At 38.2% G+C, this 144179-nt stretch overlaps 1 protein-coding gene and 1 non-coding gene across 6 annotated transcripts; one reads left to right on the forward strand and one right to left on the reverse strand.

The window, feature by feature from the left end:
* Positions 1-24137: 24137 nt before the first annotated feature.
* On the forward strand, positions 24138-24242 carry LOC115863146 (U6 spliceosomal RNA). The gene has a single exon (XR_004043401.1). It is a non-coding gene; the product is annotated as a U6 spliceosomal RNA (small nuclear RNA).
* Positions 24243-25662: 1420 nt separating this feature from the next.
* SUCO (SUN domain containing ossification factor) lies at positions 25663-101899 on the reverse strand. Of its 5 annotated transcripts, none has more exons than XM_070043937.1 (24): positions 101704-101899; positions 83871-83979; positions 82052-82162; positions 79508-79662; positions 76151-76288; positions 75766-75916; positions 70882-71005; positions 69985-70109; positions 68833-68900; positions 61547-61654; positions 59685-59790; positions 57121-57141; positions 56863-56918; positions 56028-56119; positions 54925-54990; positions 49376-49444; positions 48328-48418; positions 44210-45367; positions 41504-41591; positions 38673-38777; positions 36984-37138; positions 36292-36383; positions 28795-28850; positions 25663-27687 (listed from the first exon to the last, which is right to left on the reverse strand). In XM_070043937.1, the coding sequence occupies exons 1-24, from the start codon at positions 101763-101765 to the stop codon at positions 27244-27246; spliced, it is 3750 nt and encodes a 1249-aa protein (XP_069900038.1). In that variant the 5' UTR covers positions 101766-101899; the 3' UTR covers positions 25663-27243. The 5 variants fall into 5 exon arrangements, with proteins under 5 accessions (XP_069900038.1, XP_069900036.1, XP_069900045.1 ...); XM_070043935.1 differs by having other exon boundaries at positions 69985-70121; XM_070043944.1 differs by lacking the exon at positions 57121-57141.
* Positions 101900-144179: the final 42280 nt, after the last annotated feature.

A 144179-nucleotide genomic window follows, 5' to 3' on the forward strand; every position in this document is an offset into this window, starting at 1 on the left:
CCATAAACCCCAATAAATAAGAATACTGATTGCCTGCTCCTGGGGAGAGCAGACTTTTCTTCACCAGTGATAAAAATACTGTTCATTTCTCCTAAATGCTGCATGGTTCTTAGAATTAGACTGTGTAAACTTCCTTATGCCTTACAGTTAAGGGTTGTGGCAGTCCATCCCTAATACATGATGATCAAAAAATACTTATTTTACCTCGTTGAATAAAATACCTCTTTGAAAGGACTCATATATCCTTTTTTTATTCTTTTATTGAAGTATAGTTGATTTACAATGTTATGTTAGTTTCAGGTGTATAGCCCAGTGATTCAGTTATACATATATTCTTTTTCAGACTCTTTTCCATTATAGGTTATTACAAGATATTGAATATAGTTCCCTGTGTTATAAGTAGGTCCTTGTTGATCTATTTTATGTATAGTAGTGTGTATCCCTTAATCCCAGATTCACAGTTTATCCCTCTCTCTACATCTGTGAGTCTACTTATGTTTTCTGTAGGTTTATTTGCATCATTTTTTACATTTCACATTTAAGTGATATCATATGACATTTGCCTTTCTCTATTTGACTTCCTTCACTTAATATGATAATCTCTAGGTCCATCCTTGTTGCTGCAAATGGCATTATTTCATTCTCTTTTATGACTGAGTAATATTTCATTATATATATAATATATATAATATATATATATATTTACAGTCCCACCAACAGTGTAGAAGGTTTCCTATTTCTCCACACCCACTCCAGCATTGATTATTTATAGACTGTTTAATGATGGCCGTTCTGATCAGTGTGAGGTGATACCTCATTGTGGTTTTCATTTACATTTCTCTTAATAATTAGCAATATTGAGGATCTTTTCAGTTGCCTATTGGCCATCTGGGAGTCTTCTTTGGAAAATGTCTATTTAGGTCTTGTGCCCATTTTTTGACTAGGTCATTTTGTTCTTTGATATTGAGCTGTATGAGCTCTTTTGTATATTTTGGAAATTAATCCCGTGTTGGTGGCATCATTTGCAAATATTTTCTCCCATTCCTTACGTTGTCTTTTAACTTTTTTTATGGTTTCCTTTGCTATGCAAAAGTTCTTAAGTGTAATTAGGTCCCATTAGTTTTTTGCATTTGTTTCCATTACCCTAGGAGACGGATTCAAAATATATTGCTGTGATTTATGTCAGAGTGTTCTGCCTATGTTTTCGTCTAGAAGTTTTATACTATCTGCTCTTACATTTAGGTCTATAATCCATTTTGAGTTTAGTTTTGTGTAAGGTGTTAGACAACATTCTAAATTCATTCTTTTTTTTATCATATGGTAGTTTTATTTTCAATTTGTTTTTACATCTTTATTGGAGTATAATTGCTTTACAATGGTGTGTTAGTTTCTGCTTTGTAACAAAGTGAATCACTTATACATATGTTCCCATTTCTCTTACCTCTTGCGTCTCCCTCCCTCCCACCCTCCCTATCCCACCCCTCCAGGTGGTCAAAAAGCACCCAGCTGATCTCCCTGTGCCATGCGGCTACTTCCAACTAGCTATCTACCTTATGTTTCGTAGTGTATATATGTGAATGCCTCTCTCTCGCTTTGTCTCAGCTTACCTTTACGACTCCCCATATCTTCAAGTCCATTCTCTAGTAGGTCTGTGTCTATATTCCTGTCTTACACCTAGCATCTTCATGACATTTTTTTTACTTAAATTCCATATATATGTGTTAGCATATGGTATTTGTCTTTCTCTATCTGACTTACTTCACTCTGTATGACAGACTCGAGGTCTATCCACCTCATACAAATAGCTCAATTTCGTTTCTTTTTATGGCTGAGTAATATTCCATTGTATATATGTGCCACATCTTCTTTATCCATTCATCCGATGATGGACACTTAGGTTGTTTCCATATCCGGGCTATTGTAAATAGAGCTGCAATGCACATTTTGTACATGACTCTTATTGAATTATGGTTTTCTCAGGGTATATGCCCAGTAGTGGGATTGCTGGGTCATATGGTAGTTCTATTTGTAGTTTTTTAAGGAACCTCTATACTGTTCTCCATAGCGGCTGTACCAATTCACATTCCCACCAGCAGTGCAAGAGTGTTCCCTTTTCTCCACACCGTCTCCAGCATTTATTGTGTCTAGATATTTTGATGGTGGCCATTCTGACTGGTGTGACATGATATCTCATTGTAGTTTTGATTTGCATTTCTCTAATGATTAATGATTTTGAGCATTCATGTGTTTGTTGGCACTCTGTATATCTTCTTTGGAGAAATGTCTATTTAGGTCCTTTGCCCACTTTTGGGTTGGGTTGTTTGTTTTTTGTTATTGAGCTGCATGAGCTGCTTGTAAATTTTGGAGATTAATCCTCTATCAGTTGATTCATTTGCAAATATTTTCTCCCATTCTGAGGGTTGTCTCTTGGTCTTGTTGATGGCTTCCTTTGCTGTGCAAAAGCTTTGAAGTTTCATTAGGTCCCATTTGTTGGTTTTTGTTTTTACTTCCATTTCTCTAGGAGGTGGGTCTAAAAGGATCTTGCTGTGATTTATTTCAGTGTTCTGCCTATGTTTTCCTCTAAGAGTTTGATCGTTTCTGGCCTTACGTTTAGGTCTTTAATCGCATTTTGAGCTTATTTTTGTGTAATGTTGTTAGGGAGTAATCTAATCTCATACTTTTACGTGTACCTGTCCAGTTTTCCCAGCACCACTTATTGAAGAGGCTGTCCTTTCTCCACTGTACTTTCCTGCCTCCTTTATCAAAGACAAGGTGACCATATGTGCGTGGGTTTATCTCTGGGCTTTCTATCCTGTTCCATTGATCTATCTTTCTGTTTTTGTGCCAGTACCATACTGTCTTGATTACTGTAGCTTTGTAGTATAGTCTGAAGTCAGGGAGCCTGATTCCTCCAGCTCCGTATTTCGTTCTCAAGATTGCTTTGGCTATTCGGGGTCTTTTGTGTTTCCATACAAATTGTGACATATTTTGTTCTAGGTCTGTGAAAAATGCCAGTGGTAGTTTGATAGGGATTGCATTGTAAATCGCTTTGGGTAGTAGAGTCATTTTCACAATGTTGATTCTTCCATACCAGGAACATGGTATATCTCTCCATGTATTTGTATCATCTTCAATTTCTTTCACAAGTGTCTTATAATTTCTGCATACAGGTCTTTTGTCTCCCTAGGTAGGTTTATTCCTAGATATTATATTGTTGAAGTTGCAGTTGTAAATGGGAGTGTTTTCTTGATTTCACTTTCAGATTTTTCATCATTAGCGTATAGGAATGCAAGAGATTTCTGTGCATTAATTTTGTGTCCTGCTTCTTTACCAAATTCACTGACTAGTTCTAGGCGTTTTCTGGTAGCATCTTTAGGATTCTCTATGTATAGTATCACGTCATCTGCAAACAGTGACAGCTTTACTTCTTCTTTTCCGATTTGGATTCCTTTTGTTTCCTTTTCTTCTCTGATTGCTGTGGCTAAAACGTCCAAAACTATGTTGACTAAGAGTGGTGAGAGTGGGCAACCTTGTCTCGTTCCTGATCTTACTGGAAACGCTTTCAGTTTTTCACCATTGAGGACGATGTTGGCTGTGGGTTTGTCATATATGGCCTTTATTATGTTGAGGAAAGTTCCCTCTATGCCTACTTTCTGCAGGGTTTTTATCAGAAGTGGGTGTTGAATTTTGTCGAAAGCTTTCCCTGCATCTATTGAGATGATCATGTGGTTTTTCTCCTTCCATTTGTTAATATGGTGTATCACGTTGACTGATTTGCGTATACTGAAGAATCCTTGCACTCCTGGCATAAACCCCACTTGATCATGGTGTATGATCCTTTTAATGTGCTCTTGGATTCTGTTTGCTAGTATTTTGTTGAGGATTTTTGCATCTATGTTCATCAGTGATATTGGCCTGTAGTTTTCTTTCTTTGAGACATCCTTGTCTGGTTTTGGTATCAAGGTGATGGTGGCCTCATAGAATGAGTTTGGGAGTGTTCCTCCCTCTGCTATATTTTGGAAGAGTTTGAGAAGGATAGGTGTTAACTCTTCTCCAAATGTTTGATAGAATTTGCCTGTGAAGCCATCTGGTCCTGGGCTTTTGTTTGTTGGAAGATTTTTAATCCGAGTTTCCATTTCAGTGCTTGTGATTGGTCTGTTCATATTTTCTGTTTCTTCCTGATTCAGTCTTGGCAGGTTGTGCATTTCTAAGAATTTGTCCATTTCTTCCAGGTTGTCCATTTTATTGGCATAGAGGTGCTTGTAGTAATCGCTCGTGATCTTTTGTATTTCTGCAGTGTCAGTTGTTACTTCTCCTTTTTCATTTCCAATTCTATTGATTTGAGTCTTCTCCCTTTTTTTCTTGATGAGTCTGGCTCATGGTTTATCACTTTTGTTTATCTTCTCAAAGAACCAGCTTATAGTTTTATTGATCTTTGCTATCGTTTCCTTCATTTCTTTTTCATTTATTTCTTTTTTTTAAAGCTTTGATGTAATAAGTTTTATTATATACATATTACATGAAAAATGTGACACTTGTACTCCCACAGGAAGACACATAAAGAATCTTATGAATTATTTTAGACGAAATTATGTTGAAAAGGACATTCTCAGTGGATCTTGAAATAAATTCATTTCTTTTGAGTGGGATATTCTATTTCTGCTGTGACAAATTATCACAAACTTAGTGACTTAAAACAACGCATTTACTTCAGGTGTTCAGCAAAGTGAATCAGTTATACATGTACGTATATCCACTTTTTTTTTCTTTTTTTGAACTCTTTTCCCATATAGGGCATTACAGAGTACTGAGTAGAGTTTCCTATGCTATACAGCGGGTTCTTTTCTTTAAAAAAAAACATCTTTATTGGGATATAATTGCTTTACAATGGTGTGTTGGTTTCTGCTTTATAACAAAGTGAATCACTTATACGTATACATATGTTCCCATATCTCCTCCGTCTTGGGTCTCCCTCCCTCCCACCCTCCCTATCCCACCCCTGCAGGTGGTCACAAAGCACCGAGCTGATCTCCCTGTGCTATGCGGCTACTTCCACTAGCTATCTACCTTACGTTTGGTAGTGTATATATGTCCATGCCTCTCTCTCGCTTTGGCACAGCTCACCCTTCCCCGTCCCCGTCTCCTCAAGTCCGTTCTCTAGTAGGTCTGTGTCTTTATTCCTGTCTTACCCCTAGCTTCTCCATGACATTTTTTTTTCTTTAATTCCATATATATGTGTTAGCATACGGTATTTGTCTTTCTCTTTCTGACTTCACTCTGTATGACAGACTCTAGGTCTACCCACCTCATTACAAAGAGCTCAATTTCGTTTCTTTTTATGGCTGAGTAATATTCCATTGTATATATGTGCCACATCTTCTTTATCCATTCATCCGATGATGGACACTTAGGTTGTTTCCATATCCGGGCTATTGTAAATAGAGCTGCAATGCACATTTTGGTACATGACTCTTTTTGAATTATGGTTTTCTCAGGGTATATGCCCAGTAGTGGGAATGCTGGGTCATATGGTAGTTCTATTTGCAGTTTTTTAAGGAACCTCCATACTGTTCTCCATAGTGGCTGTACCAATTCACATTCCCACCAGCAGTGCAAGAGTGTGCCCTTTTCTCCACACCGTCTCCAGCATTTATTGTGTCTAGATTTTTTGATGATGGCCATTCTGACTGGTGTGACATGATATCTCATTGTAGTTTTGATTTTCATTTCTCTAATGATTAACGATGTTGAGCATTGTTTCATTTGTTTGTTGGCACTCTGTATATCTTCTTTGGAGAAATGTCTATTTAGGTCTTTTGCCCACTTTGGGGTTGCGTTGTTTGTTTTTTGTTATTGAGCTGCATGAGCTGCTTGTAAATTTTGGAGATTAATCCTCTATCAGTTGATTTCATTTGCAAATATTTTCTCCCATTCTGTGGGTTGTCTCTTGGTCTTGTTGATGGCTTCCTTTGCTGTGCAAAAGCTTTGAAGTTTCATTAGGTCCCATTTGTTGATGTTTGTTTTTATTTCCATTTCTCTAGGAGGTGGGTCAAAAAGTATCTTGCTGTGATTTATTTCAGAGTGCTCTGCCTATGTTTTCCTCTAAGAGTTTGATCGTTTCTGGCCTTACGTTTAGGTCTTTAATCGCATTTTGAGCTTACTTTTGTGTATGTTGTTAGGGAGTAATCTAATCTCATACTTTTACGTGTACCTGTCCAGTTTTCCCAGCACCACTTATTGAAGAGGCTGTCCTTTCTCCACTGTACTTTTCTGCCTCCTTTATCAAAGACAAGGTGACCATATGTGCGTGGGTTTATCTCTGGGCTTTCTATCCTGTTCCATTGATCTATCTTTCTGTTTTTGTGCCAGTACCATACTGTCTTGATTACTGTAGCTTTGTAGTATAGTCTGAAGTCAGGGAGCCTGATTCCTCCAGCTCCGTATTTCGTTCTCAAGATTGCTTTGGCTATTCGGGGTCTTTTGTGTTTCCATACAAATTGTGACATATTTTGTTCTAGGTCTGTGAAAAATGCCAGTGGTAGTTTGATAGGGATTGCATTGTAAATCGCTTTGGGTAGTAGAGTCATTTTCACAATGTTGATTCTTCCATACCAGGAACATGGTATATCTCTCCATGTATTTGTATCATCTTCAATTTCTTTCATAAGTGTCTTATAATTTCTGCATACAGGTCTTTTGTCTCCTTAGGTAGGTTTATTCCTAGATATTATATTGTTGAAGTTGCAGTTGTAAATGGGAGTGTTTTCTTGATTTCACTTTCAGATTTTTCATCATTAGCGTATAGGAATGCAAGAGATTTCTGTGCATTAATTTTGTGCCCTGCTTCTTTACCAAATTCACTGACTAGTTCTAGGCGTTTTCTGGTAGCATGTTTAGGATTCTCTATGTATAGTATCACGTCATCTGCAAACAGTGACAGCCTTACTTCTTCTTTTCCGATTTGGATTCCTTTTGTTTCCTTTTCTTCTCTGATTGCTGTGGCTAAAACGTCCAAAACTATGTTGAATAAGAGTGGTGAGAGTGGGCAACCTTGTCTCGTTCCTGATCTTAATGGAAACGCTTTCAGTTTTTCACCATTGAGGACGATGTTGGCTGTGGGTTTGTCATATATGGCCTTTATTATGTTGAGGAAAGTTCCCTCTATGCCTACTTTCTGCAGGGTTTTTATCAGAAGTGGGTGTTGAATTTTGTCGAAAGCTTTCCCTGCATCTATTGAGATGATCATGTGGTTTTTCTCCTTCCATTTGTTAATATGGTGTATCACGTTGACTGATTTGCGTATACTGAAGAATCCTTGCACTCCTGGCATAAACCCCACTTGATCATGGTGTATGATCCTTTTAATGTGCTCTTGGATTCTGTTTGCTAGTATTTTGTTGAGGATTTTTGCATCTATGTTCATCAGTGATATTGGCCTGTAGTTTTCTTTCTTTGAGACATCCTTGTCTGGTTTTGGTATCAAGGTGATGGTGGCCTCATAGAATGAGTTTGGGAGTGTTCCTCCCTCTGCTATATTTTGGAAGAGTTTGAGAAGGATAGGTGTTAACTCTTCTCCAAATGTTTGATAGAATTTGCCTGTGAAGCCATCTGGTCCTGGGCTTTTGTTTGTTGGAAGATTTTTAATCCGAGTTTCCATTTCAGTGCTTGTGATTGGTCTGTTCATATTTTCTATTTCTTCCTGATTCAGTCTTGGCAGGTTGTGCATTTCTAAGAATTTGTCCATTTCTTCCAGGTTGTCCATTTTATTGGCATAGAGGTGCTTGTAGTAATCGCTCGTGATCTTTTGTATTTCTGCAGTGTCAGTTGTTACTTCTCCTTTTTCATTTCCAATTCTATTGATTTGAGTCTTCTCCCTTTTTTTCTTGATGAGTCTGGCTCATGGTTTATCACTTTTGTTTATCTTCTCAAAGAACCAGCTTATAGTTTTATTGATCTTTGCTATCGTTTCCTTCATTTCTTTTTCATTTATTTCTTTTTTTTAAAGCTTTGATGTAATAAGTTTTATTATATACATATTACATGAAAAATGTGACACTTGTACTCCCACAGGAAGACACATAAAGAATCTTATGAATTATTTTAGACGAAATTATGTTGAAAAGGACATTCTCAGTGGATCTTGAAATAAATTCATTTCTTTTGAGTGGGATATTCTATTTCTGCTGTGACAAATTATCACAAACTTAGTGACTTAAAACAACGCATTTACTTCAGGTGTTCAGCAAAGTGAATCAGTTATACATGTACGTATATCCACTTTTTTTTTCTTTTTTTGAACTCTTTTCCCATATAGGGCATTACAGAGTACTGAGTAGAGTTTCCTATGCTATACAGCGGGTTCTTTTCTTTAAAAAAAAACATCTTTATTGGGATATAATTGCTTTACAATGGTGTGTTGGTTTCTGCTTTATAACAAAGTGAATCACTTATACGTATACATATGTTCCCATATCTCCTCCGTCTTGGGTCTCCCTCCCTCCCACCCTCCCTATCCCACCCCTGCAGGTGGTCACAAAGCACCGAGCTGATCTCCCTGTGCTATGCGGCTACTTCCACTAGCTATCTACCTTACGTTTGGTAGTGTATATATGTCCATGCCTCTCTCTCGCTTTGGCACAGCTCACCCTTCCCCGTCCCCGTCTCCTCAAGTCCGTTCTCTAGTAGGTCTGTGTCTTTATTCCTGTCTTACCCCTAGCTTCTCCATGACATTTTTTTTTCTTTAATTCCATATATATGTGTTAGCATACGGTATTTGTCTTTCTCTTTCTGACTTCACTCTGTATGACAGACTCTAGGTCTACCCACCTCATTACAAAGAGCTCAATTTCGTTTCTTTTTATGGCTGAGTAATATTCCATTGTATATATGTGCCACATCTTCTTTATCCATTCATCCGATGATGGACACTTAGGTTGTTTCCATATCCGGGCTATTGTAAATAGAGCTGCAATGCACATTTTGGTACATGACTCTTTTTGAATTATGGTTTTCTCAGGGTATATGCCCAGTAGTGGGAATGCTGGGTCATATGGTAGTTCTATTTGCAGTTTTTTAAGGAACCTCCATACTGTTCTCCATAGTGGCTGTACCAATTCACATTCCCACCAGCAGTGCAAGAGTGTGCCCTTTTCTCCACACCGTCTCCAGCATTTATTGTGTCTAGATTTTTTGATGATGGCCATTCTGACTGGTGTGACATGATATCTCATTGTAGTTTTGATTTTCATTTCTCTAATGATTAACGATGTTGAGCATTGTTTCATTTGTTTGTTGGCACTCTGTATATCTTCTTTGGAGAAATGTCTATTTAGGTCTTTTGCCCACTTTGGGGTTGCGTTGTTTGTTTTTTATTATTGAGCTGCATGAGCTGCTTGTAAATTTTGGAGATTAATCCTCTATCAGTTGATTCATTTGCAAATATTTTCTCCCATTCTGAGGGTTGTCTCTTGGTCTTGTTGATGGCTTCCTTTGCTGTGCAAAAGCTTTGAAGTTTCATTAGGTCCCATTTGTTGATTTTTGTTTTTACTTCCATTTCTCTAGGAGGTGGGTCTAAAAGGATCTTGCTGTGATTTATTTCAGTGTTCTGCCTATGTTTTCCTTTAAATGTTTGATAGTTTCTGCCCTTACATTTAGGTCCTTAATCCATTTTGAGCTTATTTTTGTGTATGGTGTTAGGGAGTAATCTAATCTCATACTTTTACATGTAGCTGTCCAGTTTTCCCAGCACCACTTATTGAAGAGGCTGTCCTTTCTCCACTGTAGATTCTTGCCTCCTTTATCAAAGACAAGGTGACCATATGTACGTGGGTTTATCTCTGGGCTTTCTGTCCTGTTCCATTGATCTATCTTTCTGTTTTTGTGCCAGTACCATACTGTCTGGATTACTGTAGCTTTGTAGTATAGTCTGAAGTCAGGGAGCCTGATTCCTCCAGCTCCGTATTTCTTTCTCAAGATTGCTTTGGCTATTCGGGGTCTTTTGTGTTTCCATACAAATTGTGACATTTTTTGTTCTAGTTCTGTGAAAAATGTCAGTAGTAGTTTGACAGGGATTGCACTGAACCTGTAGGTCGCTTTGGGTGGTAGAGTCATTTTCACTATGTTGAATCTTCCAATCCAAGAACATGGTATATCTCTCCATGTATTTGTATCATCTTTAATTTCTTTCATAAGTGTCTTATAATTTCTGCATACAGGTCTTTTGTCTCCTTAGGTAGGTTTATTCCTAGATATTTTATTCTTTTAGTTGCAATGGTAAATGGGAGTGTTTTCTTGATTTCACTTTCAGATTTTTCATCATTAGTGTATAGGAATGCCAGAGATTTCTGTGCATTAATTTTGTGTCCTGCTACTTTCCCAAATTCATTGATTAGCTCCAGGATTTTTCTGGTAGCATGTTTAGGATTCTGTCTGTATAGTGTCATGTCATCTGCAAACAGTGACAGTTTTACTTCTTCTTTTCCGATTTGGATTCCTTTTATTTCCTTTTCTTCTCTGATTGCTGTGGCTAAAACTTTCAAATCTATGTTGAATAAGAGTGGTGAGAGTGGGCAACCTTGTCTTGTTCCTGATATTAGTGGAAACGCATTCAGTTTTTCACCATTGAGGATGATGGTGGCTGTGGGTTTGTCATATATGGCCTTTATAATGTTGAGGAAAGTTCCCTCTATGCCTGCTTCCTGCAGGCTTTTTATCATAGGTGGGTGTTGAATTTTGTTGAAAGCTTTCTCTGCATCTATTGAGATGATCATGTGGTTTTTCTCCTTCCATTTGTTAATATGGTGTATCACGTTGATTGATTTGCGTATACTGAAGAATCCTTGCATTCCTGGTATAAACCCCACTTGCTCATGGTGTATGATCCTTTTAATGTGCTCTTGGATTCTGTTTGCTAGTATTTTGTTGAGGATTTTTGCATCTATGTTCATCAGTGATATTGGCCTGTAGTTTTCTTTCTTTGTGACATCCTTGTCTGGTTTTGGTATCAAGGTGATAGTAGCCTCATAGAATGGGTTTGGGAGTGTTCCTCCCTCTGCTATATTTTGGAAGAGTTTGAGAAGGATAGGTGTTAGCTCTTCTCTAAATGTTTGAGAGAATTTGCCTGTGAAGCCATCTGGTCCTGGGCTTTTGTTTGTTGGAAGATTTTTAATCCGAGTTTCCATTTCAGTGCTTGTGATTGGTCTGTTCATATTTTCTATTTCTTCCTGATTCAGTCTTGGCAGGTTGTGCATTTCTAAGAATTTGTCCATTTCTTCCAGGTTGTCCATTTTATTGGCATAGAGTTGCTTGTAGTAATCTCTCATGATCTTTTGTATTTCTGCAGTCAGTTGTTACTTCTCCTTTTTCATTTCCAATTCTATTGATTTGAGTCTTCTCCCTTTTTTTCTTGATGAGTCTGGCTCATGGTTTATCACTTTTGTTTATCTTCTCAAAGAAGCAGCTTATAGTTTTATTGATTTTTGCTATCGTTTCCTTCATTTCTTTTTCAGTTGTTTCTAATCTTTTTTTTATGATTTTTTTCCTTCTAAGCTTGGGGGGTTTTTTGTTCTTCTTTCTCTAATTGATATTGGTGCAAGGTTAGGTTCTTTATTCGCGATGTTTCCTGTTTCTTAAAGTGGGCTTGTATTGCAATGAACTTCCCACTTAGAACTGCTTTTCCTGCATCCCATAGGTTTTGGGTCGTCGTGTCTCCATTGTCATTTGTTTCTAGGTATTTTTTTATTTATTCTTTGATTTCTTCAGTGATCACTTCGTTATTAAGTAATGTATTGTTTTGCCTCCGTGTGATTGTATTTTTTACAGATCTTTTCCTGTAATTGGTATCTAGTCTCATAGTGTTGTGGTCGGAAAAGATTCTTGATACAATTTCAGTTTTCTTTAATTTTCCAATGCTTGATTTGTGTCCAAGATATGATCTATTCTGGACAATGTTCCATGACCCCTTGAGAAAAATGTGTATTCTGTTGTGTTTGTATGGAATGTCCTATAAATATCAATTAAATCCATCTTAATTGTGTTTCCTTATTTATATAATATATATATATATTATATATAAATAAGGAATAAATATTCCTTATTTATTTTCATTTTGGATGATCTGTCCATTGTTGAAAGTGGGGTGTTAAAGTCCCCTACTATGAATTTGTTACTGTCGATTTCCCCCTTTATGGCTGTTAGTACTTCCCTTATGTATTGAGGTGCTCCTATGTTGGGTGCATAAATATTTACAATTGTTGTATCTTCTTCTTGGGTTGATCCCTTGATCATTATGTAGTGTCTTTCTTTGTCTCTTATAATAGTCTTTATTTTCAAGTCTATTTTGTGTGGTAATGAGAATTGCTACTCCAGCTTTCTTTTGCTTTCCACTTGCATGGAATATCTTTTTCCATTCCCTTACTTTCAGTCTGTATGTGTCTCTAGGTCTGAGGTGGGTCTCTTGTAGACAGCATATATATGGGTCTTGTTTTTGTATGCATTCCGCCAATCTGTGTCTTTTGGTGGGAGCATTTAGTCCATTTACATTTAAGGTAATTATCGATATGTATGTTCCTCTTCCCATTTTCTTAATTGTTTTGGGTTCGTTATTGTAGGTCTTTTCCTTCTCTTGTTTTTCTTGCCTAGAGAAGATCCTTTAGCATTTGTTGTAAAGCTGGTTTGGTGGTGCTGAACTCTCAGCTTTTTCTTGTCTGTAAAGGTTTTAATTTCTCCAACAAATCTATATGAGATCCTTGCTGGGTAATCTTGGTTGCAGGCTTTTCTCCTTCATCACTTTAAATATGTCCTGCCAGTCCCTCTGGCTTGCAGAATTTCTGCTGAAAGATGAGCGGTTAACCTTATGGGGATTCCCTTGTGTGTTATTTGTTGTTTTTCCCTTGCTGCTTTTAATATGTTTTCTTTGTATTTAATTTTTGACAGTTTGATTAATATGTGTCTTGGCATGTTTCTCCTTGGATTTATGCTGTATGGGACCCTCTGTGTTTCCTGGACTTGATTAACTATTTCCTTTCCCATATTAGGGAAGTTTTCAACTATAATCTCTTCAAATATTTTTTCAGTCCCTTTCTTTTTCTCTTCTTCTTCTGGAACCCCTATAATTCGAATGTTGGTGCATTTAATATTGTCCCAGAAGTCTGTGAGACTGTCCTCAGTTCTTTTGATTCTTTTTTCTTTATTCTGCTCTGCAGTAGTTATTTCCACTATTTTATCTTTCAGGTCACTTATCTGTTCTTCTCCCTCAGTTATTCTGCTATTGATCCTATCTAGAGTATTTTTAATTTCATTTATTGTGTTGTTCATCGTTGCTTGTTTCAACTTTAGTTCTTCTAGGTCCTTGTTAAATGTTTCTTGCATTTTGTCTATTCTATTTCCAAGATTTTGGATCATCTTTACTATCATTATTCTGAATTCTTTTTCAGGTAGACTATTTCCTCTTCATTTGTTAGGTCTGGTGGGTTTTTATCTTGCTCCTTCAATTGCTGTGTGTTTTTCTGCCTTCTCATTTTACTTATCTTACTGTGTTTGGGGTCTCCTTTTTGCAGGCTGCAGGTTCGTAGTTCCCGTTGTTTTTGGTGTCTGTCCCAGTGGCTAAGGTTGGTTCAGTGGGTTGTGTAGGCTTCCTGGTGGAGGGGACTAGTGCCTGTGTTCTGGTGGATGAGGCTGGATCTTGTCTTTCTCGTGGGCAAGTCCACATCTCTTGGTGTGTTTTGTGGTGTCTGTGGATTTATTATGATTTTAGGCAGCCTCTCTGCTAATGGGTGGGGTTGTGTTCCTGTCTTGCTAGTATTTGGCATAGGGTGTCCAGCACTGTAGCTTGCTGGTCACTGAGTGAAGCTGGGTGCTGGTGTTGAGATGGAGATCTCTGGGAGATTTTCGCCATTTGATATTATGTAGAGCTGGGAGGTCTCTTGTGGACCAGTGTCCTGAAGTTGGCTCTCCCACCTCAGAGGCACAGCACCGACTCCTGGCTGCAGCACCAAGAGCCTTTCACCCATACGGCTCAGAATAAAAGGGAGAAAAATTAGAAAGCAAGAATTAGTAGAAGTAGAAAGAAAGAAGGAAGGAAAGAAAGAAAGAAAGGAGGGAGGGAGGGAGGAAGGAAGGAGGGAAGGAGGGAAGGAAGGAAAAAAGAAAAAAAGAAAGAAGATAAAGTAAAATAAACTAAAGTAAGATAAAATTAAATAAAGTTATTAAAATAAAAAATAATTAAGAAAAAATTTTTTTTTAAAAATGGTCATATAGAACCCTAGGACAAATGGTGAAAGCAAAGCTATACAGACAAAATCTCACACAGAGGCATGCACATACACACGCACATACAGACTCACAAAAAGAGGAAAAGGGGAAAAAATCATAAATCTTGCTCTTAAAGTCCACCTCCTCAAATTGGGATGATTTGTTGTCTAAAGGAGGGAAGGAAGGAAAGAACAAAAGAAAGAAGATAAAGTAAAATAAAATAAGCTAAAATAAAATTAAGTTATTAAAATAAAAATAATTTTTAAGAAAAATAAAATAAAATAAAAAAATGGATGGGTAGAACCCTAGGACAAGTGGTGGAAGCAAAGCTATACAGACAAAATCTCACACAGAAGCATACACATACACAGTCACAAAAAGAGGAAAAGGGGAAAAAATCATAAATGTTGCTCTCAAAGTCCACCTCCTCAATTTGGGATGATTCGTTGTCTATTCAGGTATTCCACAGATACAGGGTACATCACGTTGATTGTGGAGCTTTAATCCGATGCTTCTGAGGCTGCTGGGCGAGGTTTCCTTTTCTCTTCTTTGTTCTCACAGCTCCCGGGGCTCAGCTTTGGATTTGGCCCTGCCTCTGTGTGTAGGTCTCCAGAAGGCGTCTGTTCTTCGCTCAGACAGTATGGGGTTAAAGGAGCAGCTGCTTCGGGGACTCTGGCTCGCTCAGGCCGGAGTCAGGGAGGCGTACGGAGTGCGGGGCGAGCCTGTGGCGGCACAGGCCGGCGTGACGTTGCAGCAGCCTGAGGCATACCGTGCGTTCTCCCGGGGAAGTTTTCCCTGGTTCCCGGGACCCTGGCAGTGGCGGGCTGCACAGGCTCCCCTGAAGCAGGGTGTGGATAGTGACCTGTGCTCGCACACAGGCTTCTTGGTGGCGGCAGCAACAGCCTTAGCGTCTTATGCCCGTCTCTGGGGTCCGCGCTTCTAGCTGCGGCTCGCAGCCGTCTCTGGAGCTCCTTTAAGCAGCACTCTTAATTCCCTCTCCTAGCGCACCAGGAAACAAATAGGGAAGAAAAAGTTTCTTGCCTCTTTGGCAGGTCCAGACTTTTCCCCAGACTCCCTCCCAGCTAGCCGTGGCGCACTAACCCCCTGCAGTCTGTGTTCACGCCGCCAACCCCAGTCCTCTCCCAGCGCTCCGACCGAAGCCCGAGCCTCAGCTCCCAGCCCCGCCCACCCCTGCAGGTGAGCAGACAAGCCTCTCGAGCTGGTGAATGCCAGTCGGCACTGATCCTCTGTGTGGGAATCTCTCCGCTTCGCCCTCCACACTCCTGTTGCTGTGCTCTCCTCTGCGGCTCCGAAGCTTTCCCCCTCTGCCTCCCACCGTCTCCGCCCGCGGAGGAGCTTCCTAATGTGTGGAAACCTTTCCTCCTTCACAGTTCCCTCCCACTGGTGCAGGTCCCATCCCTATCCTTTTATCTCTGTTTATTCTTTTTTCTTTTATCCTGTACGTGGGGAGTTTCTTGCCTTTTGGGAGGTCTTCTGCCAGCGTTCAGTAGGTGTTCTGTAGTTGTTCCACGTGTAGATGTATTTCTGGTGTATCTGTGGGGAGGAAGGTGATCTCTGCATCTTATTCTTCCACCATCTTCCTGGAAGCCTCCTAAATTCATTCTTTTATATGTAGCTGTCCAGTTTTCCCAGCACCACTTATTGAAGGGATTGTCTTTGAAAAACCACTGTATATTCTTGCTTCCTTTGTAATAGATTGATTGACCATAAGTGCAGGGGGTTATTTCTGGGCTTTCTATCCTATTCCATTAATCTATGTGTCTGTTTTTGTGCCAGTACCATACTGTTCTTATGACTGTAGCTTTGTAGTATAGCCTGAAGTCAGTGATTCCTACAACTCTGTTCTGCTTAAGATTGTTTTGGCTATTTGGGGTCTTTTGTGTTCCCAGACAAATTTTAAAATTTTGTTCTAGTTCTGTGAAAAATGCCATTGGTAATTTGATAGGGATAGCATTGTATCTATGGATTGCCTTATGGATTGGGTAGTATAGTCATTTTGACAATATTGATTCTTCCAATCCAAGAATATGGTATATCTTTCCATCTGTTTCTGTCATCTTCAGTTCCTTTCATCAACGTCTTATAGTTTCAGGAGTACAGGTTTTTTGCCTCCTTAGGTAGGCTTATTCCTAGGTATTTTATTCTTTTTTATGTGATGGTAAGTAGGATTGTTTCCTTAATTTTTCTTTCTGATCTTTTCTTGTTAACGTATAGGGATGCAAGAGATTTCTGTGTATTAATTTTGTATCCTGCATCTTTACCAAATTCACTGAGCTCTAGTAGTTTTTTGGTAGTGTCTTTAGGATTTTCTCTGTATAGTATCATGTCATTTTCAAACAATGAAAGTGTTACTTTTTCTTTCCCAATTTGGTTTCCTTTTATTTCTTGTCAATTTCCATGGCTAGGACTTCCAAAACTATGAATAAAAGTGGTGAGAGTGGACATCCTTGTCTCATTCCTGATCTTAGAGAAAATGCTTTCAGCTTTTCACCATTGAGAATGATGTTAACTGTGGGTTTGTCATATATGGCGTTTTATTATGTAGAGTTAGATTCCCTCTATGCCCGCTTTCCGGAGACTTTTTATTATAACTGGATGCTGAATTTTGTCAAAAGCTTTTTCTGCCTCAATTGACATGATCGTACAGTTTTTATTCTTCAATTTGTTAATGTGGTATATCACGCTGATTGATTTTCAGATACTGAAGAATCCTTACATCAGTGGGAAAAATCCCAGTTGAGTGTGGTGTATGATCCTTTCACCAAATTGTTGGAGTCGTTTGCTGGCATTTAGTTGAAGATGTTTGCCTCTATTTTCCTTAGTGATATTGGCCTGTAATTCTCTTTTTTTGTGGTATATTTGTTTTGTTTTGACATCAGCATATTGGTGGCCTCATAGAATGGGAGTGTTCCTTCCTGTGCGAGGAGTTCCAAATGGATAGGTGTTAACTCTTCTCTAAATGTTTGATAGAATTTGCCTGTGAAGCCATCTGGTCCTGGACTTGGGTTTGTTGGAAATTTTTTAATCACAGTTTTAATTTCAGTGTTTGTGATTGGTCTGTTCATGTTTTCTATTTCTTCCTGGTTCAGTCTTGGAAAGGTGTACCTTTCTAAGAATTTGTCCATTTCTTCTACGTTGTCCATTTTATTGGCATATAGTTGCTTATAAAAGTCTCTTATGATCCTTTGTATTTCTATGGTGTAAATTGTAACTTCTCCTTTTTCATTTCTAATTTTATTGATTTGAGCTCTCTCCCGTTTTTTCTTGATGAGTCTGGCTAAAGGTTTATCAATTTTGTTTATCTTTTCAAAGAACCAGCTTTTAGTTTCATTGATCTTTGCTATGTCTCTATTTCATTTATTTCTGCTCTGGTCTTTATGATTTCTTTCCTTAACTAACTTTGGGTTTTGTTTGTTCTTATTTCTCTAGTTGGTTTAGGTGTAAGGTTAGGTTGTTTATTTGAAATTTTTCTTGTTTCCTGAGGTAAGATTGTACTGCTATAAACTTTCCTCTTAGAACTGCTTTTGCTGCATCCCATGATTAGGTTTTGGTTTGTTGTGTTTTCATTACCATTTGTCTCTAGGTATTTTGTGATTTCCTCTTTGATTTCTTCAGTGACCCATTGCTTGTTCAGTAACATATTGTTTAGTCTCCATGTGTCTGTGGTTTTTATATTTTTCTTCCTTCTGATTGATTTCTAATCTCAGTGTTGTTGTCGGAAAAGATAGTTGATATGGTTTCAATTTTCTTACATTTACTGAGGCTTGACTTGTAGCACAGATGTGACCTATTCTGGAGAATGTTCCATGTGCACTTGAGACGAATTATATTCTGCTGCTTTCAGATGGAATGTTCTATAAATATCAGTTAAGCCCATCTGGTCTCATGTGTCATTTAAGGCCTGTGTTTCCTTATTGATTTTTCTGTCTGGATGACCTGTCTGTTGATGAAAGTGGGGTGTTAAATCTCCCACTATTATTGTGTTACTATCGATTTTCTCCTTTTATGGCTGTTAGCATTTGCCTTATGTTGAAGTGCTCCTATGTTGGGTGCATATATATTTACATTTGTTATATCTTCTTCTTGGATTGATCCCTTAATCATTATTCTTTTTCTCTTGTAAGTCTTTATTTAAAAAAATATTGTTTACTTTATGAGTAAACATATGAGTATTGTTACTCCAACTTTGTTTTGATTTCCATTTGCATGGAACACATTTTTTCCATCCCCTTACTTTCAGTCCGTATGTGTCCCTAAGATCTGAAGTGGGTCTCTTGTAGACAGTAAATATACGGGTCTTGTTTTTGTATCCATTCAGCCATTCTATATCTCTTGGTTGGGGCACTTAATCCGTTTACATTTAAGGTAATTATTGATATGTATGTTCTTATTGCCATTTTGTTAATTGTTTTGGATGTGCTTTTGTAGGTCTTTTCTCTTCCCTTCCTCTCTTGATTTGATGACTATCTCTAGTGTTGTGTTTGGATGGGTTTTTCTTTTGTGTGTGTGTATCTATTGTAGATTTTAGGTTTGCATTCCCATGAAGTTTTGATATAGCAGTCTGTATAGATACAAGATAGTTTTAAGTTGGTTATCTCTTAATTTCAAATGTATTTCCAATATCCTGCATTTGTACTCTCCTCTTCTCATGATTGCTGGTTTTGATATCATATTTGTGTGCAGATGATTTCATACCTTTACTTTGTTTGCCTTTACTGGTGAGCTTTTTCATTTGTAATTTTCTTGTTTTTAGTTGTAGCCTTTTCTTTTCCTCCTAGAGAGATTGCTTTAGCATTTGTTGTAAAGCTGGTTTGGTGGTGCTGAATTCTCTTAGCTTTTGCTTTTCTGTAAAGCTTTTGATTTCTCCATCAAATCTGAATGAGAGCCTTGCTGCGTAGAGTATTCTTGGTTTTAGGTTTTTCCCTTTCATCACTTTAAATATATTGTGCCACTCCCTTCTGGCCTGCAGGGTTTCTGCTGAAAATTCAGCTGATAACCTTATGGAGATTCCCTTGTAATTTGTTGCTTTTCCCTTGTTACTCTCAATATTTTTTTGTCTTTAATTTTTGTCAGTTTGATTAATACGTGTCTTGACGTGTTCCTCCTTGGGTTTATCCTGCATGGGACTCTCTCTCCTTCCTAGACTCGAGTGTTTCCTTTCTCATGTTAGGTAAGTTTCCGGTTATAATCTCTTCAAATATTCTCGGGCCCTTTCTCTCTCTCTCTTCCTTCTGGGACCCCTATAATGTGAATGTTTGTGTGTTTAATGTTGTCCCAGTAGTCTCTAAGACTGTCCTTATTTCTTTTCATTCTATTTTCTTTTTTCTGTTCTGCAGCGGTGGTTTCCACCACTATGTTTTTCAGCTCACTTATTCCTTCTTCTGCCTCATTTATTCTGGCATTGGTTCCTTCCAGTGTGTTTTTCATTTCAATTATTGTATTATTCATCTGTTTGTTTATTGTTTAAACCTTCTAGATCTTTGTTATACATTTCTTGCATCTTCTCAGTCTGTGCCTCCATTCTTTTTCTGAGATATTGGATCATCTTTACTATCATTACTCTGAATTCTTTTTCAGGTAGATTGCCTATCTCCACTTCACTTAGTTGTTCTTCTGGGGTTTTATCCTGTTTCTTTGTCTGGAACATATTTCTCTGCCGTCTCATTTTGTCTAATTTTCTGTGTTTGTGGTCTCCTTTCTGCAGGCTGCAGGATTGTATTTCCTCTTGCTTCTGGTGTCTGTCCCCTGGTGGGTGACGTTGGTCCAGAGGCTTGTGCAGGGTTCCTGGTGGGAAGGACTGGTGCCTGCCCACTGGTGGGTGGTGCTGGGTTTTGTCCCTCTGGTGGGCAGGACCATGTCAAGGGGTGTATTTAGAGGTGGCTGTGAGCTCAGTACAACTTTAGGTGCCTGTCAGCAGATGGGTGGGGCTGTGTTCCCCCCTGCTGTTTGTTTGGCCTGTAGTTATCCCAGCACTTGAGCCTGCAGGCTGTTGGGTGGGGTTGGGTCTCGGTGCCAAAATGGAGACCTCCAGGAAATCTCATGCCGATTAATATTCCTTGGGACTTCCGCCACCAGTGTCCTTGCCCTCAGTGAGCCACAGCTGACCCATGCCTCACCAGGAGACCCTCCAAGACGCACAGGTAGGTCTAGCCCAAGCTCCTATGGAGTCACTGCTTTGTGCTGGGTCCCAGTGCACGTAAAATCTTGTGTGCACCCTCCAAAAGTGGAACCTCCGTTTCACCCAGTCCTGTGGAGCTCCTGCACTCAAGCCCCACTGGCCTTCAAAGCCAAATGCTCTGGGGGCTCCTTCTACTGTGGCCAGACCCTCAGGCTGGGGAGCCTGATATGAGGCTCAGAACTCACTCCTGTGGGAGAACCTCTGCAATATAATTATTTTCCAGTTTTTGGGTTGCCCAGCTGGCGGGTATGGAATCTGTCTTATATCGTGGAAGTGCCCCTCCTACCGTCTTGTTGTGGCTTCTTCTTTGTCTTTGGATGTGAAGTATCTTTTCTGGTGGGTTCCAGTCTTTTTTGTCAATGATAATTAAGTTAGTTGTAATTTTGGTGTTTTACTGAGAGGAGGTGAGTTCACGTCCTTCTACCCCTGCCATCTTGTCTGGAATCAAGGGGCTGCTTTTAGTTTGGATGATTGTTGCCTCTTTCCACAGTGTGTGTGCTGGCTCTTATCCTCTTGATATGACGTGTGCAGGCACGGTGGCCTGTGCACACTCCTGGTATGGCGGGGGCATTGATCAGCACCCGCTCCCGGGTCTCCCAGTGGCAGCAGTGGCCCATGCAGTCCCAGGACAGTAGGGGCAGCAGATGGCACCTGCTCTTGTGTCTCTTAGCGGCAGCAATAACCTACCTACTTGCAGGACAGTAGGAACAGCAATTGGTGCCTGCTCATGGCCTGTGCGCGCTCCCCATATGGTGGTGGCAGCAATCGGCGCCCACCCACGGGTCTCACAGTGGTAGTGGCGGGCTGTGCAACTCCCCCCGCCAGGACAGCAAGTGGCACCTGCTTGCCGGTCCCTTAGCTGTGGCAGTGGCCCATGTCTGTCTCTGGAGCCCAAGATGGTGGCAGCAGCTTGCACCTGCCCCCAGAACTTGTGTAAGTGGTGCCTTGTTGCCTGAGAGCCCACAGGTAGGAAAAGAAACTCCTATGGCAGTCCTGCCCATCTTCTCAAGTGGTGTTTTGCCTCTCTGGTGGGCCCAGGTCTCTTCTGAGTGCACACTCAGTTGTCACTCTCCAACCTTTTCAGGCTGTCTGCATGCAGCTAACCCTGGTCCTATCCCTGGGTCTGACATCTGAAGCTCGAGCTTCAGCACCCAGCCCCGCCCACACCAGCATACAAGCGTCCCAGGCTGGGGAGCACAGGGCAGAGGTACTGACCATCTGTGCAGGTCCTTCCACAAACTGGTTGCTGCACTCTCCTCCGAGGCTCTATGGCTCCCCCTCCATCCAGACTGGTCTCCCCACCATTGAGGGGATTTCCCATGGTGGGGGAACCTTTCCTCCTTCACATCTCCCTCCCTGGGGTGCAGGTCCTGTCCCAATTCCTTCTTTTTCTTTTTTCTTTTGTCCTACCCAGTTACATGGAGTTTTCTTGCCCTTTTGGAAGTCTGAGGTCTTCTGCCAGCATTCAGTAGATATTCTGTGTGAATAGTTCCACTTGTAGATGTGTTTTTGCTGTATCTCTGGGAAGAGGTAAGCTCCACATCCTACTGCCCCACCATCTTGATTCCTCTTCCATTGCTGTTGACTTTTAAGGGTGTTGAGTTGAAATGGTAAAAGGGAAGTCCATCATTCAGCCATTCTTGGAAGTCAAGGACAAAGATAGGAAGCATTGCCTTTGCCCTAATGAAGAATAAGGTTCATTTGAAAATATTTTGAAAGTGTCATTTTTTCCCCTCCCCTATAGGAAAGAGAATTTTCTTTTGAGTGAAAGAAAAGTGATTTGGGAGTGGGACAAGAAAGACCAGGGTGTAAAGGGAACTTAAGAAAGCCATCATCGTTTTATTGTTGTAGGGCATGTCTCATGACTATTGCATGGTTTTGTTTTTAAGGAAGCCTGCTTGGTTTTGTGGTTAGGCAAACCTGCTTTCTTGAGTGATCATTAACTTACAGGGGTCTCCCATACATTTTTCTTATGTTCCCTTAGTGGGATTATCTATTTAATCACCTACTTTGTCCCTTTACTCTGTTCTTATCAGACCAATGGACTGTAGGATTCGGTGAAATCGAAGAATTGTTAGAGTTAGGGTGTGAGGGGGCATGAGCTAGAAAAATAGGAGGTGTTCAGAGTTGGGTGCTTGAAATTGGTATTAAGGATTATGGATATTGACAGTGATAAACACTAGGATTTAATCATGGGAGTTAAAGTGGCTAATACAGGCTGGAGAATAAGATCTTAGGGGAAAGAAGGCAAAGAAGTGAGAAACTAGAAAAAATAATGTGTAGACATTGAAACCAAGGATTATGACAGAAACAGTATTAGAATGACAGTGACCCCATGAAGGAAGATGAGACAGGGTGAGAGAAAACAGGGGTTCACTTGCAACAAGGAGAAAGAGTAGATGCTAGAGTTTGTCAATATAAGATACAAAGTGAGGCGTTTTAGGCACTGAAGATTAAGGAGACCATCTATTCTACCTCTAGGTCGAGTGGTATGAGGCAGTCAGGAAGAAAAAAAGTGACCTCCTGGAAAGAATTCAAGGAAAGTAGTTTCAGTTAGAATAAGGAGGTGAAGAGAAGGTTGAAAGAAGTTAAAGATTTAGGAAATTTTACTGATGACTGACTTTTGAGTTCCAGGGGACACAGGGGAAGTGTTTTTAGGTGTTGGTGAAGGAACATGGGTCCAGAAAGAAGGATGTGAAGAGCCATATGGGGTTTCTTGTGGTGATAAAATTAATAGGAATCAAAGGCATACGAAATTTGCCTTAATGGTTTTGAGGCATAAAACTGTGGCAAGGCCTTATAACAAGGGGTAGCAAGGTCTTTCCAGGGGCCCTGCAGAGCTCTGGAGTGACTTATTGACACCTGCAATGGAAGCACTGAGGGTGGAATCTTACTCAGAGCACATCTGGCTCAAAGCTCCCTGCTGACCCTGCTAATGGATGGTGGTTGTAGACTGAGGCTGGAGAGGACAGTCTTACACCTGCTGGTTGATGCCCAGAGACAAAGGGATGAGATCTCACTCTGAGCATCAAAACATTAATAGCTAACATTGTGTGTGCTACATGCTAGGCACATGATAGTTTTACATGTATAAGCATGACTGATCTTCAGAACAATTATCTGAAATAGGTGCTGTTACACATATTTACAGGTGAGAAATCTGATGCTTAATGAGATTATGACTGATTGTGATTTTGTCTAATGCCAAACTCAAGAGATAGAGAACAAATATGAAACTAGGCAGTATGATTTAAACACCTGCTCTTAAGTGGGATAATACGCCACCTACATAGGGAACTATTCTGGGTGTAAAACTTGGTTTTTATCCCTTATAAACTTAAAAATCACAAATGCTTCTGTTTGCTCAAAAAGACTTATTTTACAAGTTTTATAACAGAAGGTATTTGTTTGGGTTTTCAATATCTTGATTTGTCAAAAAAATGGAATGCCAAGTTGGTAATCTGGGGTGTATGACCTTATAAATGCAAGTGATGAACTCTGTTGTAAACAAATATTCTAAAGATTAATTTTGAAAGTAATAAGACTAAGTGGAGTATAGTGCAGTGCAGTATAATACATGTTCCAATAGGATTATTTTTAATGTCTTAATGTCATATAAATGAATACTTGTGGGTTGGGATAAAATTTATAGTGACAGTGTTGATACATCACTAGAAAAGCTCTTAATAGCCACTTTGGTAGCTCAGACACTAAAACTGGAATGATTCAGAGAAAATAAGTATGGCCCTTACACAAGGAAGACATGCAAAGTCATAAAGCAATCTGTACATTTTAAAAGAAACTAGACAGTGAAACCAAATGAAACTTGACTGGCCCTTGGTAAAGGAAGAAGGAAAGGAAAAGGAAGGAAAGAGTATGCATGTGGACCTGTGGAGAAATCTGATCATGGAGTGTGTATTAGATATTAGGGAATTACTGACTCTCAGGTGTGATACTAGTATTATGGTCATGTAGGTGAATGTTCTTATTCTTAGAAAACACATGCGTAAGTATTCAGGGGTTAAGAGCATGATATCTTTTAACTTTCAAAGGGCTCACCCAAAAAATGTGTTTAATACATGTGTATGTATGTATAAAAAGAAAACTACAAATGCTAATTGTTGAACCTGGGTAACAGTGCATGGGAATTCACGTTTTCTATGGATTTGAAATTTCTCAAGTTAAAAAGTTGGGGAAAAGCATGAGGCTTTTAAGTAACTTTGTTCTATGAAATAGAGAGTTAAAACATATTTCTAAATAGACATGTTGCTTATTATACTGTGATCTTAAATTTGTTCAACCAGGTTAACAAATATAAGTTTATATCTACTTCATATTCGTGCCGACAAGTTTATATATTCACACTGGGGACACATCAAAAACTGGCAAATCAGTAAGTGGCAAAATAAGCACAGTAACTGGAGATACAGAGTTGAAAATGGTTGCTGCTGGGGAGCAAGGAACCCTTGATGGGGGAAAGGCTGGGGTGTGAGGGACGTGTAGTGGCAGAGAATAGAGAACAGCTGTCTTTCTGTGCCTTTCTGTGTACCTTATAAAAACTATTTCATTCCTCAAATTATATAACTCTATTTTTAAAAATCCAATTATAAGAACTTTACTTTGTGTTCTTGCTCTTACAGATCCCTTCGTTTCTTCTTATTTCTTGCTGTTTTAATGCTTTACTTAATATTAGAAGAAATAAAATAAAGTTGACTACCAAGGAACATTGAAAGCCTATTACATATATACACACACGCACACACACACACACACACACACACACACACACGTATAGCTTTGCTTCTCGCCAGTCACAAATCTATTATTGGCAAGAATTTTCATGTTTTCCCCTCATGTAAGTATAATCTCAGAGAGGAAAAATAAACCCCAAATTGTAAAATGTTATGCCATGTTTATATATGGAAAAAATTAACAATTAGTAGTCTTAAAGATGGCACCTAATAAGAGAAAAGCACATAAACGTAGTCTACTAAATATTCAAAACTCTCATTTCAGTGTTTGAAATGGTGAAATTCTGACTGTATAGGGAACAAAATGTTTCTGTCAAAGTTCAATCAGTTTGTAGTTGGCTGAAATGTGACTAATTATTTAACAGGATGCTGCTGTATTTAACTTTAAAAGTGGCAAAAACAAATCTGTTCAGAGTAACAAGTTTGTAAAAGTTCTCCTTCAAAGAACAGAAGAGCCAGTAATTAATAAAGACAAGTGTTCAGATTTATTTGGAAATTCACAGTTTCTAATGGCACTACAGCTCCGTAGTTACATATTGAAAGTCTTCTTTCCACAACCCTGGATGCTGCACACAGATGGTGTAACTTCCCGCTCTACCTCTGCTCTCATCTGGACCTCTTTTCAATGGGTTTCTATACAATCAGGCCCTCTTGCTCTGAATGGCTAATTGTACAGATTGGAAAAAATTTTAAATCATCTAAAACATACTGTTAACCTGAAGCAGCAACTTAAACAAAAGAGGCTTTAAATAAGTCACATTACAACCAATACCCCCAGAAAGGTATTAGACAAGTTTAAAAACAGTTATTACTAAAAGTGCTCAATAACAAATCTTGCAACACAAAACGGTCAATTCTCTCCCTTTCAAAAAGAAACTTTCCACTTTCACTCATTACTGTACAAACACATACTTAAGAAATGATTTGATTCAAATACAGTCACTGCCAATTATTTTTAAAGAAAAAAGACGAAGACAAACCCATTGACATCACACATGTATATCTCTGCACATTTGTAGCCAGTACAAAGCAAACATCAAGGAATAATAATCCCTTTAGACTTGACCAATTAGACAAGGCTTGACAAACTCACTAGCTGGTTCTGTGCATATATACATAGGCAGTGATTATGAGACCTGGACTCATTTGACAAACCTTTGAATTTTCCATTTGTAAGAGAAAACAGTGATCTGAAAGTTGGGAGGATTAGTGCTTATTGTGAATGTTGAAAATGTAATGTAGCTAAAGAAAACCCTTAAAAGTGGCTAAATGTGTTTAAAAGGTGAGTTTATAAAACAATTATTTGCAAGTACTAGTTATTTTCAAGAAAAGATCCTGTCGTTTTTTTCTTCCCCTTCTCATTGAATTAGTAACCAAAGAAAACTAGTGTGAATAAGTTAAATGAAAATAACATCAAAAGCATCACCACTTACCTAAAAGAACAGATGTAAAAATTCCATCAAGTGTCTGTTTCAAGTGAGTTTGCTAAACAGAGGTCTAGTTGGCCAAGTCTTTAGGATCTTTACACTGTCTTTACTGATCTTTACTGAACTCCAGGCGCAGATCACATTAAAGCCTTGTAGTGTTTGCAGCTTCAAAAAACTAACAAAGTTATAAAAGAAATCAAATGACAGGAAAAGTTCTCCCTCCTCTTCCAGTGGCATTATAAATAGACAAAAGGCACATAAATATGGGAAGGTGCAAGAAGTAGGAACAAAGCTAAAGGAAGAGGTTTAGGCTTTCATTCCTATCCCACCCAAGGAACTGGGCTTCCGAATTACTTTTGTCCCAGTAATTAATCTGTGAAAAAAATCTTTATAAAATGTCTACCATTGTCCTTGTAGGAAGTGATCAGCCTTGTAAAACTGCAGCTCACTAACCAAGATTGACACAATCCCACCTACTTTTTAAAAAGGCAGGAATCATAATTTCTGAATACTTTTCCCAGTAATATTTTCTCCCTCCCCCAAACCCTTCAAATACCACAGACTGTTCTTCAAAGAACAACAACAAAAGTCTCCAGTATGAAAAGTTCGATTAATTTTAAATATGTCCCGAGACTGCTGTAACACCAAGTGTTCCCACGGTGATCTCTTTGTTTCCTTTGATTATGTCATGCAGGCTTGGCAATGATCCTGACTTAGTCTGTATGAGAGCTTTTATCAATTTTCCTTGGTCTTGGACTTTAGACCGCCTTCGTTTCAAAGCCCTCTTCTCAGTTTTTGTCTTTTGGGACTGTCCATTGCACAGACTTGTGCAAGCTGAAATGCCACAAAAATAAGACTCTTCTGACTGTGATGAAGTTTCTGAGCTTCCTTCAGACGGAGGACCCTTATAAGAAGAGTGATAAACTTCTCCCATATTAGAAAAATCTCTCTGGTTCGTAAAAGGCTTTCTTCCTTTTATGTCGCCATTGGCTATAGGGTGCAATGGATGTGCTGGCTTTATGGTCTCAATTTTTTCAGTTTTGTACTTGCAGCGTTTCTTCTATAACACAAGGAAAAGAAAGGGTAGGAATTAGACCTCCAATAGTTACCTAACCAAATTCAGAGAGCTGAGCTACTGGAGTAAAGTGCCCTCTCCTGGTGGAAAGTAAAAGAGTATTATAAATAGCAAGACATACTGTTATGTTCTTTACAGATACCATAATTACCTTTTCATTTTGTAAATACTACTCAGTCAAACTCTTATCTGCCACCTGTGAATATAGATTAGGGGGCGATAACTAAAATCTGAATGCCTATTATGTGCCAGACATCATTCTAGTTGCTTTCATGTGTATCTTACTTGCTAACCCTGAAAGGTGAGTATCAATATTTTGTCCCTGGTTACCAAATGAAAACACCAAGGTTCACAGGTTTAATTCCCTCCCCAAGTTACAAGGTAGTATGTGGTGAAGTTAGGATTGAATCCTAGGCTATTTCAATCCTAACTTCGCCACATACTACCTTGTAACTTGGGCCAAGTTACAAGATAGTTAAGTTCTAATGGCCAAGTCCTTTCACCTGGAGACAATTACCTCTAATCAAAATGAGGACAACTTACTTTAAGAGGCAAAATGGAAAAAGCACACACTTTATAACCAAAAAAGCCTAAGTACAGTCTGATTTTTGCCACCTATTTAATGAGTCATTTAAAGAAGATACAAACTCTGAGTTTCAGTGTTCTCACTTAAAAAATGGGAGAGTATCGTCTTCAGGTTGATGTGAGGATTACAGGAATAGCACACACACTGAGTCATTCTTTATTATCAGTGCATGTCAGACAATCAGCCAGGGGTCAGCAAGTTTTTTCTGTAAAAGCCAGATAGTAAATATTTTAGGCTTTTCAGGTCACATACCCTCTCTCTGCATATTCTTTTTTATTTTACAACTCTTTAAAAATGGCTTCAGGCCCCTATAAAACAGGCCACAGGCCATATATAGCCTATGGGTCATAGTTTGCTGACCCCTGTAAACATTTACATCATTATCATGATTGAAAATAAACAGTAAGTTTAAGGACCACTTAGAGGTTATATTAAAACTTTCAACCTATTTCTTCATCTACACCCACATAACACACCAATATACTTAAAAGGAAACAAAACATTACCTTTTTTTCTGGAGAGAACTTGAGGGGTTCTACAATGTACAGATCATTTGGGTCTACTATAAGTAAGAAAAAAAGCAGACATAAAATGTAGATCATACTATGATTAAATACTATAAATATTATCCCTTTATGATTATTAACAGAACCAATGAATTTTTATATATATATATATATATATATATCATATATTTATACACTTGAAATTAGTAAGCCAAAAGCAATAAATTAGGAGAGGGCACCATTCTTATTTTGGGCTTCACTGATCATCATCAAATAAGTTAAGTTTTTAACTTACTGTGTTGGCTATCAGCTATCAGCCAACATAGTAAGGATCCTTGTTTGGGCCAGCTCTACCCTCTTATATGTAATGAGAAAAATCACATTCCAGGTAAGCTAATACCAAACCTATAGATCATCTGAATATTTTTCCAGAAGACTATACTGTGTTGCAAATATGGGTTAACTGTGCAACAAGCAGTTGTGACTGTATGAAAGCCAGTTAAAGGAACATACAAAAAGAGATCTAAGAAGTTTTTTCTAATTGTTTATTACTATGATTTATTGCGATCAAAACTATGATTTATTGTGATCAAAACTATGAACTCCAAAATCTTAAAATAGCTTGAATATGCAGTATCAGCGATCAAGCAATAATGAATGAACACTCTGGCATGGTGAGTAAATTAGAAATACTGGCCTTAGGTTGCTGAAATTTCATTACTTTAAGCACATTCACGACAGCTCTATGCCACCCCCATCCTGACAAGATAAATACGCATATAAAAGAGGCACTCTGAGACTTCAGTCCTATTCAGCCCACTAAAAGTAGATGATTTATAGTCTGATGTAGGCAGAAGTTTATAAGTAGCAAACTCATTATAAAAGTTCATGTACCAGAAATCTACTAATAACATGATTCAATGAATTATAATTTTTTACATTGTCTTAGAAATTTGTTGAGAAAGTCATCAAATATATAAAAGTATCCAAAGATTCCTTTAAATAGTCATTTCTATCAGATTACTAATCTCATTCAAATTGCTTTTTTAAAAAACATGACGTGTACTTCTAGGAATGGTTGTTAATGGTTTTCAGATCAACCTCAAGCAATTAAATGAATTTTAAAAAAAAATCACTAACAGCACTGAAGGGCTGTCCAGACTAAGTAAGTAATTCCAGGCCACAATTGAAGGAAAAAGTAGGAACCCAGACAGTCAAGTGGAACACAGAAGTCATTTCTGTCCTGAGAGCTTGCTGCCACTGCCCAGCATCACATATTACTAGCCTGGGAAAGGTCAAAATTCAAAGCACTATTTTAACTGAATGCATATTGCTTTCACACGTCGTGAAGTTGAAAAATTAAGTCAAACCATCATAAGTTGGGGACCACCTGTACATTATACTCCCCTTTCAACAAAAAATTATAAGGCATTTAAAACGGGGCAAACACAGTTTGAAAAGACTAAACGTGCATTAGAACCAGAGTTAGATATGGAAGGAATGCTTAAATTATTAGAACAGGAATTTTTAAAAACCATGATTAATCTAAGGATTTAAGTGGAAAAAAGTAGACAACATCCAAGAACAGATAGATAATGTAAGCAGAAACATTCTAAAAAGGAATTAAAAAGAAATGCTAGAGATCAAACACAGTAACAGAAATGAAGAATGCTTCTGATGGGTTCATTAGTAGACTGAACACAGCTGAGCAAAGAATAACTGAGGCTGAGGATATGATAATAGAAATTTCCAAAACTAAAAAGTAAAGAGAAAAACGAATTTTAAAAAATGAACAGAATACCCAAAAACCGCGGGACAACTACAAAAGGTGTAACATATGAGTAATGAGAATACAGAAAGACAAGAGTAGGATAATGGAACAGAAGGAATATTGTAAGTAATAATGACAGAATTTCCCCAAATTAATGTCTGACAGTAACCACAGATCCAGGAAACTCAGAATACCAAGAAAGACAAATGCCAAAATTACTACACCCAGGCATTTCATATACAAATTTCAAAAATATCAAAGATGCAAGCTAAAATTGCGAATTGTTGCCAATAGACCTGCTTTTGCAAGAAATGTTAAAAGTAGTTCTTCAGAAAGGAAAATAATACAGGTCAGAAACTCCGATCTGCATAAAAAAAGGAAGAGTATCAGGGAACGAGTAAGTGAAGGTAAGATAAAAACTTTTCTTAATCCATAACATAACAACTTGTTCAAAACAATAATAGCAACAATGTATTTGGGTATGCTTATGTAACTATACATGCTTATATAGAAGTAAAAAGAATGACAAATTATATAAGGGATTGAAGGGAGGAATTAGGAATATTTTGTTATTATAAAATATTCATACTACCTGCAAAGTAGTATAGTGTGATTTGAAAGGGGACTTGTGGGACTTTCCTGGTGGCGCAGTGGTTAAGAATCCACCTGCCAATGCAGGGGACATGCGTTCAAACCCTGGTCTGGAAAGATCCCACCTGCCATGGAGCAACTGAGCCCAAGCGCCATATCTACTGAGCCCGCGTGCTGCAACTACTGAAGCCCGCGTGCCTAGAGCCGGTGCTCTGCAACAAGAGAAGCCACCGCAATGAGAAGCCCGTGCACTGCAATGAAGAGCAGCCCCCGCTTGCTGCAACTAGACAAAGCCTGTGCACAGCCACAAAAGATCCCACGTGCCACAACTAAGACCCAATGCAGCCATAAATAAATAAATATTCTTTTAAAAAGACTCCATGTAAAATAGGTTGTCAAGAGTGAAATAGATATCTACATGAAATAAGATATCTGCAACATTTAACCAACTAACAATTAGAATCCAAATCTTAAAAATAACTATAAACCAGTATGAAAGAGAGAAACAACCCAGTAAAAGAACAGGCAAAAACCTTTAATGCCCAGGAAAGTCAAATGAATAAACGGCATAAGTAAAAATGCTCAGCCCCACTAGTAATCAGGTAATGCAAATTACAATTGCAATGAGGTTAAACACTTTAAAATTTGACAATTCTAAGTGTGTGCTGGTAAAAACATAGAATAATGGGAATTCTCATGGTACTGGTGGAAGGATAAACTGATATGACCACTTTGGAAAAGTTTGCCATTATCTTATAACTTGTAGATAAGCATACCCTACAATCCAGCAATTTTACATCTAGGTAATATTCTTAGAGAAACTCATGCAACTATGTGCTGGTATACAAACAAAGGGAATGTTTACAGCAGCATTATCTGTAATAGCCCCAAACTGTAAACAACACAGTACAATGGATAACTACATTGTGATTTAGTCAGTTACTGAAATACTATACAATATTGAAAATGAAGTATAATCATGTATATGAACCTCACAAATAGAATGCTGAAAGAAAGGCAAAAAAGTATATATGGTATGATTCCATTTATCAAAAGCTCAAAACCAGGTAAAAATCAAATTATATTGTTGAGGAATCCAAACATTGATGGTAAAACTATTAAGAAAATGAAGAATATGACTATTTCAAAAGTCAAGGTAGCTATCTCTACAGGAGCAATGCCAAAAGTGCTGGCCTTGTTCTATTTCTTGATCTGGGTGTTAGTTACACAGGTGTTCACTTTATAATTACTTTGCATGTTGTACATTTCAGTTTTGTGCACTTTTTTGTATTTCACTTATAATAAAAATGTCTTACAAAAATCAAAACAATTTTGGTCCACCTGGCTGGTCAACAAAAGTGAGAGACGTAAATCAAATTATAAACTACAAAACACTGATGAAAGAAATTAAAGAAGGTACAAAAAAACGGAAAGACATCTCACATTCATGACTGGAGAACTTCATACTGTCAAGATGTCCATACTACCAAAACGATCTATAGATTAAGCATAATCCCTATCAAAATCCTAATAGCATTCTTTTGCTGAAATGCATCCTAAAATTCATATCAAATCCCAAGTGATCTTAAATAGGCAAAACAATTTTTAAAAAATAAAAACAGAGGACTCACACTGCCTGATTTCAAAACACATCACAAAGTTACAGTAATCAAAACAGTGTGGTACTGGTATAAAGAGACATACAGACCAATGGAATAAAAAAAAAAGAGCCCAGGAATAAATCCTCTCACAAATGGTAAAATAATCTTCAACAAGGGTGGCAAGACCACTCAATGGGGAATGAACAGTCTCTTCAACAAACAGTGCTGGGAAAACTGGATATCTATATGCAAAAGAATGAAGTTGAACCCTTATCTTACATCATATACAAAAATTAACTGAAAATGGATTAAGAACCTAAACATAAAACCTAAAACTATAAAATTCCTAGAAGAAAACACAGAAGGAAAACTTCATGACATTGGCCTTGGTAATGATTTCTTGGATGTGACATTTAAAGTATAAGCAACAAAAGCAAAAATAGACAAATGGGACTATATCAAACTTAAAAAAATTTTGTCCATCAAAGGACACAATCAACAGAGTGAAAACGCAACCTACAAAATGGGAGAATATAGCTGCAAATCATATATCTGATAAGGGATTGATATCCAGAATATATAGAACTCTTACAATTAAAAAATAACCTGATTTAAAAATGAGCAAAGGACTTGAATAGACATTTCTTCATAGATGATTTATAAATGGCCAACAAGCACATGAAAAGATGCTCAACATCACTAATCATCAGAGAAACACAAATCAAAAGCAAAATGAGATATCACCTCACATACATTAGGATGGCTACTATCAAAATAGAAAACAAGTACTGGTGAGGATGTGGAGAAATCTGGAACCATTGTGCACTGTTGGTGGAACTGTAAAATGGTGCAACCACTATGACAAACACTGTAAAGTTTCTTCAAAAAATAGAACTACCATATGATCCAGCAATCCCATTTGAGTACATAGTTGACCCTTGAACAACGTGGATTTGAACTGCATGAGTCAACTTAAACGTGGATTTTTTTCAACAGTAAATACTACAGTACTACACAATATGTGGTTGGCTGAATCTGCGGATCCAGAACCTTAGATACGGAGGAACCATGGATATGGAGGGTCAACTATAAATTATACATGGATTTTCAACTGCGCAGAGACTCAGTGCCCCTAACTCCAGCACTGTTCAAGGGTCAACTATATATCCAGAAGAACTGAAAGCAAGGTCTTAAAGATTTATTTGCACACTCATGTTCACAGCAATATTATTTCACAATAGCCAAGAGGTAGAAGCAACCCAAATGCCCATCAACAGATGAATAAACAAAACATGATTATATCTGTACAACAGAATATTATTCAGTCTTAAAAAAGAAGAAAATCCTGTCACATGCTACAACATGGATGAAACTTGAGGACACTAAGCTAAACGAAATAAGCCAGTCAGAGAAAGACAACTCATATAAGAGGAATCATATTATTTATCAAAATATTCAAATTCACAGAAACAGAAAAAACAACGAAGGTTACCAGGGGCTGGGAGGAGAGGAAAAAAGGGATTGGTTTAATGGATATAGAGTTTCAGATTTACAAAATGGAAAAGTTCTGGAGATCTGTTTCACATCATTGTGAATATACTTAACATTACTGAACTATACACTTAAAAAGTAAATTTTTAAGAGCAAATTAAATTTCAAGATGGTAAATTTTACATGTCTTTTACTACAGTAAGAAAACAAAATAAGACATGGACCCTTCTCACTGAGCTTAGAATTAAAAATAAGGCCAGTACAGGATGGCTAAAATCAAAGTAGACTATAATAAATGCCTTAAGAAGAGATTTAATTCAAACAGGAGAAGAAATAAATGAATTAACAAACAGTGGAATCAGAATTAAAGCCAGCTTCCTGCCTACTGTACTCAACTTTTTTAACTGTAAAGATGAACCAAGATGACACAGTTGTTTAAAACAGAAGTAATTCTATTCTCAGGTACAAAAGGCTATTCTATCTGGCTTTGAAGAGTGACATAGAGAAAAGAAATAGTAAAATAGGATTTCAACTAATTTGAAATGAGACTAGAAATGCTGAGAAGGAAAAACATCTCAACATATTTCCTAATCACATGAACACAGCTCAAATAAGTAATGCACATACACCCACCACAACGGCTAAAAGACCAACAATACTAAATGTTAATAGGGATATGGAACAAATGGAACTCTCAAAAAGAGCTGATGGGAGGGCAAATTCATACAACACTCTGCAAAACTGTGTGGCAGTATTTACTAAGGTGGCATATACACAATCTTATGATCCAGCAATCCCATTTCTAGGTATATATCCAACAGATGTGTGTTCATGTGTTCGCCAAAAGATATGTAATAGCCTCAAACTGAAATAATCCAATGTAAATGAATAATGTATGTTTGTATAATGGGATACTATACAGGAATAAGAGTAAACAAACTACAACTATACTCAATGACATGGTGAATCTCACAATATCAAAGTATGTAGTGGCTATACTGAGAGGGGATGGGCAGTGTAGAGCACAAGGAAGTTTCTGGGGTGCTAGATAATGTTCTGCTTCTTAATCGGGGTGTTCGTCACACAGGTATGTTCAGTTTGTGAAAATCCACCAAGCTTCACATACGATAAGTACACTTTCCTGTACAAGTTACACTTCATTTAAAAAACTCAGTTATAAAAAGACACATCAGCCAAAAGAAGAAAAAAAGAGAAAGAAAAAGGCAGGAACTAGGATGAAATTTACTAGTCGTAAGTAAACACACATGTAATGGATTAAGTCTGTAAAGTTTTGTGATAACAGTAAACCAGAGAATCTCAGGAATGATTGCTTAAATGATTGAATCAATTGAAAGATGCTGCTCAGTTACTAAATCCTAAAGAAAGAGAATCCAATGATTAAGAAAGCACTAGTTGAAATATATCATTAATTTGGTTATTTTAATATTGCTATAAAGATAAGTCTCTCAATAAGCACTAATTACAGTACTAATTATAAAAAGTACTAATACAGGAGAACAACCACTCAGTACACACCCATTCATTTAAATTTAAGTATTCATTAAGTGTTAAGACAATGGAATACTATTATAGACCCTGGGCTATGAAAAAGAGAAAGACCTGATTTATTTTTCGGAAAGTGCCTCACAGACCTAAACTAGAGACAAAAGGGGTCCTACCTGTACAGGAAGAGAAGGCAGATAAGCACAGGATACTATGGGAGCACATTCAGGTTTTCCATATCTGCTGAACTTTCTCAAACACCCCTTTCTAAAAAGAAATACTTCTAAACAGGAGCATGTGCAAATAAGGCTACCAATGGCTAATTTCACTAAGCCCCCCACCCCACCCTCTGGGCTTTTAGGAACAAAGATAGATTTAAAGTGTGGAAACGGTAAAGTGGCTTTGACACCGCACAAACAAAGGCTACTTATACCCACTGTTCTGTTGCAGATGGTCTCGAACACAACATTGACATGCTTCTGCTAGAAGGAAGCTAGATTCACATTTCTATACACATAGTACATATCCACAAAAATCTACCTTCTTTCCCAGTTAATTGTAGAGACTTGGATCTGATAAGTGGGAATGAAGTTCTCCTTTTCAAACTCATATCATCATAGGAAGAGAAACACCTAACATTAAGAAAAAACAACATTGGGCACAATGAGTAAAATACATGTAATTTACTCTGTAGTTGGGGCTAGACAGACGCTAGAGAACTGTACATACCACATAGGACTAACCTCTAAAGTAACACTCCAGTTATTGATAACACATGTAAAAAAAATTTAAGGATCATTCTCTAAAAGGTGTTGTATTAGAATACCTATTCTCCTCCTCCCCCTTTAAATTCCACATTGAAGCATCTTTCACAACCATTTCAAGGGTTTTTATACACTTACTATCAGTGTTTTCTCTATTAGAGTCTATAGAACCTTCCAGGCATGCACAGGACCATCTCACTAGTTCCAATGATGTTTTTAACATTTTGGTTTCAAGATAATCATACGGGGAAAGAAATTATCTCAGTATCCTTTATTTGCTCAAATTTCTCAAAGGTATAAGAGGAACTGGACTTCCCTGGCGGTCCTGTGGTTAAGACACCGTGCTTCCAATACAAGGGGCACGGGTTCGATCCCTGGTCGGGGAAGTAAGATCCCACATGCTGCGCAGAGTGGCCAAAAAATAAAAAATAAAAATAAGAGGAAAACTGAAATATAATGCTGCCTTACCTTTTAGGGCTTGGATACTGGTTACTTTTAGGAAGTTTTGAAATATAATCTCCATCAAATTGAGAAGTGTTTCGACAACGCTGCATACAAAGCATCAGTCCCAAGATAACACAGAGAACCAAAGATATGACAAGATAGCTTTGTCGATCTGAAACCTGAGATGAGAAGAGGGCTTAATAATAATAATAATTTGAAAACCATATTAGAAAAAAATACAATGGGATCTAAAGTTCAAAGGACAAATCATTTTAAACATTTTTTTTCAGAGTGCTTCAAAACTGTAAATGCAGGGCATGCTCTTTGAAAATGTACTACAAAGGCAATGTTTTACTTTTTCTCCCCCCTCCATTCTTTAAAAATTTTCAAACCTATGGAAAAGTTTTTAAAATAGTATAATACAATTAATATAATATAATATGACTTTCACCAATCATTAACATGTTCTTCAATCATTATTTGCCACATATGTTCCATTTTTTCATTTGTACTATCTTCTCCTTGGTAAGAAAAAAAAAAAAATCACGCTCTTACCTATCTTTCCCACCTTATAAAACTAAACCACTAATTGCCCAGTGATTTAAGCCTGGGGATCACCCTAAATTCCTCATGTCCCACATCCAATCTTTCAGCAAGGCATGTCTTTCTACCTCTAAAATGTATCCTGAATTCAGCAACTTCACAATGTTCTCCACTTCTAAAATCCTAGTCCAAGCCAACATCACCTCACCCAGGCTACTGCAATTGCCTCTTTAATTGGTTTCCTCCCCACTTCCACTCTTGCTGGTCTCTAAGAGGCAATTCTCTATAGAGCAACAAACAGGGAGTTTCTCAAAGTGTTTTCAATGAGATGATCCATGTTACTTCTTTACTGAATACTTTCAATGACTTGCAGTGATTAGAATAAAATTCAAACTCTGTATTGCCTACAAAGGCCTACATGACCAGGTCTCTGCCAATTTCCTAAACTCATTTCTTACCCTTACTTCTCTCATTCACTCTGCTCCAGCCACACCAGCTTTCTTTCTGACCCCAAACACATTACACTGTTTCTAGTCACAGGCCTTTGCCCTACTTCTGCTAACAAGTTTGTTCTGACCCCAGGCTCTGTGTGGATGCTAACTCCTCTTGAGCACTCAGTTCTAATGCCACCTCCTCAGGCAAGCCTTCCAACATCACCGTAGCTAAAGCAGCAACACTTAAAGCACCACCAGTCCACACACACAAGTTTCACTCTCTACCCCACTGTCTGTCATATATATTTACTGTATGTATTCCCTAGCCCTGTGGGGCTAGTGACTCTTCACTGCTGTATGCCTCAACCTAGAACTGTACAGCTCATGCTTCACACACACCGGTAGCTCAATAAATACTGCTTAAATCAATGAAAAATTTGTTTCATTAAGCAATTAATAAGCCTATTTGAACTGAAAATGAAGTACATATTGCAACTACCAATGGTTTACAAAAGGCTTAACAGAATTGCTTTATAACTGTAATTTAGACCTAAACTATGAAAGCCGTGTTTTCCAAAAGTTTATGATAATTAATATATTTCCAAAACTTTAAAATGCCATATTCTGGTGTTCTGAAAAAGTTCTTTATAAATGACAATCTTCTTCGATTAAAGTTCTTAGATACGAAGCCTGCCTTTATGACACCATTTCCTACAATACCATCAATAACAATTACCTCATGTTTTAATTCTGCTACTGTTGTTGACAAATTTGAAACAAGCTGTGTCATGTTGGTCAGTTGTGCCTGTAGCAACTGGATGGCTTCAGTTTGCCGCTGATCCTATAATAAAGGAGGAAATAAATATTATTTTCCTTTGTGTTTCATGTGTACTTTAACTGCATTATAAATTCAAGTAAAAAATCTGGAAAAACTGTTAAATTCCTCAGGGCGGGGGGGGGGGGACATATTAATAGGAAGCTCTTAATGAATGAATACTGTAAACTTGGACCAGAAATTAAAAAAAAAAAAACATAAACCACTTCAAGAATCTAAGACTATTCAACCTTCCTCCCCTGCCCTGAGCCAAAAAAAACAAAAGCCAAAAACCAAAAAACCTTTCACCATTCACTGCTACCATGTAGAATATTGTCTAACAGATGCTAAGAAACTGCTTTTCAAGTTAATATGGGCTCCATATGTATAAACCAGTATATAACCAGCTATACGCAGAATAGTCACTTTGTCAAGCATGCTTTTTTTTTTTTAAACCAAAGCAGTCAATACAAAGACATGTTGAAAAATTTTTGAAGAATGTTTCTGGATATCAAGCAGGCTCATACCAAGAAGGTTTTAAAAGTTCTATTTCACAGCATATTAGGATGGAACTTAGGATGTCACATAGTCAAAAAACTACAACAGATCCTCTAGTCAACCAGTGAAAAGAAATTCATCAAAAACACCCATCTTTCCAGCTCTGAATTTTAGAAACTTTTATAATCAACAGACATGTCTTTATTTAAAATATCGCATGCATATTTTAGAGACTTATGCAACATACTCATGGTCATGAACCTACGTTAGGTAGACTGTACTGAAAATTTCAACTAACTAGTGAATTTAGGAAGAAGGAAAAGAGGGCAGAAAGAAGTCAAGGAAATCTAACACTCTAATTTAGGACCCTCTATGAAATAGCTACATAACCCTTTATTATTCTAAACCTAAGTTTTTCAAACTTAGATTTAAGTAATCTTTAAGTCTCCACTGTGTATATGGGGTTGAGTAGGCGGATGTATAAAACTGTAACAAGAAGTTTCACTTACTTCCCTCACTGTGATCCACTGTGGTACTTTCTATCCTACTTCATATTTTTAAAATGCTGAATGTGATTCATTAAACTGTTTCTTTTGACTCACTTTTGACAAACACTGAGAAATTCTAGACAGTTTTAAAAGATAAGTTATTACAGTTATTAAATTGGTTAACACTTCTAATCAAGATTTACTTCCAATAGTGTTAATGATACACAAGATTATTTAAAAGTACTTAAACAAGTCTTTAATAAAGCATAGATGTTAAATATAAAGAGAAAATACAGAGGGAAAATGTTAATGAAGAACTAAATAAATACTGTGTTCATGGGTCAGAGGGCTTAATACTATTAACATGTGAATTCTCCAAATTGATCTCTAAGTTCAACACAAACCCCATCAAGATCCAAACAGGTTTTTGTTTGTTTGTTTGTTTTTGGTAGCAACTGACAAGCTGATTCTAAAATCTGTATTAGTCAAATCCAGATTAGCCAAAACAATTTTGGACAAGTGCAAAGTTGAAGGATTCACTCTACCTGATTTCAAGAGTTCCTATAAAGCTACAGTAATCACAACAGTGCAGTATAAGCAAAAAGACAGATACAGATGAACAAAACAGAAGAGAATTCCAGAAACAAATCCACATGTATATGGTGAATTGATTTTCATCAAAAGCGCAAAGGAAATCCAGTGGAGAAAAGATAGTCCTTTCCACAAATGATGCTGGAAGAAAGGAATATTCATGTTTCTCAATCCCCTCCCTCACAAAAAAGGAACTTTGATCTATACTCTGTGACACGTAAAATTAAAATGGATCATAAACCAAATGTAAAACTAAAACTATGCAAATTCTAAAAGAAAACAGAGGAAAACAATCTTTGTGACTTTGGGTTAGGCAAAGAGAAAACAGGTAAATTGGGCTTCAACAAATTAAATTCAGCTCTTCAAAAGATATGTTTAAGAGAATGACAAAACAAGTAATGGACTGGGAGAAAATACTTGCAAAGCCTGTCTCTGATAAAGGACTCATACTAAGAATATGTAAACAACTTTCAAACCTCAATTTCAGAAAGAAAAAAAAAGAGGGGTGGGGAAAAACTGTGTGTAGAACCACAATTATAACATGTCACAAACTGGGAGTAAGATGCAACTAAACTCTGCAACCTGAGGCCTCCTCACCTCACCTCACCTTCCCTTAGTCCCAAATAACCTTTTAGAAAAGTTAAATATAAAATTTCTTCATGATGGTAACACACTATAAAAACTTATTAATGAATATCACATTTAATGCTGCAATACTGAACTCAATCCCTTAAAATCAACAAGACAGGGGAATGGCCACTATCAGTCCTATTGCATCACTGTACAGCTCTAGGCAAGAGATAAGAGGAAAAAGGAAGAAAAAAAAAAGGTATAAGGATTAAAAAGAAATAGAGCTGTTTATTTGCAACCAATAAAACTGTCTACACAGAAAACCACAAATGATTTTAGAGTTTAACAAAGTTGCCAAAAAGTCCACTGCACTTCTACACACATACACATACATACAAAGCTTGAAATGTAATACAAATAATGCTCAAGAAAATTTTCTCTTGAGCAGATACTGATGCTAACAGCTAGAAAACATCACATTACAGCTTAATCATCAGCTATCAGGGAAAAAGTGAACCAACATTACTTATCCTTCTTACCAGAGAGATCCTACAAAATTCAATGGAAATTTATATAAAAATTAAATAAGATATGAAGATGACCAACCTGCTCCTCTGCTATTCTTGAAGTATTCTGAAGTTTTACTATTGTCATATTGAAAGCCTTTTGCATTTCTTCCATTTGTTTTCGGTACCTATGGAGTAAGAATTGATTTAAATTGATTTTAATTTCTTATTTATTAATTTATTACTGGAAACACACTTCTGATTTCAATATATAAGATAAATCCGTATTTCTGAAAATGACTCTTACTGAACCCTGTGCGATACAGGAAAACTTACAAAGGTAAAATAAAGAGGTCCCTTGAGGTATTTGCTACCTCAACATCAATTCTATGTTCCTCACTGCTATAAAAGATTTACTAGTCGCATATATAGTCAATAATTTATGACAAAGGACCCATGAATATACAGTGGGGAAAGGACAGTCACTCCAATAAATGGTGCTGGGAAAACTGAACAGCCACATGCAACAAAATGAAACTGGACCCCTATCTTATACCATACACAAAAATTAACTCAAAATGTATTAAAGACTTGAACATAAAACCTGAAACAACAGAACTCCTAAAAGAAAACACAGGCGGTAAGCTCCTTGACATGAGTCTTGGAAATGTTTTTTGGATTTAACACCAAAAGCAAAGGCAATAAATGCAAAAAAAAAACAAGTGGGACTACATCAAACTGAAAAACTTCTTACAAAGCAAAAGAAACCATCAACTTAATGAAAAGGCTACCTAGAGGCCTGCGCTCTAGAGCCCACGCACCACAACTACTGAAGCCCGCACGCTCTAGGGCCCGCGTGCTTGCAACTACTGAGCCCGCACACCTAGAGCCCGTGCTCCGCAACAAGAGAAGCCACTGCAACGAGAAGCCCCGCACCGCAACAAGAGTAGCCCTGCTCACCACAACTAGAGCAAGCCCGCGTGAAGCAACAAAGACCCAATGCAGCCAAAAATAAATAAAACATTAAAAAAAGAAAATTGGCAGAGAATCTCAACAGACATTTTTCCAAAGAAAACAGATAGATGACTAACAGGTAATAGATGAAAAGATGCTCAACATCATTAATCATCAGGGACATGCAAATCAAAATCACAATGAGTTATCACCTCACATCTGTTAAAATTGCTATTATCAAAAAGAGAAAAAATAACATGTTGTTGAGGATACAGAGAAAAGGGAACCCTTGTACACTGTTGGTGGGAACGTAAATTGGTGCAGCCACTATGAAAAACAGTATGGAGGTTTCTCAAAAAATCAAAAATAGAACTGCCATATGATTTAGCAATTCCACTTTTGAGTATTTATCTGAAGGAAAAAAACACTAACTTGAAAAGATATCTGTACCCCCATGTTCAATGCAGCATTATATACAATAGTCATGACCTGGAAGCAAACTAAGTATCCATCAATAGAAGAATAGATAAAGAAAATGTGGTATGTGTATACCAAGGAATATTATTCAGCCATAAAAAAGAAGGAAGTCTTGCCATTTGCAACAACATGGTTGGACCTTGAGGGCATTATGCTAAGTGAAATAAGTTAGACAGAGAAGGACGAATATCATATGATCTCACTTACATGTGGAATCTAAATAAAAGGAAAAAAAATCTTGAACTCATAGATACAGAGAACAGATTGGTGATTGCCAAGGTGGGGGTGGGCAAAACTGATGAAGCGGGTCAAAAGGTAAAACTTTAAATGAATAAGTAACAGGAATATAATGTACAGCATGTTGACTATAGTTGATAATATTGGATCGTATATTTGAAAGTTGCTAACAGAGTAGATCTTAAAATTTCTTACCACAAGGAAAAAAGAAAAGTTGTATGTGGTGATAATATTAACCAGACTTATTGTGGTAATCATTTAGCAATATATACAAATATCAAATCATTATGTTATATGCCTGAAACTAATACAATATTATATGTCAATTACATCTCAATTAAAGAAAGATTTATTAGTGATTTCTGTGGTTCCTTTAGTGGGGCAAATAGGTTGGGGGTGGGGAGAGGCAAGAACAGGTATGATGTAGGCATGCACACACACCCACAGAAAATTTGCCAATAAATTATATGTATGAATTAAGAAGAAACCCCTTTTAGGATATAACGATGACCGTAGTGACATTTCATCAGCAGCATTTTAATTTAAGAAGATTATGAAAAGGTAGCATTTCAGAAATTCTGGGCATTGAGTGCCTAGGTGGTTACAAAATGTTGGAAAAGCCCTAAGGACGCTGGATACTTAAGGAATAAAAAAAAAAAGTAAATAGGCTTAAAAAGTGGAAAACTGTGCCTGAGATCTTCATCACTGCATAAGCAAACTGGCATGGCCTCTGGCATTTTTCTAATCTTCACTTATTTAAACTCTTAAAAAATATCTGGTCATGTTCCACATAGAGCTTTAAAGTCTATAGACTAATTTTTCCCATGAGTGCTCTGGGAATGAAACAGCAAAAGTGGCTGAAGTTAAGCAACAGAAGAAAGGAGAAACTGATTATAGATAATTCAAACTTGTTATCAGCCTAATAATAGTCACTTAGTAATACTTCCAGAAAAGGAAATCAATTCTTAAGATCACTGATCAACATCCAAATAACTTTCTTTCTCTCTCCAGCTAAAATGGTGCTTATTACTGTTATACCATGAGATAATTAAATCCTCTCCTTCTCTAGTCACAGATTATACTTTGCTACTTAACTCACTGTGCAAAGTGTATTGTGCTAATTCATAATAAAGCTTACCTTTGGCTAAGTTCCTCCAGATAGCGACCACTGAGAGACATGTTAACTTCTAAGGCTTTAATACGGTTATTAAGTCTCATAAACACTGATTCCTTTTGGTTTGATCCATGTATAAGATTTCCATTAGCATATCCTAGATCTGAAGAATTTTGTAATTCAGCATAAAAATCTGTAGCTGTCCTCTGTAACCCTCTTAAAAGGGCATCTTCTGGAGACTGTTCTTCCTCTTTTGCTTCAGGTAATGAAGAAGAATCCACAACAGGAGTCAAAATTTGCTTTGGTGTGTCAGCTATGTTCATTTTGGCTTCCCCGTCTTCACTGTCTGGCACAATAGCTGTGTTTACAGGTGACACTATTGTTTCGGATAGCTTTGTGATAATTTGCATGGAGTCTTCTTTTACAATATTATCCATTACTTCATCAAGTTTTTTTGTTTCATAGATCACAGTTGGTTTCTCTATAGAACTAAAACTGTCAGACCTTTTTTCTGTTTCATTATCAACCTCAACAGAACTCTCTTGGGGAATCACTTGTGATGGTGTACGCCCTGCCTCATATTTAATAGGCTCAGATACTTCTATTTTAGATAATGAATTGATTTCTGGAGTAACATCTAAGAGAAGAGACTGAGAAAGAGTTTGAGGATGGCTTGGTTCAAGTTCAATTGCATCTAAAGTGTGATTAATCAAACCTCCCTGGTGCACACTACTTAAGTCACCTAGAACAACAGTTTCAGCTTTCTTTTCTTTACTCTTACTGTCTGGTTCTCCAGCTGGAGGTTGCAATACTGAAACATCTACTGATTCTTCAGGAAGTACTAATGGTGATTGAGCTGACACAAGATACTCTTTTTCTTTACTCACAGCAGTTCTGCTGCGTTGCCGATAATGAGCAACTCTAACTGAACACCATTTATATATGTATTCCGAAAAACTAGAAATACAACAAATTGTGGTCAGTTCACTGCAAAATATTTGTGTCTCTGACTCAAACCAAGGTGACGTTTCATCCTCTTGTTCACCACTACCCAGAAGGGTCACTGTAGAAGGACTTGCCTCCTCTTCCTCTTCTTGAACTAGTTGTACAATGGGACCCTCTTTTGTAGTATCTGGTGATGATGGCTCTGTGTCATGTACAAGTCCTTCAGTAGTTACAAACCTAGAAATACATATCCATAATTATGTTTAAGGAAAATAAATGTATCATACATAAGGTAAAAGGAACGCTGGAAATACAGAAAACACTCAATTTACTTTGGATGAATTATTTCCCTTCAAATCACTTTCATTATAAAAACAGTATTACTCAGAAATGGTAACAGAAAGATAATTTATCAAGTGAACAGCCAGATAATTCAAATCACCATATTTACCAAATCAAATTTTTCTTTAAACTCTGTTTAAGAGTTGTTTGTATGTGAATATTTCCATTTACTGAAAGTTTCATGTAACTTTCCTCCCCTAAATATTCACCAATATTACAAGCCTCATCACCCCTTATATCAGAAATTGAGCTACCCAGAGCTAGTCCCAGAGCTAGAACTAGAAGGCAGGACTCTTATTATGAATGCACTTTGTGCTGGAATATCCTACTTTCAAAAGGCAATTACTGTTGACCCTTGAACAGTGCATGGGGAGTTAGAATTGTCGGCCTCCATGCAGTATAACTTAGTCAGCCCTCTATATCCACAGTTCCTCTATATCCACGATTCCTCATCCACAGATTCAACCAACCAAAATCATCTGTACTGTATTTCATTAGTATTTACTAATGAAAAAATGCCATGTATAAGTGGATCCGTGCAGTTCAAACCCATGGTATTCAAGGGTCAACTGCAGATTTCTCAGAGATTATTTCTCTATGGATGATTTGAGGAATTTCAACATGGCATCACACACACACACACACACACAAACAATTATCTGCAAAGGGAGAAGAAACATATCTCCACTCCCCCCAGATAATCTCAGTATCACCTTGGCTAACTTTCAATTGTTGAAAGCTAAATACTTAACCATTTTAATGAAAATCCTGACTAATAATAAACTAGTAGTGCCACTAACCCAGTCCTATCTTTGGGCTCTGGAGTATGTGTGTAGGGTAGGGAGAGTGAGAAATGGAGCAGGTGGGAACAGTGTTATAAATTATAATATCTGTGGTCCCTTCCAAGATAAAGATAATGAATTTCCGGGTGCAGCCCTTGCAGCACCAAAGGTATAATTTGAGAAAACAAAGTAATTTCAAAACCAAAAAAAACCCCTTCATATGCAAATTTTCCTACTGTGAAACACTACTAAGAATGCCAGGAAATGTCTTCAAACAAAGCCTAATATCAAAATAGCAAAAGTAGGAATAAAAAAGACAATATCTAAAAGCAGGACTTTCATCTTGTTGATAATAAAATAGTAAATGGACTAAACTAAAACATAATTAGGCTATGCTTCCCTAAATAGATGATATAGATACAGATATCAATATATAGTCACTATACAACATTTCTTACATACTCAGGTGGTATACTGCTTATTATCTACCAAATAAATTATAACAGTAAAAAGGAGGAATGTCTGAAGAAGGGGAGGGAAAGAAACTAAACTGAATTAATTTGGTAAAAATTAAGTTATATAACATATATATATATATATATACACCCTAATCAGAGTTACACTTTAAAAAACTCAAACCTGGGAAAAGAAAGTAAGTCATCTTTTCATAACTTTAAAAGTGATACCCTATCATGGATTCTTTTATTTTCTTCAGAGGACTGCAATATAACCATCAAAAAGAATTTAAGACAAACATACATGAAGAAACATTAAGTAAAGAAACAAACAAGTATGCAAGAATATCTATTAAAAAACTCTAATATAGAAAAGTAAAAACTGCTACATTAGCCTGATGTGATACCTTTCAACAAATATTCATACATATGTATGAGGGGTGAATGTGTATAGGTATATATGTGCCTATGTGTGTAAAATGAAATTAATTTCATTTAGTTTTGAAAAATAAGACATACTATTGATATATGTTATTAACTAAAGAATTCAGTTACAAAAACCGGTCAGCTCCACATAACTAGAAACACCAAGAATCTCTATCCCAAAGAGATTTCTTAGGACCTTCTAGGAATCAATAGCACATAATGCTATATATTTCACTCTGATCACCCAATAAATATCTTTAGTCACTTTCAGGATTAATACAGGAAAATACAAATTTGACACTGTGCACTTCAAAGCACAAAAATCTCATTTTTTAATTAAGATAGTACTTAGGAATTACAGCTTGAAGCACACCCACTGGAGGTTTCATTAGTTATAACCCTGAACTAACTGCTTCTTGTTCAAATATCTTATCCCATTAAGTAGAGTTCCTCTGAGAGAAAGGGCTGTCAAAGTTTACAGGGAGTATATCCAATGAAATATATGGAAGTTACATTTGTAATAACTATATCCAAATTATCCCAATTATTGTCCCAATAACCCAAATCATTAATGAGCCTATCTATTATAGATCAGAAGTTGAGGTACCGACAAACCTTAATCACCTCTGGTATAAAGGGCCAAATGAGGTTATTTCATATGTTACCTACATATATACATCCCTGCCCAAAGTGCCCACTGCACCCTGGGAAAAGACCTATATCATTCGATTTCAGAAACTGAACACTGTAAGAGTATGCTGTGTGGCAAACAAATCATTTAAAAATCACTGCTCTAAGTATTTCAGGTACCCTTTTTAGCTTTCTAGGCATAGCATAGATACTTAATCAATGCTTTTAAATTTGAACTTAATAAAAACAGGTCTTTAATATTTGTCCTCAAACTTATACCTGCAGAGTTAGGTTAATTATGTGCAACAAGGAAAAGATTAAGTATTGTAAATAATAAAAGTAACACATAAAATCAAAACAACAAACATTTGGTCTGGAGTGAAGTGAATTCCCAGTACCCAAAAAGCAACTCAAAGATGTTTTAAGTGGCTGTGGAATATCTGTCCCATGATCCAGAGCTTTCTATAGATAATCATTTCCCACAAGTTACAAGTACCTTTTTATGTACAAATATACTTAGCTTTCCATCTTAATAGAACTCTAATATCACAATATAACTTACTCATGTGATGGAACAGGAGTTGAAACAGGAGCTGATTCAGGCATTTTAGGTGCAGTTGTGGCAGTGGCATTCTCAGATATACTTTTATTTCCTATTTTAAGAAAGATGCCCATATTGAGTTTAATTTTAAAAAGCTATACCATGAAAATATTTCACTATAACAAATAAAGGACTTTAGTTTCTCGAGGGAGAAGAAAAAAAGTCAAATACGTTTACTACTGCAGACTTTGTGGGTTTTTTTCATAAAGTTCTTTTGGAAAGAAAAAATCGTAGAACGTCACAACTACAAGTAGTGCATATTCTTTCTCAGCTTCTCAGATAATTAAAGCAAGTAAGATGACTACGAAATTTGTGTAATCTTACATGATTAATAAGACACCTGAGTTACTAAAAGAATGAGAAGAAATGGGTCATTTTAAGTTTGCACTTGGAACTAAATTTTTTTTATTGAAGTATATTTGACATACAATATTATATTCATTTCATGTGTACAACACAGTGATTTGACATTTGTATACATTGCAAAATGATCACCACAATAAGTCTAGTTACCATCTGTCACCATATTGTACTTCCCATGTTGTACATTACAACCCCATGACTTACTTATTTTATAACTGGGACGAAGTATTTTTGAAAACAAAAAAGGCAAGATTGTTTCCCGTTGCTAATAATATTCTTATCTGACATTCTTTAAGGAAATAATTGCTTTCTTAATTGAATAGCTGTTTGATAAATAAAAGCATACTTGAAGTACCTCTAGAGCACCAAAACCTCAGGAAAGAGATAAGGGATAAAATCATTACTTCTAGAGCAGGGAAGAATCAAAAAACAAATTCATGATTTTATATAGACAGGATCCTATTTATTAAAGAGAACTTGTGAAATTCAAATAAGCAATGAATAATAGAAGACTGCTAAGTTCCTTTGAATGGTTTCTATATTTCTAAATGAAAAATCAAATTGCTTGGCTTATTAATTAATTTTACTAACTAGGACAATCCCTGGAGTATCATATATTTAAAAGACCCATAAAATGATTAGGTACCTTCTGTCAGGTCTTCAGTTTTTGCTCCCAGAATATTAGCGGCAATATTCACCATATTTAGAATGGCATCTAAAACAAAATTCAATCAGAGAAAAATACCAATACACCTAAATATTTTCATAAAACTCAATATCAGATAGTCAAAAACCATTTGTAATGGTCTTTTTTCATTTTTTGGACTAATTACCTTTTTGCTTGCCTTACTATGTAAGTCCAATATAGGACACAAATTTCAGGCAAAAAGTATTACGCATAAATCTGAATTTTTATGTTCAGAAGGATTTTAAAATTTAATTATACTTTTTTGTAAAACTTCCCCAAACCTTTTAGCAAACACTACCTTCAGCATATTATAAAATTCAAGTATAATTCAACATATAGCCTGTACTGAGATAGGAAAGAAATGTGACAACCAAAATTTGTATTTTATAGAAAAGTCTTTTTTTCTTTAGAAAGGGGTTTTACAGTTTAAATCAAAAACAAGAAAGCCTGAAGAAATAAAAGTTTTTCCTAAACATGTGACTATCATAGGTAAAAATAAATGAAATGGGAAGATTATTATCCAAAGGGCAGCAGAAAGACTTTATTTTCAACTAAAATATCTAGGTAATACGCTTAAATCCAAAATGATACTGCATAGGATCATGTATTTGATGACTTTTAACAATGTTTTATGGCCAATAAATGACATAAATTCTTTCGTGAACTGGATGAGTATGGGCAAGGGAAGATGAATTGAAAGTCAAAGACATAAAACTTAGCTGGCTGGGAACAGAAGACTTCCTTCTAGTAATATAATGTAATTTCAAGGGAAATTAACTTCCAACTCCAATCTAATCTCTGAAATTCTATTAGAAGTTAATTCACCAGGTATTTATCCTATTAAAATACTAAGATCTGGCAGGGGCTACATATTAAGCCTCATCAGTTTTTTCCATTTTAGTTTCCTTTCCTAAAAGAGATCCATAGAGTTTTCATCACACTTTCATGAAAACCATAGATGTGAGAAGTACAAAAGGATCTAAAGAAGTAAAAGCTAGCACATCAGGAAGGCTGGGAACAAGCCAAGCACTGTCACCTGGCACTGATACTGTAAAGATATGCTTTATGGCAGGTAAAAATAGTATATTTTAGACTTTTAAAAGTGATATCTGGTAGACAGTTATTAATTTTAATCTTTACATTAACTATGATTCTATATTCTGAAAGACAATAAGCAGTGGTACTTTGTTTCCAATCATCAGTTTGACACACAAAAGCTTTATATTTGCTTTTTAAATATCTAGGATTACAGGTCAACCTTGCCCTTTGACCTGGCAAACTGTTAAACAGAGAAGCAGTCTTGGATCTTAGGCTAAAGAGATGCCTCAGCATGAGATAAAAACAGGAATGGAAACTCTATTTTCTTACAAACCAAGATAAAGTAGCAAAGGAAACTCTGTTATTTCCTCATAAATACAATTTTAATGTCACCCAATACTGCAATAGTACTATGTGATCCTCTACTTAGCCTGACAGTTGAAGTTCAGTCAAAACTGATGGCTTGGGCTTCCCTGGTGGCGCAGTGGTTGAGAGTCTGCCTGCCGATGCAGGGGACACGGGTTCGTGCCCCGGTCCGGGAAGATCCCACATGCCGCGGAGTGGCTGGGCCTGTGAGCCATGGCTGCTGAGCCTGCGTGTCCGGAGCCTGTGCTCCGCAACGGGAGAGGCCACAACAGTGAGAGGCCCACGTACCGCAAAAAACAAAAAAAACAGAACAAAAACCGATGGCTTCACAGAACCCAAATTTTGTAACCAAGTCTATATTCTAAGTCCCTTGTGCTTCAAAGGGCAATCTTACCACAGGTTTCAAACTTTCTGCATTAAAATTTTCTGGTATTATTAACAATTAAAAAAAAATCTGTTATCTATTAATCTGTGTAGAGAAAGAAGCTTTAGAGTATTACTTTTTAACCTAAATTTTAATACTAGTACCTATAATAAGGAAGATTTACGCTACCCATCATTTTAAAATATTATTATCATCATTTCAGGGGGCCACTTGATAACAAAAGCAAAATCTGGCAAATTTCTTCTTTCTCAGCCCATCTAACCTGTAAGAAAGAATCTTGCTATGTTCACAGAACAATGACAAATACAACCTTTTTCTTTTGTCTTTTGAGAGAAAGGAGCTTTGTGAATTTTCTTAACCATTCTCACTTTGCATCCGAACACGTGACTGCTTGTCAGGACGATAATCTGGCCACTAAAAAGCCTTCAGAAAGGCTAAAGGGTAAAAGTATAATTTGGAATATAGTGCCAAACGAGATATCCATCCTTAATTTCTCATGGATTAGCCAACTCCTTTCTCTTTGAGTTGGGCAACTATTTATCCCATCCCATTCCTTTAGGGATGAAATTCCCCTAGGGACCAAATATCAATATGTTATACTCAGTCTCCAGCACACCAATAGCTCTTTTGAGAGAGGAAACAAACTGCCTACACTACAACACAAGACAAACCAATGAAAAAACTACTTCCTCCCATGTGTACTGAGCATGCCTACCTTCATTCTCTTTTCTTTCTAGGACCTTAAAATATAAAAAATACTCTGACTTAAAACAAAAACTATACTTTGTCTTAAACATATACAGAAACATAAACAGAAACCTGGACTTTAGCAAATCTGATGATTCTAATAAAATGCAGACCACATATAGGAGTAAAGGCAGACTTGCAAGAATGTCAAGGTAGAGAGTGGTCAGGAAGAGCCACATGACCAAGCACAAGTAGAGCAAAGTGATACAAAGAATTTCTGGTGATATAAAATATTTAAATGTTCTGGTTCAAGAATGTAAACAAAAGATTCAGGCAGGGGCTTCCCTGGTGGCGCAGTGGTTGAGAGTCCGCCTGCTGATGCAGGGGACACAGGTTCGTGCCCTGGTCCAGGAAGATCCCACATGCCGCGGAGCGGCTGGGCCCGTGAGCCATGGTCGCTGAGCCTGCGCGTTCAGAGCCTGTGCTCCGCAACAGGAGAGGCCACAACAGTGAGGCCCGCGTACCGCAAAAAAAAAAAAAAAAAAAGATTCAGGCAGAAGAGTTGCCAGAACTGGCATATGTAAAGGCCAAGAATGCTGCTCTAAAATAGTAGTTTCTCCCTTTCTGGCAGTTCAGTAAATTATGTAATATCAACAATGTCTAAATATGCAGCATGCATGCTCTTTGACAACCAAGTCCAATCAGAAGCAACATACTCTGGTGAGGTATATTTCCTATGACTACTAATTGCTCAACAACAAAAAGAAAAAAAGAGTTTCTCTTTAGATTAAAGCCACAGGATTCTGTTTTGGAGACATTACATAAATACTGAAAATAAATGAGGTGCAAAATTGGCCAATTTCAAGCTAATTTAGAAAGTGGTGATGATTATAGTCAAATTCAGGCATTCCAGTGCCAGAGACTAGCTCTTTGGCCTGATTCCACATTGTTATTTACGCCTTAAAGTTATACTACATTGGAGGCAGTAACTAGGTCAGGCTCAAAACCAGTCCTAGACTGTTCAGAGAAAACTAGAAGGATACAGGTATAGAAGGCAGCAGTGTTAGGTCATGCCTATAAACTTTATGACAGCAGTCTTATCACTCAGTTACTACTGCCTCTCTTGTTCTGAAACTTCAAGAAATAGAGATCTTTTTAAACCCCATTTTTCATGCTTAGGCTCAGCTGACATCCTCCCACCCATCTTGTCTCACTACACAAAATCTTTCAACATCTAGAACACTGGAAGGTAAATGGACTGTCCTAGAAAGCCACAAAAAAGAAAAATGATGTGTTACCAAGAAACACACCTTCGAGGAAAAAGATCCAAAGAGTAGGATCTAAAAAAATTCTATGTCTCATTAATTAAAATAATATATTAGTCAGAGAAGTGATTACAAATAGGGGAATGTCCTCCACTGAAAACGTGTTAATGGTGTCTTGGAGTTAATCCCATAGGAAGATAGAAAAAGAAAGCAAGAATATCAACAGTTTTCCCTTATCTAAAACTTCTAAGTCATTACTTCTGGAAGGTGCCTCTTCCTTCCCAGTAACCATTGGATACTAGAGAGCTTTTAGTCTGGGGCTATTTTCTGACCCCATAAAATAAAAATTCCTCCTCACAGCTAAGTCAGCATTACTGAGCTATGATATGATGACTATTATATAACATAGAGTTTTTTATTACAAATTTAAGGACATGAACAATAATATTAATATCCAGATAAATAAAATAGCATCATTTTTTCACTCCTAAAAAACTATACACCATAGCAGTGAATGAGGCACCTGCTTTAATGCTATCATCAGCTAGATATAGCTAAGGAACCTACTTAAAAGTAGTCTATAATATCTAAAATGTCAGTTGACTAGCAATAGAGTAAAACAAAATATATTGAGCTAATCTGTAACAAGGCTAAATAGTACATAAAAACATTCCCTTTATGCAGGTATTTTTAACACTCTTCTTCCTATTCCCTAAAAAGTCCACTGAAATCTATAGTCTTCTATGGAGAGGAAGAGGACACGAAGGGAAGAAAGGGAAAAAAAGATGAAAAGAAATAGAAGTGACTCAACTCCATATACTGTAGCCACCCAAATATCTACCTAAAGTATATGTACTACTGGTTGAGTATCTTAAAAAGCTATAAGGACAATGTACACAGTGAGACTGGGATTCAAGCAATTCAACTCACTAAAAGAGAAATGCACAAATAGTTTTCTATTTTACTAAGACTTACTTTCATTAAATTCAATTATTAATCTCCAAATAAAAAGAAAATTCCTTCAAGTTCCATATTCTTTAGGAACAACCAAAGATAACAAACATAAAATATACCTACCTGCATTCTAACAGTAAAACTAAAGTGTCAGTCGGTAATGGTCTTTCAAGGAGTCTACTTAGTTAGCCTACCACTAAGTTCGGATAATAGGTTGGCATGACAAGAAAGTAAACAACTAGTATGTTAGTCATTGTTTTTTTTAGTTTACAAAGAGTATATTGTTATTGCTATTATTGTTACTGGTTGGGAATCATCATTATTATGAATAAGAAACAGGCTTTATGTTTTATAATTAAGTAGGAAACTAACCATACCCATACATTAACAAATCCTCATTTGGTAGGATTTCATTGATGAGTACCACCTCTAAAACTAATTCCTTTCCCATCCAGTATGATTACCCAGATGCTCTTACTCATATGGTCTAGGACTTCTTTAATAATTCTTTCCCCAAGTAAATTCACAGCCCATTCTTCACTGTAAGGAATTTGCCTAAAAATATAACTGCTTAATTTTAGAAGAACCAACTTGTGCTTGCATTTTTCCCTCTCTTGTTTTCATATATTCTTCCTATTTTATTTCCACGGAAATACTTTTCAAAAGTATTTTCTTTGATTTCAACTCAAAGTTTAACACTGGGAGAGTAGGAGCCCCCTAAACTATACCACAACAAAATGTTCACATATGCCAGGAAAAAAAAGTTGAGCAATACTTTAATTTTAGTGACTGACAAAACCCAAAATACTCACTTGTAGCAGATCCAAGAAGATTTTTTGAGGATTTATCCTCCCCAGTATTATAATCCAGTGGGTAATCTGTTCAAAGAGAAAATGAAGGTACTTATGCTAAGAACTATCTCCAATATGTTTAAAAGCTCAAATTATATCCCGTCAAAGTCAGCTGACATTTAAAACAATTTTATAATTTTTATTATACATCTAAAACACATTCACAAAAAGAAAATGAAATTCACAAGGCATTTATCAAACAGATATAAACCAAGGAAAATATTTCTACTGCTTACCAAAATTGTAGTCACATTTGTAAGACTTTTATTCAACCTTTCAATGTAGTTTACCAACCCCTAGTAAATGTCTTCACTTCACTTATGGGAAAACTAGGGAAGGGAAAAATTAGGTTTTTCAGACTACAGTTTAAGACATCTTAAAACAAGAACTGGATAAAGTAGAAATGGAGGGTATCATAAAACCTTCTCCGACCTCTGCAGGTTCATGAGAGTTTCTCAAAAACTCAGGCCTCAATACGCTTGCTCTGAGGCTAAAGGCAAATCAAAGAAATTAATTTTCAATTCTACTATTTCAGTTGCCTTATGAGTAACAGGTTTTGGGGGCTGGCATTGGGATATAACCATAATTTATAGCACTGATGTTATGGAAGGGAGTTCCAGTCACAAATAACTGATTGATAAGCTTGGAAAACAGCTCAATTTACAAAGCAGAAAATTATTTTAGAAAATAGGTTTAAGAAAAAATTAGTTACTAGGGTTAAAAACAAGGAAAAAGGGCTTCCCTGGTGGCGCAGTGGTTGAGAGTCCGCCTGCCGATGCAGGGGACACGGGTTCGTGCCCCGGTCCGGGAAGATCCCACGTGCCGCGGGGCGGCTGGGCCCGTGAGCCATGGCCGCTGAGCCTGCGCGTCCGGAGCCTGTGCTCCGCAACGGGAGAGGCCACAACAGTGAGAGGCCCGCGTACCGGGGGAAAAAAAAAAACAAGGAAAAAACTAAAGACAACCATCACATTGATTTTTTTAAGTGACCTACATTTACCCATTACCATTAGATTTTAAAAAGCAAAAAATAATACATAAATAGTCACTGTTTTAAAGTCACTTACCATAGTCCTCATCAAATAGTTCTTGACGTTCTGACTGGTACTGGGAATCAGCAATCTCTTCATATTCTTCCACCATGCTAGTGCCAAATACCCTATTAACAACAATTTCATTAAAGTCTTTCAAAACTAAACAGTTGTTAAGACTCATCTCTTCATAATAAATGACAAAATATAATAACTTTGGTTATGTTTTGAGGGCCATTAACTTCTGGACTCAAAAATAATGACCACTGTTTCTCAATCCACTGTTCCCATTAAAATGTTAATCTATTTAAGGCATTTAAAAATACAATGACTGGGGCTTCCCTGGTGGCGCAGTGGTTGAGAGTCCGCCTGCCCTGCCGATGCAGGGGACACGGGTTCGTGCCCTGGTCCGGGAGGATCCCGCATGCCGCGGAGCAGCTGGACCCGTGAGCCATGGCTGCTGAGCCTGCGCGTCTGGAGCCTGTGCTCCGCAACGGGAGAGGCCACAACAGTGAGAAGCCCGAGTACCGCAAAAAAAAAAAATAATAAAAAATAAAAAAAATACAATGACTAAGTTTTCTATCAGTCTAAAATGTTTCCATATATTTTCATCACATCAAGCAAGCTAAATCGAACACATAAAATGAAGGTTCTTTTTTCTTAAAGGAAATTTTTATATTTTTCTAAATGGTATTCAAGAGTAAGAAAGGTATAGTAGCTTATATTTCTTGTTTTTTTTTTTAGTAGCTTATATTTCTATGGTGCTATCTTCACATAGTAGAACATTATTTCTTCACTTTAAATATAGTGGGATTTTTATGTATCCCTTTTCTTTTTAAACCACTCAGTAAATTTTTTAATTCTGTATTACCTTATAAGGCTTAATGGACAAAAGTGCTCTGATCCAAAATGTGATACCAACTCCACCTAAAGAATAAAAGCACATGAAATGGGAAGCCAGTACAGTGCATGTGAGATTATCTAACAATATATTCATTTTTTCATTATAACATTTCTAAAAATAAAGTCCTCATTTCCCCAAAAATCAATACTTGTAAAGTTTTGCTTTTTGCCATAAATAATATGCCATGCCCTGTTATTCAATATTGCAAAAGAGAAGGTTGCTAACCTTTATGTACTTGATGAACATCTGAAGCAAGAGAAAGGAAAAGAAAAAGAAATCAGTTCCAAAGTCTGGATAACATACCATAAGCAACATTTAATATTTGTAAATTATTGTATAATTAAGGAATAGAAAGCAATGTACTGTGATGGATAACATTGTAGTACTCTTATTTCTTTGCAGAAACCAAAGCAATGATTTAAATTTTTACCAACACAACTAGAAAGTATAGTCTAACTATAATGAAATAAATTAACTTTAACCTAAAATTCATTGCTGCTGTTTTATTTATCCATTAGATATGAAAGCATTCTAAAAGTAATTATAAAGAGTATCTAGAAATAACCTGTCTTATATTACTTTAAATATTATAGATATGTTATCATGTATATACCCACATATGAATTTATATATTGATACATATGCAGCTACACATATCTATGAACATTCATATTGATAAAAAAATTAACTAGCATAATATGAAATATTTATTCTTGCACAGTACTGTATACAAATTGTTTTAGGGAAAGCATGAATTTTTGATATGCTATGCTATTTCAAGTATAACTTATAGAAGTAGAAGATATTTATCAATACATTTTTAAAATACAAATTATTAAAAAGTATTTTGTAAATCTGGATTTAGTTCTTTTGGGATGAAGAAAACCCAGGTAAACTTACATAACATTTATCAGTATAAAATAAGAATCAGAAGTAAATATTTTTTGCTTTCAGACTTAATTCTACCAAAAAGGGCTTTTAAGAAAACCAATCATCAAAATGCTCTATAGTCTCCCATCATAAAAAGGACAAAGTAGGGAGTTTTATATGGCATTTTTTGTATCACCAATAAAATGTTTTTCCATTATTAACAAAGTAGATGATATAAAGAATGATTCTTGGAACTATTTCATAACATGTCAGTTGTCTTAATTGTAAAATTAGGTACACTTGTTATCACCTGCCAAATTATTTTTAACATTTTTTTTTCCTCATCACAGTGTAGAAACTGTGCTATATAAAAAAGTCATTAAACAACTGTTTCAGTATTCACTTTAAAAGAAACTGAAAATGTACCTTTGACTTTTCTGAACACAGCTGAATCATTAACTGAGAATATCAACTGTACTTTAAAAACAGCATTTTTATAAAATCATTTTTATACGGAGACTAGGAATACTACAAGTTTACCCATTTACAGAAGCCAATTTAATACATGCTTAAAAAAGACATAGACAGTAAAATCCCAAAAGACAAGTAGGTAGCTATAAGTTTTCACACTTAAAGAAGAAAAGATTAGAAAGAAAATTAGAGCTGCTGTCATTCCAAAAGGTCTTATTAACACAGTTGTACTTTAAGGTATGGCTGTATTATTTTAAAGAAAAAAAGGAAGAAATAAGAGGAGTAAGAAATTCCCATATTTTGTCTAAATTCAATTCAAGAGTAATTAATTCTACTTTGGTAGATAATTCCACCTCTACATTGGGGCAGGAAGCAGCAGGAATTTATTTATTTATTTATTTATTATTTTTATTAAGAGTATATAGTTGACTTACAATGTTGCGTTAGTTTCTGCTGTACAGCAAAGTGTTATCAGTTATACATACATCCATTCTTTTTTAGATTCTTTTCCCATATCGGTCATTACAGAGTATTATATAAGAGTTCCCTATGCTATACAGTAGGTCCTTATTAGTTATCTATTTTATACATAGTAATGTATACGTGTCAATTCCAGTCTCCCAAGTTTTCCCTCCCCGCACCCTCCACTTTCTCCCCAGTAACCAAAAGTTTGTGTTTTGTTTCTGTTTTGTAAATAAGTTCATTTGTAGCATTTCTGTTTTGTAAATAAGTTCATCTGTACCATTTTCTTTTTTAGATTCCACATATAAGTGATATCATATGATATTTATCTTTCTCTGTCTGACTTATTTCACTCAGTGTGACAATCTGGAGGTCCATCCATGTTGCTACGAATGGCATTATTTCAGTCTTTTTTATGGCTGAGTAGTATTTCTTTGTATATATGTACTACAACTTCTTTATCCATTCCTCTGTTGATGGACATTTAGGTTGCAGCAGGAATTTAAATGGTTAAACCTTTATTTGAAATTGTTACTTAGACATAATATTTCACTTGAGTATACAAAAGGCAAAAAGCTATAATGATAAATAACTAGATATGAAAATGGAAATGATATTAGATTCTAATAATCAGAACTGCTTTAAAGACTGCAGTGACTAACTGATTTGGGTTTTAAAATATAAAGAAATATAATACTATAAAAATGACATTTTATATCAAGACTCCAAAAATATTACGAGTTATAATTTGGAATTTCATGAAAGCCACAGATATCAAAAAAACTAGCCTAGGTTTCCAGTTATACAAAAGGGACTTTATTAGTATTTGTCCCATAAAATAATATATCAAGTAAGAATTGTTTTATTAAAAGGAATATTGCAGTAAATTTCCTCTTAATTTTTCTTATTTCTAAACAGGTGAGGTACAAAGTATGAATAACAGGTATGTTTCATTATAGAACATAGTTCTGCAAATATAAACATACCTTCACATATTTTGCATACATCTGTTCATCTAAAGGGAAACTCTGGACATTCCTCTCATCTCTACCATGGAAAGTACCCAGCTTAATCCATTTATTTGTGGGGTATCTAGAAAATATAACATATAAATATTCCTTTTTAGAAAATCATAAATCACATATTGAGAGGTTCCATCGTATTTTCAAAAGAGATCCTATTGCATTATTTTTCCCCTCTCCAGGTAAACACACTCACTTAACATAGTTTAAATATGAGTTAAGCATCGAGTTGAATAAATACATTTTTCTCTTCCAGCTAAACTCTGACAGGTTCTTCCTTATGAGGAAAGATGGTCTTGAAAAATTACACCATTATCAAATAGAAGACAGAGGACGACAAAAGTAGGACCAGGACTGCTTCTTGGGGTTTGGGAGGGCTTCCAAGTAAACTGCAGGTTTTAAAACAGAAAGTAGCCAAGAGATTGTTTTGGAAGAAAGAGGTACTATTCTTCATGTACTGATAAGTGTGTGATGACATGAAGTATAAGTACTGGTGGAAAGGGAAAAAGAAAAAATCCTTTACTATATTTGAATTTCACAGCTCTTATATAGCTTTTCCCCCTTTAAAAGGAAATCTAATGTAATAGTACAAAACTATTATTTTTACTACAGCATTTAAAGAATCCCTCAAAGTAACGAGTGTTCTCTCATCATATTAAAAAAAACACTTAAGCTGTCAAAGCTGAATATTCATTTGACATATAAGAAAATTACAGCTTAGAGAAAAGGAAATCATTTGAGCAAGATTAGTAAAAGAAAAATGAAGGAGAGATTTTGAGAATTCATTTCAAAAACTGTATATTGGCAATGCTAAGTGTGGGGTGAGGGAAGAAACACCACGGAAAACCCTTAATGATCAATGAGAAAAGAATGGTAGGGCTTCCCTGGTGGCGCAGTGGTTGAGAGTCCACCTGCCAATGCAGAGGACACCAGTTCGTGCCCCAGTCCGGGAAGATCCCACATGCAGCGCAGCGGCTGGGCCCGTGAGCCGCAGCCGCTGGGCCTGCGCGTATGGAGCCTGTGCTCCACAACAGTGAGAGGCCCGTGTATCGCAAAAGTAAAACCAAAACAAACAAACAAAAGAACAGCTTCCTACATGGTATATTATGGGCACTCAAAAAGGATTTATGGAAGGAATAAACACCTCCACAGGGAGGAAAATATCAAGTATTCATTAAAAATGATGTGTTTAAAACACAAAAGGATATTCTCAAGATGTAAGCATTAAAAACTGACTTTTTTGGTAGAATAAATGTGTAGAAAAGACTGGAAGGAATGTATTAAAATGCTAATACAGTTATCTATGGTTGACAGGATTGGGGTTCTCTACCAAATTCCTTACAACATATGTTTCTCTTATAATCACACATATATACCAAAGATTTTAAAATATACTTTAACAAAAATATACCTCATGATATAAAATGCTCATGTATGTTTTTAATAACTTTTTAAAGAAATATCTGAAAGCAATAGGTCATAATATATTAAAAGTAAGGACTTTAAAGTCATACAGATCTACATTTGAATCTTGGTTGTCCAAGTCACAAGTCATGTGATCTAGGCAAGCTACTTAATCTCTCCTTGTCTGTTTCCTCATTTCATAAGGGAATAATATCAGAGGGCTGTTATAAGCACTATATAAGTTAATGAAAGTAAACTAACAAGTGCCTTTCCTACAATAGTATTACTACTGTTCTTACAAATTGATACAAATTGATTAAAATAAAAAATAAAATAATTAAAGTTTTAAAATGTGACCTGTTTTTAAATTTTTATTCTGAAAATCCAATATAAACTCTGTAGAAACCAGCTTTAGAATTTACCTGTCACTGATAGAAACCAGAAAGTCTTTAGGAGTAGAAGAAAATAATTCGTAATTTGCAATATCAAACTGTTTTACTTGAATTGGTTCACAGAGTTCAATAACAAACCTTTAAAAAGAACACAAGACAATTATTTAGATAAACCAACCAAAATAACAGTTCATATTAAACATGACATTAACAGCTTACATAAACTAGACATGAAGTTACTCATGAAGTTACTCATGAAGTTACTCATTAAAAAAAATGTAAGGAAGGAAGAGGATTAGCAACCTTGGTTATAAAAAAGGAACACCCTTAAGTATTTCCCAGCCATATCATTACTGGGAAAAAAAGATACTGATTTTGTCCTATAATATTGTTTTAGAAGATTCTTTTCTAATGACAAACCTCATTCTTGGAGAAGGAATGACTTGACTAAGAATAGCTAGTACGAGTAACCTGACCACTCTAGAGGGCAGTTTGGCCATATTGTCTCAAAAGGTACCATAGCCTTTGATTCAGCAATATACTTTTAGAAATTTAATCTACGGATACACGTCACCAAATGATCACCCTTGAATATACATCTTAATAAATATAACAAAGCACAGTTTATAAGAGCAGGGGGGGAAAGTCAACCTAAATGTTTAGCACAGAGCATTGATTAACAAATTATGGCCCCACCCAGACAATGAAATACCAAACAGCTATTAAAAATGGTACTAAAAACCATACATTCCATTTACATAAAAATCTAGAAAATATAAACTAATGTATAGTGATATAAAACAGATCTTTAATTGCTATGGGGTTAAGGCTGGGAGGGAAAAATTATAAAGGGGCATGAGGACTTTTGGGGGAGACAGACATGCTTGTTATCTTCATTGTGGTGATGGTTTCATAGATGTATAAATGTCAAAACTTATCAAATCATACACTTTAACATTTCACAATTTATTTTACATGCAGTTGTTTATGCCAATTATTCCTCAATAAAGCTGTTTTTAAAAATACAATAAACTAGTAAATAAAACAAAAAAGAAGCAGACTCACAGATATAGAGAACTAGTGGTTACCAGTGGGGAGAGGGAAAGGAGGAGGGGAAATAGGGGTAGGGAAGGGAAAAAAAAGGGTTATTGTGGGATTATATGAAATCATGTGTATGAAATTTTTGAAAAAAATGATACTTGAGATATATATATTTATGGACATGGAAAAGATGCCACAAAATATTGCTGTTTAGGAAAAAATTAAAAGTATGGTTCTACATGTGTAAAATAAAACTGCATAAAGCATGGCATTTAGGGAAAAGAAATACTCATGACATCTAGCACTCCAATACTTTAATAAACTAAGTATTATATCAAATGAGATTACATACACTGACAATTAAATGTTAAATAAATTAAAGGCATTGAAATTAACATATTGTGTTAATCCTGGAAAGCAACAGAACTGAGTTCCAGGAGATGGTAAAGACAGCCATGATTCAGAGAAAAGCTCATGAAAAAAAGGAAACTAACATTAGCTGAATGCTTACTCTGGGTCAGATACCATGGTAGATGATTCATATCCATCCTTTGATTTAATTCGTACAACCAAACTGCATAGGACACTATCTCCATTTTATAGAACCATTCAATAATCACTAATTGGTTACTTCACATTTTTCCCTTCTGCCTTTTTAGTAACAGAACCTGTCCCCCCCTCCAAAGATGTAGCCAAGCATACGGCCACCCATCAAAGACTTTTTCCCAGACTTGGCAATGTTTCTTAGTTATGAGTCATGGGATGTGAGCGGTGTGTCCAGTGCAACTTCCAGGTCAAGCCTTTAAAAAGAAGCTGCTACCTCTCCATTTGCTTTTTCCTACCTTGCAGGCTAGAATGAGGGTGTGGTAGGAAATCATCTCAGCAATGCAGGCAGAGACAACATCTCAGGGGTGGTAGAAAAACATGACAGAAGGTGTGTGGGTCCTTTCATTGTTCTCTGTTCCCTGCACCATCTACCAGCTTGAGGTTTTTATGTCAGAGAAAATTAAATACCTATCTTTTTTAAACCACAGTTATCTGGTCTCTGTTAAAGCAGCAGAATCAAGAGCCCTAACTAATAGTCATTTAGCCAATACATAGTAAAGCTAAAAGTCAAAACAAACATCTATCTGGCTCCAAAGCCTAAACATTGTCCATACCACCACAACATCCTGGGGAGAGGAAACTAAAGAAAATCAGACTCAAGACTTTGCTTTTTATTTACAATGGAGAAAATAAATCTAAAAGAGCATTAAGAAGAAAAAGCAAATTCTCCTCTACCTCCTTTTTTTGCATACAATGTGTTCTCAATTTCTAAGAAAATAGAAGCTATATTACTAACAGTTAAAATAAACTTTTGGACAAATGTATTTCCAGGTGTAAAGAGTCAATTCACTGGGCAAATTTAACAATTCTAAAACTTATATGAAACTAACAGACTCATAAACATTAGTACATATGTAATTATTCCACATGAAAGTTGATTTTAAAATGCTTTATCTTACTGCCTCACCTTTTCTATTTTCTTAGAGGCAGACAACACTGTAAATTAATAGAACTACATAAAAAGCTGACAAATCTAATTTCAACATACTTCCCTTTATTATTTATAGGTCAGGAATTTTAAAAGATCAGTAAAGTAGCAGATCTAAACATAATAGTTTGATAAAATACCATGTGTCAAAATTTAGATGATATGAACATACTACCCAAGGCAATCTACAAATTCAATGCAATCCAATGGCATTTTTCACAAAACTAGAACACATAACTTTAAAACGTATATAGAAACACAAAATACCCCAAATAGCCAAAACAATCTTGAGAAAGAACAGAGCTGGTAGAATCACATTCCCTGACATCAGACTATACTGCAAAGCTACAAAGAAAAGATCTTTAAACAATAAGAGAATACCATAAACAGCTTTACTACAAAAACTTTCAAAATGGATTAAAGACAAATTCCTAGAAAAATGTAATTTACCAAAACTAACTCAAGAAGAAATAGAAAACCTATATAGTCTCATAATTATTTCTTTTAAAAATAATTTTTAAAACTTCCCATCTATTCACACAAGTATAAAACAGTACATGCACAAGCTTATTTATAATAACTGCCTGTCATGGCAAAAGATTATAAACAACCCAAATACCATCAACAGAAGACTAGTTAAATCTTGGTACAATCATATAATGGATTTTCATACAGCTATCAAAAAAAAAATGAGAAAGTTTTATATGAGTGAAACAGAAACATGACCAGATATTTTTAAGTTAAAACTTAATTCAAGGTGAGATAGTATAATATGCTACTGTGAAAAGTGAGAGATAAATTAAAATCTCTACTTTTTGCATAAAGAAACTAAAAAGATACCTAAAAATTTAACACTGAATAGGAAGATAGATGACAGACTGGAAGTATATTTCTCACTGTAACTCCCCTACCTCTTTTAAATACCTTTTTGGGTTTGAGCCATGTGACTGTACTAAATATTTATTTTTGAAATCACATACTTAATTTAATTTAAAATTAACATCTTCCCAGAGGCCTGGAAGGTTTTACAGTTGAGTTCCAAACACTGAATCCTGAGAAAAATGAACAAAGCTGGAGATATCATGCTCCCTGACTTCAGATTATACTACAAACCAACAGTAATCAAAACAGCATGGTACTGACACAAAAACAGACAACAGATCAATGGAACAGGATGGAGAGCCCAGAAATAAACCCATGTACTTATGGTCAATTAATCCATGACAATGAAGACAAGAATATACAATGGAGAAAAGACAGTCTCTTCAATAAGTGGTGCTGGAAAAACTGGACAGCTAAATGTAAAAAAAATGAGATCAGAACATTTCCTCACACCATATACAAAAGTAAACTCAAAATGGATTAAAGACCTAAATGTAATAAGACCTGAAACCACAGACCTCCTAGAAAAGAACATAGGCAAAACACTCTGACATAAATCACAGCACTATTTTTTTGGATCTGTCTCCTAAGGCAAAAGAAATAAAAGCAAAAGTAAACTTAAAAGCTTTAGCACAGCAAAGGAAACCATCAACAAAACAAAAAGACAACCTATGGAATGGGAGAAAAAAGTTGCAAATGATGACTGATAAGGGGTTAATATCCAGAATTTATAAACAACTTATACAACTCAATATCAAAGAAAACAAAGAACGCAGTTTAACACATTATTTTATTTATTTATTTTTATTTTTTGGCTGTGTTGGGTCTTTGTTGCTGCAAGCGGGCTTTCTCTAGTTGTGGTGAGTGGGGGCTACTCCTTGTTGTGGTGTGCAGGCTTCTCATTGTGGTGGCTTCTCTTGTTGCAGAGCATGGGCTCTAGAGCTCAGGCTCAGTAGTTGTGGCGCACGGGCTCAGGTGCTCCGCGGCAGGTGGGATCTTCCCGGACCAGGGCTCGAACCCGTGTCCCCTGCATTGGCAGGTGGACTCTTAACCACTGTGCAACCAGGGAAGCCCAACACATTACTGACCGGGGAATTTTTGCAGAAACTAACGCCTGTGGCCATAATATGTCTCTGGTCAAAAATGTGCTAAAAATGGGCAGAAGACTTGAATAGACATTTTTCCAAGAATATATACAGATGGCCAACAGGCACATGAAAAATGATCAACATAGCTAATCATCAAAAAATGCAAATCAAAACCACGATGAGATATCACCTCACATATGTCAGAATGGCTACCACTGAAAAGTCTACAAATAACAAATGTTGGCAAGGATGTGGATAAAAGGGAACCCTAGTACACTGTTGGCGGGAAACCTAGTACACTGTAAATTGGTGCAGCCACTATGTAAAACAGTATGGAGGTTCTTCGAAACATTAAAAATAAAACTACCATAAGATCCAGCAATTCCACTGCTAGGTATAAAACTGAAGAAAATGAGAACATTAATTTGAAAAGATACAATACGTGCACCCCAATGTTCATAGCAGCATTATTTACAGGAAAAACTGGTGCATGAAAATATGTTCAATCCCATTAGTGATTAGGGATTGACACCTTTCTAGGATCTCAGCCTAATTTGTGAAACAATGTTATTTCTAGTATCAGCAACCTCACATAACAGGTGCTCAATGAACATAGAAAGAACGAAAGAAGGAACAAACAAATGAATGAACAAATGGACAAACTATCAAATGAACAAGAAGGCTCAAAATCCTAAAATGTCAATTATCCTGAAATTCATCTAGACATTTGATACAATGTCAATAAAAATGCCAGCATGATTCTTTTTTTAGAATTCAACAAGATGATTCTAAAATTTAAAAGAAAAAACAAAGGGACGAAAATAGTGAAGATACATCTGAAGATGAGGTATAAACTTGTTCTACCAGATATTAGGATTTATAAAGCCATAATGAGACTGTGGTCTTAATATACCCTTAGGTGGGTCAACCCAGTCAAATCGGGTGAAATCAGTAAAGGTGTTCTGAGGTTTTTTAATTATACAATGAAAAGACGCATAAATAGATGAGCAAAAAGTAAAATATACAGTAAACACATATACACGAATACATGCTGTCTGCAAAAACGTTAAAATACAGGGCTTCCCTGGTGGCACAGTGGTTGGGAGTCCACCTGCCGATGCAGGGGACATGGGTTCGTGCCCCGGTCCGGGAAGATCCCACATGCCGCGGAGCAGCTGGGCCTGTGAGCCATGACCGCTGAGCCTGTATGTCCGGAGCCTGTGCTCCGCAACGGGAGAGGCCACAACAGTGAGAGGCCCGCGTACCGCAAAAAAAAAAACAAAAAAACGGGTAGCTATGATCATTTATTCTGTAAACCAGAATAAAACAAAATGATTGCTTCATATAACTTCATCCCAGCATGTCTTTGCTTAAAATACAAAATTTTAGAGCATAAAAACTGAGTTGTTACTGACTACAGGGGCTTTTACAAACAAAAACAAAAGCCAAAAAATAACATTTTGATTATGATCTCAAATAACTATTTCCTCAAATTCAGTTTCCAGACCAAATGGCATATAGGAAAATTAAGTTTTTTAATATTATCCCTTAATACTCTTAAATAGCTTGGTGTTAATTTTCAAACTGAACTTAAATATGTATATTAACAAAATGAAAACCAAAAGTAGAAAAGAATAAGCATTATCTTTAAAGAGTTTATCTTTAAATTAAAAAATGTATATATATATATCATATATATTAGTTACTCAATTTGATGGTGGTGATTTACCTCAATTCTTTTTTAAAACATCTGCTTTTGATCAATGAAATCAAGTAATCTAATAAAATTGTTGGTATATCAATTTATTTCCCACATAAATCGGTTCCTTTGCCTATATTCTCAGTTAATGGCAGAATCATAGATCCAAGCAGGGAAGCCAAAATCAAGGGAGATTAACAGATGCCTCTCTCTTCATATCCAATTACTAACCAAGAGCTGTCAATTTTATCTGCTATACAAATTTTTCAGATTCCCCTCTCTTCTTTATCCAAATTGTCAATGTCTTAAAGCCCTCATTTCTCACCTGAGCTATGACAACAGGTTCCTAACTGGTTTCCCTGCTTCCAACGGCATTATGCTGTAGGCCATCTTTTAAGGATAAGCCTTCCTAAAATGCCAGTGAGGTCATGTCATTTCCTTACTTAAAACAAACACTATGCTCCACGGTCTTTAAGATAAACTTCAGAAACTTTTAAGCTGGGTATGTGTAGCATGGAATGGCCTGGTTATTGCTAAACTGACTCTGCTGTCTCACCTTCCATGATTACTCTAATTGTACCTCTATTCTTGTAATCACTAAAATAACTTCTTCAGGTTGCTTCTACTTATAGTTGCCCAGAAATATGCTCCTTTTAGTGCTATCCCCTTATTCTTATAGTTCCTGAATACCTCTGCCTCCCTCATCTGTGACTTCCTATGAATTCAAGGAATTCATCCTTCAGCTCATGAACTACCTCTTCTAGCAAGCTCATCCTCTTCTGCAGTTATATATCATCTCTTTTCCTATAATACCTTTGCAGCAGTACTTTTTATACCATTTGAAAACTGTTGAACTAGATCTGTCAATTTTTTTGTGTGACGTCGTCCTTAAAAGGAAAGACATTTTTGTCTTCAATTTTGTACCCCAGGACCTAAGGTAAGTACAGTACCAGCACCAACCAATCATAAATGCTTATTAAGTGACTATATGAACAAATCAATCTAATCCCAAAATAAAAGCTGAATATAATACATGTATAGAGTACACTTTATTAAATTTTATATTACTTACCAAATTTTAGTGCTGCAGGGATTCAACATATAAAGATCCATATTTTCTATAAGAATAGCAGATGTGCTCTATTTTTAGAAAGGGGGAAGGGAATAAATTACTTAAAGAAAAAGATTTATTTCAACTATCAAGCTTTCTAGGTTTTCTGTATTTTTAGATCTTAAAATACACCTAAGACTCTGAAACATTCACTTTGGGAAGAAAGCATAAAAGTAGCTAAAATTTATAAGTTTTGTCTATACTGTGCTAAGTTAAGTTAGCCTTATAACAAGACATTTAAAATTAAATGTCTGTTACTATAGGGGAAAAATTATTTTTCTATTAGCTATTTCCTTCTGTAAATTTCACACAGGTTTTAAGTTTAAAAACAGAGTGTATGTCCTTCAGTAGGTGAATGGATAAACTGTGGTACATCCAGACAATGGAATATTATTCAAGACTAAAAAGAAATGAGGTATCAAGCCATGAAAAGACATGGATGAATCTAACATGCATACTAATAAGTGAAAGAAGCCAATCTGAAAAAGCTGCGTATGGTATGATTCCAGCTATACGACATTCTGGAAAAGATAACACTAGGGAGATAGTAAAAAGATCAGTGGTTCCCAAAAGTTGGGGGAAGGAAGCAGTGAATAGGTAGAGCACAGAGGATTTTTAGAGCAGTAAAAATACTCTGTATGATACTATAATGGTAGATACATGTCATTATACATTTGTCCAAAACCACAGAATGTTTAAGAGTGAACGCTAATGTAAACTATGGACTTCAGGTGATAACAATGTGTCAATATAAGTTCATTAACTGTAACAAATGTACCATTCTGGTGGGAGATGTTGATGATGGAGGAGGCTAACAGGCGTGGGGACAGTGGGTATATGAGAAATCTCTGTACTTTCCTCTCAATTTTGCTGTGAACCTCTAACTGCTCTAAAAAAATTGTCTTTAAAAAGAAAAAACAAAAATAGGGTGCAATGTATCAACCAATACACTAAGAATCCATGCAAGAAAATGTCTTTAAAAGCATAATCCTGCATTTATTAGTGGATTAGGAAAATAGCTCATGTTAAAATACATTTCCCAGGAAACCACTGCTTACATTTAATAAAGTCACTAGTTTTCTATATGTACAGAAGAATTTTACACTTCAGTACCTTGGCTTCTGGGTTAGCTGCCAAAATTTTGGCACCACATTCTACTGAAGCATAATTATTTCGATTTTTCTGGACCTTTTTTGTGGCATGTAGACCTCCATTAGAAGATGGATGCATTGACTGACCTGCAGACAAACCTTATTATGAACATATATATATGATGATTATGATTGAAAATACCCAGAGCAAACAATCTCAAGAGCAACAGGCTGCCATCTAGAGAACAGGTTTTAATGCTTTAAATACTTCAAATATTTTAAATACTTAATAAAATTCAAATACTTTAAATACTTAATAAAATTAATGTTTTAATTTTAAAAACCCACATGAAAATCAAAATGCTTCAGCTCAATAACTTTAAAATATCCCCAATAAACAAATTAACTACAAAAATCCACATTACTCGATTTATGCCTAGTACAATTAACAAAATGAAGCTTATCCATGAAAATCAAAACTTTTTGCATATACATTTTATTCTATTAAGGACGAATGCTATCCTTCTATCTCTAATCCCAATCATAATAATTTTTAACTCTGAGATTTAATTTACAACAAAAAGAGAGTATAATAATTTAGTTCAATTCTGTTTACAGTTTAAAGCTTTATGACTCAGAACTTTCCATGCCTCAACTTTCCTCTTATAAACTGAGGTGAAAAATCACTGCTCTGCCTACTTTATTTTAGCCTCATTTAATAATTTACAATAATGGATTTTAATCAGGATTAAGACATATGCACAGGTAAATTACATGTGGGTAATCAAAGGCATCTTGGTAAGTTTCACCTTTAAAAAGTTTTCAAAAATGTTACTTTGTTTTACCAATTAAAAAGAGAACTACATATTTAAACCAGTCCCTTTAAAAAAAGAAAAAAAGAGTCACAGTGCTTCCTTACTTTTTTCTTTTTCTACTTCCATAACTTTCTTCTTCCATTCATCAAATGTTGGTATATCTTCTGGATCTTTGGGATTTGTTACAGATGCAGGGTCAATTTCTCCTGGTTTTGTATAATCAGAACTCTGACAGAAATGTCAAAAATAAACAGATTTCAGATTTCAAAGAATATAGAGAAAACAGATTAATAAATTATAATAGTAAATACAAATGTTTCTGTCAAATAAAAGTCCAATTTTATAATGAAGGATAGTATTTTGAAAACAAAAACAAAAAATGTAAAAAGAAAAGTTTTGGTTTAACTTAAAAGTTGAGTTTCTCTTCGAAGAATTAAAATCTTCTACCTAAGCACCACAGGATGAATCCCTTCACATGTTAGCAATATTAGCACAGGCTGTAAAAAAACCTACATAATATCGTAAGCCAAAAATTACCATACAAAAACTGTACAAACACTATAATTTAATGCATCCATCTTAAAATCTACATTAATATATACAATAAAGGAAGCTAACTAATTTTAGATGTCATATATTGTTTCTACAAAATCCTTAACAAGAAGTACCATTTACGTAACTAATAAAGACCTAGTGTATAGCAGAGGGAACTCTAAATACTCTGTAATGACCTATATGGGAAAAGAATCTAAAAAAGTTGATGAAGCAACTGACAAAGGATTAATCTCCAAAATTTATAAGCAGCTCATGCAGCTTAATAACAAAAAAACAAACAACCCAATCCAAAAATGGGCAGAAGACCTAAATAGACATTTCTCCAAAGAAGATATACAGACTGCCAACAAACACATGAAAGAATGCTCAACATCACTAATCATTAGAGAAATGCAAATCAAAACTACAATGAGATATCATGTCACACCAGTCAGAATGGCCATCATCAAAAAATCTAGACACAATAAATGCTGGAGACGGTGTGGAGAAAAGGGAACCCTCTTACACTGTTGGTGGGAATGTAAATTGATACAGCCACTGTGGAGAACAGTATGGAGGTTCCTTAGAAAACTACAAATAGAACTGCCATATGACCCAGCAATCCCACTACTGGGCATATACCCTGAGAAAACCATAATTCAAAAAGAGTCATGTACCAAAATGTTCATTGCAGCTCTATTTACAATAGCCCAGAGATGGAAACAACCTAAATGTCCATCATCGGATGAATGGATAAAGAAGATGTGGCACATATATACAATGGAATATTACTCAGCCATAAAAAGAAACGAAATTGAGCCATTTGTAATGAGGTGGATAGACCTAGAGTCTGTCATACAGAGTGAAGTAAGTCAGAAAGAGAGAGGCAAATACCGTATGCTAACACATATATATGGAATTTAAGAAAAAAAATGTCATGAAAAACCTAGGGGTGAAACAGGAATAAAGACACAGACTTACTAGAGAATGGACTTGAGGCTATGGGGAGGGGGAAGGGTAAACTGTGACAAAGCGAGAGAGAGGCATGGACATATATACACTACCAAACGTAAGGTAGATAGCTAGTGGGAAGCAGCCGCATAGCACAGGGAGATCAGCTCCGTGCTTTGTGACCGCCTGCAGGGGTGGGATAGGGAGGGTGGGAGGGAGGGAGACGCAAGAGGGAAGAGATATGGGAACATATGTATATATATAACCGATTCATTTTGTTGTGAAGCTGAAACTAACATACCATTGTAAAGCAATTATACTCCAATAAAGATGTTAAAATGAAAAAAATAGAAAAATAAAAAAGAGTTGATATATGTATAATTGATTCACTTTGCTATACAGCAGAAAGTAATACAACATTGTAAGTCAATTATACTCCAATAAAAATTAAAATAAAAAGAAGTACCATTTATATAAAAATTTTACGGTGGATATGAAAACCTAAATGTGAAAAGCAAAGCTTAAAGAAAGTACAGAAAAACATCTTCATGATTCAGGCTACAAAAGGATTCAACAAGATGAAGAAAGAAATCATTTTAAAAAAGGCTGATACGGGGTGGGATGGGGAGGGTGGGAGGGAGGGAGACGCAACAGGGAAGACATATGGGAACATATGTTTATGTATGACTGATTCACTTTGTTATAAAGCAGAAACTAACACACCATTGTAAAGCAATTATACCCCAATAAAGATGTTAAAAAAAAAATTAAAAAAAAATAAAATAAAATAAAAAAGGCTGATACATTTGGATAGATTATAATTTAAAAATTAAATATATCAAAAGACCATAAACCACATGGTTCAAATAGCCAGAGACAGAAATAAATACCTGCAACACATTCAGCCAACAAGCAATTATTACCAACTATAAAGACTGCCTACAAAAATCAATAATAGGGGAGAGTAAAGGAATAACAATAAACTAAGCAAAGAGAAAATACAAAATGTTCACTCTCAGTATAATCAGGGAATGCAAAGGAAAGCTAAAGATACTAAATAAATTATACTAATCTGAGGTTAAAGTGTGACAGCCTATTGAGCCATGGTACATCTATTAGACAGCTAAAGTGAGTTTCACATTTAGGAATATTAAATAAAGATATGCATACCCTATGACTCAATAATTCCACTCCTATGTATAAATATCAGTGAAAACACACATATGTGCCTAAGAAAATATGCATAAGGATACTTACTGCAGCACTATGGATAACATCAAAAAAATTAGAAACAATCTAAATATCCATTAATTGAAGAATAAATTGTGGTAGAATTGAACAATGAATAGACAAAACTTAAAAACAATGTTGAGTAAAATGATACTTAAGACAAGAACGATACCATTTTACATTGTTTCAAAATATGCCAAATAATAGTATGTATTGTTTGTAGCAATGCATATTTGGTAAAAGTTAAAAAACATGCTCTACCAATGTAAAAAACACCAAATTCAAGATAGTGGTTATATCTAAAGTGGAGAGAAGAAATGTAACTGGGAAGGGCATAAAATTCAATCTGTAATTTTTTTCTTAATTGGAAGAATGTATGCAATGATGTTCATTCCATTTTTAAATTATTTCTGTACTCCTAAAACAACACATAATGTACTTATTTACAGTACCTTGAGAAGTGTACAAAACATCTATTTAGACAGCGTACTTTGGTAAATAGCACAAATCTCATACAGTATATATTTGCTGTATTAGGGCACATTTTCGAGTACTAATACTAATTAGTGTATTAGTGTAATACATCAATACAAATACCTATTATCTCCCTTTAGGAAGACTTATTAGCAAATTGGTTCCTATACAACCTCCACGTCGGAGCGTTTTGCAGAACACACTAACTTATCAAATAAAGTATGTGGCTATTAAAAAAATACATAGCAGAAAATAAAATTAAAGAAGTAGCATTATACTAATTTAATTTAAAAATTAAATAACAAAAATCTAGTTTGAATGAGAAAATAAACAATTATTTATAAAAATTAATATAATTGAGATACTTAAGAGTAAAGCCCAAATACTAAAAGAAATACATAAGAACGTACACACACTCTGTGAGACTCAGGCAGAGCAATCACTATCGCCTCTTAGCAACAAATAAGAGAACTAAACAACACAATAAAATTACTTTGTAAAGCATTATAACAGGCAAAAGAGTGGAATTTTTAACTGTATTAATTACCTCCTAAATAACTTAATATTCCAGAAAAATTATCAGATAATGAGCATGTTATAAAGTGTCCAGTAGTTTTGTATACTATCCAGTTCAGAATAATTCTGCCCTGTTAAGTTTGTGTGAGTAGGAGAGAGTTTATCCCTGTTATCTCAAGGATCTGCAAGACACTGCTGCAAATGGTTAAGGAGAACAAGCAAATCTTGGACAAAACTGGCTGCCATGCTTGAGTTTTACGTTTGATACTTAAATAGCTCAAAGAAGACATTTTTGTAATGTTTGTCTAATTTTATTTATGCCTGTGGTATTTGACAACTGAACTGTAACATATGCTTGATTTGGTTTCACTGGGAAAATTACTTCCTTCAAGATGTTGGACTAGGAAATGGGGACCTTCTATATTTATAAAAAACATCAAATAAACAGCTGGCCCAATGATAGTAAAGTCTCCAGAATGAAGTTTAGTTAGTTATGAGTGCAGATTCACAGAAAATATGTGAAAGAAAAGGTGGAGAACAGAAGATCCAAATTATAAAGAAATAAATGTGGATGTGGTACTCAGTATTTTACAATACTCTGATTCCACGTGTTTTGAAGTGCATAGAGTGGCCTTCATCTCTTTTATTTAGCTATTTCTTAGCTGAAGGGAGCAGACTTCTCTGTCAACATTTCTTCAGGAAATTCTGTACTGGCCTCTACGTGAAGTCAAAGTAGAACTCGAAAGGAGAAAAGAAAGTAAAACTGCTACACAGGAATGAGCCCTGTCTTTATTTTAAGAACCATATTCTTTAATATAAGCTGGTCTAGTTGTAGTCTGCACACAAATAACAAAGGGTAAAATGTTCCTTTAAAATAATTCTGGTTGAAGAGACTAAATTTAATCTTGTATTATTGAGTTAAATTTTTATTCTGAAGATACTTAACAATCATAACTTCTTCTATATAGCTCTCTTAACTGCTTAAATAAGGACTTTATGTATCTGGTTATCAAATAATCAATGGTGGCAAAAAACCTTTATAATTAAATATAACCCAAGAGAGTTCATACTTGGGACAACACTATGTATAAACAGTATACCGGCAATAGTTCTGTGAAGTAACCACTTGCTATCTGGGAGCACAGTTCACCTCAGTTCCACATTCATCACTAACTACTGATCCCCTGACTTTACAGCAAATACGGATAGCAAATTACAAGATTAGCTAATAACAAATATGCATTGTATAATAAAGTAGGATATAGTGCAAGTTATTTACCTACCTCACTTTTTAAATTATCTGAAGCATTCAATGCAGATTTTGGGTCACCACCACCCTGATCACTTGATGAAACTTTTGATTCAAATTCCGATTTTGTTATCTTTCCTTTAGCATGCAAAGATGACACATTTTCTATATGCTGGCTGACAAGGCTATTTGAAAGCAAAAGGCATATTAAATAAACAAATTTTAGCTGAATAACAAGTATATGCAATCTAAACTATTATAAGTGTACATGCGTACAAAGTAAACCAAGAAAGGAGTACAAAGGGATCAGTTTCTTCTCAGTCATAAAGTGGAATTAAGCATGCACCAAAGTCTACTAAAACATGACACTGCTGTTTATTACAGAACCATACAAAGGGCAAACAACTGCTCACACCCACCTTTCAGGTGGACTGACAAAGGAAGGCTGGTCAACTGGAGCATTTGCATCAAGGGCCTCACCAACATCACAATCAGTTTCAGATTGCTCAGTTTCACTTGGCTTGGCTATAGGAACAGTACCAGATTTTTCTATTTCACTAAAATAGAAACAAAAAAGACAATCTGACAATTTAATGGATATAATGAACCATAAGTTAAAAGTCATATTACTGATTTCCAAAACAAATCTAAGCCAGAAAAGAATGCTTTAGAGCTCTGCAGACGATTTTCAAGAATTCAGATATTTTAAATCATGTAAAGATTTAAATTACGTAAACTGTTGACTCGATCTGTTAGTGCCCTTGCTTGGCCTTTAAATATTGGGTTGGCAAAAAAGTGCCTTCGGTTTTTAGGTAAAAATAAAAGACACATTTTTCATTTTCACCAAGAACGTTATTGAACAACATATTCACCCTTTTGTTCCACTATCTTCTGCCATTTTTCAGGCAACTTCATAATTCCATCTTCCCAAAACTTTTTAGCTTTTTGAGCAAAGAACTGTCCCAGGTACCTTTTACAGTCCCAGGGAACTGAAATTTTTTCCATTAAGAGAATTTTGTAAAGACCGAAGTAAATGGAAATCCAAAGGTGCAAACGCCTGGTGAATATGGCACATGAATCAGAACTTCCCAGCTAAGCTGTAACAGTTTTTGTCTGGTCATCAAAGAAACATGCAGTCTTGCATTATCCTGATGGGAGATTATGCATTTTCTGTTTACTAATAACAAAATGCTAATTAACAATTCCAGACGCTTTTTGTTGAGTGCTGCTTTCAGTTGGTCTAACTGGGAGCAGTACTGTTGGAATTAATCATTTGGTTTTCTGGAAGGAGCTCATAATAGAGGACTCACTTCCAATCCCACCATATACACAACATCACCTTCTTTGGATGAAGACCAGACTTTGGTGTGGTTGGTGTTGGTTCATTTCACTTGCCCCATGATCTCTTCCATTCCACATTATTGTACAGTATCCACTTTTCATTGCCCGTCACAATTTGTTTTAAAAACAGAATGTTTTCATTACATTTAAGTAGAGAATCACATGCGGAAATACAGTCAAGAAGGTTTTTTCCACTTAATTTATAAGGAACCCAAACATCAAAGCGATTAACATAACCAAGCTGGTGCAAATGATTTTCAATGCTTGATTTGGATATTTTGAGTATGTTGGCTATCTCCCTCGTGGTATAACGTTGATTGTTCTCAATGTCTCAATTTGATCTCTATTAACTGCAGCTGGTCTACCCGACCGTGGAGCACCGTCCAGCGAGAAATCTCCAGCATGAAACTTCGCAAACCACTTTTGACATGTTCGATCAGTCACAGCACCTTCTCCATACTCTGCACAAATCTTTTTGTGTGTTTCAGTTGCTTTTTTACCTTTCTTGAAATAATAAAGTATAACAGACCGAAAATGCTGCTTTTTTTCCTTCCATCTTCAATATTAAAATGGCTACACAAAAATTCACCAATTTTGATGTCTTTTTTTAAATGCATGCTGATATGACAGCTGTCACATACAATCTAACAAAACTGCTTCGAATGAAGTTAAACACAACTCAGTGCTACTAGAGTCATCTTACAGAAAAAAAATGAACGAAACTTTTGGCCAACCGAATAGCTAATTACCAAATTTTAAAACAAAATATTATAGGTTAATATCTGATCTTGCCAAAAATAAGATTTTTAAATTATTTATTCTAAATGAATATTCTCTAATGTTTCATTTCTATTAGTACAGTCTACCAATATTAGAATTGTTGCCTATAGTATCAAGAAATCATCTATTATCTCAAAACGCTTCACTAAAATTCTTAAAGCACGTCTATAATTTCATTTAAAAAATATATACTTTAATATTTTTCTTTACCTCACTCCCATTTCACTAGACTGTCATGTTCAATATAATGAGAAAATAAGATGTACTGTTCAGATACACAGTATCTAGCCTTAAATTCTTTCTAAGCATTTAATATTTAAAAATGTTAAATACTATCATTATTTCTAAGCATGTCTTCTGTTACCTTGTCCCTTACCAGGGCAAACTCCTAAATGGTAACTGTAACATCTTTGTGTACAACTCCTTCAACCCATTCCCTTACATTCTTGAAGAGAATAGGTGTCTAAAAAGTGCTTGTGGTAAAAAAAAAAAATAGTAGTGATGATAAAAATGATGATATTAACTGACACATGTATTTTTACTATGTGCCAGATATTGTCCTATACATTTTATATAAATTAACTCATTTGATAAAGGATATGTTTAATGTAGTATTAAGAGAAGGGAATTTTGTTTTGTTCTTTGTAGTGTTGCTGGAGCTAGGAGTATAAAAGAGATTTTCTAAATTAAGGAAACCTTCAACATCACTAATCATCAGGGAAACGCAAATCAAAACCACAATGTGATTATCACCTCACACCTGTCAGAATGGCTATTATCAAAAAGTTTACAAATAACAAATATTGGCAAGGATGTGGAGAAAAGGGAACCCTTGTACACTGTTGGTGGGAATGTATATTGGTGCCGCCACTGTGGAAAACAGTAGGGAGGTTTCTCAAAAAACTAAAACTATGACCCAGCAATTCCACTCCTGGGTATATACATGAAAAAAACAAAAACACTAATTTGGAAAGATACATGCACCCAATGTTCACAGCAGCATTATTTACAATTTCTAAGACATGGAAACAACCTAAGAGTCCATCAACAGATAAATGGATAAAGAAGCTGTGGGGTGTGTGTGTGCGCGTGTGTGTGTGTGTGTGTGTGTGCGCGTGTGTGTGTACACACACACACACACACACACACACACATACCCACACAAACAATGGAATACTAGTCAGCCAAAAAAAAGAATGAAATTTTGCCATTTGCAGCAACATGGATGAACTTAGAGGGCATTATGCTAAGTGAAATAAGTCGGAGAAAGATAAATACTGTATGATATAGCTTATATGTGGAATCTAAAAAATACAACAAACTAATAAATATAATAAAAGTAGCAGACTCACAGATACAGAGACCAAACTAGTGGTTACCAATGGGGAGGGTGGGAAGGGGCAATATAGGGGTGGCAGGGTGGAAGGTACAAAGTACTGTGTGTAAGATAGGCTCAAGGATGTATTGTACAACATGGGGAATATAGCCAATATTTTGTAATAACTATAAACGGAAAGTAAACTTTAAACAATGTATAAAAATAAAATAGGCATTATTACTTAGATCTGCTATATAGCCTAAATGCCAAATTTGAGAATCAAAGAAATTTTTCTGTCATTATCTAATCATATTTTTTTTTCTTTGTAATGACTTACTCAAGCTTTGAGATTGGAGTGATCTCTGAGGTAGATGAGCTGGAAATATTTTCCACGTTTTCACTGTCCACAACTACACTGGAAGAATCTTCATGTAGATCAACTGTAGGGAGTGTTTCAATCACAGATGGACTTAACTTTTTTGACTCCGTATTCTGTTTTTAAAAAAGTCAGTTATATTTAATGTTGGGATTAATTATCTCTTTAGCTGAAGAGGGTATTATAAAAAGTATGTCTCAAAAGTAACAATATAAATAATGTTCACTAAAAAAGTACTTTTATAAAAATCCTTTCTTCCAACATTACCACCCTAAGGAATCTATTTCATATTAAAATACAGGCTCTACACATTTTTCATGGCATTTCATAAACTAGGACAAAGGAGCTTGTCTTTCTTCTTTCCTATTTTATACCAGGACCCACAAAATTTCCCTCTTACTGTAATTAATTAATGCTAATAGCAACACAGAAATCCTATATAAATATATAAAATAGTACAGCGCATAGTTTTTGCCCCTGAGCAGTTTAGAAGACAATGTGTATCAACAAATAACAACACAAGGCACGTATAAATAACATTACAAAGCAATACATGATTCTTGCTGCTCCTTCAAGGCCCATATGCTCTGGGCCATTCACTCCTCCAAAACACAAACTGAAACGTACTTAATACCTCCTCATGTTTGAAAACCTCTTATCAGTACCTCCTCCCCCACAACTAACCCTAAATAGAATTAGCCATTCCCCTTCCTCTATGCCTCCACTTGTTCTCTGTACAGACTTTAATCACAGGATCTATAACACCTCAATTGCCCTTATTTATTTCTTTCTCTTCAACTACACTATAAATGTCTTGAGTAAGGACTATGTTTTCTTTTCTTTTTTTTTTTTTTTTTTTGCGTTACGCGGGCCTCTCACTGTTGTGGCCTCTCCCATTGCGGAGCACAGGGTCAGCGGCTCCGGACACGCAGGCTCAGCGGCCATGGCTCACGGGCCCAGCCGCTCCGCGGCATGTGGGATCTTCCCGGACCAGGGCACGAACCCGTGTCCCCTGCATCAGCAGGAGGACTCTCAACCACTGCACCACCAGGGAAGCCCGACTATGTTTTCTTGATCTTCATGTTCCTAGTGCCTAGCACAGTATCTAGCACACAGTAGACATTTAATAGTTACTAAATGAATATCAAGTGAGAGGTACTCATGCTCAGTTCAAGGTAAAGAGAAACTAAGGACTACTCTGGACTAGAAGAACTAGGGTTCTGAAGAATAGGACAGCCAGTACAGCAGCAGAAAGAAAACATGAGGCAGAGTCAGAAGAATACAAAATAAAATGTCATCATTTGGGGAATTATTTACACTGGAACGAAAAATTCACAAAAGAGTACAAATAGCTTGCATTTTATGATGGAGACTTTTAGAAAAGAACCATTACAATATTATCAAATACTGCATTATCATTCAATATGCATTCAATATAAAAAAAATAGTAAGATATTTTACACTTTTTTTTTTTTTACTAAGTCTCCAAAATCGATGTGTATCTTATACTTAACGGCAAATCTCAACTTCAACTATCCACATTTCCAATGCTCAATAGCCACAGGTAGCTAATGGCTACTATATTGAACAGCACAGGTCTCTAAGATGCAGTAAGCACTTCAAAGTATTTGAACAAGAGAATACCATAATAAAGATTCAGGAAAATGAACAATGGCTGGACTGTTCAGGATACTCATAAAACTGAAGGGCTACAGAGATCACTTTTCTCTTATTCTTATGCACAAATCTTTTCCAAATGTCCTCCAGAATCCAATAAAATGAAACTTACTATATCTCCTTAGATAACCCAATTAACTTATAAGATAACTCTGGCTGCATTTTTTTAAGAGAATTCTCCCTCCTTTTAAGCTGAAATTTGTATTTGTTAATATTTGAGATATTTAGTTTTTCCTTAGTCCTTCTTCCCTCCAGATCAAGTATCCCCAGTTCCTTCAGTCGCTCCTGATATTAAATGGTTTCCAGATGCTTCAGCATTCTGATCAGCTTACATTCTGGTCTAGTTTTTAATATCTTTCATAAAATCTGGTATACAAAATGGAAAATAACATTTAGGATGTAATATGAGAGAAAAAGGAAAAAACACACTCAACCTATTGTTTATTAATCCATATTCCACGCTAAGTGGTAAAATTTTGGTATCAAAATGCTCTGTGTTCTACATACAAATATGTTAAGTCAGAATATAATTTCCCCTGACATCTGAAAAACTGAAGAGACAAGATAAACTACAGAAAGCCAAAATGGATCTAAAAGAAAGGAGGACCAAACCTATACTACAGAGAAAAGTCACATTTACTACTAAACCTGTAATTCCGAATTTTCTCAAAAGTAGTATTCTTAGCAGGTGACTAGTATTAAGGCCAGTTGCATGGTACTACAAAAAGAAAAAAATAAAAATACACAATATGGTGACCAAACAGGTTTTCTGTTTCGTGCAGCAGTTTGAAAAGGCATATCATTAAAAATCAAAGCAACAAAGCTTACTTGTACATTCACAATGTAGTCATCTTTTAACTTGTGTTCTTCTGGAGGAACAGGTAAGCTTGAACCCACTTTTCCCAATAATTCGGCATTGATAGGTCCCTCTCTTTCATCCTATATTGCAACAAAGAAAAGGTCAACGGATAAAACTGTTTCACAAAACAGTCCTGAAGCACCATTAAAGACCATCTTTCTATACTTTACAACCAAAACACTTTACTGTGACTTTAATGTCTTTTATTTGTTTCCATGCTTATTGTCTACCTTCCTGCATTACCCTCCTTACTGCTTCACTTCAAATGTATACTACATGTGTGCGCTGGTGGTATAGTGATGAGCATAGCTGCCTTCCAAATATACACTACATCTGATTTCTTAATAAACACTTTAGTCCTACTACCCAGCACTGTGTGTCAGTAAATACTTGATAAATGAATGTACTTATAGTTCTTTGTGTCATCTCTCTTGACACTGAGTTTCAAATTAGAATTTCAGATATATTGTCCTTAAATTTATCTTCTGGCATATAAGCTTCATAAAAGCGAAGTTCATATTCATCATTATCTAAGCCTGTAGAGCATATACTAGGTACCCAAATGTTTGCTGAAAGAATGTTTCCCCTTCCTTAATGCTTTGCTTAAACTCATTCTTACATTTAAGTTTTCAAATTTCTCATCAAAGAAGATATTAGCTCTAAATCTTATAGGCTGTAGATAGAAGCACACAATTATACTTTATTCAGAGAGATACCCAGCAATAGTCTTCAAAATTTTAACTGCTCCATCCCAGAAATATATCCTGTGTAACTCAGAAATTTAAATAATCTACTCTAAACACAGTATCATGCCAAAAATAAAAACAGCCCAAGCATGTAATTATAAGTTTGTGCATTCACACATACACACAAATGTACACACAAACATGCATGCACACACACAGCTGAGAAACAATGCAAAAGTCTATCAATAAATAAATGCTTAATAAATTGTGATATACCCAAATGACAGAATAAAAATGTAGCTATTCAGAAGAATACAGTAATATGCAAAGGTATCCATGAGATATTACTGGGGAAGAGGGGAAATAAATTTGTACAATATTTTTTGAACAAAAATTAAAACATTAATTTGTGTGCTATAAAATGATATATCTATAACCACAGAAAATGGTCTGTTTTCACAAGAAACCGTAAATTGTGGTTCCTTTGAGGAGGGGAATGGGATATAAATATGAATATCTTATAGTGGGTATAAATTACATCTGTAATTTAAAATAAGTATATTGATTTGGGGGGGGGAGCCAAATCTAGCTAAAGTCAATACTCACCTTTTATCATTTAAAATGATAAAATAATAAATTATTTAGACACCATCAGATTTTTTGGACTCTGTCTATTCACTCCACACAATTATATAAAACAAAGTACATAGCCACTAATTGCAGACTTTCCCTACAATCCTCATTTCTAATAGTGTTTAATTTATAAGACTGGGGTTTCTTTAGAAACCCTTTGCTAGTTAAAGCATTAAAAAGAGAACCCTAGTTTTCTCTCTGAATAGGCACTATTTTTTCTCCTTACTATAGGACTAAGGATGTTATTACAACATTCCAAATATAAGCAATAAGAATAAATATATAAATATCTCAGAGTCACATTAATTTCAGAATTACCTGAGTAACTCCTCATATTACAGCAAAGAAAATTACAAATCTCCACCAAAAATTATGTCATAGTATTTTTGAAATACTTTTATTCCAAATGTTTTGAGGAAGTCTCAGAAAGCTAATACACAAATTACAACTTCAACTTCATTTAAGGTACCTTTTTCTGGAATTGTACATCTTCATTTTCTAGTGCACAATTGTCATCTTGAGAGTAGTATGATGAAGCTGAAGAACTCTCTTTGCAACATACATGCCAACTGGGAAGCCTGTAAAACATCCACCGTCACCACCACCAAAAAAAAAAAGAAGAAAGAAAGAAGAAAAAAAAGTTGTTAAGCCAACATATTCCATACCTGGACTAGAATTTGAGGCAATAAACAGATGGTTCTTATCCTAATGCCCTTGAGAACTTAACAATTTAATGATGAAGACAAATGTACATAAGGTAAAGATTTTTTATTTAATGTTCTAAGAAAACCATGAACAGTGTTATCAACACTCCAAGTAAGGCATCATGAATCTCATGAAGGTAAAACAGTAAAAACTTCACAAAAGGAGTATCTGATAATTATCACAGAAGGAACAGAGAAAGTTGTCAAAGAGCTAACCTCCTCAGAAAGCATCAAATGCCAATGATATTCTAAATTCTACCAAATATTTAAGAACAGATAACTCTAAAGCTACCTAAACTATTGATATTTCAAAGCACAGAAGCCTCCAAATTATTTTTATATAGGGAACATAACAGTGATATCAAAAATTAACAGAAAGAGCACATACATATAAATACTATAGGTTAATAATATGAAATCAGACACAAAACAGCTAAAGAAAATTTTAAAAAGTCTCCAATAACATACCAAAGATATAAAATACCACTGTTACGGTCAAGTAGAACTTAGCTCCGATATTCAAAAATGGTTCAATATAATATAACCTATTTAGTTTGTCATGCAAAAATATCAAGGAAAAACATCTCATGATTACCGTCACCAAAAGACATCTGATAAATTTACACAACCATCAAGATTTTTAAAGTCAATAAAATAGTAATAAGTAGACATTTAACATGGGAAACATATGCATAACACATAAGCCTAAAAGCCAGTATCATACTCAGTGAAGAAACCAAAAAATACCCCTATTTAGATCTGAAACAAGACAAAAATGTCCATTATCACTAGTATTACATAATATGAGGACAAAAGCAGTGTAAAATGGGAAAGGAGACAGTAACATTATCATTAATTGCAGATAATGAGTTTATATAGGTGGTAAACTAAAAAGAAACACCTATTAAAAGAAGTCTTGGAAAAAAAAAAGAAGTCTTGGGTATAAAATTATATTCCTAGGTATAAAATTTAGAAAGAAATCAACAGACTCTCTACTCAAATCACCACCACCAGTTATAAGATTTAACAGAAGAAAAGTCCCCGTTTATAATAGAAACAATAAAATACTAAATATTTTATTTAGTATTTTATAGTATTACAATATAATACTATTATTTTGTATTTTATAGTATTTTATAGTATTACAATAAAATACTAAACTTAGTGAGAAATGTTCTATACATATACTAGTACATATTCAATGTTGTTAATAGTAGAAATGGTTGAAATTGCCATTACTGACAATTCTTTAAGTTGAAAAAAAGAAGTCAATTTTACACAATTTAAGGTAATATGTATGGAAGATCTGAAAACCACATACTGAAGTGGCAAAAAAGGAAACTTAAAAAATTAGACAGACTGACTCTAAACTTTATATAAATAGAATAGTCAAGAACATTTTAATGTGGGGAAACTAGACATCTAAGAAACCACAATAATCACAATATGGTAGTGAGATGAGAGAGGAAAAGGGAATCCCCAGGGTGACTGGAAAGAGAATTCCTAGGATGACAGCTGTACGTACACAAAGAACAGAGGGCAACCATACTAAATTGGAGGTCATCAGAAGCTCTGGAAGAGTCTTCTTTAGGAGGATGAAATTAACAGCACAGCTGATGAGTCTGAAAATCTCAAGAACAGATTTACATAACTGGCAGATAATTTGTAATTAAATAGAAAAATAAGCAAACATAACAAAACAAGTCAAATATTAGTACCATGAAAAAGGAAAAGTAGAACAGAAAAGGGAAAAGTAATCATGTTTTACTACACAGCTCAGCTGTATCATTTATAGTCATAATATAAACACTGAATACTGATCTAACCCAAATTATGACTAAACTGTATTACTAGCATGTGCTTAAGAGAATCTGATCATCTGTAGTAAAATACCTAAAACTGACATTAAAGCAATTATTTTAGAGACAAAGAGGTAAACATAAAATTCATCAGCCAAGAGATAAAAGTGGTTTCCTTGAAAGAAATAATGGGGAAAGAGGGATGAGGGAATGGCTTATTTGCAAAAGCAAACAAACAAAATCCTTTTAGAGCTATCTGACTTTTTGATATGAATACATCATTTTGATAAAAATTAAAACCAAAAAAAAAAAAATAGAGAAGAGCAAAGTACATAATAATATACACATATAGTATGCTACCATGTGTGCATATGTGTACTAAAGGGACCTGTATGTGCATAAATTTCTCTGGAAGAATTAAAAAGAAAAGAAAAAAAAGCACCACCTTGGTTGCCTCCAGGGTAGAAAACTGAGTGACTGGGTGACAGGATAATGGATATTCTTCACTCTATAATACTCTGTCTTTTGAACCACAAGAATATATTACTTATTCAAAATTTCATACAGATATATCATTATTTATTAAATATTTCTTTACTGATAAGACTTTTGCATTGTTTCTCAGCTGTGTGTGTGTACACATGTGTGCTTGTAGGTGCATTTGTGAGTGTGTATATATACACATATTTGGGACAGCAAAAAGTTTCAGATATTCAAAACTGTGGGTGTTAGAATTTTCGAGATTATGCCCCCTTATTTTCTATATTCCTTTCTATACTTTCGGAATTTCTACCATGAGCACATACTAGTTTTATCATTAAGAATTCTGCATGTGTATGTGTATATGTGTGTATAAATCCTAATATTCACAGTTAATGTGAAGATGTCCAAAGACATTTAAATCTCATGATCCTTACTTTTACTATCATATAATCAAATCCCATTACCCAAAGTTAGGAGTTTTTTGGGTGAGATTGGCATTTGAATCAGTGGACTCAGTAGACTGCCCTCCCCAATGTAAGTGGGCATCATCTAATCCTTTGAGGGCCTGAATTGAACAAAAATCAGATGAATTTGCCCTTTTTTCCTCTGCTCACTATTTGAGCTGAGGCATCTCATCTTCTCCTGCCCTTTAACTGGGATTTATATCTTCAGCTCTACTGGTTAATAGGCCTTCAGACTTGGCCTGAATTAACCACTGGTATTCCTCGGTCTCCAGCTTTTCAGATTGCAGACCGTGGGTCTTCTCAGCTCCCATAATTGTGTGACCCAATGCCTCATTTTATATATATATATATATATATATATATATATATATATAGAGAGAGAGAGAGAGAGAGAGAGAGAGAGAGAGAGAGAGAGAGAGAGGGAGAGAGAGAGGGAGAGAGAGAGGGAGAGAGAGGGAGAGAGAGGGAGAGAGAGAGTTGGTTCTATTTCTCTGAAGAACGCGCATACACCTGACATTAATACAGACTACATTCTTTACCTATCTACCCTATTCCTCCAGCTTTATCAATAGTATCACTTAAATACCTCTAACATATCAGTCCCTATTTAAGGACAGATATTAATTAAGGACAGACCTGTAAAGATAACCTTAATTTTGTGTATAAGAAAAAGCCTAAAATAGATAAAATTTATCACCAACTAATAACTGTCAAGGAATTTTAAATCACCAAAGTAAAATGAAATACCCCAAACCCACTCCAACTCTACTGAAGAAGAATGAATCTCTATAATGGGGTCTTTACTTTCAACAAGTTCCCCCAGGTGAATTAGATATGCATGCCCCCTCATTAAGAATCAGTGGGTCACATTACAATGGCTGAGGGCCCTTTGTTGCATGATTAAATGGGTCTCATTCCATACTACTTAAGCAAGTTTCAAAAACTGTACTATGAAAATCCCAAGCCTGATGAATTTCAAAACTTTTAAGAAGTTCAGCACCACAAATCACATCAAGATAAATGGCAGTCTGTGAGCCTCTGACACTCTCCCTCAGTTCAAAATGAGTACTCCCCTCTACTATTTGTAAGTTGATTCTGTGCCATGTATATCCTCTCTTACACTTAAACTCTTTGAGAATCAATTCCATATTCCTAACTATTGATACTTTAGCCCCTCCCTACAAAGCCAAAACCTGCAAACATTATGTGCTTAATAAATACTTATTAAATGAATAAGGGTTCTAAGGGGAACTGTTTTGTAGCAAGTAGCAGAAAGGAAATTAGGTCACTTTTCATTCCTCTTCCCATCAGCCCCATCACCTCCACCACTACCACTCCCCAACTCGCCCACCCACCCACCCACCATCCCCTCACACACACACAAACTCAAAAAATAGAATCTGTAAACTAAGAGGACATTTATCCCTTTTTGCCAATTCCTCCCCAATAATGTGGCATGGATTCACCACTCATATAGAAAGGTATTAACTTTCTGAGTAAATGTAATTTAAAGTCTTGTAAAATTCACATTTGAGTGTCATTTAGGATAACAACAGCTAACAACATTCTAAAGCCTGGAAACAAAATTATGCAGCAGAATAATCCTTTGGTTAAAGAGGAAACAATAGGGAACATTACAAAACATTGTGGCAGAAGACTACAGGTAGAAATTGGTGGGATGCCAGTAATGCTGGTAAGACAGCAGCAGGAAAACTGCTTCTGAGCACATTTGGAGACACTGAATACAAAAGAGCTAATCTTTCAACTCAAGAAGATAAAGGACTGTAAATCTAAAGAAAAAAGGAAGACTATAAGGACAGAAATCACTGAAATAAAAAACAAAACCAGAAAAAAGCAAAGAAGATTAAGAAAACCAAAAGTTAGCTCTTCGACGAAAATGTTAAAAAGATAAACCTCTGGAAAAACCGATAAAGGAGAGTTGGTGACGTGAATTAACAAAATATGTTCTAAAAGCATGAAATAACCACAAACAAAACAGATTTTTTTTAATTACAAAATATTACCAGCTACATATACTAATACATTTGAAAACTCAGAAGAAATGGATGTTTCTAGAAAAATAACAAAATTGGCACAAAGTATACAAAAATTGGAATTAATTGATGATAATTAAAGAAATTTGAGTGGATTAATCAACACCATACACAGAGAAAAAGGAAATCCCACTCTTTTTTTCCCCACTTTTTATTTGGAAATAATTTCAAACTTTCAGAAGAAATGCCAACATAGCACAAAGAACATCCACAAACCCTTTGCCCATATCAACCTACTGTTAACATTTTGACCCATTGGTTCCATCATTTGCCATTTGCTCCTGGCAAGCACATAGCCCTCCCTCTCTCCCCACTCCATGTAATTTATCTCTAAATATCTTCTGTATGTATTTCTTCAGAATAAGGATATTCTCTTATACAACCATGCCACAATTATCAACCTCAGTAAGTGTTACATTGATACAATAATCTATGTCTCAGTAGTGTCCTTACAGCATTCCCCCTCTCCCCACCTCAAGTACAGAATCGAGTGTAAGACCATATCCTGTATTTTTCATGTGCCTTCAGCCTCCTTTAACGTGGAATAGTTCTTGGCCTTTACCTTATGTGGCACTGACATTTTGAAGGACACAGTCCTTTTATTTTGAAATAATATGGTCCTTTTTTGAGGTTTGTCTGATGTTTCATCACGACCAGATTCAGGTTATGTATTCCTGGCTGGAAGCCTTCATAAGCGATGTTGTGTCTTTCTCAGGGTATGATATCCAGAAGCATGCGATATCCATCTGTTTTGGCGCTTGCAATTCCACTTTTAGGTACTTCTTAAGAGAAATGAAAACTATGTATACAAAAATGTCCCCTGTAGCTTTTACTCCTAATAGCCAAAAACTGGAAGCAGCCCAGATGTTCAACAGGAAAATGTAAACAAACTGTAGTATATTCATACAATGTACTACTTCTCACAATAAAAAGGAATGAATTACTAATGAATGAAACAAGATAGATAAATCTTGGAAGCATTACACTGAGTGAAAGAAGCCAGACACCAGAATAAATACTGTATAATTCCATTTAAACAAAGTTCCAGAATTAGCAAAACTAACCATGGTGATAGAAATCAAATCACCGGTTGCTTCAGGGAATTCTGTAGAATGAAAAAACATGCTGGAGTGATGGAAATGTTCCGTATCTTGATGGGGTGTGAGTTACACAGATGTATGCATTTGTCAAAACTGATCCAACTATACAGTTGATAACATATGTGCATTTCACTGTATGTAAATTATTTCAATTTAAAAATATAAGCAAAAAAGTCAGTATTTTCCTCCCCAGCAATAACAAAATAGAAAATAAACTATTAGCAATAACAAAAATTATAAAATAATTTATAGAAATTAACCTTAAAAATTACAAACACTTATAGAGAAAAAGTGTTAACTCTAATAATGACCAAAAAATGAAGAGACAAATAAATGAAGATCTAATATGTTCATGGATGGAATGCTACTAACAGCAGAGTAAAGACAGCAATTCTCCCCAAAGTAATTCACCACTCAAATATAACTCCTATCAAAATACCTGAAGGGGGACTTCCCTGGTGGTCCAGTGGTTGAGAATCCGCCTTCCAATGAAGGAGATGTGGATTCAATCCCTGGTTGGGGAACTAAGATCCTACATGCCACAGGGCAACTAAGCCCGCATGCTGCAACTACTGAGCCCGCACGCTGGAACGAAAGATCCTGCGTGCTGCAACTAAGACCTGACGCAGCCAAAACAAAGACAACAAAAAACCCTGAAGGATCCTTACTGTATAGGGCAGGAAACCCTACTCAACACTCTGTAATAACCCATATGGGAAAAGAATCTGAAAAAGAATAGATATATGTATATGTATAACTGAATCACTTTGCTGTACACCTGAAACACAACATTGTAAATCTACTATACTCCAATATAAAATAAAAATTAAAAGAAAATCCTAAAGACAAAAACAAACAAACAAAATAACCTGAAGGATCCTAATGTTCTAAATATGATATGGAAAAACCGGTCTAAGAATAACTACATTAACAAAAAAAGCAAAGACAAGTGTTTCACCTTGCCAGATAATTAAGATTTACTACAAAACCACCCTAATTCATCTGTAGTACTGGGAGTGCAAAAGACAAGCAACTGAAACAAATACTCCCAAATGCATTTGTTGGCATAAAAAGTCTCTCATTAGAAGCAGCCTGCACACAAAGGGCTTGATAAATACCCATTGAATGAATGAATAAATGACATCAGGCCTTCCTGAGGCATCTGCCACATCATTAACTACGTAGAATTCACTTGATGATTCTAGTAACTAAAAGAAGCTTCTAAAAGTGTTCAGTGGAAAAAAGTAGGAAAAAGAATGAGATTAATAGCATTATACCCTGTATGTAAATTTTAAAACATATAAACAAAACATTATTTTGGAAGAAAACACAAATATATGAAGTAAATACCTGAAGGTCAACTGGAAAAACACATCAAATATACTCTAGGGTAAATGCCTAACATGGGGGAGATAGGAGTGAAAATGAAGACAGAAGATAAAAGAGTAATGATGTAAAATGGAGGAAAAAGGGGGACCCATACAGAAGGTGGCATAAACAGAGTATGATCAATCCAATCCTAAATATCTGATGTCTCTAGAAGAAAACAGTCTTTTTTTTTAGTGTGTCAGGCAGTTTAGATTAAAATGTTAATCTAACTTTTACAAATAAACTAAAGCTCAGAAGTTAACTGGCCCAAAGTCACTCAATTTGTGACTACAAATCTAGATCTACCTCTCCAAAGCCTACGACCTTTCTCTAGTGCTACATTTCTTATTTAATACTCTCTGGTCAATAGATAAATGAAAAGAAAGGTGAGAAAATAACACTAATCCATTCCCTTAAGAACTGATGATGTTAGTCATGGCTAGTTACAGCAGAACATAAAAATATAAGAACTATTACAAGGGAGGGGCAATATTTACCTCTTGATTTAGAAAGCAGCCACAAGAGATAAACACAAAGCTTTGTAGTGTAGTGGCTAGGGCATGGACTTCAGAGTCAAAAGACCCAAGTGTTAATCCCAGGTGCATTCTCTTGGACAAATTATAAAACCTGTATGTCTCCACTGTAAAATGGGAAAATGAAATAATGCATGTGCAATGCTTAAAATGGGAAAATGGGAAATGGGAAAAATGGGAAAATGAAATAATGCATGTGCAATGCTTAGCCCGGCATAGAATATGCACTCAAATGTTAGCAATTGTTATCAGCAACTATCCTTATCTTCTTTCATTTATCAAATTCCAGAGTAGTGTAAACAGTTGTCCCTAGGTATCTTGGTTCCAGGACCCCCTGCGGATAGCAAAATCCACAGATGCTCAAGTCTTTTGCAGTAGGCCCTCAGTATCCCTCCTCAAATCGAAATGGGCTGAATGGTTTGAAACATACAAGTATGAGGCTACTCCAGCTTCCTGTATCCCTTCCAGCTGCGAAACAAATGTGTATGGGCTCACACTTACCACTCTCCAAATACCTTCTATTTCCACTCACAAAAACTTATCAATCACCTCTCTTGAAAACAAGGCCCTTCTCTCAATTTTCAAGCTCTTCAGGCTATCTGAGACTTTTAAATTGCTGACCATTCAAATGACCTCCTTAAACCTCTTTCCACCTTCCCTAGTTTCCGCTCTCAGAGCTTTACTTTGCTTGTCACCTTTGTTTGTTCTAGGCATCTGCAGAAACTCCATGTTCAAAGGTTCTGTTTCAAAAATGATCCCCTCTATGAGGACAGCTCCAGCCCAAATCTCATTTTCACTGAAGTCTGCATTTAAGTGCCTACAAATACCCTAGAATACTAGGGTATTCTACTCGCCTCAACTAACATCTCCTTCTCCTTTAAAACTCTTTGCAACTCTTCCAGTTCTTTTTTAACACCTCCAATTCTTCTAGTTGCCCAAGTTAAAAGAAAAAAAATTAACTCCTCTTCTCTCTTTGAACTTTACTTCACAGATTCATCATTTTAGACCCTAGAATTTATTCTCTCAACCACAGTAGGCTCCAAGAAAGCAGCTACTTTTTCTGTTTTGTCTGCCAGAATCTTGCACAGAAGGCAGCACATAGAAAAGCCTCGGTAAACATCTCTTGACATTGAGATGGACAACAGAAAGGTGGTGTTGAAGACAAAGAGCTGGTTAGAGGCAAACTAAAACCCAGTTCTTCTGAATCGTAGCCCAATGCTGTTTCTACTGTACTGCATTGCCAACTTGCCAACCTATCACCAAACCAGATCATTTACTTCCTCAAAATCTCTGCTCAATGAACCCTCTTCATTTCTACTGCCAAGTCCTTGTTACGAAAAACTTCAACTATTCCAATTGCTTTTCATTTAGTATTCATCCCTCCAGCCTTTCTCCTGTAACACATGATGTCAAAATAACACTCTCCAAACACCACTTCTTTTGCTGGATCTTTACTGCCTTACTCCTTGGTTTAGCTTGCAAAACCCATCACAATTTCCAGAATACACTCAGCCCTCCGCATCCACAGGTTCCACATCTGGGTAGAGGGAGGGCTGAGTGTACTACGCCATTTTACATAACAGACTTGAGCATCCAAGGTTGGGTCCTGGAACCAATCCCCCACGGATACCAAGGGATGACTTTAGCTTTTATTTTCTACTCAGGCTTGTCTGCTATCACTTCCACCCATATCAAGTACATCGTCTCTTTTACTCATCATCTTTCTCATTTCTCCTGACAATTAAGTACTATCTGCCCACTGCAGGCAGGCAAGCAGACACACACACACAAACTAGGTAAAGGCCACTATTCATATTAGCAGCACCAGTGTATCTTATTTCAGTTCATGAAGCACCTGTATTCCACAGAAGGTATATGAACCACACATGTCATTTCTCTTAAAACCACGTCTGCCTTGACAACTCCAGTCCAGTTTTTCCCTTTTTTAAGAAACTACTAAACAATTCAGCTCTTTGTATTGTTCACTAACGCTCAAATCAGATACCTTAGAATATTAAAAGTGCAAAAGCAAAATCTCAGAATTCATTTAATTTAGCAGTAATGACTGGAATGCACAAGAGTATCCCAAACTTAACAAAATCTCCAAGGTAAGTGCCGTAGGCATGTTTGTTTTTTTTTTTTAAAAGCTTCATGAATAATTCTATTATTCATTCCTTGTAGAGCCAATCCAGTCAGCCTCATTTTTTAGATTAAAAATTTGACAAAGAAAAGGTAAAGAAACTTGCCTAAGGCCACCTCCCGGCCTACAGGCAGCAGAGAGTAGTGGTTAAGAGCACAGGCTCCGATTCAGGCTACTTAAATTCCAGCTCACTGCTTACTGAGGATGTAGGCAAGTTGGTTAATTTCTTTGTATCTTTATTAATCTCTTTAAAATGCTGTGTGTATCTCAAAAGAGTTTAATTAGGACAAAATGAGTTAGTGTATATAAAACACTTAGAACAGAAATAAGTGCCCAGAAAAGCTGCTCAACATCACTAATTATTAGAGAAATGCAAATCAAAACTCCAATGAGGGGCTTTCCCTGGTGGCGCAGTGGTTGAGAGTCCGCCTGCTGATGCAGGGCATACGGGTTCATGCCCCAGTCCAGGAAGATCCCACATGCCGCGGAGCGGCTAGGCCCGTGAGCCATGGCCTCTGAGCCTGCGCGTCGAGAGCCTGTGCTCCGCAACGGGAGAGGCCACAAGAGTGAGAGGCCCACGTACCGCAAAAAAACCAAAAAAAACTCCGAGGTATCACCTCACACCAGTTAGAATGGGCATCATCAGAAAATCTACAAACAACAAATGCTGGAGAGGGTGTGGAGAAAAGGGAACTCTCTTGCACTGCTGGTGGGAATGTAAACTGATACAGCCACTATGGAGAACAGTATGGAGGTTCCTTAAAAACCTAAAAATAGAATTACCATATGACCCAGCAATCCCACTACTGGGCATATACCCAGAGAAAACCATAATTCAAAAAGACAGATGCACCCCAATGTTCACTGCAGCACAATTTACAACAGCCGGGTCATGGGAGCAACCTAAATGCCCATCAACAGACAAATGGATAAAGAAGATGTGGTACATATATACAATAGAATATTACTCAGCCATAAAGAGAAACGAAATTGGCTCATTTGTAGAGACGTGGATGGATCTGGAGACTGTCATACAGAGCAAAGCAAGTCAGAAAGAGAAAAACAAATATCGTATATTAACGCATATATGTGGAACCTAGAAAAATGGTACTGATGAACCGGTTTGCAGGGCAGAAATAGAGACACAGATGTAGAGAACAAACGTATGGACACCAAGGAGGGAAAGTGGCCATGATGGGGGGGGGGATGAATTAGGCGATTGGGATTGACATGTATATACTGATGTGTATAAAATGGATGACTAATAAGAACCTGCTGTACAAAAAATTTAAAAAAAGAAATAAGTGCCCAATAAATGTTCACTGTCAATACTGGAAATAAAGGATTACAGCCAAGCTCTAACTTAGTTTCATGCCCTTTCCACTACACCAGTACCTACCTATATTTTGACAAGCAGCTTGTATACTCCTGAGGGCAGAGCTCAAGTCTCCTGCTTCTTCAGCCACCCCCACCACACCAAATACATTGTTGGCAACAAAATAATATTGATATTTTGAACAGATGTATGGATTCCTACTTCTAAACTCTGACACCTCAGCCTAGGATCCTACTTCTGCCAAAGCACCCAGGATGAATGAATAATAAGAACTTACATAATAGGGCTTACTGTGAGCAAAGCACTGTTTTAAGCACTTTACACATTTTCTCCTGTTATCGATTTCAAATACCCCATAAAAAGAAATATAGGGCTTCCCTGGTGGCGCAGTGGGTGAGAGTCCGCCTGCCGATGCAGGGGACACAGGTTCGGGCCCTGGTCCAGGAAGATCCCACATGCCGCAGAATGGTTGGGCCCGTGAGCCATGGCCGCTGAGCCTGCGCGTCCGGAGCCTGTGCTCCGCAACAGGAGAGGCCACAACAGTGAGAGGCCCGCGTACCACCAAAAAAAAAAGAAATATAAAATAAGCTTAGTACTTATGAGCCATGTTAATGCTACAAAACATTTTCTACCAAAGTTAGTTGTTACTTTTACGGAAAATATAAAATAATTTTAACTAGTGATTCATTACAAAAACAAAGTCCTAAAATAAAACCAAATTTTCTTTCAAAAAATTCGGCATTTATGAAACTAGTCTATCGCAAAGGATTGACATTCCTATACTACAAATACTCAAAAGCAATTTCCATTCCCTTGAGACAGGTACAATTTTATTTTTGGAATCTACTTTAAAATACGGTCTTGAAAACAAAACAGGTAACATACACCTGGCACTAAAGTACAATCTGCAACATGTACGTTTTCAACAAAGAGTATTTAGTTTCTTACTAAAGTATTTTAAACATATAAATGTTTCTACCTAACAAAATGTTTGTGGATATCTATCCACAAGATATTGTGGATATCTATCAACTCTCTCCTAGTATGACTGCCACTTTAGGGCTCCCTGTCTCTAATGTCTGTCCTTTCCAATCCACTCTATCCCCCAGTGATCTAACTAAAAGATCAATCTGACCTCACTCTCCGGTTTCTCCTATTTAAACTAATTCACTAATTCTCCTCTCAGTCAGGTTAAAATCAGAGTTCACCTGCACAATAATCAAGTCCCTTCAAAACCTGGCTCTAATCTCCCTTCCCATCTCTCTCCACCAACAGGAATCTTTCCTCTGCCTGAAACAAAATTCTCCCATCTTGAACTAGCCATTCTGCAAAGCATTTTATGGATGAGAACTGAGGCTCATAGAAATAATCTGTCAGAGGACACACAGCTAGTGATAGACCGTTATCTAGAATACAAAGTCTTCCTTTCGAGTTTCTAAAGACCTTTTAAACTATTTTTGGTACCTATTTGTCAAATGTATGAGAATTGTTTGAATGTCAGGCTCTTCTCATTAGCTCTATATATGAGCTTCTCCAAGATGATCCTTTCGGGTTCAGGAAGAAAAAAATAGATTTTTTTAGTCTTAAAAAATAAATTAAACCACTCTGCTGGGGGATGCTGATAATGGAGGAAGCCGTGCACGTGTGGGCACAGAGAGCAAGTACTAAAGGTAATCTCTGTACTTTCCGCTCAATTCTGCCATGAACCTAAAACTGCCCTAAAAAATAAAGGCTATTTTTTAATTAATTTAGCTTTATCAAGATTAATATAAGGATTCACACTTGATCTGAAGGTCAGCTGGTCATAACAGCAGAGACTATATAGTCAGAAACCTGAGGAAAGAACAGAAGTTCCACAAACAGTGGGCTTTACTTCCAGCACATTGTGAGGCACTGCAATTTATGTGTGCTCAGTGAAGCAAATTTAGGGATTATATTATTTAGTTTTAACTAAACTGACTCTCACAACATGGAGAAGTAGCTTTGAAAAAATTCCTGCAAAGACTGCAAAGATAATAATAATGCAAGCACAAGCCAACAAGAAAATAGCAGCGCTAAGTACAAGCTATTTCATCCACATTCTGATGTAAAATAATCTAGTCAGTCAATCACACACCTCTCATCAAACTACTACTTTTTAAATAAGAACAAAAAGGTCTGTTAACATAAAGGTTTAGACTGTTTATTTTCTTTCTCATCTTTCTTAATCATCTAATTTGTGTAATTTATTATGTGTACCAATATGCTATTAGTATACTAATACCATATTTACATATGTATAAATCTTATAAACAATTAATTACATATTAAAGGTGCATGCACAATGCTTTTCTGATGGGGGAATACAAAAAAAATTGAATATCCACCACTTAAGGCACTTGACCAAGTCTTTTTTTTTCCTCTTTAGGGTGGTCATCAATCTTCCTAGTTTGCCAGGACCAAGGCGGGGTATGCTAGGCTTCATAATGGCCCCTCCAGAGATGTCTGAGTCCTAATCCCTGAATATGTTGCCTTACATGGTAAAAAAGGTCTTTGTAGAAGTGATTAAATTAAGGAATTTGAGATGGGGAGATAATCCTGGATTGTCTGGGTGGGCCCAATGTAATCACAAGAGTCCTTGTAAAAGGAGGCAGGAGGATCTGTCATTAGTAGATGTGGAGACTGAAGCAAGAGGCTGGAATAATCTGAGTAAGGAGACACAGAATACAAGCAGCCCCTAGAGGCTGAAAAAGTCAAGAAGCAGACTCTTCCCTCAGAGTCTCAAGAAGGAACCAGGCCTGCTGACACCTTGACTTTAGCCCAGTTAAGACTTATTTTGGACTTCTGACTCCCAAAACTGTAAGATAATAAATGTGTGTTGTTTTAAATCACTAAATTTTTGGTAACTTGTTACAGCAGCAATAGGAAACTAACATAGGGGATTCCTGGGACTTAGGACTTTCACTGCTAAAACCAGGATAAGTTGGTCACCCTATTTTCACATTTTCAATGCCCATAACAACATCTGGTACTTAATGAACATGAGAAAAACTTTTGTTGAATGACTTTATGATGAAACATACAGATAAGGTACCCTTACTATTTTATAAAGATCTACCATATATGTTATCTCATGTTATCCTCCTAACAACCCTGTGGGGTGTGAATGGATTAGTTTTCCCACTTTTAGGATATAAGGACTAAGGTTTAAAGAAATTACAAAACATGTCCAAGGATGCAGATCTAGTAAGTGATGGAGCCGTATCTACAATATAGGTTTCCTGACCTACAGTCAAAGGATTATAGTAGTCAGGATCCCATGAATCAGGCGGCCTAGGTTCAAATCCAAGCTCCAAAACTTAATAGCTGCTTTACCTTAGTCAAGTTATTTAACTTCTCCACTTCCTTAACTATAAAATGTAAAAGTAAATTATCAATAATACTAATAGGGTTGTTGTGAAGATTAAAGGTGCTAAAATGTGCAAAGTACACACCACAGGTTTGTCAGAGATAGTTGACAATAAATAATAGCTATCATAATTATTCTTGCCACAGCTATAGTACACTTATGCCTAAAATACTCTGTACTATTTGATAAAGAATCACATGAAGTATGCAAAAGGAAAATAATAGCAACCAGAATGAATAATAAGAAGGATAGGATGAGTCTTTTGTGAAAGTAATCTAAGGTTAGGACTCCAGGCTGGAAAGACAAAAGGAGAAGGGAGACATAAGCAAGATCTATAAATATGTGACAGTATAAATAAAGTGATTGCAAAATTCAGTAATATTCGTAGGATGAGGAGTTTAGAAACTTATAGAGTATTGTAGTATAAACACATAGCACTCATAAATCTACAAAATGGTACGGCTTAAAAAAGAAATGGATCACAAAATCTTGGAACACTTTATAAATGACAGAAACAAAAATGACTCTTTGCAAAACTTGTCGAACCCTACAAGGGCATTAGGCTAAGGGAGAATGGAGATGTTGAGAAATGACCTAACAGACCATCTTGTAGCAAGAGTTAGATCTCCAGCTGAGTCAGTGACATAATTTAATTATTCCAATTTCCCAAGGAAGAACAGACTCAAAAGACACAACATACCCTTTGCCAATCACACCACACACCACTTCTCTTCCCTGATATCATCATCACCCTTCCAAAAAATTCTCAAGACTTAATATCCTATAATGCCTTTCCACGGCCTCAGTAAAGAACAATTAAAATATCTTAAAATTTAGCAGCGCAAACAAATCTCAAAACAAACTAATCCAATTGTTTCTTAAACAAAAGTTTCTTAAACTTTGCACTATTTACTTAATCCCTCAACATCCATTTTTCACTGTGAAAGTCAACAAACTTTACAGAACTTTATGACTATTATTTTCAATACTAGGCTGATTTTTTTTCTTCCCCAACAGGTCATGATCTCCTCACTACTTCCAATGAATAAAGTTGAGAAACCATATTGAGGTCAGCTTAAGCAAAAGACAGCCCGAAATTAAACAAAGTAATAGAAGTATGGTTAATTTAAATCTGCAAATGATTTTAAAAACCACACTGTAATGCTTGATTTCACTGCCACCAGCCAATTAATTTTTTTTAAATCATGTTTAAGGGTAGAAACTTGCAACTGGTAGATAAGTTAGTCCTGGAGATCACAGTATAGTGAGTATAGACAACACTATTGTATTATAATTATCAACTTGCTAAGAGACCAGATCTTAATTATTCCCACCACAAAAAGAAATGATTATATGATGTGATAGAGATGCTAACTACTGCTACAATGGTAATCGTATTACATTATGTAAATTCATCAAATCAACATGTTGTACATCTGAAATTTACGCAATGTTATATGACAAGTATATTTCAACTAAAAAAAAAATCAGAGATCCTGGTGTTTTAAACTTGAATGAAAAGTGTAACCTCTTTGCTGTCTCAACCATTTCAGAAAGTGATGAAGAATAACATGGCCTAAAGATGGGCAAGATCAAGTAGAAAGAGGAAAGAAAAAACATATATAACCTACAAACAACTAAACAGCCCCCAGAAAGAAGTGGATATGAACACAAGGTTTCTGTATCTCATGTACAAATTTAAATTTAAAATGAGGTGAGTGGACTCATCTCCTACATGCACTTCTTGGTAACCAACATGATACTAAAAAGTAGAAGGTGAGATAACATTGGTCTCATTAAAGGGTTCGGAATGAACGTCAAGAGACCAAATTTCTTGTTCTCTAAAACGTCTATCAACCTGCCAATCAAAATTGTTCAGCCAGGCAAGTGTTTTCTTTTCTTCTTATTTACTTTTATTTTCTATGAACAACAACTCTACAACTTCAGTGTCTTTGGAATCCATTAGGTACCCACATAAATGAAAAAAAATTGTTGGTGTTTTGCAGAAATAAGCTGAACAAGAAACTTAGTTTATCTAGATTTTAATGTAACAGCAAATCACTTTGACTGAAGAAGCATCTTTACAGTCAGCAAATGTCACACAGCTCTGAAGAAACTCCCTCGGAGGGCAGAATGGATGTTCCAAGTATCGTAGTAGAGATCCTTTGACTGACAAGCTTTCTCTTCTCCTTCAAAGAACCCCAAATGTGCCAGGGACTAACAGAAACTCCACAAACTTATAGACAAAGCACTCTTTCCGCCTTCAAAATGCAGGACTTATCCTTCCATTACTACGGGGCATTATCCAATCCACACTACCAGAAACCCCTGTACACACTACACCCTAAGACACTGTCTGCTAAACAGCTTCGTATCATCTACCCCTTGAAAAAGTGCTTCATAACGCCTCCCAAAAGTCTCGAAGAACAGCAACCCCAAGTGTACCCGAGGCCAAAGACTAGGAGAGAAAGGTCCAGGAAAACCAGTGTTCGTACATTAGTCACCTTCACGACAAGTCGCGTTTTTAAAATTGCCTGTGGGGAACACATCACATCCGACATACCTTATGCCCTTCCCACACCATGAAAACAAGTGGCTGCTACTAAGCCCGAGCAACTTGCCCAGCCTCAATCTGAACACTTCCCACACACAACCCACCATCACCAAGGGCCAGGGTAACCGGGTACAAAGGCACCCAGGCGCTTCCCTCTCCCACTTAGTCTCTGTAAATTCCAAAACGCACCACGAAAACCTCCGCAGAGAGGGCTGCCAGGCCAGCCCGCCGAGGAGTCACAGAGTAATCGGTTTGTCGCTTCATAGGAGCCTTGGAGACCCGCACCCTAAAAGCCGGGATGATTTGGGGGTGTGACCTGGGCCGCTCCCTGCCCCCCTCTCCCCTCACGGGAAACTCCCGTGTGGTCGCGGCTACTCACCAGACCAGGGAACACAGAGAGAGGAAGGAGACTAGGGCCAAGGCCCGCCGGTACTTCTTCATCTTCTCCTCCTTCTTCCCCCTGCCAGAAGGCGGCACATCCTCTCGGCAGCTGCTACTGCCGAGGCCAAGATGGAGGAGCCGCAACAGGAGAACGAGGATGAGACCGAGAGTTCGAAGGGCTGCGGCGCTGGAGGAGCGCCTCCTGAGCGGCTCGAGCGCTGGCCGCTCTCTCCCAGGGGCCCACAGCGGCGCCGACGGGTGCGCTTCACAGGAGGCTTCCGGGGACCGCCGTTGCTGCCGCGGCCGCCAGCTCGTCCGCGCCCGCCTCCTCCAGCCGCCGCCGCCGCTGCCGCCCCATATCCCCCCCGCCCTCCCCGGTTCTCGCTCCGTGCTGCCGGCGACCAACGGCCGCTGCGTACTAGCCTCTCAACAACCAATCACCGGCGGGGCCGCGACACCTCATACACCGCTGAGCTGGAAGAATACGCGTCACCCACGTCCCGCGGGCGCTCGCACCCCCAACTAGCCTCCGCGCGGGCCACACCCCCTCGACGTCTCAGGCGGCTGAGCCAGAGGGAGGAGGACACAAAGCAAGAGAGGCGGGGGTGGCCACCGCCCCGCCCATCTCAAGTCCCGCCCACTTCAGGAAGTCCGAGAGGAGCCTTGTGACCCTCAGCCTTCTTCGTACGATGGCCCGCCCTCTAGCCCAGGGCGCGCCGAGTCCGTGCAAGGGTCCTTGGGAGCTGTAGTTTTCTCTCCGGAACCCTTCCCTTTCCCTTTCCCTGTCCTTCCCAGTATAACTGTTTTGACGAAGAGGTCTGTGGTTTCGCTTCTCACTGCAAGACTGGCCAGCTTTGGAATTGTTACATCCAGTTTTCCTTTTTTGACCACAGTTTGTGGCAAGGCCTAGAATGACGTTGGGGGAAAAGCTATACTAATAAAATTTAAAAGACGTTTTCCAGGTGTCAGTGGGCCGGGCCCATCAAGCTAGGTGCTGATTGGCTAGCGGAAAGAGGTGTGCCAAGAATTCCTCTCATCTGATTGGTTGGAGTGAGAAGTCTTCCGCATCTTTTCCGCCTCTTGGAGAATTTCGCTCCCCGCCAGATTCCTCCATTGGGATCGGCTCGATTGGTCTTCAGTCTCTTGGATTCGTGCTTTGGGTTCGCTGCGGTGGGGCCGGAAGGGAAAACTGCGGCTCCTTATGGGGGAGCTCCAAGTTCTGAGGTTCACCGAAAGCGGGGAAGCTGGTCGCGTACACACGTCTGTTGCTACAGTCTGAGACAAAAAGTGACCGCTTCTCAATCTTTAAAACGAGCAGTGTGCCCCCCGCCGCGAGATTTTTATGCCATTGAGGCCCCTAAAGATCTCTCAGAAGCTAGTTTAGGGACCCTCTGCCTGAAAGTCCACAATGCTTGACCGCTTTTCTTCCCAAGCGCCTCTTGACGTAGTTCTCTTCTATGAGGTGTTATAGAGGAAGACGCACGAGCTTTTGCTCGGGAGAAGACGTCTGGCCTCTGGCCTCATGTGTTCCTTCTTCTATCTCTGGTGATGTATTTGACTCTTGACACTAAGAGGGAAGTTAGTCTCTACCGAGTGATATTTCTTTTATAAAATAAGAAGTATAAAAGTATAACTCAATGGTGTTTCCCTTTTTGTCTTGGCTGTCAGAAACTCAGAACTACCTTCTCCAGAAAGCAGCCAGACATATGGGAGAATGGAGACTCCAGTTGTCTGTGCCGTGGAACATGGCACAATGTCTAGTGTAAGAAATGTTCAAAGCAGGTGTTATTAAAGCGTGGGCCACTTGGTGCTCATGTGGTCGAAGGAAAAAAGACTCAGTAAAGTGCCCATCTAACACTTAATTTTGAACCACATAATTTCCTTGTAAACCTTCTAAGTTGAATTCGTTGTTAATTGTATTCCCAGGGAACAGAATGTTTTGACTCATTCTAAAATTCTTACTCTAAGTCAACTGGATATTAGAAAAATTCTACATAGGATGATTTGGTTTTAGAAAAATTCATCCTAAACTAATTTTTCTGGCAATAATTAGGTAACAGTTCCAATGATCTGTTCATGGCACTTTTAGTATATGACAATAAAATCACTTCATCTCTCTCACTGCAGTAGGCAAGCTCTTAACTCGCCCAAGAGCAGTATCAAATGATTAATATGTAAATTAAAAGGAAGGTAGGGGCAAAAGAAGGATGGGGATTATTTTACATTCATTACCATGTGAGGCACCCTTTTCCTTTCACTCCAGGAAATAGGTTATTCATGGCAAGGAACAGGTGCTCCTGAGCTGATCCTCAGTAGATCACAGCAAAGAAAGTTCTGTTAGAATACATGCTCAACTCAAGCCTGGCAAGTTATCATGTGCCTCTCTTGTATCCTCTCCTTCTCACCCCAAACCCACAAGTCCACCCACTGCTTTTCCACTAAGTCTCTGCAATGATCTTTTGGAATATACAGTTAGTAGATAGAAGTTTTCTTCCTTCTTTCCTCCCTTCCTTCTTTCCTTTCTTTCTTTTTTTTCTTTCTTTCTTCTTTTTTCCTACAGTTGGGGCTTTATTGTGACCCCTGTGGTAGGGTTGTCATTCACCTAATTATTAATAAATCATTAGCTTTTATTATTTCAATCAATAAATATCTTTTTCTCTTTTTGCTAGTTTCATTTCCATTGCTTCATGTTAAGGTATAATTTTCAGCCCTCTGAGCCTTTTCATTTTTCTCTTGGATATTTCATAATTTCAGTTCTCATCTATACTGTTGACTCCCTGGTCTATATCCCAACTTCTCTTCAAGTAGGTGCTGGACATAACACTTATTCTACCATCACTTCAAATTTTACCTGCATAAAATAGAACTTGTTTCCCCATAAATTAACTTCTTCACTTGAGTTTCTAGTTGTGTTAATTCTTCTTTGTTTTAAGGCTTCAGATAGTGAGAATAAGAGAAGTTCCATGGAGGTGACATTTGAAAAACTGGTAGACATTTTTCTGCATGGTTGGTAAATATAATGAGAAAAAATAATGGAAAAAATTATATTATAATGAAATAGATAAATATAATAAGAAAATGAGTAAGAATTATATAAAATAGAGTATAGATAAATGCCACCATACTCAAAAGTATAACATATGCCAAAGAATGGCAAGAAAGTATATAGAAAAATCAAAATGTGTATATAATCTTTAAGGCTCACGCTAAGTAATCACCATTTACCACCTCTTAACTACACTACAGTGATTCTCAACCAGGGACAATTTTTTTTCCCTTGGGGGAAAATTGGCAATGTCTGGAAATTTTTTGGTTGTCACAACTGAGGTAATGCTACATCTAGTGGGTAGAGTTCAAGGATGCTACATCCTACAATGCAGAAGGCAGCATTACATAACAAAAAAATTATTTGGCCTGAAAAGCTGAAAGTACCCAGCTTGAGAAACTGTGCCATAGCAGAATCTCACAATTCAATAAAATCTATAAAGCACTGACAACACACAGGATAACTCATGTGACTTGCAGACCCTTGGATTATTCAGGAAGTCACCAAGAACTAAAATGCATGATGAACAGGAGCTCTCCCATTCCTAAAAGGTTAAAGACACAGAAACTCTGGACAGGTTGTCCCTGCCCTGATAGAGATCAGATACTCTGTTTGCTGATGGTGAAGAAGAAGCAGCAGATCTCAGAAAAGAAGCCAACCACTCTAGCCATCTCCTTTGTCATTTATCTCATATATAAATCATACTTTCAAAGCACAAGAGAAGAAATATTTGTCTAATTTAAGTTGGTGATATTTGATGAGCAAGCTCTGACTTATTTTTGAATTTGTTGAAAAGTTATTTGCCCTTTTCAATATTATAAAATGCTGAGATACTATGTGTCTTAGAGAGGAACAGCTGAGGCTCAATGAAATTAGATACTTCTAGAGTAAAAGCCATTTAGGACAAAAGTTCCCTGGAAATCAGTGAAAGAAATGCCAGAGAACTGAGAAAAGACATATACAGAGACAAGAAAAGGGACTAAACCAGATGGAAAGAAGGGTGAATGTGGTGATCAGCACTTAAATTTTTAACTACATATAGATACAGTACAGAGATTTCTTACTGTTTGTCTTCACTCCACTTGCTGCTGCTTCTTTGAGTGTGTGTAGACATGTACATAGAATAGCACATACCTGTTTTATTCAGTCACTCCTTGCCTGAGGGGAGCCTAAACTACTTTGCCAAATCTACCCTAGAGCACTGATAATGTGGCCACTGGAGGAGGAAAATGTAGAACTCAGAGGGAGATAAGAAAGTGAATTGCTTCTCTAGGACAGCCTGAGAACTCAGTCCCTTAACAGAAGAATCACAAACTGCAATGTTGGTTTGTTCAGTTCTGTTTATACTGCAAATAACAAAAGATAAGAATTCCCCTTAAAATTTTTGTACTTTATGATCGCCAATCTAATCTTCTATCGCTGGTTACAAATGTCTACTTTGAAAATACATGAATTTAGCCGGCTAGTAATGAAATCAGCCAGAGGAAAGATTACTCAGGAAGTGGGTGATGGAGAGGGAGAAATCTAAGACAGTTTCCAGGAGGGTGTGTGGTCATGACATGAATGGGAAAGTCAGGAGTCACAGGTTTGTAGGAGAGATTAGTTTGATTTTAGGAGCATAGTTTTGAGCTTGAGGTCTGGTGGAAGGATCTAGCAAGCATTTATAAATACATATTTCCAAATAGGGAGAGAAACGAAGCAACTGATGATGATGTATTAGGAGTTCTAACTGCTGTGCCCTTCAGTACCTCCTGTACAATGCTCTCAGATGAAGCTTCCTAAAACATTATCTTCATCACATCCTTGCCATGTCCTGAAACACCTGTGTTCTTAGTTCTTGTAATGTCTGTCTCCGCAAGCAGCATGTAAATTCCTTATGCAAAGAGGTCATGTGTTATATATGAAAAACACAATGCTTTTTTTTAATTATTATAGGGGCCCAAGAAATAATTTTTTACTTAACTACTATTTCATTTGTCTAATCATACCACATTACAATCTGCCCAATATATATATATATATATATATATTTTTTTTTTTTTTTTTTTTTTTTTTTTTTTTGCGGTACGCGGGCCTCTCACTGTTGTGGCCTCTCTCGTTGCGGAGCACAGGCTCCGGACGCGCAGGCTCAGCGGCCATGGCTCACGGGCCTAGCCGCTCCGTAGCATGTGGGATCTTCCCGGACCGGGGCACGAACCCATGTCCCATGCATCGGCAGGTGGACTTTCAACCACTGCGCCACCAGGGAAGCCCTGCCCAATATTTTTAATTCCTAGGAATAGCAATGCCCTAAGCTGGGAAAGTTTTATGTAACTGACAGTCTAGAGCCCCTAGCCAGCTATCTCTTCCATTACAAATAGCCAACTTAGCTTCTTAGCATAATACTGTTTGACTTGTATATGATTAGATTTTTCTGGGCTTAAATTATCCCTGAGTAATCTGGAGGAATAACGTGTTTAACAAATACTTACCGAGCTTTTCTTATATGAAAGGTGCTGCAGCAGATTGCCTCCAGGAAACCCACATTGTCCTAGCAGGTTTCTTAACCTTCTTCCAGACTGCATCCCTTTGGCAGTTTGGTGATACACATGGGACCCTTCTCAGAGGGTTTATAAGGGTATAAAATAAAATAATAGATTACAAAGGAAACCAATTAAACTGAAATACAGTTGTGAAAATATTACAAAGCAAATTTGTGATTAGTAATACACGTGCTATTTTATTAACACATTAAATAATAAGACTTAACAGCAGGTCTAGTAGCTTCAATAATTCCAAAAGAGTGATGAGTTTAAAAGGTATTTCAAGATACCTACAGGGACTTCCCCTGGTGGCACAGTGGTTAAGAATCCGCCTGCCAATGCAGGGGACACAGGTTTGAGCCCTGGTCCGGGAAGATCCCACATGATGCAGAGCAACTAAGCCAGTGTGCCACAACTACTGAGCCTGCGCTCTAGACCCTGCGAACCACAACTACTGAGCCCATGTGCCACAACTACTGATGCCCACGCGTCTAGAGTCCGTACTCTGCAACAACAGAAGCCATCGCAATGAGAAGCCCGTGCACTGCAATGAAGAGTAGCCCCACTCACCGCAACTAGAGAAAGCCTGCGTACAGCAACGAAGACCCAACATAGCCAAAAATAAAAAATTAATTAATTAATTTTTAAAAAGATACCTACAATATGTATCATGTGATATAAAGATTTCCATTAGTGACAAATTTATAGATATTGTTAGTACTACTAAGGTTACTTACCTACATTCGTAATGAGAGAATTATAAATTTCAGTAAAAGGTTAGTGAAAATAAAGACATAATTACTTTTCTGTCCAAGTTCATGGACCAGTGAATTGTATACGTGGATTCCAAGTTAAGAAGCTCTGTACTGAAGCATTATTTTTAAAATTGTGAGTCACAATTAGTTAGAGAGTCAAGAAATCAATTTTAAGGGACTCCAGGGGTACTTTTTAAAAAGTAAAAGGTAATAATTTATAAAATATCAGTGTCTCAGTAAGGGGTAGTATTATCTCAGTTACTGTTGTTTCAGTGACGTATGTATTGTGTATGTGTACATGTGTATATATGTATGTGTTCTGTTATATATGTATATGCATACTGAGTTGCAATGTAAAATATATGTTTTAATGTGATTGCAGTAAAAATAAAGTGAAAGCCACTGCACTAGGGGAAATAAGATACATAAGACATGGAACAAATGCCACAAATAATACAAATCATGTGTGTCACAAGATTTTAGAGGAAAAAGAAATTACTTTTTCTTTTGCGGAAACTATCAAGGAAGACCTAAAGGTGGAGGCAGATTTGAGATTAGTTTTGAAAGATGAGTAGGATTTTCATAGATAGAGATGTGAGGAGAACCTATTTCAGGTATAGGGAACAGTAAACCCTATAATCTAATTAAAAACTACCTTTACAATTTTTATCATGTGCCCTCTAGTTTTGGTTTGCCTGACACTTATCTGGTATTCTGCGTTTGACATAAACAGTGATAGTGAACTCTAAAGGACACCAAAAAAAATAAAGAAAGAAACAGATATTTATTGAATATTTACATAAAATACTTCACTTTAGGTCATGTGATGACTTTAAAGACTAAGCATTAGAGATACTATCTTCTTTGAAACAAAGCCTTCAAGAACATTAAAATAACAAAATGCGGTGCCAAGTACAAAGTGATCACAGTGAGTTCAGGATCATTAAATTGGGTAAAGATAACGCAGCTGAACACATGCAATTACCTTACTCACAAAACCCCATAAAACAACAGGAAAAGGGGCTTCCCCTGGTGGCGCAGTGGTTGAGAGTCTGCCTGCCGATTCAGGGGACACGGGTTCGTGCCCCGGTCCGGGAGAATCCCACATGCCGCGGAGCGGCTGGGCCCGTGATCCATGGCCGCTGAGCCTGCGCGTCCGGAGCCTGTGCTCCGCGACGGGAGAGGCCACAGCAGTGAGAGGCCCGCGTACCGCAAAAACAAACAAACAAACAAACAAAAAAAAAACAACAGGAAAGTTTTGTTTGTTGTTTGTACATAAAGCCACAAGGATGGGGAGATCAGGAGAGAGAATCAGAAGAACAAAACTTTGAAACTGGAAAGCATATCTGTAAGGAAACGACTTCTTAAAGTGACCATATGCTGGTCTTCCAAGGACAACTCTGGTTTACCCTTATTAATCGTCCTGGCATAATTAATAATAGTGCCAACTTTTACTTTCAAATATGTTCTGGTTTGAACAATGGATAATAATCCTCAACATAGCAGACATGAAAAAACTGAACCCTAATTTAGCAATAGGAAGTGGCAAAAATTGACCCAATTTGTGACAGGAAATCCCCAGAAAGCTCATTCAGGAAAGGCCAGCCCAAAGTACGACGGAAAGTGAGGTTAACAGTACATGTGTTTGGTGGTGGTGGTAGTAGTGAGGGGGGTTGCAAATTAAGAAATAGTTAGAGACCCTCCATGACTCTACATGGCTAGGTGACTGCCCTTCCCCCATCTCCCTCAAAAAACTATAGATTTATTATCAGGGGAGGAAAAAGGTAAAGCTTGGACTTGGGAACACCTGGCATAGTTTAAGGCAGAAGTATCATGCAAAACACAAGAGTATTTTTGTGACAGTCGGTTGGGGAAACTTAAATTAGGACTGGTCATTAAATAATAAATTATTTTTCTTATATATGATAATACCATTGTAATTATATAGGAAATGTCCTCACATTAAGGAGATGCATGCTGAAATATTGAAGAGTAAAATGTCATAGTGACAGCACCTTACCTTCAAAGATTCAGAGAGAGAGAGAGAGCAAGAACAAATAGGCGCAGCTGTTAACTGTTGTTGAATCTAGATAGAGGGTATTCAGGTAGCCATTGTACTATTCCTTCAACTTTTCTAGGTTTAAAATTTTTATAGGGCTTCCCTGGTGGCACAGTGGTTAAGAATCTGCCTGCCAATACAGGGGACACGGGTTCGAGCCCTGGTCCGGGAAGATCCCGCATGCCGCGGAGCAACTAAGTCCAGGAGCCACAACTACTGAGCCTGCGCTCTAGAGCCCACGAGCCACAACTATTGAAGCCCACGTGCCACAACTACTGAAGCCCTCGCGCCTAGAGCCCATGCTCTGCAGCAAGAGAAGCCACCGCAATGACAAGACCGTGCACCACAGCGAAGAGTAGCCCTGCTCACCGCAACTAGAGAAAGCCCGCACGCAGCAACAAAGACAAAGTGCAGCCAAAAATAAATAAATAAAATAAATAAATTTATAAAAAAAAATTTTATAATAGAAATTTGGAGGGAGTAGGCACACATACTTGATGCTGAGACCCCAGCCATCTTCCTGCACTGGCAGGCAGTCTCTCATTCTCCAGGTGGGAGACTGGAAGAGTCTTCTCTGGGCAATTTGATTATCCCAAGAGAAAAGACCTAAAAGATACTGAGACCTGAGTTTTCCCAATTAGTTCGCCCTATGAGAAAGTGTAGTCAAGTCCCAGCCATGTACTCGGAGTATCCAATCAGCTTTTTAATGCCCCATTCTTTAAAAGGAGTAGATAACTAATGACTACCAGGCATGAGAAAATACTCTGACATGATGGATAGAGACTAAAACAAACAGGGAAAAATAAACAACTTGAAGTAGAAGAAAAAGACTATGCAGTGAGAAGAAATCTTAAAATAAAAAAAAAGAAAAAGAAAGAAATTCTAACATTGCCATATATTGCCACCATAAAATAGGAGCAGGATACTATAAAAAAGGAACCTGTCAAGAACAACAACAAGATCTCTTATAAAATAAAGCTATGAAATAAAAAACTCAATAGAAAAATTGGAAGATTAAGTTGCAGAAATAATCTAGGAAGTAGACCAAAAGATAAAGGACCAATCCAGGAGGTCCAGTATACCTGCAATAGAAGAAGAGAGAAGGCAGGGATGGGGTAATAAACAATTCTGAAGACATTTTTCTACAGTTGGGAGTTTCCATATTGAAAATTCCTTAGTCTAAGTGCCCAGCACACTGGATAAAAATGACCAACAGTAAGGTGCATCATTGGGAAAGTTGAGAACACTGGAGGCAAAGGGAAGATCACAGAAGTTTTAGAGATAGGAGAGAAAAATAGACCATGCACAAAGAATCAGGAATCAATAGTTTCAGGCTTCTCTACATTTACATGGAAAGCTGAAAGGCAGTAGTGCAGCATCTTCGAAATACTGAAGGAAGGTTATTCCCAACCAAGAATTATATGCTCATCCAAGCCATTAATCAATCCCCAAGTGTCAGGGGGAATAAAGACATTTTGAGACAGGCAAGTTCTCAATAAATTTACCTGCTGTGCATTTCTCATGAAAAGAGATTTTGCTCTACCAAAACAAGGTAGGAAACCAAAAAGAAGAAGACACTTGATATAGGAAACAGGAAATCCAGTACAGAGGAAAGAGGTGAAGGGGATCCCCAGCGTGATTGTGAAGGAAGAACCCAGCATGACAGCTGAGTATCAAGGCATAGGAGGCAGCCACTGTGGACTGGGGCAGGTCAGAAGACACTGAGAGAGACCTCTTCAAGAAGATGACAGCCACAGAACATCTACTGCATCTGAGTGATTTGGAGGGAAACTTAGACACTTTTGAAAAGATAGTTGATTAGTGAAAAGCACTTTTAGAAAACTAAAATAAAACAATTTAGAAAACAGCTCTGCAGGCAAGTTTCATCTGTGAATAGCATTTACATGATCTTAAGAACAATGAAATTAAATCTAATCAAAATTATGATATAACTACATCAGGACGATGGGAGGATTGGAAGGATTATACGTCTCGGGTAGGAGTGATTGGTCAGGAAAAAGGAAAAAGAGCAAAACCCTCAGCTTCCATAGCAGAAAGTCAAGCAATAATGCCTAAAACTTGGAAAATCAAAAACAAAGAATAACAACACATGCTATTTAGGACATGGAGGTAAATATCAAAATAACTGACTTTAAGCAGTAAAAGCAGTTGATTTTTGAACAGGGAGAAAAAGAAGGAGGGCAGCAGGGAACTGCTTTTCTTCATAACTTTGTTAGAACTAGTTGATTCTTATGTGCATGTATAACTTTGAATTTTAAAAACTTAAGATACTTTATCATGATATTTGTGATTTCTGGCAAAATAAATTCATATTTTTCATGTTTTAATATGTTTTCCATTTGTCTATCCTAAATCTGTGGAACAAAGTAAACTATTTGCTGCGATGTGTAGATTTCACAATTGTTCTATTCAGTCCTTAGACTTGAAAATCTGAATGGAATGGAAGAAGATAATAAAAAGTGGAGATGTGGGGCAAATGAACATTTTCCTATTGATTATTTTTCTCTCTTAGAATAGGAAAGCGTCACTAGAACTCTCCCCACTACCCCTGCTTTCAGAACCACCTATTTAGTGTTTTAAATGTAATTTTTTTCCAGGCCTGAAAATTTCTCCTCTGTTACCTATATCTTTTTTTTCCCGTATGCAGGCCTCTCACTGTTGTGGCCTCTCCCGTTGCGGAGCACAGGCTCCGGATGCGCAGGCTCAGCAGCCATGGCTCACGGGCCCAGCCGCTCCGCGGCATGTGGGATCTTCCCGGACCAGGGCACGAATGTGTGTCCCTTGCATCGGCAGGCAGACTCTCAACCACTGCGCCACCAGGGAAGCCCTGAACTGGTGTTTGAGAAGCCTTGGTGAGTTTCTACCATCTATAAGACTGGCAGCTGCAGGATGAAGGCCAAAGTAGAGAGAGAGAGAGAGAGAATTAGCACAGCTATGAGAGAGGACTAGTAAAAATGGGTTCTGTAAGATAAGTGACCAGGACCAGGAGGTGATACTTTATTTTCATCACTCATCTCATCTCTGTATTCATCATCTCTTCTTCTCACCCTCTCAGCCTTCAGCTTCTTCACTAAGACACACACACGCACGTACATACACACACACATCACTTTTTCAAAGCCTGATACATTTTATCAAGAACATCATATTCAGTTTCAGTGCCAATGTGTTTTCATCATGGAGATTAACTTTTGCCTGACACAGGTAAGTGCTGTAGGTGTTCAGAGAAGAAAAGAAGGGATGGAGAAAGGTGAGCTACTCAAGAAAGGAAGAAAGGAAGAGATGGGCCTAGGACTGGGCCTTCAAGGATAGATGCACTTTCCCTGGCAGAAGGAGCATGTGAGGCACTGCGTGTGTGCCTGTCATGTTTCAGGTATGGGATGGTGCTTTCCAGGCAGTGGGAAGAGCATATAAGCTAAGGTCTGGGCCCTGCTTCATATACTAAGGGAAAAGAAAGAAGTTCAGTTTACCTTGGGAGAAGGCTACAGGCCTGTCAGGGATTGTAGGAGACAAGGCTGAAAAGGTAGTTTGGGGCAGATTATAGAAGGCCTTGAATGTCCCCCCACAACCTCCCCGCAATGGTACTGCTCTCCTCTTCACCCAAGGACAGCAGCCCTTGGAATTGTTTCCATTTCCTTCCCGCAAGGAGCCAATACAGATCCTTGGCCTTAATCTTGGGGAAAAAAAATCGCCTAATGAATGGTTAACTTGTTGGAGAAGAGCTAATATGCTTGCTGGATGAACAGTTTACTCCCAGAGAAGACATTAGTTATGAGAGAAGAAGGAAATCCAAAGAACCTTCCTTGGAGGTCATCAGAACACTCAAGTATTACTTCATTAATCTTAACATTCTAACCATATTAAAAACCTGTCCAGATAAAAGAATAGAAGGGAGAAAAGGGAGGAGGGAGAATATGGACAAGGGACAAGGAGAGAGAAAAAGAGAAGAGAGCGGGGAGCTGGGGGAGAGAAGAGTGATTAAAATGGGTTGAGTCATGCAACTTTGTGGGCATCGAGGTGACCCTCCTGAAGCTATTTCTCTGTCCTCCTGCTTGTTCGCAGAAAAACAAGCTTGGAAGGGTTGACCTATAGTCGAAGGAAGCCTAGTGAACAGTGGAAAAGCTCCTATATCTTTTTTGTTTTTCATTGCTTTTACTGGCAGCAATGAGTGTTGCGTTTTGAGCATGACCTTTCTTTTGTTTTGTTTGGTTTGGTTTGGTTTCTTAATTGCCTAAGGATGCTTGAAATGGGATTTCTGTCACTTACGACTAAAAGCAACAATGAAAATGCGATCAAAAGCTAATAGATAGGATAGGATTGGGGAGACATGGCCTAATAGTTATTTGTGTGGAAGAGGCTCTTAGGAGAAATTCTTATTCATATTAATTTAAAATTCTTTTCTTTTTTTTTTAACATCTTTATTGGAGTATAATTGCTTTACAATGATGTGTTAGTTTCTGCTTTATAACAAAGTGAATCAGTTATACATATACATATGTTCCCATATCTCTTCCCTCCTGCGTCTCCCTACCTCCCACCCTCTATCTTTTTTTTTAAAGAAAAAAAAAGGGATTTATTTAAAAATGTAAAAAGCTAGAAGCTGAATAGTGATAGGAGCAATGGGCTGACAAAAGCAATGCATCTTAGGAAATAAGGCCTAGCCTCATGGCTTCCTGTTGCAGTTACTTAAGAAACTGAAAATGCATGATCAGGAAGCAGTCCCTGTGGTTTGCCTTTTGTACCAGAAATGACTGGGGAGAGCCGGGCTACAGAGAAATGGGTCTTCCTTAGCACACTTATTTTGTTCTTAGTATGTTGGTTTGAACATCTAGACACCACCAGGGAATGCATAAAAGGACAAACAAACACCATGCAACCATACTGCTGAGGGCCATGACCCTGCACAATAAAATACAAGGTCAGGCATTCCAACTCTTGCAAACTGTCATTCTTCAAAAGAGATCACAGGAGCCAAAGTGATGCATCCTAAAGACAGTGATGTCCCCAGGAAGGGAATACACAAGAATGAAATTAGTTTTATTATTAGGGTGATGTGTTCAGGAATAATTAATTTTTGTTCCTTAATAATCCACTGGATAACTCTATTTTAATTTGAGGTAAAAATACCAGCATGTATCCATCCTACGTTTCCCTAAGAGAACCTTTTTATTTGCCAAAGGACATTTCATGTGAAGTTGGCAAATTGTGTATTGACTGGGACAGACTGTGCAGGACTGTTTATCTTAAGGTCCCACATGGCTACATGACCCTCTGATATCACCAGTGTGATATCGCTTCTTCCAAGACACAGCTATCTTTGAACACATGCTACACAAGGCTTTCAATCAGTAAATAAAATTCCATGAGTGGGGGGGATAGCTCCTACCCATACAACCCTGTAATTCAAATCTGCTGTGTTTCATCTTTCACGCCTTTCTGCCACACAGAGAACTTGGTGACACTACAGAAAGCAAACAGACACACACGCAGAAGACATGGGAAAGAACAGATGGTTTTATATCATGCCTCATGACTACTCAAGCTATGGTTGCTCTATTCTTTGTTATTTCTCTGCAAACGGCTTGATTTTTTTGTTCATAAAATTGAAATTAGCAAAGAAAGAATATTTTTCTTCTCACTCCCATTCCTTTTGCTGTTTGATATCTAAATGTTGATACAACTCACTGACTCTGATAAAATGGAGACAAGGGTCAGAGGAAGGAGCACAGGTCATGGTATCTGGAAAAAAACAGATTCTGATACCAGAACCCCAGCTCCTCACTTAACACTGATCAGGCCTTACTTAAGGCTCTTAATTTCCCTAAGTCTCTGTAAAATGAGAATGCTGAGACTCCTCAGGAAGCTGAAGTGAGAATCAAACGAGGTAACAGGAGCATGTAGCAAAGTGCCCGAACAAAGCAGCCAATCACAAACAGTTAGTTGAATCTGAATCTGAATGAGTGGGTGGCAGAGAAAAGGAAACACTTGAAAAATATCCATTAGGACTAATTTTAGTCCTAAAAGCCATTCTGCTAGTTAAGAAACATGTTTTGTGTATTGTACTTACTAATCTGGAGGTTAATAGAAAAGTCCCGGGCTTCCCTGGTGGCGCAGTGGTTGAGAGTCCGCCTGTCGATGCAGGGGACACGGGTTCGTGCCCCGGTCCGGGAAGATCCCACATGCCGCGGAGCGGCTGGGCCCGTGAGCCATGGCCGCTGAGCCTGCGCGTCCGGAGCCTGTGCTCCGCAGCGGGAGAGGTCACAACAGTGAGAGGCCTGTGTACCGCAAAAAAAAAAAAAAAAAAAAAAAAAAAAAAGTTAAAAGAAAAGTCCCTTTTATTTTCTCAACACTGAAACAATGAATTGAGTTTTTCTCAATGAATCTTTCAGCATTCCAGCCAAAGATCTGCACAGAATAAATTAGACATAAGCATTATTCAAGTTCACGTTGCCTTCTTTTCATGTATATGTATTTCCAAGAGCTCTGCCTACAATGATAATCCTTATGTTCTGCTTTACTTCTAAGTATTCAATAATTACTTTTGCAAATTCCTTTCATTAATGAGGGGAAAATTATCCTTAAGCTGTGTGAAATATGCCGACTCCTTTAAAATATTTAAAGTGAAGAGATACAAATTGGACATGTCGTCCATATTCTAGAATGCCTAAATGTCTATATTCTCAGGACTGGGAAGGAAGCAAGTCCTCACTTTAAATGAACTGTGACAAATGAAATGATAGCTCAAAGGCTTGTGTCCGCAGACCAGATGGAGCTGAAGTTTCCTATTTCTTAGCTCACTCATTATGACTCTGCAGGTGGGGCTCTTTCTGAGAGCACCATAAATAACTCAGGTGAAGACAGGCCTGAATCAAGCAGAGTCTTGGTGGCCCAAGGTAAATTTTTTATCAGTATTTTCCTACTACTTTCTGTGGAGAAGAGGGAAGCTGACTCTTGAGGATATATCCAGAAATACGTACTCCTAGTCACATACTGCTCTTTGCTTACAAAGAATACAACTGGGGAACAGCAATCATTACGACCAAAACCAAATCCAACTTTTAACACAATAGCCAGAATAATTTAGCAGCAAGATTAATAAAAAGAACCGCATCTATTGTCCGTTCTTACTCAGGAAGACTCTGAGTTGATTTTCTAATGCTTCTGTACTTCACTTTCCCCATCAGTAAAAGAACTGACTACACTTAGGCAGTAGATTTTTATTATTTGTTTCTGACCATCATCCGTTCTTTCTTCTGGAAACAGCATTTCCTTATTTTAGAAGAACTGAACTTCCCCACCTTGCACCTGGCTGCAAGTGGTCTGGATGGCAGCTGACCTCACTCCTCTGGTCAGTGATTGGCCCCATGAGTTGGGAACATGACCCAGGTTAATGCACTCTGAGCCTTTCCCTGGGATTTTCACACTGGAGTTTGGGAAAAGTGTCTTTCTTTCTTTCTGGTAGGGAAGGGATGGAGACTGAACCCAGGAACAGCTTGTAGCCTGGAGTAGGAGTGAATGAAGTTAGCGGCAGAGAGAAACAGAGATAAGGGATAGAGAAACCTGCTGCTATTCAAGCCCCATGTTCCTGTTCTCCCAAGGCTGGCTACATCCCTGTCCTTCCTGGGGTCTGGCTGTGTGAGACAAGGCAATCCTCTTTTACCTAAGTTAGTTCCAGTTGGGTTCCTGACCCTTGGAATCAAAAGAATTCCAATTGACATGCCCTACCTATCCAGAGACTACCTGAGGAATATAATTTCTCAGATGAATGGAGCAACGTAAATATTTTACATGATGGAGTACTGATAAATTGTTTTTCATCATCATAATCAGTGTCTAGAAAATAATTAGAAATGACAGGCAATGCTGTTGTTGACTCTGCTTGACAGGGTACATAACTCATCTGAGAAATAACTGAATATTTGTTAACAACTGACTTCCTCTGTAAAGGAAATCTTAAAATCTAAGTTTTAAAGCTATTGCAAACAAAATTATTTCCTGATCATCAAACCCAGTAAGCATTTTCTTCCTTTTCTTATGTCTTGTTAAGTTTTCCAGCTGTGTTTGTAATCAGAGCTCTTTCTATCCTTGGGAAATTCTATCCCATCAATTGCACGTTTCCATTTAGTAGACTCTTTTTATATCTTCAACCTCCATCTCCAGTGCTCCTCTCCCATCTGCTGACATATATCCTTACAGCTTCCCTGTCTTAACAAAAAGTTCCCCCAAACCACATTCTCCTCATGAGATACAGATAAAACTATTTCCTTCCTCTGAATCAAACAAATCTAGAGTGAGAATCACAGTAAGCTGGCAGTCAAGAGTTGAACAGTTCTGAGTTTGATCTGAGCTTCATCAGCTCCAGATTATGGGTAATGTATCATAGTAAATTAACTTGCATAAATTACTGTCCAGTCTGTGTTACAATTTGCTCATCTAAAATGGGGATAATGGGGCTTCCCTGGTGGTGCAGTGGTTGAGAGTCCACCTGCCGATGCAGGGGACACGGGTTTGTGCCCCGGTCCGGGAGGATCCCACATGCCGCAGAGCGGCTGGGCCCGTGAGCCATGGCCGCTGAGCCTGCGCGTCCGGAGCCTGTGCTCCGCAACGGGAGAGGCCACAACAGTGAGAGGCCCACGTACCACAAAATAAATTAATTAATTAAGTAAGTAAGTAAAATGGGGATAATGATAGTGCCTACTTAATAGGGTCTCTGTAAGTAGATAATACATGCCAAGTGGTTTGTGGAATTCTAGACACACAGCTAAGGTGCCCAATAAACATTGGTTATCATCATTATTTTTATAACCCTGTCTCCATTTCTTCACGGGCTGATTTTTTTCCTTAATGTGCTGCATTCTGTCTTTTCTCCCCTCATTCTACTCAGCTCATCAGTTCTAATCACTAAATCCAACTCTTCTCAGTTGTCCAAGACCGCTCTTCAGCATTTGGCCTAATGGTTCACCATCTCCTTTTTTAACCTCATTCCTCTTTTGGCTTCCCTTGTTCCCTTCCTAGCACTCTAAATCCATCTCTGTCTCTGGACCAGCTCCATTTTCTCCTTTAATGGAGGCTCTATACTGCTGTTGATTCACTGGCTTTTTTTCCTCAGTGGAGAGCAGGGTCATGTTGAAATTAGATCCAGAACGCAAGTGCTGATGGTGTGTGTAGGTCAGGGAGAGGTTTAGACAACAGGGTTCTCACCTAGGTAGGCAGGTTTTGTCTGCTGCCCGAAGATGCAGGGAAATAAAGGACTAAAAGGGGTTTTAGAAGAAAAGATCAAGGACAAGTCTTTCTCCATTCAATATTCAATGTTACCAGACTTAGTCTTGGCCCAGGTTATACTTAGACACTATAAAAGAAGATTTAAACAAACTTAATAACACATTAATAAAAAACTTGAAATGAATCTAGATGTCACCTTTTTAAATTCTTTCATTTATATTACCTTCACACTAATCAGTAACATAATTGCTGCAAAGTGAATACACAGTTTGTTTAGTTCATGCCATGATCTGCCATCCCTCTTCCATTACAAATTCCCCTGAAGTTGCCTACCCATTTCTGTTATTTTCCAGTGTTCTCTCTATCATTTTGTTGCTTTTCAATGTCTTACTCCACCTTGATTATTCTCGAAACCTCACATCTGAGAAGGTTTGGGAATAAAATCCAAGGTACCTCCAAAGCAAGGAAGAAGCTCCATTATTCTGGGTGATCTGTTGTTTCACTCTAGCAAATGCAATCTGATGCATCTTGTCCAGTTATGAGGATAATTATTCAGCTTTTGTTTAAGCATATCTTCTAAAGTTTCAGAATTAATCCTGACCCTGATAAAATTAACTAATAAAGATCTCCCTTTCCATTGTCTGTTTTGTGAACCATTCCGCCCTGAAGCTTCTAGGGGTCACTTCCCATCTCAACTTTCCCTGAGAGCAGGGACTATACCTTTTTCCTCTTTGAGGCCCATTGTCTTTTGTGAGGTACACACAATAAATGTTTGATGTTCCAGGCAGAAGCAGGGAAATTTGCTACAGAGTTTCTGAAAAAACCTGCTTCTCTTGTATCAAAGGCTAGTGATTCACTGAGACTAATACTCAGGGAGGTGGTGAGCCAAGAAACCACATTATCTACCTCTTCTTCCTCTCTCTTCACAGAGTTTCACCAGGAAAAAGCAGTCCCTTTACTTCACTTCCCTCCCTTGAAAGTGGACTTGTGATGTTGATTACTGGGTAAGGGGAAAAGATGGTGTCTACTTCTTTAATTCTCATGATCTCATTTGTTCATCAGCTCCAACCAGTGAGGTAGGTAGATGAGCTAACCATATTTCATAAGCAAAAAAGTCTAAAGCTTAAAAGGGTCAAGAAAATTCCAAATTATTATTCTTAGTGGCTGATTGGTCAGGTCTCCAGACTCATATCCAATCACATGAAATTCCCACAGTCACAGATTTTTAGAGTACTGTGTATCAATAACAACAGCTTTGTCTTCCCTTTACAAATGGAAAGGTACTTTCATATGTATTGTCAACTGTCAATACTGGAATAAATGATCAAGATTCCTTGCCACCAACTCTACCTGTCAGGAGTTGATTTTTCTAGTAAGTAAACATGCTTACCTGATGTATTCATTCTGCATCTCAGTAATTGCTTTATAATTTTCCTAAAATTTTAGGTGATTTAAAAATTAAAATAAATGTATTTGAATCTAAATCCCATAGCACCAATTTGATCCTCTAAGTAGGCAACCTCAGTGGTTGGATGTATTCTGATTTGAATGAAACCAAAGGACTTTTTTTTTTTTTTGCGGTACACAGGCCTCTCACTGTTATGGCCTCTCCCGTTGCGGAGCACAGGCTCCGGACGCGCAGGCTCAGCGGCCATGGCTCACAGGTGCAGCCGCTTCGCGGCATGTGGGATCTTCCCGGACCGGGGCACGAACCCGTGTCCCCTGCATCGGCAGGCGGACTCTCAACCACTGTGCCACCAGGGAGGCCCAAAGGACTTTTTTTTTAATCGAAATATAATTGACATATAACATTGTAAGAATTTAAGGTGTACAATGTGTTGATTTGATACAGTTATATATTACAATATGATCACCACCTTAACATTAGTTAACACTTCTATTGTGTCACATAATTATCACTTCTTTTGAGGTGGGAACAATTGAGATCTAGTCTTTTAGCAACTTTGAAGTTTAAAATACAGTATTGTCTATAATGACTATGCTGTGCATTAGAGCTCCAGGAATTATCTACTAGTTACAAATTTGTACCTTTAAACAACATCTCCTGAATTCCCCCATCCCCTCAGCCCCTGGTAACCACCAAATGACTTTTAAAGTAGGAATTCTACTAAATCATAAACTTGCAATTCCACTGAAGTCTCCAGTAGACTAAAACTGCCTTGAGGGTAATGTCTTATCTATATCCTTAGCCCCTAGCACTCTGCCTAGCATACACTACATATTTGATAAATGTTGGATAAATGAATGAATGATTTTAGTCATCTTCTATAGAAGTTCACTCTCAGATCCCCTAGTTAACTACCTAATCAATTTCTAAGCTTGGGGTTTTATGATTGCTTATAATTCTGGAGCCCAAATGCAGGATCATTATAATTCAATAAGGGAAATCAAACAGAGCTACAATAGCAAACCCAGGGGGCAATAGATTAGAACCCCAAGAAAGGTTTAATCTCTAGCAAAGACCATAGTCACAAATACACTTAGGCCCAGCTTGGACTAGAAAACATGTAATTGATCTAAAGCCACAGAGCATCAAGGGAGGTGGCCTGCCCATAGAGAAGACTGGAAAGAAAAGACAAGCATTATGGCAACTGGTATGTTCTGAGATTGCTATTTATTTTCTGCTTGATAAGAATAGGAAGTTTCAGTTGGTATATCACCTCTTATTTTGCCCAAGTGGGGAAAAGTGCATTTTTATTAGTTGTATTAGGACCCATTTGTGCTTAATTTTGTTGGAAGTCAGTTCTAAAAAGGAGGCTTGGGACCCAGCCAGGATGGGAAATTCAAATTCCATGAAAGATTGACAAAGATATATTTCTTTTTTATAGGAGGAATTTCCCCAAGGAAGAAGGAAAATTCTTGTATTTGACTGCTCCACAAGGAAGCTTAAAGAACGTACTGGTTACTTGAGGTCTGCCCTCTACAGAGAACCATTGCTTGAGAAGCAAGAATTCTGAGGAATTGGCAGATTCTAGTCCACATTCTGCCACTAATCAGCTGGTGGCCAAGGATGAGTTAACCAGGGACGGCTGAACGACATAGTGGTGAAAATCGGGCTTAGAGTCAGGCAGACCCGTGTTCTCATCCTGACCCTGCCTCTTATTAAATGTATGAATGTGGACAAGGTCTTTCTAAGCCTCTTCTCTTCAGGTTTATTATTTCCACCAAAAGTGACCTGTTCTTTCATTCTCCCACAAAAAGAAGCCGCTTCAAACTTGTTCTGAGCCTAGATCTGCTTTCCAAGCAGCCTTCCTGGCTGAGAAATTTAGCTCATACAGGGGACCACTTGTTTATTGTGTAAATAAAGCCAAGCTATTTGCCCAAAGCCTTGCCTCAGCAGAATGTTAGACTCTGTTAAACACTTTGTAGCAGTTCCTGGGAGTAAATACAGTTTATCTATATTCATTTTCTCATTGGATCCTTGACCTGCTTTGTATAGCTATCGAGCCCAGTAACTCAGCCCAGTTCAATCATGCCTAATGTACTCAGAGCCAAGCTACAAAATACTCCCTTGCTGCTGTCCTTGAAGTATCTTTTTACTTCGGACTTAACTATTTCTCTAAAATGGGTACCCAGGGCCAGGAAATACATATCGAGATTATCAGGTCTGAGCCAAGGCCGACTGTGATGGCAACTCATCACCATTCATTCACTGATTTATCAAATACATTATTGGGTGCCTGCTAGCAGCTGCTTTGTTCCAGGCACTGTGCTGGACGCTGAGGATACAGAGATGAAAGATGTGGCCCCGCCTTCAGGTTGTACACAGCCCAACAGGTGAAAACCAGACATGTTCTCATCCTGACCCTGCCTCTTATTAACTGTATAAAGGCAGACAAAGCCTTTCTAAGCTTCCTTTTCCCCATCTCTAAAGTGGGAATAACAGTCCTACTTCATGAGGTTGGAGTGAGAATTAGTGGCTTAAAATATAGTACCTGGAATATAGACAGAGCTCAATAGATGGCATCTATGATCTCACTGTCACCATCATCCTGGGGACGGTCAATTATGATCTTAAATTAACAATTACAATATCCCTTGTGTTGTATGAAGATTGGGAGAAGGTCTTAAAACAGCATAGTCTGGGATGGTGATGAGAAAGAAGGCTAACAAGAGAAGGGAAATTAATACCTAGCTGAGCCCAGAAAGATAAGTAGTAGGAAGTCAGACATGGGAAGGGCATCTAGGAAGACAGAGTAATAGCATAAAGAAAAGCCTAGAGGCAAAAAAAAAAAAAGGCACTTTCAGGAAATTGCAAGCAGTTCAGTATGCCTGGATCTTGGCACATATGTGAGGAAGCTGTGGGAGAGCAAGTAAGGAAGGGAGGGGCCATGCCATTATCCTTGGAACATCCTTGCTGCTCTTCCATCAGTGCTCCCGTATAAATACCAGATGGTGCCATGTCCCTTAGCAGCCTTCTCACGTGGCCTTAGCTTTAGAGATAGGAGTGTTTCTTTCAGTTTTCCATTTCTTCCTATTCCAGTCACTGTTGATGTCATAAGGGAGCAACAGGGCTCTGGTATAATCTTCAGGAGTTTCCCTGAGAGTGTGACCCACCCTCCAATACCAGACCAGAGAGTTCTCCATCAGGTAGGAAGAAGTCCTGGGAGAACTGGAAGAGGAAAGAAAGTATCAACTAGTGTTCAGCTGCTGCCAAAGCCATTCCTATGACCACTGTCTCTTTTGCTCCCTGATGACTTTGACCTAGCTACAGTTTGGGAGGTGAAGCTTTAAACTTGCTGTGATGTCCTATAGGCAGGTCAGTTACATCAAGTCCACAGGAACTAACAAAGGATGTACTTTGTGTCTAGGACTCTGCTAGGCACTGAAGAGAAAGACTAAAGCAGTGTACTGAGACTCAAAGGGGTTATCTAAAGATTCCAAGCAAGTAGGTGCAGCAGAACCGGAAACCTAGCAGGACTCCAGAGTTCATGATCTTCCTGATAACACTCTGCTGCTCTTTTGGCATTAAGTACGGCCAATTTAGCTTGGGGACAGCCAGGAAAGAAAGTACAAGCCATGGCCGACCATGTCATTGCACACCTTGTTGACGTAACCTGAATGAGCCTGACACAATAGAGGTCTACATTCAATCAATGGGAGGAATATTGATTGGCTTTGTAAAGCAGGAAGAAGTAAAATATGATTGGGAAACTCTTGGCAAGCTCAGGTGACCTTGAAGAGGTCAAAGGTAGGCTGCTATTCAACAGAGCTCTGGGAAAACCAGGAGAAGCCATAACTGGCCCTTGCATCTGCCATAGGGTAAGTAAAATAGTCTCTAAGGAGCTCTTGGGTCGGAGATCCAATCAGTTACTGTGGGCCATGAAGAATAAAAGGCAGTAACTGGAGGCTGAGGAGGTTTGTGGACCATTCAATTTTTTCACTAGATTTGGTAATCAGTGTCTGAGATTATGTATCATGTCTTATCAGTGGTAAAAGCGGGGAGAGGGGCAAAGGAACAGCCTAAAGAGAGAGAACTTGATGGAATTCAAAGGCAGAAGACTCCAGTAGACAAACAGAATGAATGTATATTAGACTGGAAATTCACTTTAAAACCCATGTGTCATTTGGCTCTATTAGCTTTAGACACAAAGATTTCATTTTAGGTGTCAGTGAGAAATATCTGTATCCCACTAAAAGAGAAGATGTAACCAGTCCACCTTTCCAAGGGGCAAGGTGGAGAAGTGGCTTTAAGTCCAGTTAGTTGCCTGGAAGAGATAAACATCTACAGACTTACACAGAATGGGAATTGGGACACACATTAACAACGGAGACTGGCCCTAGGAAAGGTAGCTGAAATGGGGCGACTGCATTTCAATGAACGCCAGCCTGCTCACTATAGGGATGTGGAATTAAGACACTCTACCTGCCTCTATCCGCGTTTCCCTATGCGTATAATAGAGATGATTGATAAATTCCCTGAACCTGTCTCACAGAATTATCAAGAAGATGAATAATGCAGCATGGTAACATGCTTTGAGACCTTTGAAAGATGCCTTGTATAAGTTCTGGGTATGATTTTGTCGTTATCATGATTACTTTATCACCTTACCATTGCAAAAACACATGCTTGGAGAACTGTGTTGGCCATTTTGACATACATTTCAGGCCAACTTCTTTTTCCTCCCTTCTTTCTTTCCACACTAATGGGCATTAAGCCAAAATAACTGCTCTACTCAATCTCCCCAGTATATTATGAGCATCTTGACCTTTGATTCTCTGCTCATATCATGCCCCCTGCCTATTCTTGCTTTTCCTCTCCAGTTTTCTAAATCCAGTCCTTTTTTTCAACGTCTAACTCAGGTTTCCTCTCCTCTGTGAAGTGACTCTCTTTGTCTTATTCAGCACTGTATTAGGCAGGCTTCTCCAGAGAAATAGAACCAATAGGAGATATACAGAGATATTTTAAAAGAGATTTATTATAAGGGATTGGCTCATGTGATTATAGAGGCTGAGAAGTCCCACAATCTATCGTCTGCCAGTTGGATGCCCAGGAAAGCAAGGGGTGCAGTCACAGCCAAAGGCCTGTGAACCAAGGGAGCCAATGGTATAATTCCAAGTCCAAGTCCAAAGGCCTGAGAACCAGAGCACCGAAGTCTGAAGGTAGGAGAAAATGGATGTTCTAGCTCAATGAGAAATCAAATTCACCCTTCCTCATCCTTTTTATTCTATTCAAACCCTCAAGGGATGGGATGGTGCCCACTTGCATTGGTGAGGGTGATCTTCTTTACTCAGCTTTACTGATTCAAATGCTAATCCCTTCCAGAAACACCCTCACAGACACATCCAGAAATAATGTTTTACCAGCTATCTGGGCACCACTAAGCCCTGTCAAGCTGACATCTAAAGTTAACCATCAAAAGCACACACAGTCAACAAATATTTATTGAATGCCTACATATAATATTGAGTGCCTGGACCCTGGGACTGTAGCCCTGAGTAAGGACACTGTCCTTGTCCTCAGGAAGCTTATGGTCCAGCTCACTCACTTCCAAAATTTCTTAATGGTGTTCCAGTAAGAAATATATTTTACATCACAGCCCATTACACACATATAGACACAAGAGTTTCACAATATAATATTTATTATGTATGCTGCCTTCTGTATCTTCTATTTTGTTTTAAATGATGCTGGTTGTGACCTGCTGTTATGATTTTATAGCCCCCTAATAAGTCTTGACTTACAGTTTAAAAAGCACTGGTCCCACTGAGATATAGAAAGGGAAACAGTCATGTAAATAGGTGATTGCAGTATTGTGTTAGAAGCATATACTTCTTTTTACTGTTCACCATTGTTATCTGTGGGATACTTATTCAGTGAAAGGCTCCCTGAGAGTAGGGACTGTGGCCTGTATCTCTTTGTATGCTTCCTCCATCCCTCAGTCTTGGTAGAGTACCCTCCACAGAGAATGCAATAGATATATTATTGTTAATGATTGTGCTAATTCAGGTCCTCTTAACAGAGCCAAGAGAGGATTAGATGTGAAGGAGATTCACAGGGTCGGTGCCTGTGAAGGTTAAAGGGGGAAGGAAGAGAAGCTGGGAAGAGCATTCAGATCATGATGCAGCTCTGGTAACTGTGAAGGGGAGGCGGAAGGAAGGGGAAATGGGTAGGAAGAATCATGGACTACAGCACAGTTACAGGAAGGGTTTGGCCAACCTGATAGGATGTCCCTGAGCCAAAGTCACCTACTGGAAGAGTCTGGCAGGAAAGGGCCTGCCTCATTATGCCCTGTGTGCTTTGTCAGTGGCTGGGAGCAGCCCGTAGGAAGTGTGGCCTCAGCAGGAGCGCGGTGGAAGGTCCAGAGGAGCAGTGAGGTTGTCAGTCAATTATGCTGCCTACATAATTGTGTGAGTGACAATACTTTTGACATCATAGGCTAGGTTTTCCTTTTCAACTGGAAGCAGGTAGTAAAAAATTCTAGTTAAGCATGTCACTTTGCAACTGTACTTTGTGGTAGGTTCTTTCCCCACACCCCCTGAGGCCCTCTCCTGCTGGCCCTCCCACTATCTAGCTGTCCTGCCATGGACTAAGCTTTAGGAGTTTCTTTTGATACTGTCGTTCCAGGTTAGTGTTCCTCAGGGGTGGGGTGCTCAAGAAAGTAGGTAACAGGAGAACCTTGAGAAAAGCTGCCAGCACCAGTGAATACTTACAGCCCAAAACCCAGAGATTTAAATGAATTATTCCCTGGCTAGTGACTCAGTTCTCTTCCTCCACTCCCTGTCCTTTACATCCACTGCAAACCACAGGGAAGATTTTGGGACCTAGGAGAGGTCTCTTCTCACTTTTTTTTTTTTTTTTTTTTTTTGCGATACGCGGGCCTCTCACTGTTGTGGCCTCTCCCACTGCGGAGCACAGGCTCCGGATGCGCAGGCTCAGCGGCCATGGCTCATGGGCCCAGCTGCTCCGCGGCATGTGGGATCTTCCTGGGCCAGGGCACGAACCCGTGTCCCCTGCATCGGCAGGCGGACTCTCAACCACTGTGTCACCAAGGAAGCCCTTCTCCTCACTTTTTAATTCAGGCACTGCAATTTGTGAAACAAAGCTTTCTTACATCTTCAACAGATTGTGAAGTTGTTGGTAAGCTGGGATTGGCTCTATTCTTTCTAGTTCTTTTGTCCCCCATCTTGGGACAAAGTGGCCCAGGCTGGGGCACTGACTGAACACCATCTGATGACCACTCAGGCAGAGAAAGTGGCCTCTCCCCAGCCCACCAGGAACAGGACCTCTTAGTGATCTGAACATAAATGTGATATATGTTATTTACAGCTGTCAGAGCAGACTGGCAATATCTCATTCTGTGACTACCTTTTTAGGTAAAGGGGCATCCCCTGATTTTTGTGGCTAGACAGCTCATAGCTGGTCCAGTTTCAGGCCTAGTTCTCAAGATATCACTATTCATGAGTAACTATTAAAAGAAATGTTGGGCTTCCCTGGTGGCACAGTGGTTGAGAGTCCACCTGCCGATGCAGGGGACACGGGTTCATGCCCCGGTCCGGGAAGATCCCACATGCCGCGGAGCAGCTGGGCCCGTGAGTCATGGCTGCTGAGCCTGCGCGTCAGGAGCCTGCGCTCCGCAACGGGAGAGGCCACAACAGTGAGAGGCCCGCGTACCGCAAAAAAATAAAAAACAAAAACAAAAATACAAAAACAAAAAGAAATGTCAGTTGGGTTAAATAATGACTATGTTCAGTATTTGTTCAGCATTCTACTTCGTAGGAACTCAAGCCCTGTACAAGCATAATCTCACTAATCCTCACAAGAGTCCTTTAAAAGAATTGGCAAATTGTCCATTTTGCCAGCCTGAGGAAAGGAGTATTGCAAGTTAAGACTGTCTCAATCATTTAAATAATGGGGGGTCATCATTAGTGACAGTGTAGTACTTGGAAGATTGGGAGAAAGGGACAAAGTCTCTGAATGCATCCCATTCAGGCCTAATTAGGTTGGCAACTGCTAGACTTTACCTCTGGTCATTTAGAAAATAATCAAACTGAAATCTAACCCATATGTTCTTCACTTGATTTTGACAGATCTTTTTCTAAGATCCTTATTACCCCAAACTAAATGGATTTCCCTCCCCTCTGTAGTTCTGTACACCTAGTACTTCTCTTATGACATCTACCAAATTTGTTGTATCAGGAATAATTTAATATTTTATTAGTAATTATGAAACCCTTGTATTTACATGATGTTTTATGGTCCATGAAGCTTCCATTACACATACTATTGTACTTGACCCTTCCAACACCTCGAACAAGTTACCTAACCTTCATGAGCCTCATTTTCTTCCTTTGTAAATCAGAGTTATACCAGCCTTTCTTAAAAGAATTGGCAAATATGCTCATTTTGTCAGTCTGGGAAAAGAAGACTCATCTAAATTAAGACTTACTAAATCACTAATCAAATAATGCTCTTAGGGTCATTGTGGGGAGCAACTGAGCTAAGGGAGGTGACAACTGATTTGTAAAATGCAAAGGCATGTGGGGTAGAGAACAACAAAGACTCTAAGATTTCAAGCTTTTGAGGCTAAATATCAAAACAAAGACTTGCAGCAACACATGAGAGGGAGAAGGTTTACATGTTGTAACTGAATATTTGATAGGTTATCTATCTGTCTGGCCAGTCAGGCTTTTGGGCTGGTGCCCAGGGGGAAATGTCAGGCCTAACAGGTGTAAGAGGCAATGGCATGTAGGCAGTAACTGAAGACAGCAGTGCGGATTACATCACCAGGGAGGGAGGGTAGCACAAGAGGCCAAGAACCTTTGGGAAGGCCTGCGTTAAGGGCTGGAGTGTATGGAGAGGTGATGGCTGAGGGGAAGCTGGAGTGCCTTCTCCAAAGGGAGGAAGAGATTCTAAGTCAGATATTAGAAGGCAAATGGAAGGAAAAGAGACTTTGGATTCGCAGCCTAAGAGGCCATTGGCGTCTTTGAAGAGGGTGGTTTCAGTATGGGAGTGGGTCGAGGAATGAAAGACATGAGGAAAAGGAGGCAATTAGTGGAGAATCTGCAACGTAAGCCATCTTTTTGAGAAATTTGGTGATAAAAGGCAATAGAGAGATTGGATGGTAGCTTTAGGAAGAAATAAGACCAAAGAAATGAAAGAAGTAATAATAGCTAATGCTTAACAATTATATATTTTAATTAACAATTGCATAGCATTTATAATGTATCAGACACTGTTCTAAGTGGTTGACAATTAATTTATTTCATTGTCAGCTCTGCATGATGAGATAGTTGTTATTATGATTATCCCCTGAGGACTGAGGCATGGAATGGTTAAGTAAGTTGCCCAAACCCACAGTTAGCAACAATAGAACTGTATTATTTAAACTACAGGCAATCTTTTTCAAGAGTCCATGTTCTAAGTCACTTTTCCCTGTGGAATGAGTTGGTAGTAGCTTGAGGAAGAAGTATCAGGATTTTTTCTTATTTTTAACGGGGAAGACTTCAACTCGCTGGGATGCTAAGAAGGAGCCAGTCCTTTAAGAGAATGAACACTGTTAAGCATGTCACTTTGCAACTGAATTTCTGGATAATGAAAAGAACAAGATGCCAGAGTCATGAGCAGCCATGGTGGGAAAGTGTAGATGAAACTGTTAGTCTTGAACAAAGTCAGCACTAATTCTTCTTAAATAAGAAGATGATGAAAATACAAATTACATTTTGAGGAGAGGGAAAACTGAGCGAGTTCATATCAGATGGAGATTCCGCTGAGAGAGCTTGGGGGAGTGGTTAAGGCTTGAGGAGAAAAAGCTGCGGCTTCCTGGAAGGGAGAGAGAAGTCCTCTCCTAGCAAACTGCACTGAAGCCACTTAGTATGATGACTAAAGGCATCCTATATTCAAGGCCGTATGCTGAGAGCTCAGCCTCCTTCTTTTATAGCTTTGCACAAGTTGAGAATGCTACTGAAGAGACACTTACAGAAGACAAGATAAGATCAAGTAGTACTTGGGACTTCCCTGGTGGCGCATTGGTTAAGAATCCGCCTACCAATGCAGGGGACAAGAGTTTGATCCCTGGTCTGGGAAGATCCCACATGCCTCGGAGCAACTAAGCCTGTGAGCCACAACTACTGAGCCTGCGCTCTGGAGCCCGCGAGCCACAACAACTGAGCCCGCGTGCCACAACTACTGAAGCCCGTGCACCTAGAGAAGCCACCTCTATGAGAAGCACGCGCACCGCAACAAAGAGTAGCCCCCGCTCGCCACAACTAGAGAAAGTTGGTGCACAGCAACAAAGACCCAACACAGCCAAAAACAAAAACAAAAAACAGCACTTGCATGGCTTACTGTTTTTACAGAGCTCAGAGAAGGGACAGATCTGTACACTTCAGAGGAGCTGCGATAAGGCTGGGCTTGAGCTGGACCTTGAAAACCAGGAGAATTTGAAAGATAGAAGAAGAGCCAGGGTATTTGGTGGTGGAGGAAGGGTAGGAACAGAAGGATCAAAAGAAGAGAGGCAGGCATTAGAAGGAGCTCTTGGTAAAAGTGCAGGAGGTGGGGTGAAGGGAGCTGTGGCATTCAGGCCAAAAGACAACCCCACCCAGTGACTCACTCCTGATTTGGGTCCCCCTGGGTCCTCATGTCTCTATCAGTCTCCTTGGTTATTTCCTACCCCCTTGTGCTTTTCTCCACAGCAATCATCACTTCCTAATATACCATATTTAAAATTTGTGTTTTATTTATTTATATGTACTACTCGATTGGCCAAAAAGTTCATAAGATGTTACGGAAAACCCAAACAAACGTTTTGGCCAAGCCCATAGATGTAGGCTCTGTGAGAGCAGGGATAAGGGTCTGGTTCATTCGTATTTCTCTAGGGCCTAGATCAGGCCTGGTGTGTAGAAGGTGCTCCCTAAAGATTTGCTCAGTGAATGAGTCCACCAGCAGTTTCAGGGTTAACGTGGGGTGCTTCCAATGTAGGCTTAGGCATCCCAGGGCTCACAGCCGGACTGTGGAGGGAAGCCTGCCAGCCTGCTTCTCGAATGGATGGTCTTCAACATCAGGTGAAAAGCAAGCTCTCAGAAATGAAAGGCAGAAACTTCTGGGAACTGGAGGAAGACATCTTCCCTGAGGAGGTGGGAGAAGATGTTTAAGGACTGATGGATTTTAGGCTAAATGATCCAGAATGGTTTAGGTAGGAGGATGAGGACCCTGGTGGGGCTTGACAACTTTGGGAGGCCCCACTGGCTCTTCCAGCCCTCAGGTTTTATTCATCTGTTCCCTCAGTTCTCAGTGGGGGCTGTGCCAGCCCTGGTGAAAGGAACAGTTTGTTCCAGAGTCCTCTTCTGGGTAAGGAGCATTTCCTCAGATCCTGGTCCAGGTAACAAGGGCTCCTTGTATCCTTGCCAGTTTTTTTATACTGTCCAATAGCAAAAACATGATTTTTTTCCCCTACATACATTTAAGTTTAAAATTGGCTTCAAACAAGGAAACAAAACATGCACTGTTCAGAGGCCAGGAGTTACAAGTCCGAGCACTCATTGCCCAACGAAGGAGTGGATCCATGGTAGGCATTCCTGTGTTCAGACAGTGTCAGCAGTATCACGGGTCTGCGCCCACCTCAAGCTACCAATCCCCTCACGCGTCAGCAGGGTCATTTAATGTGTCAGCCCCTCTGTGAAGGGGTGATCCAAATATCCTGCTCTGTGGAGTAGGCTTGAGAGTCCTCCGTGTTCCTGCGTCTGAAGAGCAAAGGGGGTCTGCCCCCACCTGTCAAAAACACCTTGTGTTCCTTAAAAAGAGGCAAATTGCTCTTAGTCAGTGGCACTGTTGTTTTGGAACTCAATTGGCCACTTGTCAGGAGAGGTCACTTGTCAGATCAGGTGAGCTGGCTGTTTCCTGGGAACCTTGGCATGTGGCTGCAGTCTCCCAGGGAGAGGCCTGCTGGCTTTGAATTCCTTTCCCCCAGAGAAAACCTGAAGGCAGTCCTCCCTCCCTCTGAAAATGCCCAGGAAGAAAGACTCTCAGTGAGAAACCTCCTACTGTCTTCTAGGAAGTGTGGGCAGGTGAGGGAACACCTGGTGACATCTGTCAGCCCGGCTTCCTCAGCTGAAATAGATGCCATGGAGTGACAGGCCCTTCCCTTGGGCCAGGACATCCTGCGCGGAGCCCATTTCCTATTGAGCAGAGAGGCAGGCAGGGCCTGAGCAAAACTCCCCAGGGCCAGGGCAGCTCTGCCGGGTGCCCTCCTGAGCTCTGGTCTCAGTCGGGGTAGGTGCAGTCCAGCGCTGGAGGTGGACTTTGATACCTGTCTCGGGATGCTCCCTGGCAAAGGACTGCATGTGTCATTGCCACCTGACTCTGATGAACGGGGTGTGGGTGTCATACTCCAGTCCGGAGGACTGATGTGGCAGCGGCTGGCTGAGGCAGTGTCAGGGAGGGAATCTGGCTCAGGGATCAGCTGAGGGCCTCGTGTTTCTGACCTGCTCTCCTCCCCACTCTCCTTCTTTTCCTTTTCCCCCCGCATGGGCACAAACTCTCCTGAAGAGGAGGAATCACATCGTAGGGCCTGCTCTGTTCCAACAATGCCTGGGTTCTAACCTGAACTCCACCGCTGGGTAGCTGTTTGTCCCTAGGTAAATTACTTTATATCTCTGTGCTTCAGTATTTTAAATCCATCTGTAATAGGAGGATGAAAAAATGATACCTACTTCAAGACTTATGAGAATTAAAAGAGTTAACACATGCAAAATGAATAGTGCCTGCCTCAGGGTACATGTTCGAAAAGGACAGTATTAAGTCATCACCATAATGCTTCTTACAGCCCTCTAGAAGTTGCTGCTGCAGACTGAGCCAGGTAGAAGACATTCAAGAATGTGAAGTTGCTAAAGAACGTGACGAAGCCTGATCCCCATGCCCACCCATGGGCCAACCCTTCTCCTGCCCTGATCCTTGGGGAAATTGGGCTTCTTTTGTAAATTTTATGAACTCTCACCCCGATTTTAATGCTATAGAGCCTAGAGCTCGGTTATACCTCTGCCCACCCCTACGCCCCATAGATACACTCCCCAAGGGGAAGAATTCATTTGGTCACTTTTTAGCCTTTCTGGCCCTTAAATTCTACTTTCAGTCAATTTTGGGGGGAAATCAATAACCACCACCAAAACCTGGGTACCAAGTCTGTTTTCTCCACTGTGAGACCTAGTGTTTCCCAAAACTGAGGCCTCCGTGTGCTGTGGCCATGAGGCCAAATTAATCCACATTTTTAGAGGTCTGTTTCTTCAGAGGATTGTTTCTTTAACTGCTGGAGGGAATATCAGAGAAGGTGAGAAAGTCCCACTGCCATCTGCTCTCTGACAAAAGACCGAGGGCAGCTGGGGCTTCCATGAGCCCTCTGTGGCCAGCCCTCAGCTAAGCCTTTTCTAAGCCTCCGCCTGGAGTTGGGTGAGGGACAGTTCATCATAATGTGGTTGAGAGCCACGTTCATCTGTGGAGCCTAAGAGCACATTACGTATGAGATAACTGAGAGTTGAGAGTCTACACTGGTGCTTCTGGGGTTCTAGTGTGCCGCGGAGTCACCGGGAGAGCTCCTGAAAGCAGAGCATGCTGGTCTCACCCCAGAGCTTCAGATTCAGTAGCTGGGGTGGGGCCTAACAGCATGCATCTCTAACAAGTCCCTAGGAAATGCTGAGGATGCCACTTGGGAGCAGATTCTGAGAACCACTGATTTACGCAGCCAAGGGGGTTTTCCAGCTTCTCTCTAGCAAAACCCAGAGTCACTGGTTCCTTGTCATCCTTAATCCTTCTTTGGAGCAGAGCCACTGGGTGGATAGTGCTGCCATTAGGAGGTCAGGCTCGGGGTCAGACTGGCTGGATTTGAATCTTGGCCTCATTTTATCAGCTGCGTGATCCTGGCCAAAGTACTTAGCCTCTGTGCCCCAGATTCCTCACAATAATATATACATTTTCTGAGAGCTGGCACAGCTCTAATGTATTTATTATTTGTGGGTTAAATTCTTCCAAGACTATGAGGTAGGTGCCATTATATCCCTAATGAGGACAGAGGCACAGAGAGAGATAATAATAGCAAACACCTCGTAAGATTATCATTTGGATTGAGTGAGATAATCCACGTCAAACGTTCATTTGAAGATCTAAGAATGTTAATTACTCGCAATGTGGAAACAAAGATTTGAAGGTCCTTTTCCTTCTCTTGAGATTTTTAAGGATTTGCCTAAGAGGATGACCCATCCCACTTCCTCCTGGGTCCTAAGGAAAAGACCTACAAATCACATGCACATCTCCTCCCGTGTTTAGGTCCTCCCACAGGAGATCGGGCTGCCCTCTTGCAGACCTTCTGTCTCTGGAGAGCGGTCACGGTTCTGAGGGCCCCAGGGCATGCGCGGTGGGGAGGTGGGCATGGGGAGGGCTGCAAGAGGGTGTGTGCGGAAAGCTGTCGGGCGTGTGCGGCTGATCAAGCAGGGAGTCGTGTATGAGACCTGATGGGGCAGCTCTGAGAATGCAGACTGTTTTCAAGCTCACCAGACCAAAAGAGGAGAGAAAGAGAGAGGAGAAAGAGCTCCCCAAACCCTGAGCTGCGCCAGCACATTCCAGCAGGACAGACACTTGCTAGTGGCCTTTGTTTTTCTACCAGAGCTGGAGGGGCGGGGTTAGAGACTGAGCCTTTGCTTTTCCTGACCTCCACACTTTTTAAGCTGTCCTTTCATAGATCAGGACAGAGGGCTTTTGTTAAACCTAGGCTGAATATGAATATGAATTGGTATCAATCACCATCACTAAACTGAGTGAAAAGCGGATGATTAAACCTTCAGAACTTTCCAGCTATAAGAAACTATGCTGAGATGCAAGGATCCATCATTCAGTTCTAACCTATGCTCTCTCACCTCCCAGCGGCTCCACTGGCTCCTGAACCTCCTCTCTGTGTGCACACCCGGCCCTGTCTTTGGGTCACCTAGCGCCTACTCAACAGGTGGGGCGTGACTCCCCTCGACGCTTCCTAGACTCCCTTCCCCAGCCCCTCTGCTCACCAAGGCTGGATTCGGTGCCCATCTCAGTGCACTCCTGGCCCCGGTTCTCATCGCGGTTCTCTGTACCGTGCGCGGCTTGCTAGCTTGTCTGCTTCCCTCTCTCAACGTGAAGGCAGAAGCACCTCATTCATCCCTGATCTCCCAGTGCCAAGCACAGCACCAGGCTGATGGGGGGTAATCACTGAATATTCACTGAGTGGTGTTTTGGGCATGCCCACCCTCTCCTCGCCAGGCTCAGTGCCTGCTGTGGGCCTTCCACAAGGGGAAGGCCTGACTCCTACCCTCAAAGAGAACAATAAAAGGCAGGAAACACTTGCTGAGTCGTTCAGCTTGGTTAGTGGTAAACACTGGGGTGAGAACACATTTGACGTGCTCCAGCTTAAAGCCGGGCTGAATTGATTGAGCTGGGCAAAGAGAGATGCTGCCAGCGTGTTGTGAACCGGGCCAGAGTAGACAGATGAACGAGTGCCTGCACTGAGACGAAAGAACACGGGCTTAAACAGAAGCACTTACTGTCCAGTTTCATGCCTTTCTAGATGCCTAGCTCCTCCTGTGTTTACAGTGCTGATAAGGTAAGCCAAGGCTCTGGAAGACCAGCTTTCCGGACAGGCTTTACCATGCTGTTGAGGGGCTCAGGAGTGCCACAGGTGGGCTAAGGGAGACATTATAGGAATTGCCATCTCATAGGGGTGAACATTATTCTGGCCTGAATCTGAGCCTTAAAGATATCTCTCTGGCAGACAAACCTCTCTGACTACTCCTCAAACCTCATAATTGCAGACTTTCTCTTCTACTCCAGTCAGCAGGTCCCCAATGTGTACCCTTAGCCATAAAGGAAACCAGGATGAAAAGGTATTTGGGTAGGTGGGGGGGTACCTCTTTTGAAACTGGACAGATACCTCGAAGGTCATTTCCTAATAGGTCAGTAGGGTCCTTTTTCTGGAGGAGAGAGGAAATGAGGACAATATTCAGGCCTGGGAAGGCATATAATCTGTGAGGGGTTCCTGTGTGTGCACCTGCTACAGAAAGACTCCATGGGCTGAATGCTGCCCCAGTGACTAGTTACTCTCTAGCCAAGTCTAGTCAGTCTTGTATTCTTACTTTATTGCTTTTGTGTGCATATAGCCTTCTCAGGATGAATATATGCTCTTGGAGGGCAGGGTACATATCCTGGTGCTTCCTTTGTATTTTAGCACAGTTCTGGGGACTTGGGATGGAGCGGGGAGGGGAGACAATACTTGTTGAATGATAATAAAAATCGAGAAAGGGGGCTTCCCTGGTGGCGCAGTGGTTGAGAATCTGCCTGCCAATTAAGGGGACACGGGTTCGAGCCCTGGTCTGGGAAGATCCCGCATGCCACGGAGCAACTGGGCCCGTGAGCCACAACTACTGAGCCTGCGCGTCTGGAGCCTGTGCTCCACAACAAGAGAAGCCGCGACAGTGAGAGAGGCCCGCGCACTGCGATGAAGAGTGGCCCCAGCTTGCCGCAACTAGAGAAAGCCCTCGCACAGAAACAAAGACCCAACACAGCCAAAAATAAATTAATTAATTAATTTTTTTTTTAAAAAAGAAAGGCATTGGGTACAAAGCTCCACGTCTATCCATTGTCTTTCCAATCCAAGAACAGTGCGCTTAAATTTAGTCCCCTGATTTTATTGGCTTTATAAACTTCTGGATGAAATCCTGTGCAAAACTTCTGTGTTGTGGAAACGGGCATTCCCTTGCCTCCAAAGGCTTTGCAATCTATTACAGAAGCTCATGAAACTTTTCTGAGGCTGCCAGGAAATGTCCACTGTCAAAGGGAGCCTCTCTTTGCCTCCCCTCAGGCTGCAAAGGTAAGGCCAGAGCTACCTCTTTATTTTGGAGTAAAATTTGGCTCTACCAATCCTTACCCTTCAATGAGCAGTGGAGGCCAGATTCAACAAAACAGCACGAGGGAAACTCATCTCTGGACCAATTTCTTTTTTTTTTTTTCCCATAAATACTAAAATTCGTTTTTTTTTCCTCCAGTCCTTCTAGCTGAGAGATCTGATGTAGCAAAGTGGGTGACCTTTCTGTCCTTCAAGAAGAAATGACTAAAAGAAAGTAGAACGATTGTCTTCATATATTTGACTTTTTAAGTTTTGATGCTAAAGAGGGGTTGGCGGGTTCTGTACGACTCACTAAGAGGGATGGGTAGAAAAGTAGAAGCGACACAAAGACTAATTTCAGCTCAGCAGGAGAAACTACTGTCTGCCAATGCAGCCATCTGAAATGGAATGATCTATCTGCTTTGTGGTGTAGTGGGTTTCATCACACTAAAGGTATTTTCAAAATACCTAGTTTACTGTTTTTGAATAGGCAACCAATGCAACAGGATGAAATTTAAAAAGAACAAAAAAATATATTATGAAAGGTTAGTCCCCTTCCCACCCGTTTCTCAGACATTCCTTTTTCTTCTGAAGAGGCAACCTCTGTCATCTGGTATTTAATCAAAGGCCAGACCACTCTTTGAGGAACACTGTAAATGGGCTGTGGCTTCTGGCATTGGGCAAGATGACCTCTGATGACCTTCCATCTCTTAGATTTGCTGGTCATAATACATAAGGTTCTTCAGAAAATTGAATTTGAATTTGTAAAATACAAATTCACTGCTCAAGGACAGGGCTGAGGACTTGTGACTTGACAGTGGAAGTATTGGATGGGCTCTGAGCCCCCCTTACAGCAACAGGCAGGTTCCAATATGTGACAAAAGAACTCTCTGAGGGAAATGGAATATAGACCCCTGTGCAAAGCTTGTAGGAACCTTTTTGTCAAATGTAGCTCCCCCCACCACCACCATTTTGAAATTGAAGATTGGAACAGGACGGCAGGCTGGTGGGGAGGAGGCCAAGAATTAGAGGAAGGGGTTTGTTGGGGGGGGAGGGTGGAGACAGGCTTCGGGTAGAGTGGAACGCAATGGTCACGGTGCTGTCAGGAAACGCTGGGAGTCCTAACACTGCCGACCCTGGGCAGTGACCTTTCCTGCTCATTGGAAAAGCCCAAGTGCTCCTCTTTGCCTTTATTCCTGGCCATCTCCTGCCTTCTCCAGGTTTCTCAGACTCTTGTAAAGTCTATTGTTGGAGTATCTAGAAGGCATGGTTTCATTCCCTGACATATAGGGTGGCACATGACTGCATACATGGAATCTCTTTTCATGTATCTTGGAAAATTCAAAGGTACTTTTGACCTTGAAGGTAAACTCAAACCGCCGATCCTGACAGATGAGTTCAACTGCAGTTTCAACGGCTTCCAGACCTGAAAAATCCAGGCCGCATCTGTCCTATTTCAGGAGCTTGGCTGTTTCCCCAGAATAAATGGAGGGAAGTGAAAAAAGGTGGGGTTTTCAAGCAGGACTCCAGACTGATCTTAATTACAGGAGGTATAAGAGGCCATCTTACCCATCCCTGGTTCAGCTTCTTAGAGGGGGAACAAACAATAAAACCATTTCATTCCTGACATTGTTACAATGGCCATTATTCAGTTTAAAGGTTAAGAAGTCAGTGTTTATCAAATTAAATTTTTGAAAAGATGTATGTTTTCTAGACATAATTTTGTGTCAGCAATAACAAAGCACATGGCAAGCAAAATCAAAAAGTCATTAAGGATTTTCTTATCCAAGACAAACTTGAAGGGCACGTCAAGGGACAGATGATTACCAGGCTCTGTGCTTGGAGGAAGATTTGGCATCACTTTCACAAGCATCTCTGCACGGCAAGCGTATATCAAGACTTCTCTCAGGGGACTTCCCTGGTGGTGCAGTGGTTAAGAATCCGCCTGCCAATGCAGGGGACACGGGTTCGAGCCCTGGTCCGGGAAGATTCCACATGCTGTGGAGCAACTAAGCCCGTGCACCACAACTACTGAGCCTGAGCTCTAGAGCCCGCGAGCCACAGCTACTGAGCCCGCACGCCTAGAGACCGTGCTCCACAACGAGAAGCCACCACAGTGAGAAGCCCGCGCACTGCAACAAAGAGTAGCCCCCGCTCTCTGCAACTAGAGAAAGCCTGCGCACAGCAACAAAGACCCAATGCAGCCCAAAATAAATAAATAAATAAATAAAAAAGACTTCGCTCAGGGACCTTGGCCATGGGAACCTCTGGGGCTGCAGTGTGGGCCTCCCCCAAGGCACTTGGGGCAGCGTTGTGCCATGGAAACATCACTTCCACTGATGACAACAATAATAACAAGGACGGAAGTAATGTTCACAAGAGCTAACCTGTTTATGTGTCTACCACCGAGATATTTGCTGGGAATTTGGCATGTATGTCCTCATTTTCACCTCACGACACTCATAAAATAGGGACTTGTAGTGACCTGGTTTTGCGTATGGGGAAGCTGAGGCTTAAAGAGGTCAAGTCACTTTCCCAAGGTCACACCGCCAGCAAGTGAAGGGGTCAAGGCACAAACCCAGACCACTTGACTTCTCAGATTCTGTGCTATCTCTTATGCTAAACCGAGTGGAGCCGACCCAAACGCACAGGGTAATTCCAAAGAATGATCTTAGGAAAGGAGGAAGAGAATAATAGCAGAGTGAATGTGAGAAAGACCAAGAGTAGGATCAAGGGACAAGTAAAAAGATTGCGGTGAGTGATGTTTAACTAAATCTGTGAATAGAAGTGCAGGCTGGGGCTCGTCTTTTACATAGTGCCCGTTTGGGTGGTGGGGGAAGTGTGTGTTTTGAAAGAAAGCCCTGCCGGTCTGGCTCTCGCCTTCCCGGGCTCTACTCAAGGCTCCCACCTCCTGGACAGGGTAGAACTGGGGAGGAGGGACATGCGCTTCACATGGGACCTGGTCCCAGCTCCTTTCCTGAGATCCGTAATCAGAACCCCTGTGTCAGGCTACGGATCTGTCCAGAGCATAGAGTGGAGAGGATGAATTGGCTGAAAGAAGTCATACTGGCTACATACATGTGTTTCTGAGAAACACCTGTCACCAAGCACTCATCCTAAGCACGCAAGAGCGGGAAACCCTGTTAATTCAGCAGCACGACAAATGGAGAAACTTTGAACAAAAACTATATGAATGATGTAAATTGTGAGGGAATGGAAATAATGATCTATTTATTGCGATGAAGAATGCTTATTGCCAATCACACACAGAAAATATTCCTGGTTTCGATAATTAGAAATAACCCTCTTTGGTCTAATCCCCACATTACAAAGACATCTTACATTGGTAACTGTGATTTGAGTACACTCAGACCTGGATTAGTGTTTTTTAATTGTTCACACAAACCTCAGCTCTATTAAAGAGGGTTTGGGAATTCCAAGGGTTTTTTTCTTCTTTGCTTAGAGGAAGAGGCATGCAGAATGCAGAGGCGTGTTGGACATGCACTTCTTCAATGTTTCACACTAAGCTAAAGACATAAAATTATTCTGGTCCTTGGCAGTCCCCCCAGGACACGACTGATGTGCTTTTCTACGTGGGAGGCCTCATCATGCTGCAGAATTTCTGTTCCCAAGCTACCTCTGGCTTTATCTAGAACCCCCTTTTCCTTCTGAAGGCTAAATATACTGAAAACATTCAGTACTGCTCTGCCTTTGTATACATGGGGAGCCAAGAATGTACTGCCACAAGCATGGGTGTGCTGGATTGACTCCTGACCATCACAAGAGCCAATAGCTAAATTTCTAGAAACTTTGTGAGCTTGTTGTTAAGCCATGGGTAACTTGAAAGTGGCCTGGCTGGGAGTATTTACACCACAGTAATTGGCAAATGCTATAAATCAGGGCTTTTCTTTCTTTGAGAACTAAAAATAAGAGACCACTATCCCTTCACCAAACATGCTATGCGTTCACAACTTTTTTCAGCAAAATTTGTTGCGCATCTGCTAAATGACAGACCTTATACTAGAATTACTAGAATAAGAGCCATAATGATAGGTGATATATGATCTCTGGGCCAGAAGAGACTTCATTAACTTGGAGAAGCTCCCTGACTATTTTCCTGTCTACTTCAGAGACAGGTGAAAAGCTTTGGATCTATTCACACTTGAGATTGAAATAGTCTGAAGTCTCTTCCACTTTCCATGATCAAACATCCTAAGAAAAAGATTTCAGAAGCTTGTAACCAATTCATCTCAAAATGAAATCTTTACTAAATGGCAGAAAAATCAAATCCCTGATTCTTTAGAAATATTTTTCTTCCTCTTTCTCTTCTAACCCTTACTCTGGATCCTTGGGGGTTTTTTCATGCCAAAGAAATGAATATAGTAGGGTAATTCCCTGGGATAACTTGGGGTATTTGCTTTTGCTAATGCTTTCCAGATTGCTGGGAATAGGTTCATAGGGATTCCATAAATTCTATTTATCATTTATTTATTTTTAAATCTTGTTCAAATATATAATTTTCTCATTAGCCTGCCCCCTGCTCTGGTTTTAATTCTGTAGCTCTGTGTCCAGAATTAAAAATGCCAAAGGGAAAAAGAGACTGACTTGCGTTATATGACCCCAGTACCACCTAGTTCTGCCGCTTAACTGCTGAATGACCTTGAGCTATCACTTTCCTAATCAATGTGTAACAGAATGGTGTTTCCACCCACAGGAGCCTTTAAAGGATTAACTGTGGCCCTCTAGGATTCTTAGAAAAGAGAAAAGCAGTTGATTAGTATTTATCCAGTGCTGGTAGTCCAAAAGACAAGCTCTGCATTGTCTAGATTATGGAAAGCCTTGGTTCCCTTACCTCTAAGAACCATAATCAGCTTAGAAGGATCTGAAACCGTGGTTGCTCGGATTTTCCATTGAGCATCAAGAAAATAAAGTGAAATGCCTTGCGGAGTTATCTTCACTAAGGGACCACGAAACCACCACAGAAAGGTGGAAACAGAGTCCAGTCAGCATGGAATTCTCTTTGCTTTCCTTTCAATTTGTAACCCCCCTAATTCCCGTGCACAGCCTGTTTTGGTTGCACAACAGGAAATAAAGCAGGATCAGGTGGCCCTCAAAGGCATGGGTCATCAGAAAATGTAACTCCTGGCATTCTCTTCAGGGCAACTTGAGAACGGAAGACAGCAAAGGAGCAAATCCCAGGCCTGCAAATGTGAGGGTGCAGGAGTGGGTTGAGACGTGAGGGAATTACAGATTTTCTCTATTTCTCTTTCTTGTGGGCTTCAGTTCTTTACCTTTGCTGATTTTTCTAGAAGATTTCATTTGTAAGCCTCCTCTATTCTTAAGAGACCAAGCATTTTTTGGAACACCTGCTCTGTGATACATGCTGAGGATACGTTGGACAACAAGATGTCATTTCCTTCCACAAAGGAGCACATGGGAGAGAAAGAGAAGGAAAGATGTGAGCAGAGTATGTTAGGGAATGCAAAGCAGTAGAACAAGGGGATTGAAGAGCTTGTGGGAGGGGTCCTTAAGCCAAACTAGTTAAGTTAGAGGGAGCTTCCTGGAAGAGGAGATATCTAGGCTAGTTTAAGGACAAATAGCTATTAGCCAGGTGAGCAGTAGGGAGACGGTGTTTCAAGCAGAGGAAAGAGAACATGTGTAGAGACATAAGAGGACAAGGCATATCAAAGAACTCAAATCCTAAGAACAGAGCTTAGGATTTGATCAGAGAGGAGAGGCAGGGGATGAGTAGGTAGAGGCCAGCACTGGAATAATCTGTTGGCCATGCTCAAGAACTTGCAGTTTAGGGGGAAAACAAGAAACCATTCAAGTATTTTAAGCAGGAGGATAGCCTGATTAAAATTGGGGCTTACAAAGCATTTAAAAATAATATCATAATAGTAAGATTCGTTGATATTTATTGATATTCGTTGATATTCGTTGATATTTATTCGTTGATATTTATTATGTACCAGGCATATTTTGAGCACTTTTCTTGATATAATACATTTCAGTCTCACAACAGTCTTGCCCAAAGCCACATGGCAGCAAGAAGGTGTAGTGTCAGGACACAGACCCAGACAGGCTGCCACTAGCGGACCTGCTCTCAGCCACTAAAATATAAACATCTTACGTTGTTGTTCTTCATTAACAAATGTCAATTCTCATTGCTTACCTTTTCCTTGTTGTTTTTCAATTTTAAGCCAGTTTACTTCAGCAATTCTCATGCACAAATAAGAGGTCTAATTGTGAAAAACTCCAGATTTCAATTATCTAAGGTCTAGGGGGGTTACAAATTGAAAGGAAACCAAAGAGGATTCCACGCTGACTAGACTCTGTTTCTACGTTTCTGTGGTGGTTTCGTGGTCCCTCAGTGAAGATAACTCCACAAGGCATTTCACTTTATTTCAAACTCGAGTTTTGCTGGGAATCCACAGGCATTCCTATCCTCAGCTCAGTTTCTGGATCTCAGAATGAGTTGCTCCTCCTT

The sequence above is a fragment of the Globicephala melas genome, chromosome 1, assembly GCF_963455315.2.
Source record: "Globicephala melas chromosome 1, mGloMel1.2, whole genome shotgun sequence".
Taxonomy (NCBI): domain Eukaryota; kingdom Metazoa; phylum Chordata; class Mammalia; order Artiodactyla; family Delphinidae; genus Globicephala; species Globicephala melas.

Coding starts and splice junctions, on each gene's coding strand:
- SUCO (XM_070043935.1), bottom strand. CDS start 101,765: ATGAAGAAGTACCGGCGGGCCTTGGCCCTAGTCTCCTTCCTCTCTCTG. Junction 79,663..82,051: donor ACTACATTGTGAATGTACAA/GTAAGCTTTGTT, acceptor TTTTAAAAACAG/AATACGGAGTCAAAAAAGTT. Junction 36,384..36,983: donor CAGTATCCAAGCCCTAAAAG/GTAAGGCAGCAT, acceptor TCTTAATGTTAG/GTGTTTCTCTTCCTATGATG.